The sequence below is a fragment of the Melospiza georgiana genome, chromosome 27, assembly GCF_028018845.1.
Source record: "Melospiza georgiana isolate bMelGeo1 chromosome 27, bMelGeo1.pri, whole genome shotgun sequence".
NCBI lineage: Eukaryota > Metazoa > Chordata > Aves > Passeriformes > Passerellidae > Melospiza > Melospiza georgiana.
In genome coordinates this window covers 4,825,730-4,967,395 of record NC_080456.1, presented here as the reverse complement: position 1 = coordinate 4,967,395, position 141,666 = coordinate 4,825,730, and the positions used below count along the sequence as shown (strand labels likewise).

Genomic DNA, 141,666 nt, shown 5'->3' with positions numbered 1-141,666 from the left:
AAGTGGCTTTAAAACATACCCACAACGTGGCTCAGTGAATCATAATTAAACTTCCTCTGCCTCCTGCTATACACTATGGAACTAATACCCATAAAAGACCCGAGCGCTGCTCCTTGCCAGCAGCAAATTGGAGCTTGCAAAAAAAAAAACAAACCACCAAAAAAAAATCTTATGGAATGTCTGCCTTTTTTTTTTTTTTCTTAAATAGAATCATGTACAAACTAATTCAAAATGAATATTACATGAGTCATCAAAATGCTGCAGCTTCCCTCTCTTTATTTATATTTATCCTCCCACGTGAGCTGTCACCTGGAGGAGACGGCGGCGCTCCAGGGCGAGGGCAGAGTGATTCATTCTCAAAGTCTCTGGCAGAGATGGGCTTTGCTTTTCCCTCCCTTCTGGCTGGGCAAGGCTTAAAATCCGTGGAGAATGATGCTGGAATCTTCACTTCTGGCTGGTGGGGACAAGGAGACAATTCCTGGCTGCTGCTGTCACTGCCCCCTCCTTGGTCCTGTTTAGCTGGAGGGCTGAAATTCCTTTTTCCTCTTCTTTTTCTTCCTCCTTTTCCCTCTCCTTTTTCTACCTTCTTTTCCCTCCTCCTTTTTCCTCTCCTTTTTCCTCCTCCTTTTTCCTCTCCGTTTTTTTCCTCTCCTTTTTCTTCCTCCTTTTCCCTCCTCCTTTTTCCTCCTCCCTTTTCCTCCTCCTTTTCCCTCCTCCTTTTTCCTCTCCTTTTCCCTCTTTTTCCTCTCATTTTTCCTCCTCCTTTTTCATTCTCCCTCTTCCTCCTCCTTTTCCCTCCTCCTTTTCCCTCCTCCTTTTTCCTCCTCCTTTTTCCTCTCCTTTTTCCTCTCCTTTTTCCTCTCCTTTTTCTTCCTCCTTTTTCCCCCTCCTTTTTCCTCTCCTTTTTCCTCCCCCCCTTTCTTCTCCTTTTTCCCCCTCCTTTTTCCTCTCCCTTTTCCTCTTCCTTTTTCCTCCCCCCTTTTCTTCTCCTTTTTCCTCCTCCTTTTTCCTCTTCCTTTTTCCTCTCGTTTCCCCTCCTCCTTTTCCCTCTCCTTTTTCTTCCTCCATTTTCCTCCTCCTTTTCCCTCCTCTTTTTCCTTCTCCTTTTTCCTCTCCTTTCCCCTCCTCCTTTTCCCTCCTCTTTTTTCCTCCTCCTTTTCCTCCCTCCTTATCACACCTCCTGCCTCCTGAACTGAGCATTTCCCTGGTTGCTTCCAGGCTTAGTGCCCTGATATTTGTCTGGGGGCTCAGAAACTCTCCTACAATCAAAATAATCACCAAAATCTTCTCCTTTCCATCAGATTTTGCCATTTCTTGTGGAATTTCGTCTGAGTGAACTTAAATGTCCGTTTATCTTCATTCCCTTGCCTGGATGTGTGAATGTTGTTCAAAAGTTTAAAAGGGATGGAAAACTGGGATTAAATGTAGGGAAATTCAGACTATATCTGTTCTTATTTTTCATTTTTCAACTGATTTACTCCAGTTGTATCTCCAAGCTTCTGGTGGGAGCTTGCAGCAAGCACTCCAGTGGAGGAATTAATAATTAGATGAGGAAGATTAGATTGAGGAAGAGTGAGCAGTGATGGGTGCTGTGGAAATAAAATGATACAGATGGACACAGAGATAGACCAGCCTGACTGAGAGAAGCGAATTTTAAGCAATGTTTTAGCACATTTATGGAAATCCAGCGTGATATTCACCCAGGAAACTCATTCCAGGGGTTGAGTTCAGCTGCTCAGGAGACAGCCAGAGCCATGTGAGCAGCATAACCAACACCAGGCTGCCCTCATTTCCCTGCTGGAATTGTCCCAGCTCATTCCCGATGCAAAGCAAAGCAAATTCCAAACTTCCACTCCAAGCAGGGCTTCCCACCCGGGGTCCCTCTGCCATTTTTATGAGTTACCTCACCTAATGAACAGATTCTGGGAGAGACACAGCTCCCAGACAGGCAGGGAAGCCAAATTTGAGGTTTTATTGATGAATTATTCAGCCCTCTCTGCCCTAACACTGACATGTGAGCAGGAGCTTGGTGCCCTCAGGCACCATTTCATTGTGGGAGGACAGATCCAGGTTTATCATCAACATCTTGCATTAAAGCCCCTTATTTACATTTTTTTTTCTGGGTCCCAGGCCTTAATCTCAAGTGTCTCCTGTTTGGGAACAAAAAATTAAGTTTTGGTTGAGGTTCATTTCCTACGGACCATGTCAAAAGCTCTTATGGAGCAAGGGAGGCAGGAAATCTGCTTGGATCATCACTTATTTATTTCTAATGAATGGGAGAGGGAAAAATGCAGCAAGACAATCCAGGTGAAGTCGAAGGGAAAGGTTTTTAATGAGAGGAGTGAGGAACAAGTTATCCAGGAGAGTCATTGGATCCCCTCCCTCCCTCAGAGGCTGGCAGGAGGTGTTGGATGTCTGTGATTCTGCAGAGAGGATGCAACTGCACAGGTCTGAGACAGAAAGGAAGAAAATTAAATTACAGGTCAGCTGAGACAGTTGTGATGAAGACATTTCAGAGGCATCGCTGATGTGGGAGCCTTGGCAATGTGCAGATTCCCCAGGATGGATAAAACCTGATTTAATTCCAGCCACAGGCACCTTGTCCTGCCCCTGCCATCAGGGCTGAAGGTGACTTTCTGCTGAAAAGCAGCACGGGGAGAAGAGGAGGGGGTTCAGAACACCTTGGGAGGCTTTCTCCTCTCTCCTGTCCTTGGAGTTCAAGTTGCAGGTCCAGCAATTTCTTTAGGGGCTGCTTCTCCCCTCAGCTACATTAAATCTGCCCCAAAGCATCCAGGAATTACAACAGCAATGCCTTAAAAGACAAAAGAGGAAAAAAAAAAAACTAAAAAAACAAACCAAAGCACTGAATTTATGTCCTGCAATTGAGGATTTTAAAGCTGTTTGAAGTGCCCTGTTCCAGCTCAGAAGGAAGGGAGTCAACCTTTCCCTCTGCTTGCCCTCCCAGGTCCTGGACAAAGCTCCCACATGCCACTAACCCAGCTCAGGTTGCCCTGGGGACTCTTCTGCTGTCTCTGGAGGGACCCTGGGGCTGTGTTTTGATGCAGCCCTCTAAGTGCCCTGCAACACTTAGACTGGAAGGCTCTGCATAAAACCTTAACCACTGCCATGAATCGCTGTGCTCTGCTGCTTGCTGACTTTTATGTGGCAGGAACTGCAGCCTGGAACGAGCTGCTGCCACTGGGAAAACATCTCTGCACAGGGAAAAAACATCCCTGAGCTGGAGGGCAGAGCAGAGGGAAAATCAGGATGTGCAGCTGAGACGGGAGAGTCAAGGTTGGATAGATCCTCAAGGCTGGGATGCAGAGGGAAAATCAGGATGTGCAGCCGAGAGGGATGAAGGGGATGCCCAAAGGGGACAGTCAAGGCTGGATGGATCCTCGGGGCTGGGATGCACCAGGCAGGGCTGGGTTTGCTGCAATAACTCCATCCCTGAGTGCAAACACAGGAGGGCTGGCTCTGAATGCTGATGGGATTCCAGGCTGAGAGAAACCAGCCCCACCTTCACCTGCAGGAGTCACCTGAGTCCCCAAACAGGCACCACAGGCACACCCAGCTGAATTCTGGGCAAAAAGGGTAAAAGCAGCTGTGGATACTTGGGTGTGAGGGCTGAGGGAATGGGCAGGGGAGAGCAGGGTCCCCTTTTCTAGAGGAGTGTGACCGTGTTCACAGGGGTTCTTGGAATGAGGGAAGAGATGAGGATCTGACTCCATGTTTCAGAAGGCTTGATTTATTATTTTATGATATATATTACATTAAAACTATACTAAAAGAATAGAAGAAAAGGTTTCATCTCAGAAGGCTGGCTAAGAATAGAATAAGAAGGAATGATCACAGAGGTTTGTGCCTCGGCTCTAGCTGTCTGTGATTGGCCATTAATTAGAAACAACCACATGAGACCAATCCCAGATGCACCTGTTGCATTCCACAGCAGCAGATAACCATTGTTTACATTTTGTTCCTGAGGCCTCCCAGCTTCTCAGGAGGAAAAATCCTAAGGAAAGGATTTTCCATAAAAGATGTCTGTGACAGGAGAGATACGGGACAGGAGCAGGGGTGAAGAAACGAGGTGCAGAAACCCTTTGGGGTGCAGGAGGCAGAGGGTCCCTGCCAGGCAGGCTGAAACACAGGGTTTCAGTTCCAGGGAGTCACCACACGCTGCCAAAGAGCTCTTCAGGATGCAGGTGAGCTGAACAAATGGAAATTGAGTGTGTCCAAGGCTGAGGAGAGCGTGACAGCTACAGCTGCTGCTTTTGGGGACGGCCCTTCCTGGCTGGCAGCTCCTCTGGGCTGGCTTGGCTGCATCCCTGCGCTCCCACCTCCTGCTGAAAAGGGGGAGTGATCCCCCCAAAAAGCCACAGCCACTCGTGTTCGTCCTGCCCACAGAGCTGGTAACAGATTAAAGGATTTGTTCGAGCACAAACGCTCTCACCCCTGGCAGTTTTAATAAACCAATAATCAAATAAAGAAGCGACTACAATAAATTAACATCTTTTACCAGAAGCCAGGCAAGACTATCCTTTTAACGCCATTGTCAGAGCTGTAACCGGTGAGACAAGGGAGGGAGGGGAGAAGAAGGAGCAGCAGAGGGGAAAAGCAGGGAAAAAAAGGGAAAAAAAGCGTTTAACCCCGGTTGTTAGACATGCGAATCCCACGTCTCATTTCCAGCGGCCTTACAGCGTGTGTGAGTGCTGATAAGGCCTGTGTGAAATTGCCAGCTCGGGCCGAGGCGTGGATGTGCCATAAACCATTTCTTTATTGAGCAGATAAAGGAGCGAGGCCGGCTGAGCATGACTGAGCCATTAAACGGTGCAGCCCAGCAGCAGGGGTGAAGAAAGGCACCCATTCCTATTAGGGACACCATTAGTTAATGAGAATTTGTGTGTGATCAGAGAGGGTTTCCACACACTCACACACACCTGGCTCCACGTTTGTGATGGTGTTCACAGGGGTCCGAGGATGAGGGAAGAGATGAGGATCTGACTCCGTGTTTCAGAAGGATTGATTTATTATTTTATGATATATATTACATTAAGACTATACTAAAAGAATAGAAGAAAGGATTTCATCAGAAGGCTGGCTAAGAATAGAATAAGAAAGAATGATAACAAAGGTTTGTGGCTCGGACAGAGAGTCTGTCACAGCTGGGCTGTGATTGGCCATTAATTAGAAACAACCACATGAGATCAATCTCAGATCCACCTGTTGCATTCCACAGCAGCAGATAACCATTGTTTACATTTTGTTCCTGAGGCCTTTCAGCTTCTCAGGAGGAAAAATCCTAAGGAAAGGATTTTCCATAAAAGATGTCCGCGACACACATCTGTGTGGGTGGAGCAGGATAGGGGGGACACTATGGGACCCCTTGGAGAGGTGTGCAAGGAACTGAGGGTGAGGAGCAGGAAAAAAGGGAGAAATCCAGGTGGAAAGCACAGGTAAACAGGGAGAAATCCAGGTGGAAAGCACATTCCAGGTGAGTCTGTGAGGAGCCAGAGCACTGGGCCATGCAGTGCTGCTGCTGCCTGCTGGAGTGTCCAGCTGAGTGGGCTGTGCTTTGGGTATGAACATTTTTTCAGCTTTGCTGGGTGTTTTTCCACAATGCCTGGTGTGCTCCCTGCAAGTGTTATCCCTGCAGTTTTCATGTCAGAATTGTAGAACTGTGGCATAGATTGGGATTGGATTGGATTGGATTGGATTGGAAGGGACCTTAAAGCCCATCTCCTTCCACCCCCTGGGACAGCTTCCACTAGACCAGCTTGCTCCAAACCACATCCAACATGGCCTTGGACATCTTTAGAGATGGAGCAATGCCTGGCCACCCTCACAATAAAGAATTCTCCCCCAATATCTCATCCAAACCTCCTTTCTCTCACTTTGCTGCTGCTTTACATGCAGCTCCACCCGCGGTGCCCTCACTGGCGATCAGCAGGGTGAGGAAAGGAGTGAGATGTGCAGCCCTCAGGCTCTTCCAGATAGGATTCCCATCCTTTCCCCGGCCATCCCAGCTCCTGGCAGGGTCTGAGGTGGTGGCAGACAGCTCCTGGCCCTGTCCTCACTGCTGATGGGAGCAGCACTGATGGGAACAGGCAATGAGCGGCCGCAGGGCTTGGAGCGCTTGGGTTGGATTGGATTGGATTGGATTGGATTGGATGGGATTGGATGGGATGGGATGGGATGGGATGGAATGGGATTGGATTGGATTGGATTGGATTGGATTGGATTGGATTGGATTGGATTGGATTGGATTGGATGGGATTGGATTGGATTGCATTGCATTGCATTGCATTGCATTGCATTGGAAGGGACCTTAAAGCCCATCTCCTTCCACCCCCTGGGACAGCTTCCATTAGACCAGCTTGCTCCAAGCCCCATCCAACCCGGCCTTAGACACTTCTAGGGATGGAGCAATGCCTGGCCACCCTCACAATAAAGAATTCTCCCCCAATATCTCATCCAAACCTGCTTTCTCTCAGTTTGCTACTGCTTTACGTGCAACTCCACCCCAGTTCACAGCCCTGTCCTCGCTGCTGATGGGAGCAGCACACCAGGAGCGGGCAATGAGCGGCCGCAGGGCTTGGAGCACTTGGGCTGGAGCAGAGCAGAGCAGAGCAGATGGCCACATTAGCCCTGCAAAAGAGCAGCCTCTCACTCCCTCTGCTCATCCCTGGCCCCCCATCCTGCCTCAGCTTTCCAATTTTCTCGGCGAGCCTTTGACAGCTGCTCCGGGGGAAATTGCGGAGCGCAGCCCTCGGCTCCTTTTCATTACCCGCAGCACCAACTCCCTTTGTCTTCCCGAGCAATTTCATAGCCCCTGCACAAACACGGAGCCATCAAAGGAGCCTTTCACAGGGCTGGCACGGGAGACAATGGGAAGCAGATACACCTCCATCAACAAAGGGCTGCATTTCCATTTTGATAACAAGCGCGCTGGCTCCCTGTCGAACACACCGCCTTGTTTTCCCTCTGTTTTCCCTCTCCTTCCCCCTGCCAGCCCCAGGATGGGGTGCACAATAGCATTTCCCTTCCCTCCCCTTGCCACTTGTCGTGCTGACAGATCTGATAGTCCTGCCACGCTCTGCCTTTCCTTCCAAGAGCAGAGACAGAGAAAAGCAGGCCTTGTTTCCCTCCCTTTCAGCGCTATCTCCCTCTCTCACGTCCCCATCAGGATGCCACCGTGCAGAGATGGGACAGCAGAGATTTAGGAGCTGCCAGGAGGGTGTTTTCCTTCTCCTGGGTGTGTGCACTGGAGCATTCCCAGGCTGGCAGCAGAGATGAGTGTGGCTGCCCAGGGTTGTTATTTCAGCAGGATGCGAGGAGGGGAGGAAGGAGAGGGCTGAGCTGACACTGGGGCTCCCAACCAGCTGACACCTGCCAGGTACAGGGATGCTGTTTTTTTAGGATCCCTAAACATGACCCTAATGGGACAAACAGCTCACTATCATAATTAGAGCACTTCACTGTCGCAGACATCTTTTATGAAAAATCCTTTTTTAAAGATTTTTCCTCCTGAGAAGCTGAGAGGCCTCAGGAACAAAATGTAAACAATGGTTATCTGCTGCTGTGGAATGCAACAGGTGCATCTGTGATTGGTCTCATGTGGTTGTTTCTAATTAATGGCCAATCACAGCGGGTGGACTTGGACTCTCTGTCCGAGCCACAAACCTTTGTTATCATTCTTTCCTATTCTATTCTTAGCCAGCCTTCTGATGAAATCCTTTCTTCTATTCTTTTAGTAAAGTTTTAATGTAATATATATAATAAAATAATAAATCAAGCCTTCTGAAACATGGAGTCAGATCCTCATCTCTTCCCTCATCCAACAACCCCTGTGAACACTGCCACACTCCACCCATTTTTAAATTATTCATCCATTTTACCTTTTTCCCAACCTGATTATCTCAGCCATGCTGAGAAGATGAACAATGCTGGTTCCTCTTGCTTTGGCCAGACTGAGAGAACCAGGCACTGATTCTCCACCCATCTCCGTCTTTTCAGCCTCAGCAGAGGAGCAGTTTCCTTTCCTGGCTGGTCCTGGGAGGATGAACTCCTTTGTCTCCATCTGCTTTAACAAAACCAAGCAGTTTTGTCAAAAACTCCCAAAACTCCCTCTTGCGATGGTGAACTCGCGGCTGGTCCTCAGGCCTGGGTGTGCTTTGCTCCCCAGAGGTTTTTAGGGTCATTATTTCATCCACCAGCAGCTGACAGAACGCTCAGCCCCAGCAGAGGAGCGGTTTCCTTTCCAGGCTGATCCTGGGAGGATGAACAGGATTGCAGGACCTGCTGGAGCCACAGCACGGAGCAGGGGCCGGGAGAGGAGCAGGGGTGAGAGCTGAGGCTGATCTGGAACAAAAACAGAGAGAAAGGGTGAAAGGCAACCCGAGGAAACACAGAGCGGGGTGTGAAGGGGGCGAGGAAATAACACAGGAGACCTTTTGAAAGGAAAGGGAAACAGAAAGGGAAAGAAGCCTCGCGTACAGTGGATTGTTCACCCAGATCAAAATGCCAACTAAATTAGGATATTATAGGTCACTGAACAGGGATTGCACAATGGCTGAGTCTCTAACAAAGGTTAAAACACAGAACAAAGACAAATAATGACAGAAGCCAGAGCCAGTGACCATAAACTCCAAACAAAAAGGAGGGAGGCACACACAGGATGCACAGAAAGCAGAAGAAATCGTTGTTTGCAATCAGTGCTCAGTGGGTCAGATTGAAAATAAAATGGCTTTGCAGAGCCTGCATCCTAGATGGGGGCACAGAGGCAGCTTTGACAAGGTCTTTCAATAAAATTAATACACTTCAAACGCTTGGGAGGAATGAGAAGCTGACATCAGCTCACAGACAGACAGGAACATGTTTAAAATGTGCAATGTATGAGTGGCAGAGTGAAGGAAAGAAACCCTGGTTTCTCTGAGCTGCTCTGTACAGCTGTCTGGGAAATCTTCTGCGAAATCTTCGGTTGGAAAATCACTATTTAGCTAAATTGTAGCTATTTGCATTGAAAAGGGTAGTTTTGCTAAACTTCTGGGTTTGAAAACATTCACAGAAAAGCGCTGAAATGGTTGGAGCGTGCCAGTTCTTGCCTGATTTTCCAAGGAAATGGAGATATGGGATCACACCACATATGGCACCAGTGAGAAGAGGCTTTTCTGTCCCCTCCTACAACTCCTGAACCCTCTGGGAGACTTTACTCAACTGTGACAAAGGGACAGGGGCTGTCAGTGGCGTTAAACACTACATAAGAGTGACCCATGAAGGAAGGATGTTGGGCAAGCTGCTGGCTTGTGACAGGAACCACCAGCCCCCATTTTCAGAGCTGGTTCCTCTCTTCTGTGCCCCTCACTGTCCTGCCTTGGTCCCTGGGCTCCCACACCCTCCAGAACCCCAGAAATCCTGAATTCCCCCTGATCTCACACAGAAACCATCCCTGCTCTCCCAGACAGGCAGCCCTCTAGGTGACTTTTGGGGTTGCTATGGCAGCAAAATTGATAACTCTCATCTAAAAAGGCGATTCGGTGTTGCAGAGGATGATCAGCAGCATCCATCACGCCCATACCCCGTTGCTGCTGGGCTAAATGACCACCACAGCTGCTCAGATGCATTTTTCTCAAGTCCTCGTGGCTCTGTGCTGTCACTTGGGCCATCCCAGTGTGTGGAAAGTGAAAGACACAACATTCCTGCTTTGCCACAGATGTTTTATTTCCCTTCAGATCAGTCTCAGAGAGGGTGGGGATGCTCTTTGGGAGATGCTTTGGGTGCTGGCTGCTCTGATGGATGCTCCCTCCGCTCCATATCTTGTTCTGCTGCCAGGCTGAGATAGCAAAGCCTTTGCCAGATTTCTTTAGGATCCTGTTTTTTAATACCTCAGATCTGCCTGGGTGTACAAGTCAGAGCAATGTGGGGATGCAGAGGATGGGAAAGGCAGGGCTGTGGTGTGTGACATGTTATCTCTGCCTCCAGACCGAGGGCAGAGCTGGGTGTAATCCATCCTGCAGCTGTCTGCAGCAGCTGGCTCCAGATCTGAGCCTGACAGCTCTGCTGGAGCAGGGGCACTCAGTGTGGCCCCTCAGGCTTTCCCTTTCCCTTTTCCTGTTCCCTTTCCTTTTCCCTTTCCCTGTTCCCTTTCCCTTTCCCTTTCCCTTTCCCTGTTCCCTTTCCCTGTTCCCTTTCCCTTTCCCTTTCCCTTTCCCTTTCCCTTTCCCTTTCCCTTTCCCTTTCCCTTTCCCCGTTCCCTTTCCCTTTCCCTTTCCCTGTTCCCTTTCCTTTTCCCTTTCCCTGTTCCCTGTTCCCTGTTCCCTTTCCCCTTCCCTTTCCCTTTCCCTTTCCCTTTTCCTGTTCCCTTTCCCTTTCCCTGTTCCCTTTCCCTTTCCCTTTCCCTTTCCTTTTCCCTTTCCCTGTTCCCTTTCCCTTTCCCTTTCCCTTTCCCTTTCCCTTTCCCTTTCCCTGTTCCCTTTCCCTTTCCCTTTCCCTTTCCCTTTCCCTCTCCCTTTCCCTTTCCCTGTTCCCTTTCCCTTTCCCTTTCCCTTTCCCTTTCCCTGTTCCCTTTCCCTGTTCCCTTTCCCTTCCCACAGCCCTGTTCTGGGGATGAGCTCATGGCAAAGCTGAGAGCACAGCCTGGGTGTGAACCCAGGAATTCAGGTGATAACAGCACAAATAAAACCCTGTTACTGCTCCAGACATTTCCAGGGTCACCACATCCCACCTCTTCCCTTGACACAGTCGTGTCCTTGTGAAATCACGTTCAAATGTTCATTTTTGACAATGATCAAAGCAAACGCTGCTCCTTTCCCCTCTGAAATCCCAGGCAAAAGGACAACGATGAGATCCAGCTGCTGGTACTGCAGCACTTCATAAATGCTGCCATTTTTACAGGGAGCACCGAGTGTTTTGCAGGTGTTAATACGATCTACACAGAATTAACAGGAAACCCAAAATCATTCCCTCACTATGCAAATAAAGGTAGATTTGCTCTTGCTTCTTATTTTATTATTGATTTATATATATTATTGACCACTCTTTTCCTTTGACCCCTGCAGCCCCCAGGCCTGGGGAGTCTCTGTCCCCTTCCCTGGCATCAGGGCAATCACAGCAGTCACTGCTCTCTCTCCATTTCCTTTTTGCCTTTTTTTTTTCTTTCCTTTTTCTTTTTTTTTTTTTTTTTTTTTTTTTAGGCTGTTTCTCAGAGCTCTCTGAGCCACACATTTCCCCAGCTTTGATTGCAGTGGCTGAGGTAGCAATAGCAAGCGCAATTTTCGAGCTGTGTTTCATGGGTGGTTTAGAATAAAACCCTGCATTAGCCTGAGCAGGCTCCAGAACGATCTCAAAGCCACTTGCTTGTCACACTCACCGTGCCCTGCCTCCTGTCCCCTGCTCTCAGGGGTGGCACCATCACCAGCACTGCCAGGGCTGCTCCTTCCCGCCCCCATCATCTTCCTCAGTGGCTCTCAAAGGGAGAAAACAATTGATGGAGATGAAGGAGATGAAGGAGATGAAGGAGATGAAGGAGATGAAGGAGATGAAGGCTCCTGCTCTCTGTCCCTTGTCCCTCATGGGTGTCACACCCCCAGGTCCCGTGTGCCAGGTGTTACAGGGTCCCTCCAGTGAGCTCTAAATTATCATTTATCCCTCTGAGGGCACCTCAGCCCTCCTTTCTGATGAAGGATAAACAACCAGGACAAGCCCCAGGATGTTCCAGGCTCCTCTCCTTCCCTCCCAGGACCCATCCACGTAGCTGCTGTCACCCCGCCTGCATTACTCCCATGGTAGCCCAGCAAATTTCTGCTCCAGCACTGGGGAAGTCTCTCCCTGCCTCACAGCTGGCTCGTTCCTGCTTGGAGCAGCTGGGATTTGCAGCTCCATAAAAGTCTCTCATGAGCACCCTCATGAACAGCAGCACTGGGTGTGGAAATGATCGGCCCGGGCAGGGGAGCAGGCACAGCCCCTGGGCTGGGGGCACCTCATCCCTCTGCTGTCCCTGCCTCCCTCACCAGGGATTGGGGTGGAAAACTTCACCCAGCCCACAGGGATGAAGGGCAGAGTCTGTGACAGGTCCAGGCACATGACAGGGTGCAGAGGGAGGGGATAACACAGCCCCCAGTCCCCACCTTCACTGCCTGCCCACAGCCCTGAGATTTCTCCCTGCCAGCCCTGCTGCTCTGTTCCCAACACGTCCGGCACAGCTCGTGCTGTTCCCTGTGACTCACTCCCAAGATATCTGGTAAATACACACCAAAAAAACCCCTCCCGAGTCCCCGTGTCACCCTGAGCCTGGGGGAAAAGCTCTGGGAGGGAGCAGGTTCCAGTCCATCCCTCCCAATGTGTCCCTGCTCAGGTTTGCTCAGCGTTCTGAGTGGGTGAGCAGGGAAGGGTTTAGCCAGGACCTTATCAAAGCTGGAGCCAGGCAAGCAGTGAGCTCTGCACCTCATTAAATGGATTGAGGAGGTGTGATGGTGCTGAGAGTGCTGATGGACAGCCCTGGTGTGCAGGAGGAAAAGACTTGGGAGCAGAGAGAGAAGGGCTTTGTGTTGAGGAGTAGCAACAAAACACAGCTAAAGAACAAGGCTGGCTCTGTCCATGGCCTCTGAAGATCTCTGTGAAATTGGGACAGCTGGGAGACCTTGGCCACAGAGCCATGGAGCCATCCCAGAGGGCAGCTCCCAGTTCCAGAAGAGTTTATCCAGGAACTCTGCCTGCCTGGGGATCAGGGAGCTGAGCCTGAGATTGGATTAACTGACCCCAGCACCCCTGGCACCTCACCTGCCTGCCCTGGATAAACTGACCCCAGCACCCCTGGCACCTCACCTGCCTGCCCTGGGTAAACTGACCCAAACAAACACCCCTGGCACCTCACCTGCCTGCCCTGGATTAACTGACCCCAGCACCCTGGCACCTCACCTGCCTGCCCTGGATAAACTGGCCCCAGCACCCCTGGCACCTCACCTGCCTGCCCTGGATAAACTGACCCAAACACCCCTGGCACCTCACCTGCCTGCCCTGGATTAACTGACCCAAACACCCCTGGCACCACACCTGCCTGCCCTGGATAAACTGGCACCAGCACCTCTGGCACCTCACCTGTCTGCCCTGGATAAACTGGCACCAACATCCCTGGCACCTCACCTGCCTGCCATGGCACCTGGGGCAGCAGGACAGGCTGCTGCTGGTGCCACCAGGTCACTCATTTTGGCACTGGGTGTGCTAAAGGGGACCCAGCAGCTGGAGAGGGGCTTTGGGCCAGATGGTGGCCAGGATTAGGGGTTTTTCAGGATGCACCAGAAACCTCAATGATCTAATGTTGCTCCAGATGTGGAATGCCTTAATCCACAGGGAGGAGGTATTTTTTGGGGGGGGAAGGGACAGACTCTGCCAGATCCCTTCCTGGAAAGGAATTTTCTTGCCCGGCAGGGGGTGGTGGTCTGGGAGTGTATTAAAAGCTGACAGAACATAGCTGGCTCACCACTGTTCCATGGCAAGCCCCACACAGAACCTCCCTGCACAGCAGCTCCCACAGCCCTCCACGCAGCCATCCGGGCTAAGGGATTTTTTAAAAATGCCTTTATTACAGGGATTATTATCCTAAGTAGGTTAAACCATCACTGACAATGCCAGCTACCCTGAGGAGAAAAAAAAAAAAAATAGTGACTTGGATTTCAAGCAGCTGCCCACCTCCCCTCCCAGCCCCACTCTGACTAATGCAGACCTCAGGCAGATAGATGCCTTTTGGCTATGATCTCCAATGCACAAAAAAAGCCTTATAAATAACCACCATTGTCCCCAGATTGCCATCTCTGCCTCTCCTTTGTCCCCTCTCCCCGAGGCAGAGTGGAGGCTCCCATTTGTGCTGAGGAGAAGCAGGGCAGGGCTGCTCTGAGCTCTCCTCTCTCTGCTCTCAGCTTTTCTCCCTGTGCACTTGGGTTTTTCTGCAGCACAAAGCTCCTGAATGAGAGGGGGCTCAGATTCGGGGATCTTCCCTTCTGCCTGAGTTGCCTCCTTTAATTTTTCTAGGTTGATGTCACACCTGGGTTGGGTTCAGCTCTGTGTTCCCAGGTGAAGGAGGATTTTGCCATTCAGGAAAACATTGCCTAAGCAAGTTTTATAAATAAGGACTGAGAGCTCCATTTTGGGTGCTCAGCTGGACTCACAGAGCTTTTCCATGTGCTCTCCTGTCCCTAACCTGTCCCTGCAGCCCTCAGCACCTTCATGTGCCCTGTTAGGACAAAATGTAGTGGAACACCAACCCCAAACGATGGATGTTGAGGGAAACTGAGTGTAAAATTCTGTACCTGAGCAGGGTGACAGCCCAACCTCCCCCTCCCAGATTATTTGTGAGAGATTAGGCTGGGGCAACATCCCTGATACAGCGGGTTTCCTCTCTGAGATAATAAACCCAACCAATTAATTATTCCAAATTAACTCCATCCCTTCAGGCCTGAGGGGTCTGACGCAGATGGAGACCCTGATTCCCTCTGCACACCAAGGAGGGAGGATGGAGCTGGCTTCTCCTGTGTGAGGGCACAGCAGCTCCTCCCAGCCTGATGGGGAAACACCAGTGTTCTCCAAGCACAGATAAGGGAAGCAGAGCATTTCCTGGAGCTGGCTGATGGTAGTTTTCACACTTACCAGCTGTTTGCACATGAAATTGTTTCACACGATTAGGCAGGTAACAGCACCTCTAAGCCCTGTGTCAAATATTATTACGCAATAAAATAAAACCCGGAGGGAAATCGTCTTGACACACACCCTGATTTACACCCTGCACCGTGGAGATAATTACATTTCGGTGTGATATATAAAAGGCAGCAGAGGAAGCTGGTGGGGAAGGCGCAGCTCTCTGCAGTACCTGCTCAGTCAGAAGTGTCTTGTTAATCATTGTTTTACAGGAATCAAGAAGCTGCTGGAACGAGGAGGGACTAACAGGGAGGGATCCCCAGGGTGGCTGTGAGAGGGCTGGATTGGGGCTGGCTGGGGAAGAGCTCTTGCTGAGCAGGTGACAGGGAGGGGGAGCAGGGTGACCTTTTCCTGCCTCTTCATTTCCTAAACAAGGGTAGAACTCTGATTATTACAACATTCTCAGCCTTGCTCCCAACGAGAACAAAAACATGGCTGAGGGTGAAGCTCATATTTAAATACATATTCAAATACATATTTGGGGATGTATGGAGCTGGTGGAGAGAGGGGCCTGGAAGGATGGACTTGGGAGGGAGTTTAATATATATGGAAAGGGAATCTATCCCTATTTCCTATCCCTATTCCCTACTTCCTACCTCTATTCCCTATTTCCTATCCCTATTCCCTATTTCCTACCTCTATTCCCTATTCCCTATTTTCTATCCCTATTCTCTATTCCTTATTCCCTATTCCCTATACCCTATTGCCTATTCCCTATTTTCTATCCCCATTCCCTATTTCCTACCCCTATTCCCTATTTTCTATCCCTATTCTCTATTCCCTATTCCCTATTTCCTATCCCTATTCCCTATTTCCTATTCCTATTCCCTATTTCCTATTCCTATTCCTATTCCTATTCCTATTCCTATTCCTATTCCTATTCCTATTCCTATTCCTATTCCTATTCCTATTCCTATCCCTATTCCCTATTTCCTATCTTTATTCCCTATTCCCTATTTTCTATCCCTATTCCCTATTTCCTATTCCTATTCCTATTCCTATTCCCTATTGGGTTGGCAACACCAGTCTTTTCACAGGGTGGAAAAGGGACCTGAAAATCTCAATTCCCACCACCTTTCCCTGGTAAGAAAATCCTAAATGGAAATAAATTGTGGCCTGAAAGTGCAGCTCTGAAGTTCTGTGGAATTTCCAGCTGAAGCCTGGGATGGGGCCAGTGGATAAGTTGAAGGGAGCAGCTGAAAACTGAGATTTACTGGACTTTGCAGCCTTGAATTGAGTTCTGACCCACCCTCCCATCTTTGCCTTTCTGCTTGTCTGAGCAGAGGTGAAATCAACACTCAGTGATTGGAAAAAGAAGAGAAGAGAAAGAAATTAATTACTCCTAACAAACTTTTAAGATCATGGGTTCTGCCTTCTGAAAATTCTCCAAATCCCCCTGAAAAGCCAGGTCTGTGCAGTGCACTTTGCATGCCAGCAGGGCCCAATTCTCTGCCTGATAAAAGCAGGAGGGAAGATGAAAAAGCTGGCGGGCAAATAGGATTAATTGTGTGTCAGAGGTGCCTAATTAGACAGAATGATGGACTGGAAGGCAACACACAGGAGGCACCAGCCAGCCCAAGCTGCTCTCAGTGGCCTCTTCTGTTTCCAGGAGCAGCAGCTCTGGGCACTGTAAATGCTCCAGAATCAGCAAGTCCCTCTTTCCCCATCTGTGCCCTCCATCAGGGGTCTCTCCCTGGCACCTCTCATGTGCCAGCCTGACCCTGGCATGTTTTCATCCATCCACATGCTGATTTATTCCATCTACCTTTCCCCATGTGTTGGAGAACCCATGTTCCTTCTCCCTGCTCCATTTCAGGGTTTGTCCTTCTGAGCCTTCTCTCCTGCAAGGATTTGGAGCATCTGGAGTGTCAGAAGGAAGTGTTTCTCCTCACTTTCAGCCTCAGGGAGCCTCGGAGTCCCTGGACACAGGGTTGGCTTTGTCAGGGTTTCTCTGTGCCCAGAGACGGAGCCTGCCTTGCCATCCTAAATGGAAATAAATGGCCAGCAGTGCTGTGCTGGAATTTTCCATAAAGAAGAGCAGCTGGAGGGGATCTGGCTATTACACGTGATGGGAGGGTGCCAGTCTCCCCTCCTGCTTGGAGGCTCAGAGAGCACGAGTGGGACTAATTTCATTTCACCTAAAGCGTTCAGCGAATCCTTTTCACCATGTAAAATCCATTGCAGTTTTCTCATTAATCCTCCAAAGTACAGACACTTACTCCAGGCCTAATCCCACTCTGCTATTGTGTTTCTCCACTGCAGCCTTCCCTCATCAGCTTAACAAATTCCCTGATTTCAATAGAAGATCCAGAGCTGAACACGCCGGGCATTAAACTGAAACCTTCTCCCAAGGGCTGCTGCACCTTCCTGCCATCCCTGGGCAGGGATGAATCCTGTAGGAAGGCAGGGGAGGTGGAGGTCATGAGCTGTGACATTTAAAAATTGCTTCTCCCAGCCCGTGTCAGGTGAGACAAAACAAGAGGAACGTGTCCCAGGCAAATGAGAATTGATCGGAGCCGGCTTTGGGGTGAGGCTCTGCTCTCCCCTTTGTGTCTCCCTGGGAATGATCCCAATCCATGCAGGGAGATAGATGGAGAGCCCACGCTGGTGATAAGGTGCTGGATCTAATTAACAGCTTTGTCAAAGGGCTTTGTTTCAGAGGCTGGGCTGCCGCTGCCAGCACCCCCCATGCATCAATGCTGGGCAGCCCTATCTGTGCACAGACAGTGCTGGGGAGCTGCTGAACCTCCTGCTGGACCAGCCACCCTCACACAGAGCTCCTCTTCCTCCTAACACTTGCATTTCTTCTCTTTTAGCTTCCTCTCCTTTGTATTAATTTTGTTTTCATTCCCTCCCTCCACACAGACTCCGTCCCTCGTTTCCCTTGGCTGTTGGTTCAGGATCAAGCTATTACTTTGCCACTTCTAAAGAGGGAATGCTGACCCTTCCATCTGCTTGGGGCTCCTAAAGGAAAGGCTGAAAGATGGTTATAATAATATTTTCATCTCCGACTGCTCGGCTTTGCTCACCCGTGTCACTTGAACAGCTGTTTCCTTAATTTACACCACGAAATCCTTTTATTTTCTCCCAGTGTGAGTTGTAGCAGGGAAGTATTTCTTTATCTCCTGGGTGAGGTTACAAAGGATTTCCAGCCAGGACCAGCTCAAAATCCCCCTGCTCTGGGTGTGTCTGTCAAGTTTTAGTCTGCCAAAGGTCTTCTCATGGCTGTTTATCTACAAACAAATACTGCAGATAAATACCTGCCATTGCCACCAACCTGACCTTCCTCAGCTCTTCACCCACTCACATCCCATTCCCCTTCCCTGGGTGCCTCAGTGGCCTGCAGAGCTCAGTTCTCCTCCTCCTCCTGGCCCTGATTTTGCTCTGAGGATGCTCCAAACACCTGAAAAGGTTCCTGAGACACATCTGCCCTTAGACCCCCTTGACACCAATCCAGGCCGATGCCATTTGCTCTCTTCCCATTTATAAGGTCTGATTCCCATGTAAATGTTTCATTTGCTTCCAAAATTACTTTGATCTCTTCTGAATTTTTTATCTCTTTTTATTGCATCCTGGGATCATAATCCTGCTTTATGTCCCGCTATCTTTTGGAGAGGCCAAATGCCTGTGCTGCATTTGTTTTTCAGCCTGGCATGTTCACTGTGCAATTGGCTACATGAGCACACTTCTGAGGGAGAGATTCACAGTGGAAATTAAGCATAAAAGACTAAATGCTCCTGTTGAGTTGTGTTGCTTTGTTAAATTTTTAAGAGTATTTGGATGGAAACGGTCCTTCTTTTTGGTTTTTAGTTTTTACAAATCTCCTCTGAGAAACCATAGCAGCCTTCTGGAATATGCAGGGAAGAGTTGTCTGTTTTAATAAAAGCGAGAAGGGGAATCAAAATAAACCCAGAAACAGTGATAGATCCTCTAAAATTAGCAGCCTCACAGGCATCCTAGGAGAACTAACTTGGGAATGATGGTGTGACATGCACAGGAATGGGGGAGAGGCTCTTTGATCTCCTCAGCCAAGCCCCAAGCACGATGTTGGGTGGGAAAGTGATGCTCTGGCTCCAGTTAAAGGTGTGATCTCCAAACCTGCAGCACCTCCATGCAGGAGATCCTGCACTATGGGGGAAATGGGCAATGCTGGCACAGAGCTGGAGCCAAGAGGAGAAACACAGGGAGCCAGAGGGGTGGGAGGGGGAGTGTGGGTGAAAAGCAGGCTTGGAGGAGATGAGCAGGGTGCAGAAGGGAGGTTTTGCTGTGGGAGAGCAAGGTTCTCCATCTTCAGCGCATTCTGGTTTGTACTGTGAGCTCGCCCGGCTTCTGAACACAAAGCAAACAACCAGGCCTGTCCGTGCAGTCTGAATTTCCCAGCATTAATTGCCTGGTGCCTCACATTGCCATTGAGGCTCTCGTGGGGGTTTGTTCTGCTCCATCAGTGCTGCTCTGGCTTCAGGAGGGGTCACCCTGCATGGCTGATGAGGTGGTGCCAGTTCCATCTGCACAGGAGCCCGGTGAGAGCTGAATTTCCTCACCTGATCAGCTGGCCCCGAGGCGCGCCTGCAGCACAAAGCACAGGCCAGGCCTGGGGAATCCTAAAAGCAAAAGCCTGGCTTGATCAAACCCTGCTCCACTTCAGTCCTGGCTGCCTGCAGATCTCCCACAGCAAAGCACAGCCAACAAGGCAATCATGGCCTGAGACACACGAGGCTGTGCCTGAACAAAGGGCTGGATGCTGATGCAATATTTAAAGAGAAATCACTTTTCCTCAGCCCCAGCTGGACAAAAACCCACCGGCCAGATGGGGTTGGCCCGAAGCTTTTTTCCCTTTATCACTGCAGCAAGTGAGGTGTTTTCAGTGTGAGCCCCAGAGTTATGGCTGTTATTAAGTTGGAATATTTTTATAGACTTCTCCACTTAGAATATACAGGCGTGTTTACACACACAGCCCTTTTGCTTTAATTTAGTCCTCCCCTTCCCTGCACCCCATCAAGTAACTTCTAATAAATGACCAAATAAATGCATTCAGATAGTGCTGTAATGGAGAAAAATTCAGTGCCTAATGAAGAGATTGTTCCTACCCCAGGACTGTAAAGATGAATGATGCTGACTGTGGTTTGAAAACTCCTTTTAGTTTAAAATATTACTCTTTCATAAGGCAAAAAAGAAAGTACAAAGGGGAAAAAAAAAACCAACCCAAAACAATTCTGTATAGTTTTTACCAGTCAGGATCTGCTTGCACACAAAACAGAAACTGTCTCAGCCAAAATTGCTTCATATATCATAGCCCAGCACCAGGCAGATAATGGCAAAGCCAGTTCTGATCAGGGAGTGATTATTGCTCCATGCTCTGAGCACTGATGTGCACACAACTGCTGCAGCTTGATTTCCTTCAGCTGGATTGATCTTTCCAGGCTGAAATTAAGGATGTGATCACCCTGATGAGGTGTTCACCTCAAGGAAAATTCCTAAAAGGAGCCAGTCCTTCTTCTCTCGCACTTAAATGTTCTGTTTGCAATAGGATTGTCTCTTCTCTGCAGCTCTGGGTGCTTAAAGGGAGAAAAAAAAAAAAAAAGGCTTTTTGTCTTCCTGACCTGTTACTGACAGACATCAAATTATCTCAAGATCATCTTGGACTCGATAGAAATGTGTGGTCAGACCAGTTACCAGATTGCAGAAATGAGAAGCAGAAGGGAGGGGATTGTGATGAGATCATTGAGTCTGGTGTCATTCCGCTCTCCCCCAGCTCATCCAACGTGATTCTGGAGCACCCACACTGTCCCAGGCTGTTTGTGTGTCTGCTGATCCCACGGAATGTCCCCTTTTCCCACAACATTTTTGTCATTAGGAGTTTCAAAACAGGGACATTTCCCACTGGTACATCACCAGCCAGGATCTGCAGGGACAAATCCCAGCACAAACAGTGACAGGAGCAACAATCAAACCCCGTCCACTACAAAGCTGCGGCCACCTCTCCTCCTTGTTTATCTGAGCCTCTCAGAAAGGACAGGAAGTTGGGAGAAGCCCAGGTTTACCCACATTTGGCAATTCCCATGCGCCTGTTATCAACATTTCCCTGCTGCAGAACAAGCCCCAAGCTGGGAAAGGCACCCAGCGGCCAAAGGAACAGAGGAGGCAGCAAATAACACAAGGAGAAAAGCCATGCACTGATGAATCCCCTGCTGCTGAGACAACAACAAGTCAAACTTGCACCTTTCATGGCTAAAGCAGCACATTAAAATTAATTGAATCAGCCTCAAGTTCCGTGAAAAGGATGTTCTGTGTCTGTTCATCTGAATCCTCGCTTCCCTCAGAGATGTTTTTCTTGTGCCATGAATCCAAATCCAGGCTGTAAATTCTCCTTGTTGTAAAGCACAGCGAGGCGCAGACCTGGGATCTGCCAGGGTTTGTTATTGAGTTTGTAATATGCAATTGTGGCAGTGATTATAATATCAGCAACTGGATTTCATCTGTCCCCACACATTGAAACAGGCGAGCTGAAATGAGCAGTGACAGGAAAATGGTCTTGTTTGCACATAAATCCTTTAATAACCAGCAATTTCAGAAAGAGAATAGTAGCAGAAAGAAGAAGTTGAAGGACAAAGAACTCACAGATTCAATCCTACATTGAATTTTAGTCCTAAAAACCATATCATTAAGGCCTTCAATGGGCCTTGAAGAGTGGTAAAAGCAACCAAAAAGGGTTAATTCTCCCCTAAATCTCTCATCCAGAGACCACTATTTGCATGCCTTTTAAGGCAGCCAGGAAATTACATTAATTTCTCTAATGTGTGCAGTGCCATAAGTTCCTTTTTTAATTACAATGATCAAAATATTGCTTAAAATTAAAGGCAGCTGCATTTGTTTCTGATGGATATCATAATTGCAATTGTAAATTGGGAAATGTAATGTTTCCTGGTGCTGCTGTGAGTAATGGCTCTGAAATCATTATAGATAGGTAGATATAAATAAACCAGGAGATCTGTGAAAATAGAGCAAAAGCAAGCTAAAAGGGTAATTAGCTGAGCGAATGGGAACAGAGGAATCCGGTGCTCAAACAAAAAAAATCTAAATATTCAGAGGAGCTCTGTGACTGTATTCATATCATGTTGGAAAAAAAAAAATCCAAAAGAAGAGGGAAAAAAAAAAAAAAAAGAAAAAGAATGAATTTGAACTCTGAAGGTTTTTTTCTGCTTTATGAATTCCTCCCCAAGAGTGAGAATGGCACAGAATTCCTGTGGGGTTTTCCTACCCTTGGAGCATTGCTCACATCTTGTGCTGCTCCCTGAGGATCAGCAGGTGGAAAAGTGCATGGTGCTGGTGCTGAAAAGCCAAAGGTGACATCTTTAAACCAGCTCCCTCTTTTCAGGGAGTCTGGAGCCATTTTTGGGCTCCTGACCCCAGGGCTATCCCAACCCAATCCCAAGAGGAGGAAGAAGAAGCTGAAGGACAAAGAATTCATATATTAAATCCTATGTTGAATTTAAGTCTTAAAAACTGTATCATGAAGGCCTTAATGTGCCTTGAAGAGTGGTAAAAGCAAGCAAAAAGGGTTAATTCTGGGGGTTTTTTTGCTGTCTTTATATGTCAGGATGCTGCTGCCCTTGGGAGAGGGATGGAGCTGTGGAAGAGCTGAAAATATTCAGAAAAAGCCATCAAGGTGCAGCTGAGCCCTTTCTGTGTGCCTAAAAACCCTCCCAGAACAGGAGCCAATTCGGGTGTAAATCCAGAGGAATGAGCTGTCCATCCATTCAGGTTTTTTAAGGAAAAAGAAAAATGAAATTTTCTGGATCTGGGGCCTGGGCAGCTGGGAAATGGCCAGCTCAGCAGCAACATTTATCAGCAGGCCCTGAGATATAACAAGCAATCACACTCCAGCTGGTTTCCCATCAATAAGCAGGGATGGAATATTAGTAACTATTCCGTGGGATTTGGAAGGCAAACACTGAATAAAAAAAGAAATAAAATCAAAAAAAAAAAAAAAAAAAGAGCAGTTGCGAAACTGGAGAGCTCAGCCTGGGTTCGCTGCTCTGCTTAAACTCCCTTCTCCAACAGCTCCAGGTGGTGCTGCCATGCTGGGAATGGTGGGGAGGACAGATGAGCCAGGGAGGAGAGAAACAGATGGGAAAAGGGGAGCAGGCAACAGCTGTACAAACCCCTGGAACATCCCCAGATGGAGCAGCTGGGCACGGGGCTGGAACTGTTCCTAGCACAGGCAGGACACAGACATCCAACACTGGCTGGAGGATACTTCCTGGAGATAGAATTAGAGGCACAGGAAATAGAAGAAAAAAAAATTATTATTAATAATAATAATAATAATAAAGGTGTGGAGCTCTGGTGCTGCGGGACAGCCTGAGCTTGGCTTTCAGTGTTGTGCCCACAAAATCTGCAAGCACAAGTAGAGCTGAAACCATTGAACAGCTGCTGGAGAAATGCGTGTCCTTGCATGTGTGAGAAGGCACTTTGAGCTGAATTGGAGCTAAACCAAGCACCAGAATTTGACTATCCAGGCAAAATTCTGAGAAAAGCCACTCCATCCCATGGAATTACCAAGAAACTCTTTGCTCTGGGTGGGAGGAGAAGCCTGGAGACATCTCAGGCTTCATTAAAGACACGGGGATCATTATTTTCCTCCTTCAGCTGGTGGAATCTCCTCCTGAAAGGATCTTTTGGCAGCCAGGGATGGACCTAACGAGGACAGTGACCGATGGGAGGGCCTCTGTGGGCTCTATAAACACTATTGATTTTCACATTCTCAGAGAAATGAATTAGATGGAGGAACTGAGCCCCTGCCTCCTGCACTGGGAGAACAGAACTGCAAACACTGCTGAGGAAAGAAAAGGCTGGGCAGGGAGGGAATGCAGGTGTGGGATGGAAAAGGTTGTGTCCAGTTGTGTGCCCTGCTGTTGTGCCTTAGGGAAGGGCATTTCCCACTAATCAGGCTGATGTTAAACCATGGGGAAATGAGTTTGAGCTCCCTGGTTGCTGCCTAATATCAGAATTCCTTCCTAAAGGGGACCAGAAGAGAGAGAAAATGGTGGGGACTGAGTGAATAAAGTGAAAATGGGTTCCTCCCTGCTCCACAGCACTTTGCACAAATCCAGCTGCATATTTATGTCCTCATGCTTGGCAGATGACAAAACAGACACACAGGCATCATCTCCGTGCCACTCACGGGGAGATTGGCATATATATATTACCATTACCATTATATTGACCCTTCCAGGGCTTCCCAAGACAGTCCTGCACCTCTGGGAGCTGCAGGGACGTGGGGGTCACAGGCAGTGACAGATGCTGTGACCCCAGAGCCGTGACAAACGGCACAGCCTGTGCCACAGGGCCCTGCCCGCCGCTCCAACCCATCATCACCACCACGGGGAACAGCTCAGGCCCTGCAGCCGGGGGTGGTTTCATCTTCTGCAGGGCTGTGAGCACTCTGAGCCCTGTGTCTGACATCACTCAGCGTGACTGCTTAATTACAGTAATTAGGGAGCGCGGTAGGAACCTGTGCTGTGTGAGAGGGAGGGACTGCACTCAGGAACAGGATTCCCTGGGGTCAGCTCCCTTTGGAGGTGATCCTGCCCATCCCTCCAGCTCCTGGGCTCAGGGAGCCTCAGCAGGGCACCTGCAGCTTCTCCTTGCTCCTCATTCCCTATTTCCCAGCTCGGGTTTCACGCTCAAAAATCAGCGAAACTTTACTGCTGGCTGCTCTTTAGGAGAAGGGCAGGTGCTGGGTAATTCCTGGGAGGGCAGGAGGTGACACCACCACCACCATCAATTGATGTGGAGCCCTTTGAACCCTTTCTCAGTATCACCACCAAGTGATGTGGAGCCCTTGGAGCCTTTCCACACCATCACCACCAAGTGATGTGGAGCCCTTGGAGCCCTTCCACACCACCACCACCAAGTGATGTGGAGCCTTTGAACCCTTTCTCACCATCACCACCAAGTGATGTGGAGCCTTTGAACCCTTTCTCACCATCACCACCAAGTGATGTGGAGCCTTTGAACCCTTTCTCACCATCACCACCAAGTGATGTGGAGCCCTTTGGACCCTTTCTCACCATCACCACCAAGTGATGTGGAACCCTTGGAGCCCTTCCACACCATCACCACCAAGTGATGTGGAACCCTTGGAGCCTTTCCACACCATCACCACCAAGTGATGTGGAGCCCTTGGAGCCCTTCCACACCATCATCACCAAGTGATGTGGAGCCCTTGGAACCCTTTCTCACCATCACCACCAAGTGATGTGGAGCCCTTTGAACCCTTTCCACACCATCACCACCAAGTGATGTGGAGCCCTTGGAGCCTTTCCACACCATCACCACATCCAAGTGATGCGCAGCGCTTCCACACCATCAGGACAATGGAAGTGCTCCTCACCTCCAGCTCTCGGGGAGTGCAGATGGATAAACCCTTCAGCTGGATAAACCCTCTCCAGCCTGGCAAAGGGACACGGGGAGCTGGCACACAGCACTGCTGTCACCCCAAGGGGAGCTGGATCTCCTGGTGAACAAACCTTTCCCCATGGCACCAAGCACATCCTCGAGCACTCCCTGCTCTGCTCCTCTCACCTGGGCTGGAACAAACCTCATTCCACAGCATCACTGCTGACCTTTCCAGTCCTGCCGGGGCTCAGAGCCACCCCCAGCCTGCTGTGACAGCGCCGAGGTGGCACACACGGCTCTGGTCACACTTCAGCAGGCGCTGAAGGGACACGAGGATGAGGAGCTGCCCCCAGCCAGGACAGGAATAATCCTGACCCCACAGCACCGAGGAAAAGCCCTGCCTCGCACTTAATGAACCGTGAATTCCAGCGTAATGAGCTTTATGCTGAGGAGAATAATTAATGTAATTAGCAGTGATATGAAAATGATGGCGCTGGAGCCTGGATGATGATGAGGAGGAGGAGGAGGAGGAGGGGAGGCTGGGGGTGGGAGGAAGCTCGGAGGAGAAGTTCCTTCCCTCTATGGTGCTGTTCCGCCAGAGGAGCAGGGCTGGATGCATTCTTGGCAGCCTTTAAAGCCTCACCTCCCATCTGCCATAAAGGGGAAGAAAATAGAGCATGACAGTAGAGAGAGAGAGAAAAAAAAATTAAAACAAAATAAAAAAGTAGAGCTCAGCCTGCCCTGTTTGCAGCAGGGATGTGAAATCTTCAGAGCAGCCCTTTTCCTGTGCTGGCCTTGGATTTGCGGCTCCTCCTTGAATTTGAACATCCTCTACCCTCCATGGGGCCTTTTTTTTTTTTTAGTTCTAGGAGAAAATATCTTTATAAAGGTAATTAGATGGTAAAACAACAGCTTTTCACCTTACTCCACATAAGTATCAATTTACTTATCCTGTGTAAGTGTTTTGATAGGTTTGATATATTTAGTGCTGTCCAAGAGCTGTATTTTAGTTTTATACATATGAATAGATGCATAAATTTCTCCACAGCCATAAAACAGCCCAGCAGGAAGTTTTCTCTTCTGACTGTGGCACTGATCAGACATTCAGCACTGGGGAAAGGGACCACAAAACTCAGTGCTGACCCTGCCAGCCACAGGGAAATAAAAAATGAGCTGGAATTGATGTGTATTCCCAATGGAGTGGGCAGCTTCCACTTGTGCAAGGTGTTCCTGATGCCACACTGGGTGTTGGTGTGAATTTTCATCTCCCATGGGCCACGTTCAGATGGGCATTGGTGGCAGTTTGTGGGAAAATGCTTTAAAAACAATGCAGGAGGAGAATCCAGATTCTTTTCCTCTTCTTGGGAAGTGAACACAGCCCTGGGGGGAGATGCCAGGATCCAGAAATGCAGGATAAACCTGTCTGTGTGCCGAGGAGAGCATTGCCAGCACTCTGCTCCCACCATGCTGGGTGACATCCTGGCCCTGAGGAGAATTTTCTGATATTCCCAGAGGAACTCTGGAGTTCTCAGCAGAATTGTGTCAGCTCCTCTCCCACAGCCCAATAAACCCTTCCCAGCCATGGCCAGCTTTGGCTGCTGCTGGTGCTGGTGCATTCAGACCCTCCACCCTCCCTCTGTGCCCCATCCATCAATTCAGCCCCAAATCTGTGGCTGAATTGTCCCAAAGAGCCTTTACCCAGAGGCTCCATCCTTCTGTGCAGCTTGGCTGGTAAGAAATATCCTGGGCCTTTTTCATTCTCAGAGTCAGTGCTAAAAAATACCATCAGTAAACGGTTTATTGATCAATTTGTGTCTGATAGGGAACTCCTGAGGAAGTTCTGAGTGAGATGGATTCACACACTGAGTACTGCACCAGAAGTGGGCTGAGGAGGAGGAGGAGGAACCCCTCTTTTCTTTCCCTAAATAGCTGCTGGCCCCAGGACTGGCTGTTTGTGACTGGATTTGTCCCACCCACGTGCAGGGAGAGGCTGGAGGAGGATTCCCAAGCAAAGTGAGGTGGGGCTGGCACCTCCTGAGCATCCAGGGCAGGGAGGAGCAGCATCCACTGAACCCTTACCTTTGGGTGCTGGCTGCCCTGTGCTGCAGGCAGGGAGGGATGCAGCAGGAAAAGTGGGTTTTTCCATCCTGAGGAGCCTCTGGAATGGGCAGGAACTCCCAGGAGAGCCTGTGGGTGCATTTTGGGGGGTGCAGTGCAAGGGGTGAGGGATGTGGAGGGGAACTCAGCAAGAAGGCAGCCCTGGGAGCAAGGCAGACACCAAACACAGCCCCCACGGGCAGGACAGAAGTTGCTGTAACTCTTCAGCTCACTTTTATTGAAGTTCGGTGATCAGTCTTTTCCATCTGCAAGAGCTCTGGCGTCAGTGCCACCAACACATGGAACAGAACCCGTGACATTTCACCCTGGTGACAGGAAGAACAGCTCCACCTCAGGGGTCTTTCCAACCTAAATTACCCCCTATCCTACAACACCAGCTCCTCCCAGCCCACCGGATCCCACTCCGCCAGTTTCCAGCTGGACCTGCTCAGTGATCCAACAGCGCTGTTGGATGGCTCAGGCCCCAGGGCAGGGATCTTGTAAAGTCAATTGGCACCGTGTCAGCAGGAGAACACCTCCCCTGGCCCTGATCCATCACCCCCCAGGCATGGGCAGCCTTATCCTGGAGCAAAGTGAGGATTTAGCCCAGGGGAGATTGGGAAGAGCCATTGGACAAATGCTGGGTGACAGTGGGGAAAGAGCCCTGAGTCAGAACCGTTTCCAAGCACACATTTGTAAAACCAAAGCAGTGGACTCACTATTTCTTACTTCAGGGCTGTCCTTCAGGGTTTCCCCCCTTTTCCCAGGGCACAGAGGAATTTGGTGGCATGTGGCGAGCCCCTCTTGCCATGTTCTGGGATCAAAGCAGCTCCTCAGGAGAGGCAGAGAGAACCAAGACATTCCTAGACTAAACACCTGTGCTGGCACAACTCAAACCACTGCTTTGAACTGAGGCTTCTCCTGCCTTTTACCTTTTCAGGGAGGATTGAAATCCTTTTGCTTTGCTGCAAGCCCAGTAAAACCCTTTGTGGCAGACTTCTGTGGGCAGCTGAGATCCAAAGCTGCACAAGGCAGGCAGAGTTTTTCTGTAATGCTGCAGTTTGTATCCCCTGCCTTCCCCTCGCTCATCAAAGCATCTTTGTCCCAGACATGGGCAGCAGAGAAAACCACCTGCAACGTGTTCCCAGCCTCCTCTGGCAGGCAATCATTTTGTCTGGCTTCTTTCCTCTTGTATCTGAAGACCTGAACATATTCCACTTCTCATTTAAATTCCTGGATCTGTCTGAAACCGCATCAGGTGAAGGCTCCAAATCAAACCACGGTGCAGGCAGAGCTCTGCTGTTCCAGGCATGCAGGTAGGGAAGCTTGGAATGGGTTTTTGCTTGGTTTTTCCTCATGGTCAGTGGTGCTGGGTTGATTCCAGGACATCGGAGACCTATGGGGCTCCCAGCATCTCCTCAGCTTTCCAAACTGAGGGAGCAAATGCAAGTTTGGCAGATGCAGCGTGGGGTGAATGTGGTGGCTCTGCCTTCAGTTCAGAGCACACCCAGTTTCCAGCTCCATGGTAACCCAAGGTGTTTTGGGGAGAAAACCAGAGAGCAAAATGCATTTTCTGATAGAGACCTGGAGTCCTTTGGTGTCAGGGTACAACAGGTTGAATCCTCTGGAGACTGGCAGAGGAAATGTGACCCCAAACGATCCCAGAAAGGTTTGCATCAGTCAGGACTGGCAGGATGGGGTTGAAGAGTTGTGTGGAGCCCTCTGAAGCTGTGTCCTGCTGATCCTCCCCTGATCCTTTGGGAACGAGGGTGCTCCACACACCAGCACGTGGCAGAGCTGCTGCTGCCCATCCCAGCTTGGCCAAAAAATGCATCCAAAATTCCCCTTCCCCCACTGCTGAGCCAGCCAGGCACCCCCAGGTGGCTCAGCTGATGCAACCCACCTGTCCCTGAGTGTGAGGCCACCTCCCAGCAGGAAACACCTCTGCAGGTGCAGCAATTCCCCTCACACCTTGTCCTGCTCGGGCACTGGGGAAGGGCTGGGGGCGCCTTTTGCCATTCTGGGGGTGATTTTTGCCATTCTGGGGGATCCATGCACGTGGTGTGATCCCCCCCGGGGCTGTGCTGCCTGACTGCCCGGGGTGTGAACCCCCTCTCCCCCATCCAGATGTGCGTGTCAGCCCGCAGGGAGGCAGAGGGAGCCAGATGTGCAGCAGGGACAGGCAGGAGGAGGCTGGAGGCGATAGGGACACAGCAAGGGCGGGGAACAGGCAGAGCTGGACAAAGATGAAGGGGTGCCTCAGTGCAGGGACACCTGTGTGGTCACACATCCCCTGGCAGGAGCTGTCACCTGCTGGGAGTTCCATTGCTCACCTGTCCCAGTAGCAGTGACAGGTTTGGGGTGCCTGGGCAGCAGGGCAAGGGTGTGGTGCCCACTGTCCCTCCCACGACCTCAGCTCCAGCATCCTCACGTTTTCCAGAGGGTTTTTAGTGCCTGCAGAACGCCAGGTTTGCAAAGCAAAGGAGCCAAAGCCAAGGAAATGCCCTCTGGCCACAAAGCTTTGTCCCCTGGTTCAGAACCATCCCAGCCTCACCTCTTCCATGCCACGGGTGAAACAGATGGGAGTTATCCCTGAAACCAAGCTCTGAGGCAGGATGTTCATTCCTTGTCCTCCTCTTCCTCTTCTTTGCTTTTATGTACATTGAAGTGTATATCAATATTTATATATATATTTTTTTCCTCTAATACAAGTGAACACAAATGTGATGTGGAGATAAATTCCCTTCTCTAAAACACTTTGTGGTCACAGGAATGTACACGTTTGGATTTACACACCCACACACATTCCAATATCAAAAAAAGGTGTAGTCCCAAAACTAAGATGCTTTTATAAAAGTTAAAAGGCCAAATTCCTCTATTGGCTTTTATCCTTCATTAAGAGCAAGGAGATTACCTGAAATCCTGATTTGTTCTTCATATTCTGCCTGAGTTAATTTTAAAATTCCAATCAACAGATGTGAGGAAGAGAAGGGGGAAAAGCTCGTGGGGGGCCACGTTAGGCTTTGGAAGGAAAATTAGAGAGAATGTTTTCCTTTATAATTATTTTCTCCTTTGGGTTTCAGGTTATCAGACCTGTTATTTAAAGGATGCTTTCTCCAAATGTGTTGACTCCAAAATATGTCTCCTTTAAAAGAGTCAATCCAGGAGATTGGGAGTGGGAGCAGGAAGGGAAAAGGACAGAAACAAACCGCCTAAACCGTGTCCTGATCTCTATTTTTGGGTTGGTTTTGAGCATCTTTCATTATAAGCATCTTATGATTTGGTTCAGCAATCTTGGCTGTTCAGCTCCTCACAAACGGGGATTTGCTATCCCCACTTCCAAGGGGGAAAAGGAGCAGGGAAAAAAAAATTTTAAAAAAAAGAAATAAAAAGCCACAGGCTCATCTTTGAGCACTGGCTGTGCTGTAAAACCTCACAGAAGCTGCAGCGAGGGCTGGGGATGATGCACACCCAGCTATTGTGGTGTGAGGGGTGCAGGAATCAACACAGGGGAAAAACCTACGGGCACTGGGCTGGGCACATCCCACCCACCACAGGGCAGCTGTCACTCACAGACACATGCACACACAGAGCCAGGAGGAGAACAGAAATATGCAGGTGCTGGAGAGGACGTGGGAGAAGGCAGAGTGTTCCCTTGAGCGTTAGCAAGCCAGGCAGACACTTGGAACTAATCATGGCAATTGCACCCGGATTTAAAACCCAATCAATAACATGAGCGATGGCAAAGGGAGGGGAGGGCTGGAAGGCCTTGGTTGTTGAGCGACAGGAGAGGTGAAAACCATGAGTTTCTTCATTATTATTTTTTTTTTTTTTGTTTGCAGTGTTGACACTTTAAACATACTGTTCCTTAGGACAGATGTAAGGAGCCCGGGAGCCGGGAGGTGGGCAGCAGAAGGAGATGTCGGAATGGTGAGGATAAAGATCTTGTGGGAGGTCTGACAAGGGGGCATAGACATGAGGGATCTTCTCCAGATATCGATCTTCATGTGAGTAACAGCGGGTCAGGTAATCACTCGCATTCGATATCTCTGAGTGACACTTTCCAAAGTTCTGCAAGTAGAGACAAAAGTCAACGGGTGAAAACTCCGGGATCCACGGCCAGAGAACACACACAGAGCCCTTCAGCTCCTTGCTGAGACACACAGAGAGCAAGCAGGATGGAATATTAACCAGTTTGCAGAGCTCGCTGCTCGAGGAAAATGGAAACCCAGGTGATAAATCCTCACGCTGCGAAGTTTCTGTCTCGCTGCCTGAAATACCCAGATCACTGATGAATATGTATGGATTGGGCATTGCTTGTCCCTTGTCTGTAAATACTCTGCTCTCTGCACTAAACAAGCAGCCAGCCAAAGGAGGGGCGCTTTATTCCTACAATCTCTAACCTGAGTTTTGGGAAAGCAGTGCTTGAAGGCATCATTAATCCGAGCCAGGCCTGGGCTCTTCCATTCAAAGGGCACATCTGTCCTACCAGGGGATGCAGGACAAGCTCACTGTGCCTGTTGACATGGGAGGCAGCAGTGCTGGGCTTTACCTGTGTGAACATCTCCCCTCGGGGTGGGTTCTGTGACTCAAATCAACCACAGAGAGCACAAAACCACTTCCAAACCCGAGGCTGCTCTGTCGGCTTTTCCCTCTGTGTGTGGATGCTTTGCCCTGCTGGGGTTAAGGGAGCATCCCTCCCACATCCCAGGGCTGCGGCTCCCCAGAGGGTGGCAGCAGATGGGAAGGATTCCTCCCTGCTCCCAGACCTGTTCCTGCTTTGGAAACCCTACACGATGACCCAAGCAGGATGGACATTTGTTTTTAAAACCGACCTGCACTCAGGGGCGCTCACCAGGAGTTAATTTCTTCTCCAAGTGGGAGCAAACAGAGATGGAAAATGTTTTGATGCTTGAAACAAGCAGCTTGCCCTTGAGTCTCCTTCCTTGTTCCCTTTCAAAATCCCAGGGACAGCCAGTTTAGTGGAAAGGACAAGGGTTTGGCCCTCAGGAGAAAACGCCTGAAGGAACAGAACAATCCACTCCAGCTCCTGGATAAATATTTCACCAGGTTGCTTTAAAAATCTAAAATCCTATAGAAAACAAGGTGTTGGCAATAATTTATTGATGGCTCAGACTGCTGGGAGAGGCACAAAGGCAATTTTGGGAATAGTCTGGCTGAGCCCAGTGAGGGAAAGTTTGTCTGGGCTCCAGGAAAACAGCAGCAGTGCTGAGGTCAACCTCATTTTCATTTCTCTTCTATTAGTAAAACTGTTTATCCTACAGATTGAGCTTTTAAAAGTCAGTAGTGGAGTTGCTGTGCTGGGATTCTAAATTTGGGTGGGCCTTTCCCACAGTTTTTGTCCACTTTAGCCTTTTAATTGCCAAATAAAAATGTGGATAAGGGAAGCATTAGAGCTCTTTAACCAGTGGAGCCTTAACCAGGAGCTATGAAAAAGTTTCACTAACTCAACCTTAAATAAATGTTTGCTGTTCTTTTGACCAGCTGATAAAAGAGGTAAAAAGGGGCTCATAAATTGGGAAAATTGGATGTGTAAAGCCCTCTCCCTGTACAACCTACTCTTAAGAATTGTCACACTCAACAGAATCCTTTTCCAGACATGGAAGGGGGAAAAAAAAATCTGTATTTAGCCATGCTCTCCTCCTGCTTTAATCTTGTGGGTTAAGCTAGCCTGAAAGGGAAGTTGTCTTAATTACAGAAATTTAGTAGGACAAAGCAAGCAAGGGGGTTTCTCTAATTTGTTATCAATGAAGTGGGAGGGGAAATTTCTGTGCTTTCTGAGAAAAGCAGAGGATTTGCTGGACAGAAAGGTCTCCTAGGAGAGATCCTCAGTTGACAAAAGTGGAAGCTGAGCTGGGTGTGACCAGGTGGCAGCCAAAGGGGCTGTGAGACAATTTTATAGGCTGGCTGTGACAATACACAGGGTCAGCAAAGCATTTATCCTCCTGCTTATCTCCCAGTTAATGTGGCTGTGAGACAGGGCCCATGAGGCATTGCCAAAGCCACCCAGAGCAGTTCTGTCAGCGCCTCTGTTTGCACAGGTGAGTGCAAACAAATCCTCCTTTCCTTGCTGGCCCCTCTTTTGTGCTCGCTCCTCACTCACACGGGGTCAGGGCAGGGCAGCTGGAGAATGTCAGGGCCAGAGGGAGAGAATTCCCTGTCTCCTTTTGCCTTTCCCCAGCACCTGAGCTAGCTGGGAGTTGCTTTGTTCCCTGAGCTCATTTGTGGAGTGGCAAAAGGGAGGAGAACAAAACCAGGCTGGTGTTTTCCAACACATCTCGCAGCCGGCGCCCTTTGACTTCCTTCCCCAGTCCCACTGTGACTTTTCCCCAATCTAATTTATCTTTAACGAAGTTTGAAATTAAATTAGGGATAATGAACTAATTAAATTGAACTGGCACACGATTCTACCACCTTCCCCCACCTGACTTCTCCCACTTGCCTTTGTCTCCAGCATGACTCCATGCAATTCTTCATTATCTGGGTTACATCCTCCCCTCTCAGTTTTATTTCCAAGGGTTTGATTAAAGGGGATGTCAGCAATCTATCCATTTCAGACAGCCTGGCAGATTACCTTCAAACAGGCTTTATTTGATTGAATTAGGGAGCTTTCATTTCTGCCATGACTTTAACGCAACCCTTCTCCATCCCTCCACACCCAATTCCATCTTTCCTTCTATTTGCAGAACATCTCTTTGGGTAGCAGGAGGTGTGAGGCAGCTGACCATGTCCTGTACTTTTAATCATCTTGGAATAATGAGTTCCTACTGGTCTGAAAGTGAAAAACTCCTTCTCAGTGACCTGAGGGTTTCTCTGCTATGATTTTTGGGAAATCTGAAGATTTTGCAGGTGAGAGTTGGGCGGGTAATGGTTTCCTCTGCTTGGCCAAGCTCATGCACTTATGGAATGTGTTCACCTGTGTTTTCCTGGCTGGGGAAAAACCCCTGTTGCTCAAAACTCCAGAAATTTTTGGGCTGCCACTACCCTGACCCCCCTCATCTGTGGGTTTGGAATTTTGGGCTGCAGCAAGGGCTGATGGCCAGGAAGGAGCAGCTCTGTTGAGTGGCAGCATCAAAAAGCTGCTGTCACACCGTGGACCAGCCAGGACAGAAAATACACTGGGAACCAAAAAAATAATCATTCCCTCCTCGTGTTGGGAGCCTCACATCCTCTCCTCCCCTGGGTCTGAACTCCCTGCTCGGGGAATTTGGGGAATTTTTCTACTTCCAAGTATGGCCATGATTTTAGGGATATCTAGGCAGGTTCCTGCTCTGTTTGGTGCTTTATCTGTGAGGGAGTTCTTGGATAATCCCTGTCCTGATTAAAGAATGAGCATTGATGTGTCAGGGAGGAGCAGGAACCTGAGCTTGGGCTCCCGTGAGGACAGAACTGAGGACAAGTGGGACAGAGGGACTCACCCTGGGTTTAGGAAATAAAATGATTGAACTGAAATTCCCAAAATGCAGAGCAAGGACCTGTGGTAAGGGATGCATTCAGACACATGCAAGTATTAATTATGCAGAAAACTTGCTCAGAACATTGCATTCCTTCTTGAGCATGCTTTTCTCTTCCCCTGCTGCCTCTGGTACCTACCTGGTCCGTGTTCCTACAGCTCCTCACACCATCAATCATCCCAAACATTTCCCTCCTGGCTGTTTCTCTCCCAAATCCTCCTCTCCACCCTTCTGGAGTCAAGGCAGGGCTGATCTCCTCATTTAAAAATGGGAAACTAATAAGGAGCTCGCTCTTTGCAATTTCTCCTGCAATTTGGAAATTTTACAATTTCTCCTGCAATTTGGAAATGGGAATCTGAACCCTGGTCACTGATTTTTTGTGTTCTTCATTCCAAGTATGATGGTTTCCGGCTATTCCTGCTGCAACAGGGACAAGAAATTCCCAAGCAAAACAGAGAGCTGGAGTGTGGGGAAGTGAAGGGGGAGGAAATAATTAAAAAAGCATCAAAAAAAATTAAATTGCCCTGATCTGTGGTGTGTCTTAGCAGGGAGATTACACCTTCAAAGCACCATATGACTGGCTTTATTTTTACTTCAGAGAGACTGGGAGGATTTCCAAATTTGGATTTGGAGGATTACTGTCCTTTTGCTGACAATAAAATTCCCCACCCTGGGGAGGACGAGGCGAGACCTCCCAAGATGGATTAGGGAGCTCTTTGCCTTGTTTGGAGCAGCGGGAGCAGCCCAAGAATCTGTTGGGAACGGGAGGTGAAGACACGAGGGAGAGGGCTGGTTTCCACCAGCCCTTGCTCAGGGCTGGAATTCCCATCCCAGAGAGGCTGGAGGAGCCAAACAGATCCCCACAAGGAGACAGAGGGAAGGGGAGAACCAAACCCATCCAGAACTTACTGTCCACTCTCGCTCGTTACGTCTACGAAGACCTTGATCCTCATTCTGGGAGCAGGAGTGGGTGAGACACCACAAGAGAGACAGGTTATGGATCTGCTCCGGCCCAGCTGCTGCAGACACTCACCTAGGAGGGCTTTTGCTACACCAGGGGAGCTACAGGGCTGCTTCCAGCACGGGGAAACCAGGGAGAACAGGGACAGAGCAAACTGGAGCAGCCCCTGCACAGCCCGCACCCGGCAGTGGGTGCTGCACCCTCACCGTGGAGCTCCTCAGCTCAGGGGGACCTGAACTGGATTGTCCAGGGCTTTATAAAAATGCCATTTTCCTCCTGCCCTTCCTCCCTTCCTTTCCCTTCCCTTCCTTTCCTTTCCCAATGATCCAATGGTTTTTGTCTTCTCCAAGCCGTCCCTTTCTGGCCCCAAGCTCCTGCTTCTCTTGAGCCCCCTCTGATCTACCTGGGCTGACCAGGAGGGATTCAATGATCTCCAAAGCACCTCTGCATTTGCTGGCTGCCTTTTCTTCTCTCCTTTCCATTCCTTTAAACCCAAAGATCCTTCCTGCTGCTGGAAAGGCAGCAAAGCAAAGGGGAAGGAGCAAGGCAGAGCCTGGAGTCACCACGACCTCAGGAGTGAGGGACAGCTGGAGCCAAGGAGAGGGGCACCAGTGGCATTTCCTTGGCCAAAAACTCTTGGAGTCATCCAGAAAATGTGGGAAATGAGAAATCTCTTCCTTTCAGGGACTTGATGTGTTTAATAAATGAGAAAAAGCTGTGATTATGGGGCAAAGGAACACGGGAAGAGCTGAAGTCACCCCAGTTTCAGTGTTTCTTCCACTAAAAAAATCATAATTCAGGCAGTTACTGGAGATGGTCCAGAACAAGCAACTGAGTCCAAATCACTCCCTGCCACAGGAGCTGAGCTTGAAAGAGCTTGGTGACACTTGAAAAAGTCCAGAGAACAGGGCTCAGTCAGTAACCTAGTTCTGAGAAGGAGAACACCAAACAAAATCATCTCTCCCTCTCTCCCAGGCATCCAGACTTGCCACCTGCACCAGCCACACCACGCCAGCCCTGTCACTGTCACATGCACTGTCCCTCTCTGCCTGTCCCTTATCCATGGAGTCTTTCAGCTTGGGGGAACCTTTAGGTGCTCCCAAATTCTGTCACATCCTCTCCCACCTTGCTCTTTCACATATGCTCCACCTTCTCTAGAGTTACTTCCACATGCACACAAGCCTTTCTTTTTTTTTTTTTAATTTTCCTTTCCATCATTCCCTTGTCCTGGGAGCAAGGAGGGAAAAGCCCTCTGAGCATCTCTGACATTCTGGTTCCTCAGAAATTCCCTCAACCAGAGCAGGAACTTCAAACCCACCTGGAGCAGGAGGGCCAAACCAAGCCATGACCCCTCTCCCCCTGTCCCACATGCCTGGCTGCAGGAAGCAAAGGGAAACACAGCAAAAAGAGCATGCAGAGAGGCAAGGCAAGGCAAAGGCATTCTGGGCAACAACCCCAAAAAATAAAAAAGAGAGACAGAAAGAGAGCAGGAGAGCAGGCAGGGAAGGACAGACAGAGAGAGCGCTCCAGAGGGAGGGAGGAATGCAGGGATGGGGGGATTTGAGGGGTGCAGTGAGGGAGGCAGAGTGTTGTGGCGAGTACCTTGAGGCCAGAATCTGAGGGGAAAGGGCCTAGAGTGACATGCGCTAGCGAAGGTTGGGCTGGATGGTTGCATACTCGACTAGGTCTCCTCCTGCATGGATGGAGCTCCGAGGGCTGGGTGACACAGCCAGAGCCGACGTGTCCAGCTCTGCATACTGGACATCACAGTCCTTGTTGCCAGGGTTCTGGAGAGAAGAGAGCAGCAAGGCAGTGGGGGGACACGAGGGAGGAGTGGGGGGCAGGAGGGGAGTGAGGGCAGAGGGGCCGTGCAGATGGTGAGGGGTGAGACAGGACACGGAGAGGGTGAAGGGAGAAGAAAGAAGAAAAAGGGTGAGGAGGGAGGGGAGGAGTAAGAAAACAGGGGGGGAGTAAGAAAAAACAGTTAAAAAGAAGGAGGTAGGGAGGTAATGAATAATCAGTCAGGTAAAATCCCAAATCAAAGCAAAAGTCACCCAGGTGCTGCTCCCCCAAAAGCAGAGCTGAGTGACCCAGCCCTGGCTGGCAGCACTCCCAGCCACTGCCCCTTTCCCTGGGGCTGCTCCCAGCACCCTCTCGCTGCTCTGATCTTCCACTGAACCCCCCTGGCACCAGCATTGTCCTTAGCTGGGGCTGGGTCAGTGAGTCCAAACCTCACAACGCACCTGAGCTGTTTGAACCCCAGAGTTTGGGATTCACTGCAAAATCAGGTTTGAGGAAGATGAGTGAAATTCCTTGGTTTGAAATTTGGGGTTTTGTGAAGGAGCTACGCAGAGGGAATGGCTTTAAAGCCCAAACTCCAAAGGCATGGCCACAGGGGAATGTCAGTGTTGTTCTGCCCCAATGTGGGAAATGTGGAGTGCTGAGGAGCCTTGTTTAACACAAGGCTTGGCTGCACAGCTTGGCACTGCAGATTACCTCTGCAGCACGAGTTTGTCATCCTAACACGGTCTAAGAGATGCTCAAAGCATCCTCCTTTGGCATGGAAATATTTATGGATATTCCTTCACTAAGCAGGCTTATCAGCGAGGACTGCATGAATGGAATATTATCCAATTTGTCTGATCATTCCTAGCCAGGCATCTTTCATGCAGATAATAATAATGGGAGAAGCCTGGGAGGCAGGATAGCCCAGAGCTTGTGGCTCAAGGGGAAAAAGGATCACCAGGAGCAGCCTTGGTGCCAGCAGCCATGGTGTGAGGGGGGATCCTGGCTTCTTGCCCCATGGAGTTTCTTTAATCCTCCCTTTTGGGGCTGGTTGCAGTGCCAGCATTAGCCAGGCATGTGTGAGCCTCTCTGAGAGGAGAGAGGTGTCTCTTCCAAACAAAACAGCTTTCCAGTCTCTCTCTCCCCTTTCCAAGATGGCTGCACTGCATGGCAGTGGTGCAAAAGGTGTTTAATTTGAAAGTGTTCCTCTCCTCTCCGTTTGGAAGTGTCCTCAGCCACCGAGCAGCTGTGGCTGAGCCGTTTTTAGGAGTTTATAGCCCTGTAATGAGCTGGTTGAGTGCCTGTTGCTGGAAGGGGATGCTCACTCCATGATTATCTCGGCCTGTGCCAGGGCCTGGCTCCCTGCTCTGCCCCTCAGCCACGGGGATGAGGGGAATGGAGGGGAACCGGGCTGAAGCAGCATTCCCAGCATTTCCAGCGCTCAGCAAAGCCGGGGCTGCAGGAGCAGAGGGCTGGAGGTCACCTCTGTCCTGCCCTTGGTGGCCAGATGGCAGTGGCGAGTTGTTGGCATCAAAGCTGCACATCCTGTGGAGCCTCTGCTTCGTGTCTGGACACAGAGTTTGGACATTTAGGAAAATTAGCAATGCCAACTCCAGTCTCAGACCTAAATCTAGGCCTTGCAGAGCTCTTTCCCTCTGAATTTTGTGTCTCAGCACCTTCCCCTACTCCTGGAGGAAGCCAGACTAAGTTTTACCTCCTCGTTCCTATCCTGCCTGTTTTGCCTCACTCCTCTCTGCTTCCTTCTCACAGGAGGTGTTTTCTCCATGGATTTCCCTTCCTTTCTCCCACTCCTGGGCTTGCTCCTGCACTTTTCTGCCTGTTTGGAGCAGAATTTATTACAATATCAATAATGTGCCTTGTATACAAGGCCCAGCAGTGCCTCACGCAAGCGCTGGGTGTAAATCATCACCATCGGCACCCCGGTAATTGCCCTGCAAACCCTGAGAAATTATTTGGCTGTCTGCAGCAATGAAACTTCCCCTTCTACCTGTGCAAATGGGCCCTGCTGACACGGACACTAATCACAGCTCTGCTCCTGCACTGCCTCTGCCTCCACCCCTCTCTGGCTCCTGCTGCCTCTCACACGCACATGGAGCATCCACCTGGCACAAAAGTGCTGGCAGAGCTCACCTGCCTTCACCCACACACCTGGAACACCTGAATCACACTCCTCACTGTGATTTGGGGTGATACCCTCACTGTCACCCCAAAAGTGCTCAGAGAAAAGCACTGCAGGCAGCCCCCACACCCACCCCTGGAGCCTCAAGTGCCCACACCACTCTCCTTGGGCATTTTGGGGCTGTCAGCTCTCTGTTGGCTTCCTCACAGCCTGCAACCCTAAAAACAGGGATTTATTCATGGCTCTGCTCCCTCCTGCAGGTATCCTGAGCCTGCAGACGTGCCCCAGCCTCTCCCTGTGTCCTGGTCCCCTGCCAGCACACGTCCACACGCTCGGCCCTGCACACCCTCTTGGAGCTTCCTCCTCCACCTGCCTCTTTTATTCTCTCCTGGCACTTCTCCCGTTCTCCCCTCCCTCACTCTTTGCCATCTCTAATCACTCCCTGACTCCCATTCTAGCGCTGTGAAATCGTCAACCCCAGGCGGTGCCTTTCGTGATAAATCTGATTTATCCCAAATTACGAGGTTTTGCACAATTCATTCAAAGCTGAACGCACCCGCCCCATTTTCCTGCAGGATCTGCTCCCTTCCACTCTCATCTCCTTCACTCCCCTCCCAAAACAAATCTGCAGATGAGGTACAGGCAGAACAAGAATATCCTGCCTTTCTGCAGTGCATTTCGCTCTCAGGGATCCCAGAACCACAGAGCAGCCACTGCATCTGCATTTGGAGCAGGTGGGAGCAGGGCTGTGCCAAAGTGAGCCTGGCAGGGACCAGGGATGTGCTTCCCTCCTCATCCTCCAGCTGAGCCAGCCCTCAGGTGAAGGATTGGGCAGGAATTGCTTCATCCCATGGTGGTTTTGGACACCACTGCTGTTCCCTGGGGCTTCCCAGTCCTCAGAATCCCACTGTGACATGAAAAGGAGGTTGAGCAGCGCTTTAAGGGTGAAAAAAGTGATGCAAGTCCCTTTTTTCCCCAGCAGAGAGGAAGGCAAAGCTCGTTCCTTGGCAAAGCGTGGCCCGACAGCACAACCCAGCCCTGGCCTGGCTGAGGCAGCACGTCCTGCCTGTGAGATCTGGGCAGAATCCAGCAAAATCAGCACTCCTTGGCAGCCAAGGACACCCTGGTGTCCCTTGCCAGCCCCAAACCCCATCAGCCAGCTGCCTGCCCAGAGGATGCAGCCACTATTGAGCGAGGGGTGGGAGCAGGCCGCATCCTGCTGCTGGGGCAGGGAGCCAGAGCACGGCGCAGGTACGTGCTGGGCGAGCCTGGTGGCACTGCCAGGGGCTGCCACAGCTGTGCCAGCCCCGTGCCAAGAGCTGGAGCCCCCCAGACGCCCCGTGCTCGCTGCAGAGCCAGTTCTTGGTGGGCCAAGCGAAGGGAGAGCTCCATGGGCGAGGAGCAGCCGGTGCCAGGCGTGGGACATGGAAATGCATCTTCTCCGGCCAGCACCGAGAGCAGCAAACTCTGTTGCCATGGTTACGGAGCAGCAACCCATCAGGCCCCATCTCACATCACTAACTCTGCCACTTAATTAACTGACTGCTCGTTATTTCCCGAAATGAGCTCCTCCATCCTCCTGCTTGCCTGAAATTCAGCTTTCAGACGCTTTCCGAGCCGCGGTCTCGCTCCAGCGTCCTGTGTTTCATTTAAAACTCAGCAAGGAGCAGAAAGAGCTGGGGAGCAGCCCCAGGGCTGAGGGAGGGCTCCAAGGGGAAGTTTTCCTTTAGGGATGAAATAAACAGGATCAGCACAGAACTGTGGCTTTTGATTTCCAGCGTCCTTGGCATCTCCCTGGCATCAGACTTGTGCCAGCTAAAGGTCACTGAGCCCTGTCCTTGCATTGTCTGCACATGGCAGGGCCACACCAGGATGAACTGGGCTGTAATTAGTGGGGTTCATAAAAGATTACTCCAGTCTGGGCTGATATTTCTGCCCCTTTCTCCAGGCAGGATTTCACTATGCTGAAGCACCAGGCTGGGTGCGCAGTGCTCTGAATTCCTCATGAGGAGGAGTTTGGGACAGACTTGAAGGATTTACATTGGGATATCTGGTCTGCTATGGTTAAAGAAGCAGAGCATCCCCATGCCATGGGGTGAGGGAGGGAAAGGATGCTGTTCAGGGCCTCGGAGTGGGATGGTTTTGTGTTTTCTCATCAAAAACTCACTCTAATCTTACCTGTTTCCTATTCCCTACACCCTCACATCTAACATTTCCTCACTCCTTGCAAACCAGCCTTTCCCATGTGACTGCCAGCATCTCCTCCTGACCCTTAATCTCTCCCTGCTGCTGCTGCCTCACATTAACATCTCTCCATCTGAGGCTGAACAAATCCACACTCCAGAAAAAAAAAAAAAAAAGGTTTAAATAACTTGTTGTTGTCAAGTGAGAGTCAAACGCTGGCATGCTCTGCCCTGCAGATAATTGCTTTGTGAAGCTCTCACTGCTGCTTCCCTCAGCTGCAAACCCCAACAGGGGCTCCCTGCAGGAGCTGAGCGGTGCCCAGGGGTGGCAGGTACAGAATTTGGGGTGGGCAGGGCATTTTACCCATAAAAGCACATTTGTGGGACCTACAGACAGCTGAGTTGGAGCTGGGATCAGTGTGGAGGCTGCTTTCCTCCAGGATGGGATAATCCCAGGCTGTGGATTTTGCTGTTTCAGGGTCCTGGGTGCCAGGTGGGGCTGGGCTGAGGTGCCAGGCGGTGCCACTGTCACCCTGTGCTCCTTACCAGCTTGTCACTGTAGGGAGAGGGCTCGGGGGCTGCCATGTCATAGTAGGGAGTCTGCAGAGGGAACTTCTGGATCTCCTCCTCGTGTTTCATGTTGTCCAAGTGAACAACCTGGAGTAAAAGGGACAGGAGAGGGATGAGAAGAGAAGGGATAATCATCCTGTGGCACATCTTGGGGCAAGCTCTGCTTCAGGTGGCACCACAACCAAACACCAACTCCTTCAGACTTCAATATCCATCAAAGGGGCAGAGCAGAACCCAAATTATATCTTTTAATTAATGCTAGACTCTGGGAATTCTGGGGGACAAGTCACAGAGTCAGAGAATCATAGAGTCATAGAACAGTTTGTGTTGGAAGGGACCTTAAAAATAATTTAGTTCAAAGCTCCCACTAGACCAAGTTTCTCAGAGCCCCATCCAACCTGGCCTTGAAAAATCCTCATTTTCTGCCCCTCAAACCCGATCCAGGAACATCTTTGCTCTTGCAAACCCCATTTCCCAAAATCCAGGCCCTGTGGACCCTGCTTGGGATCAGTTTTCCATGCCAGAGGCAGGAATTTGCAGGTTTTTACCTGGATGTCCTCTGGAGTCAGGTGGCTTTTCATGTCCTGTTTCCTCTTTGGTGGAGGGGCAGGTTTGTGGGATGGAGGGAGGTCAATCCTGCAGGGAAAGAGGAGGCTGCTGAGCAGAAAGCAGGAGAAAAGGTTCTGCTGCTTTGATGTGCCCAAGGGTTTGATTGTGTTTGTCACCAAACTGCCAATACAATCACACAGATTATCCTCAGGAACTCCCCCGTGCCCTTTGCCTCACCCCAATTAGAATTGTTAATGAAAAATAAACTCCCTCCTAGCATTGTGTCCTTATTCCAGGCAAATCCCAGTGTCAGAGTGCAGATCCTGAGGGTGCAGTGGGATACCTGCTCAGGAGTGACTGCAAATCCCTTGGGAGGTGTTTGCGATATGGCTGTGAGGTACCAGAAAGTGATAACAAGGTAATTGTCACAGACATCTTTTATGGAAAATCCTTTCCTTAGGATTTTTTTTCCTCCTGAGAAGCTAAGAGGCCTCAGGAACAAAATGCAAACAATGGTTATCTGCTGCTGTGGAATGCAACAGGTGCATCTGGGATTGGTCTCATGTGGTTGTTTCTAATTAATGGCCAATCACAGCTGGCTCGGACTGAGAGCCGAGCCACAAGCCTTTGTTATCATTCCTTTCTATTCTATTCTTAGCCAGCCTTCTGATGAAACCTTTCCTTCTATTCTTTTAGTATAGTTTTAATGTAATATATATAATAAAATAATGAATCAAGCCTTCTGAAACATGGAGTCAGATCCTCATTTCTTCCCCAATCCAAAAACCCCTGTGAACACCGTCACAGGTAATGCCAACCCCAGCCTGACATCTCTCTGGAAATGGTTCCTGTCTGCAATAAACAGCCCTGTTTGCAGCCACAGCTCCCCAGGAGGAGTTGGAAGCCTCCTCATGGACCTGCCCTGCCAGGCAGGGACATTTATCCCCGACCCTCACCAAGGATCAGCTCCTACCCCAGAGCACAGGGATTGGCAGCCACGATAATCCCAGCCTGGAGACTGTCTCTGCACATTCTGTTCACATGCACAGATGTGTCTAATCCTTTTACAAAACTTATTAAAACTCTGATCCGCTAATTAGCTGGCTGCCCCCCTCGCTCCTCTCCGTGCAGACTCCACCAGATCCGATGGAGATGGGCGCCTTCCCTTGGATCCCAGCGTGGGACTGGAATGTGCTGGTGACAGGGAGGGCAGAGCAGGTCCCCGGGGCTCTGTAAAACATTGACTCCGTGGCTCTGCACAAAAGAAACGCCATTACCTTCGGGATCAGCCTCCACAATAGAGGCAGCACCTCGGCAGAGCCGGGCACAGTTGTGTTTCTATTCTCAGCTAAAGTGGCTCTTCCCTGAGCCTGGTGGAGGGCCATTGTGGGAAGTGGATTGTCAGAATGCATCTCGATCACAGGCCCGCTGCTGTTGATGCAATTTCACCTTGTGGTGCTGGTTTTTGTTGTTTGTGTGCCTCTCCTGCCGCTTCCCCCGCTCCTCTCCCCTGCCTCTCCTGCTATCCTCCAGTGCCCTCTCTCAAATGGGATTAAATGGAGCACAAAATGTGCCCAAGGTGGAACAACAATGAGCTGGGGGCTGGGGGAGCATAAAAGCAACCTCTGGGTGCTGGGCTTTGCGTGCCTCCCTTGCTCTCCCTGGGAAGGGAGGGAGGGAAGGAGGGGATGAAGAGCCGGTGCAGGACAGAGCTGTTCAGCAGAGCCCAGGCTGAATGCTCCTGGAGAGGTTCCTGCTGCACAAAGTGACCTCCACACCACTGCATTCCCTGCCTGGCATCTCTGCTGCCCTGTGTGGGCAGGGCAAAGCCCAGTTCCAAAGAGGAGCCCCTCTGGTGGCCTCTGTCCCTGCTGTTGGCAGAGTTTATGTCACCCACAGATCCCAAACTGCAGTGCTGGTAGATGTGAACGCTTCCCAGACTCTTTGGAATGCATTCAGAGATGCTCAGGTGTCGCAGACACCTTTTTATGAAAAATCCTTTCCTTAGGATTTTTTCCTCCTGAGAAGCTGACAGGCCTCAGGAACAAAATGCAAACAATGGTTATCTGCTGCTGTGGAATGCAACAGGTGCATCTGGGATTGGTCTCATGTGGTTGTTTCTAAGTCCAGCTTGCTCGGACTCTCTATCCGAGACACAAGTTTTGTTATCATTTTTTCTTATTTTATTTTTAGCTAGCCTTCTGATGAAATCCTTTCTTCTATTCTTTTAGTATAGTTTTAATGTAATATATATCATAAAATAATGAATCAGCCTTCTGAAACATGGAGTCAGATCCTCGTCTCTTCCCTCATCCTCAACCCCTGTGAACACAGCCACAGAGAAACAAGACAGAACCAGCAGGAAAATATTTTCCCACCAAATTTCCCCCTTGTGGAGGTAGAGGAAGGGCTGGAGGAGCTGTGCCCGTGCCCAGGGCAGCTGCAGCCTGGCTGGGCAGTGCTGGTGCTACTCACAGGTCGTTGTCGGTGTCGGAGCGGCTCTTCTGCTGCCGCCTGTAGACGATGATGACGGTGACGGCCACGCCGATGATGAAGACGGCGGCGATGACGCCTCCCACGATCCCGATGATGCCTCCAGGGGCACTCTGAGGTAGTGGCTTGTCTGCAACACAGGGGGAAGCACAGGGGACAGGGTAAGAACGGCAGAAATGCAGCTGGGGTGGCGCTGGCACCACCAGGGAGCAAAGGTGAGGATGAATCCCAAAGCTTCCCTGAGTGTCCCTGTCCAGCAGCTCCATGGAGGGAGCCAGATCCTATTGAAATGCGCTGCTCAGAGCTCAAGAGGAGCAGAAATTGTGGCTAAAATTGTGTCTCCAAGAGTTAAACACTTCCTCACTCCGCTCTGCGGTTTCATCTTCAGGTGTTTATTCCTGGATCCGCTTCCCTGCCTTTGTTCAGGGCTCAAAGGAAGAAGGGTTTAGGGAATAAAGGTGCTTCCAAGCATTCATGTGGACCTGCTGCTTGATACTGTTGAAGTATTCTGAAAGCCTTCTGCTGGGCTTTGTCCCAGCTCCCTCACTGAATTCCTGGTGCTGCTGGAGTGTTCCTTAAATGAGCTAAGGAGCAATGCTCAATAGACTGAGGTGGAGCAGAGGTTTGTGCACCCCAAATCATTCCTAAAAAAGATGCCTTGAACGCAGGATTTAGGAGCAGGAGGGAGATAGACCCAGTCTTGCATTTCATCCCCTGCTTGGTGACCAGGGCCAGCTCCTTGGTGACAAACATGGGCCTCATCCAAAGGAAACCCATCCCGATGGGAAAGCGCTTTGAAACCTGCGATAAAAGGATTTAATTTGCTCTACCTTCCAACCTAATTAAACTTGAAAACTAGCTAATTGGTACTTTGTACTTACAACTCAGGCAGTGATGAAAGGAGGAGATAATTGGGATGGAGGAAGAAGGAGGAGGAGGAGGAGGAAAAGATATTCAGGGGAGGGGAGCAAGACAGGGATGAGGGAACAAGGGGCTTTGTAGGACTTGTCTGTCACATCTAATTTTTGTACTTCTCTTAATGCCCTGGCTACTGGCTGCTCTGAGAGACCACATTGGGCTAATGGATCTTATTCTGCAACAATTTGGACCAGAATCTCCCCATAACTACCCATCCCCAAGGCCTCAGAATTAGGCCCACTTTGCATGTGCAAAGCAGTAAAACAAAATGTATGTGGCTATAAAACATCTGCACACATCCCCAAACCACACAGGATGAGGAATCCAGGACTTTTCAGGGTGAAAATCCTGCTCTTTACTCCCACTTCACCTCCGTGGATGCAGCGCTGCTCATCCTGAACCCCCCCCGTGCCAGGTGCAGCCTCAAAAGGGCTGCGCTGGATCATTTCCAAGAGCGCATTCCCAGATGTCCCCTCCCTTCCCCAGCTCTCAGATTTGCTGCTGTCATCCAGGAGTGAACTGAGGTGTGCAGACATCTCCCTGGGAGACCCCCCTGCCCTGCTCCATCCCAAATTGCACAAAGCACTCCCAGCCCCACGCTGAGGAATTCACCCTGGGAATTGCTCTGACACCAATGCCCCATTCCCATTCCCACAAAATCCTGTTTTTTTCCTGCCACAATTTGACACTCCATGGGTCATCATCCCACCCTGCCCCTGCCTTTTCCTGCTCCTTAATGTGAGCTCCAAGCTGTGTTAGTTTGGTGGCAGGATGCTGGAGCCATCAGAACCCACGGTTGGCAGCCTCTTCTCTTCTCTTGTTATTATATTTCTAGAGTCCCAGCTCTCAGGCCGGTACAGCTCTCAGCTGTCCTATCTTCTATCACGTCGGGGTCACCACTTGTTGTTATTATATTTCTAGAGTCCCATACCTCCTCAGTGATATTTCTTGGGGGCAGTTCTTCACAGCACAGACTTCTGCTTGTTGCTGCTTCTTAGTCAGGGCTCTTTTCAGGCTTCCCCCCAACTGGCCAAGCCCACCCCTCTTTTATCACAGTTATCTTCACTAGCCACAGCTGCAGCCCAATTAAGGACATCGCAGCGTCAGCCCATCAAAAACAACTGGGGCTTATCAGGCCTATACACAGATACTCAAATACAATACAGATATTTTACTAGGACTCCTACTTCTCTCCTCTCCCCTCCCCTCCCCTCCCTAAGTCACAACACCTTGTAAATAATATTTGTGCCTCCAGACAGTTCTCTCACATCTGACATCTCACCACAGAGCCCCCCTCCAGGCCAGCACTGGGGATTGTGGCTGTAAAGAATGTCCCAGTCACTTTGGCTGGGGCATTCCCGTGATGGATTGGCCCCTGATGGCTCTGGGGATGGCAGAGAACGAACAGGGAACATCAGCCTCCTGCTGCTGCCGTAAATCAGGAAAAAAAGGGTGGAAGGAGAAAGAGGGAAAGGAAATAAATAAATAAAATGGATCTCCAGGCGCTCAGGTGAGGCTGGGTGATGGCAGGAAGGGGCTGAGAAGATTTAGAGGTGGGGGGAATACAGCAGGAGAGGGAGAGGTGAATGCAGGGCAGCAAGGGGAGGAGGGGAGTGAAAGAATGATGGAGAATTGCAGATATTTGGGTGTTTATGAGAGTCCCTCTCCTTCCCAGGCTCTCTGCATGAACATCCCGGGGTCAGAGCCCATCCCAGGGCTGTGTGGCCTTGCAGGGACAAGCACCAAAGCATGGCACAGCCCTGTGACAGCAAACCCTGCCCCTGCATGTGCAGCTTTCCTTGCTGGGGACAATCTGAGCCACTCCAAAGGGTTGGTCACGGCTTTGCAGGGGTCCAGGCAGGGAGATGGCAGAGGTGACAGCACTAATTGCTGGCAAGAAGAGGAAACCCCAGGAGGTGAGGAAGAAAACTGAGAGAAGAAGGTCCTGAGAGAGCAGGAAAGTGCCCAGGATAGATGAAAATGAGAATTAGAGAGAAACCTTCCTTTATGCTTGCTCTTCTCTTTTACATTTTTTTCCCCCTTTTAAACCTATTTTTTCATCTCTATCCACTGTTTATTTCCCCCTGGGGAAGAGTTGTGGTTGGTACAGTTTGGGGGCCACCACCAGAGCTTTTCTGGAGGGCAGGGTGGCTGCAAAAAGGGACATTTCCAGTCAAAGGGGAGAACACCAGAAGAGCCTCAGGAGATGCCCAGCAGTGCCAGACGAGGATTCAGTTCCACTGACAGGGCTTTTGGGCAGCCCTGGGAAGATGCTTGCAAGGCTTGTGAATCAGGATCAGAATAAATTGGCAGGACAGCTCAGGGGCCTCCAGACAGGAGTGGGAAAAGGCTTTGCCAATTAAGAATGCAAACTCCCGTGCTCTGTCACGCTTGAACAATTTAAGTCTCCAAAAAAAGAACCAAATTAAAAAAATAAAGAAAAAAAAAAAGAAAACAAAGTTTGTGTGAAGCAGTTGGCAGTGAGGCAGGTACCAGAGGGGCTCAACAAACAGCTCAGCCTTATCTGGATGTCTGAGGGCTGCTGGGAAACTCCCTGCTCCTGCTGGAAGCTGAATTAATTCACAGTATTACAATTAAGGAGAAAAGAAGGGCGTCCCACCCCCAGTCTCTCTCAGAGCTGTTTTGTTCATGACTTTGTTCTCCCACGGCTCTTCTGGAGAGGGAGGCAGGCACAGGGAAGGGAGGGAATGGTTATCTCTCTGTAAAACGTCATTCCCAGTCACCGGTGCCGCGTGAGGGGAGCCACCAGCAGACGAGATCTGTGCACAGCCAGGCCAGGGACACCAATCTGAGGTGCTGATAGCCAATTCCCCAGTTCTGAGGGGCTGATAGCCAATTCTCCAGCCCCAGAGCCCAGTTCAACCACATTCCAACCTGCCAGCCACTCCTAGGGAAGGTGGGATGCTGTTAGCCATGGATATATGTCCTGCTATCCATGGACGTGTGTCCTGTTAGCCGTGGATGTGTGTCCCATTCTAGCTATGAATGTGTGTCCTGTTAGCCATGGATGTGTGTCTCATTCTAGCTATGAATATGTGTCCTATTAGCCATGGATGTGAGTCCTTCTAGACATGGATTTGTGTCCCCCCAGCCATGGATATTTGTCCCTCCACATCTGCCCTGAATTCAGCCGCCCCAAGGAGATCCTGAGCCCCATCTCATTGCTGAGTCACTGAGCTTCAACCCCCAGGTGAATCTGGAAGCTGGGCCACTCTCAGGGCTGGTTTACAGCAGCTCTGAGTGGAGCTAATTCGTTCCAAGAGAGATGCACACCCTTCTCCTGTCTGCCCTCTGCTAAATCCAACCTGATCCCTCTTTCCTTCCCACCAACCACCACAACAGCACACGGCACCTCTGCTCTGAGACCTGCTTTACCCATAACCAGCTCCAAAGCAGGGTTCCCTTTCCATTTATCACCTCCCCACAGTGAGCACATCTCCCTTTATCTCATGGCTGGCCAAGGGGCTCACAGCCTTGGGCAGGGATTGGGATCCTTCTCTTTTGAAGCTCCTGCAGCAGCCAGCCTTGCTGGATTTAATGCAACCTCAGCCCTGCTCACAGCATTTACAGCACAGCACCCTGTGCCCAGCCTGTCCCCAGCCTGGATTGTCACCGTGACCTGGTGGAAGGAGAAGTTTGCTGGGCTCTTTCTGCCTGCTGAGCAAGACAATGAGCTCAGATGATGCATATTTATAATGCACCCCACCTGACACATTCCAGGGAGCCTGAGACAAGTTCACAGAGCTAAATTAAACCGAGTTGAAAAGCTTGGCAGAACAAATACTTCCCTGGCTTGGTTCTGAAGGCAGGAGCAGGATTGGCTAATTTGAGACACGCTCCAGTAGAACACACACCCCCAGGCACAAGCTGCTCCCCAGCCTTGTTGTGATGCCTTTTGTTGGCAAAGGGTTAATGGAAAGCTGTTCCCAGGAGCTGATAGGGCAGAGGGGAGGATAAACAGAGGGGCTTGCTGGGGGTTTTAGAGGGATCTGAAGCCTGGGGAGGAGAGTGGGGAGGGTTTCTCTGAAGCTCTGTGCATTCAGTGAATCCCTTCCAGGGCCAGCCAAGGCAGGCTGTTAGCCATGGGTGTGTGTCTCCCAAGCACCCAGAGGATGAGAGGGATTCAGGAGGGCACACACTGCTGGGAAAGCTGCACAGCAGCCCTGGACCATGAGTATGTGAGGCTAAAATCCTTCAGCCCTTCATCCTCTGCATCCAAACCCTTCCCAGCCCTTGCTTTGATCCTGGTTTGAAGGGGAGTGCAGCAGCTCACTCTGCTCCCTCCTAGGCCCCCTCAGACCCTGCTCAGGCTCAGACCCTTCCCTCACTGCAGGTGGTGGTGACCAGGCTGCTCTTCACAGTGAAATTCTGCCCTGTGCAAACACAAACCCACGTTCCAGAGCAATTCCTGGTTTGCAGCATTAATTAACCCCTGGGAGGATCCAGACCCAGCTCTGTCACCAAGGACTGCTCTTCCAGGGAGAGGAACAGGGGCAGCTGCACCTCAGCTCGGGTAGCAGGAGTGCTTTGGTTAGGAAAGGTGATTGGCAGGGTTTTCTGAGCAGGAAGAGTGTCTGGGCTTCACTTGGAGACAAAAGCACTGTGTCAGTAATTCCCATGCCTGTTATGTAACCCCAGCAAACTTCCACACACGCTCAGGGGAAGATTTTTCTCCTGGGCAGAGCCTTTCTGGTGTGATTTTCAATATTATAATGAAGATAGCTCAGCTGCAGAATGCATGGACCTTGAATGTTTTGCCACGCAGACATCCATCAACATCTTGATTTAACACATCCTTAAAGCTTGTTGGTTCCAGGAGGTTCTGGAATAAGGGATGCTATCAGCTGTCTGTTCCACTGATAGACAACATCTTCATTTACCCCATCCTCAAAACTTGTTAGTTGCAGGATGTCCTTGGCTGGGGGATGCTGCCTGCTCCCCTGATTAGGTCTCCTTTCTTCCTGATTAGGTTTGAAAGCCCACAAAGATCTGACAGCAGGGAACATCCTGACTCGAGATAGTCTTGACATATTCCGCATTTTGCAGCACAGCCAGCTAAAGGTTAAGCACCAAAAATGAAGGCAGAGCTGCTCTTCTGCCTCCGTGCCCTGATATAAGTCAGATGGAATTTTCAGAGCCGCCACAGCCTCTCCCATCGGGCTGTTTGTTGATGTAACTCTCACTTACACAATCAGCCACCACACAGGCGAGTGCCAAGGCATGGCTGCGATCCTGACAATGCCTCCTTTGCCTGGAAATCCCCCTCTGCACCGGCTGGGCCCCCAGAATGTGCTGCTCACCTCCCACACGGCACTGCTGGGCCTGCAGAGGGGTGCTGGGAGTGTCCTGATTTACTGTGCCTGTGATGGGGGGGAAAACTCAGTGTCCCCAACAAATAAACGCCCTGACCCCTCTGCATTGTCTTTTTTCTCCCTCTCACAAGTGGGAATCCCTCTGTCCCCTTCTAATTTCCCTCCCATGAAGCCCAGAAATCTGGGTATCCCCTGGGTGCTCGGCCATTCCCAGCACAGCCATCCCCCTGTCTGGGTACTGATCACAGCATCCCTTGAACATCCCTGACCACTTTCCTTCCCTCTGTCATTTCTGCCAGCCCAACTGGCACTTTGAGGCTTTCCAAGCCTCTCCCCAGCCTCTGATGGGGTTTTGGGAGAGCCTGGACGTGCAATGTGTGGATCCAGCTCTCCCTGGGGTGCCTGCTTTGAAGTGGACACTGGGATGTGCTTGGGATTTCACACACATTCCAGCAGGGAATGGCTTTGCCATGCGAGGCTCTCTCCAGTAATGACCAGCTTGTCCCTCCCCTGCAGGAAGCACCATCCTTGCTTAAATGACATCTGGTTAAAGAGCTGCTGGCCGCAAAAACATGTCTGGAATGTGGCCCTAGCCCTTGGTGGCCTCCCCTTCCATGCTGCCAGCGGCCACAGACAAGGATGGGGTTTGGATGCAGCAGTGGGAGCAGGGTGTGAACCCCTGGGATCCAGCAGGGATGGGGATTCTGCAGAGCTCTGGTGGGAATTTCTCACAGATTCCTCATCCTGGGCTGGTTCTTCTCCTCTGTGCTGAGGATTCTGCAGAGCTCTGGTGGAAGATCCACCACAGATTCCTCGTCCTGGGCTGAGGATTCTACAGAACTTTGGTGGGATCCCCACCACAGATTCCCCATCCTGGGCTGGTTTTTCTTGTTTGTGCCCCTCCAGCAAAGAGGGGGCAAACACAACCTTGCTCCACTAATCCACCCCAAAGTCACCTGCCCTCTGTCCCTGCCAGCTCCACAGACCCTGCCTCCCACCACCAGGATTTGCAGCACCTCAGCCTGTTTTGGGGAAGAAGATGAGCCCTGGAGAAGAAGGGAAATGTTCTCTGGCATTTCCTCTGCCTCGCAGCCCTTAATTTTAGTTCTGCTTCGTTTCCTTGCAGCTTGGCAGAGTAATGAACAATCAAATCCCTTTAGTAATTTATTTCTTCTGCCGCACAGTTGCGAGGAGGTGATGACACTTGAAATTGCCTCTCCTGGAGGGATGGAGGGGCTGGATCCTGCAGCCCATTACACCAGGATGCTCCTGTCCTGCTCTCAGCAGCCTGCCCAGAGCACAGCGTGCTCCCAAGCCCGTGTTCAGCCACAGATACAGCCCAGCTCCCTTGATGAGTCCATTAAGGTCACGCTATTACAAGCAGCCACCAGATGAATTCTGTCAGATAGAAGGCGCAGGGACTGCAGCTCAGACTCTCATCATTTGTGTTAATAGAGTTAATTTGCTCAACGATCCCCAGCAGCACTCCTGGGAGCTCTGGCTCTGCCTGGCCGTGTGCCCCGGGCCGTGTTTGTCTCCCGTTGCCGTGGGGGTGTTTACAGCTGGGTCCTGGATGCCTCCAAAGGATGAGCTCACCTCCCCTTTGCATCCCTGCTCAGGGAGCCAGGATGGAGCTCAGGGCGGGGAGGAGCTGCTCTGCTCCCCTGATAGCTGGCAGGGAAAGGGGCACGGTCTGTGGTGGTGTTCACAGGGGTCCCAGGATGAGGGGAGAGACGAAAATGTTGACTCCATGTTTCAGAAGGCTGATTTATTATTTTATTATATATTTTATATTAGAACTATGCTAAAAGAATAGAAGAAAGGATTTCAGAAGAAGGCTGGCTAAGAATAGAAAAAGAATGGAATGATAACAAAAATTTGTGTCTCGGACAGAGACCCCAAGCCAGCTGACTGTGACTGGCCATTAATTAGAAACAACCACATGAGACCAATCACAGATGCACCTGTTGCATTCCACAGCAGCAGATAACCATTGTTTACGTTTTGTTCCTGAGGCCTGTCAGCTTCTCCGGAGGAAAAACCCTAAAGGAAAGGATTTTTCAGAGAATGTGTCTGTGACATCAGTCCTCTCCTGTGCCCAGGCAGCTGCAGCAGCAGGGAGGGCTCCAGGCTGCTCCCCACACCCTTTCCTTCTCTCCTGTCCCAAATCCCTGAGACATGCAGCAAACCAGACCAAAAGTGACTTTCCATCCTCCTGGGGCAGGGAGGGAGCTGCCAGATGTGTGAGGATGGAGCTTCCAGATGTGTGAGGATGGAGTTTTGGATGCTCCTGTGGCTCTGGTGCTGCTGCCTCCCCTCCTGCCCCTCACACACCTTCCAGGACTGTCACCATCCCTGTCCTGCTGTCCCCAGCTGTCCCCACCCAATCCTGCTCCAGGAGAGGGGCCTGGTGCAGAAAACAACTCAGGCCTCACCTTCCTGACCTTTTTCCTGATTTCTGTCTCCTGTTAATGGCACTGAAAGGCTTCTCACGCAACTCCCCACCTCACCTAACTTCTGAAATGATAAATTCACCAATAAATGGCACCAATAATTTGCCACGCAGCCTCATTCAGCTGGGAGTTTCTCAGCTTGGACAGGGAGCTTCCCTCTTGTCCAGCATGGATGAAATGGAAAAGCGGGAAAAGGATAAAATGGGAAAGCAGGAAAAGGAGCAAAAGGAAAAGCAGAAAAAGGAGCAAATTGAAAAGTAGGAAAAGGAGCAAATGGAAAAGCAGGAAAGGAGCAAATGGAAAAGCAGGAAAAGGATAAAATGGAAAAGCAGGAAAAGGAGCAAATGGAAAAGCAGGAAAATGATAAAATGGGAAAGCAGGAAAAGGAGCAAATGGAAAAGCAGGAAAGGAAGCAAATGGAAAAGCAGGAAAAGGATAAAATGGGAAAGCAGGAAAGGGAGCAGCCAGTGAGCAGCCCAGAGAAGCTGAAGGACAGCCATGAGTACTAAACCCAGCCTTACCCTGGGGGCACAACAGGACCAAACAACCCCCCTGCACTGTCCACAGGCACTCCTGCGTGTGGATGTGGTCAAGAGAGCTGGAATGACCCAGAAAAGGCACAAGATTTGAAAAGCTGCTCATGATCTGTCTCTGGGGACTGGCACACCTGTGTTGGTGGCTCCTGAGACGACAAAACAATTTCCCTGCATTTGAGGATGGCAAAGCTGAGGAGCTTCCTGGACAGCATCTCCTTGGATATTCCACTTATTGCAAGCAAACAGAGGGGTTGAAAGACTCAGCTGAGGAGATTCCAAACTCACAGCTGTTGGTTTTTTACTGTTTGTTAAAATAGTTAAATTTGAGAAAGGTTAAATTCCAGCAGAAAGGAGGAGGGCACAGAGAATGCCTCGAATCCTACAGGGTGGTTTCCTGGCACCACAGAAAAAGCAAACACAGGCTCCAGGTAATGAAGAATTAAAGGGGAGGAATATAATCAATGCCAGTCTGTGAGGGTCATGGGAAATGGGCCTTGTCAGTCAAACACAGTGTCATTTTTTTGCCTACTAAACCAGTCATGTCATCAAAGCGAGTGTGGAGACGGGATGGAAAATAGATTTAGGGTGACTGACAGGATCTGGGAGTGGAACACAGAGGCTGCCAGAGCTGGGCTGTCACAAGGGCACCCCCTGACCCAGGACATTCCTCCCCATCTCCAAACCTCCCTCTGCCAGCCCAATGCCCCGCTGGGTGCCAGGAGAGGGGAGGTGACCCCTGTGTGACACAGGGCCCTGGGGAAAAGGACATTGCAGGGATGGACAGGGCTCTCAGAGCCTCTGGCAGAGTGCAGGGCTGCTCTCAGGGCTTCTGCTGCTCACAGCGACCCTGAGATGCGTTAGAAAATCTCTTTTCCCAGCCCAGCGGTCACAGAAGGAGTCAGAGCTCTTCTATTCTCGTTGTCAAGGTTGTTTAGTGTTTCTTATCTATAAAATTTTTTCTCTCGTCCAGCCAAAATCCGTTCAGCAGGACAGACAGAGGCACTCTGACACCCTCAGGGCGGTGTTATCTTTTTATACTAAAAACTACGTGTACAATATTTACAGTAACTTCCCAATACCCATCACCTATGTTAGACAGTGAGCTTCTACTCCAAACCAATCCAAGAGTGCCACCATCACAGCAGAAGATGGAGGCCAAGAAGAAGAAGGAGAAAGGCTGGACACACCCAGATTCCTTCATCTTGCCTCCTGAACCCCCATTCTAAAAATCCCCAAAAAATCAATTTTTTCACCCTGTGATAAATTCATTGTCATTCTACTCAAAATTTTGTGGCTTGTAATTCTTCATGTAAGCTTGGTAATTTTTTACATGGGTCATAATCAAAGGCACAGGGGTCTTGGGCTCTGTGCCAGGGTCTCTGAGACCCCTGGCAGGGATCCTGGCACTCCAGGACACCCAGAATTATCTTGAATTCCAACAAGCTGCCTGTGCACATCCCTCCTTTTGGGGACAGGCTCCAACCCCTTCCTTTCACATCTCCCCATCCTGTTGCTCAGGTAACAATTTCAAGGCAGGTCCTCCAAGCAAATTTTTAGGTCAGTTATAATTGGAGGAGCTCACACGGAGCTATAAAACATCAGTTAATATGCTGGAACTATCTAGTTAAATGCCAATTATAAAACCCCATAAGCTCCTCAACTCAAATATATTAATAACATAATTAAACATTTATTGCTTATGCAAATTAAAAGTTCAGTTAATCGGACGCCAACCAAACCCCAGGAAGTGACCATTTAAATAACTAATTTCTATTTAATTACAATTCCTCCCCTTGCAAAGCCCCCCCACGCCATTTTTGCTGGGCAGTGTTTACTCCAGCTTGGCATTCCCAGCCCATTCCCATTCCATTGATAAGCCCAGACAGATGCAGCATTCAGAGCACAGCTGGCAGCAGCTGGACTGGGCACACTGGGGCAATTATGGACCTCAGGATGAGCATTTTGGGGTGGGATCAGCTCCCTGGGTGGACAGATGTGTGTGCCAGCAGAAAGGCTCTGTGCATTGTTCTGGTGGCACTGGGAGGACTGGGAGATGCAGCAGTGGGGTGAGGCTGGAAATGAAGCATGTATTCCTCGGGGGATGGAGGGATTGAAGCATTTATTCCTCAGGGAATGGAGGAATTTAAGGATTTGTTCCTCGGGGGATGGAGGAATTTAAGGATTTATTCCTTGGGGAATGGAGGAATTTCCCCTGGTGAGCAGAGCCATAAGGATGGACTCCCTCCTCCCTTCCCTCCTCCCTTCCCTCCATCCACGGGCAATCAGTTAAACCTGACAGGTGTGAACTTGGCAAATTTCTGTTCCAAAGCCTGAGGAAAGCAGGCTGGCAGGAGTTTGGGGTGTTCAGGGACATGAGGGAGAGAGGGAAATGTTCTCACACCCTCGCTCTGCGGGGTGAGGGTGGGTGGAAGGAGGGAAGGTGCACCTGGACTCAGGGTGAGGCTGGAAAAGGACCTGAAAACCACAAAAATCAGAACCCCCCTCCTCTCACAGCTCCCTTTGACCCTTTAGGATTTGATCCCTAATCACCTCCTGGGATTTAGCCAGTGCTAATTTCCCCAGCAAACCACAGGACAGCGTCTTCTGCACAGAGGCAGAAAAAGATCATTTTCTGCTCACATTCAACCATTTTCCTCCCAAAATTCCCAACCATTCAGACAAAAACCTCTGCCTGCTTCCTGCCAGGACCTGGGTTTGGTCCAGCAGTGGTGAAATCTGCGGAGGAGGGAGCATCCCCAGCTCACCTTGAGCCTGGCTCAGCCACACGAGGCCACGCTCACCCCAGCTGTGAGGTGAAGGGAGCAGCTCGGATGCCAGGGATCCATAAATCTCTGCCTTTCAATAATTCAGCCCCTGGAGGGTGACACAACACTTTTTACCCTACATTTCAGGTGAAAATATCAGCCTGGCTCTCCGATTTCTGCTCACCAGGATGTGAAATTCCAGCAGCGCAGCACACATCCATTTTTTATTCTTTTTTTTTTTAAATCGTTTTTTATTTTTAACAGGCTGAGCCTTGTTCTGCAAATACTCTCTAAATCCAGGCTGCATCTAGACACGTCTGGGAAGGCTGTGAAATGCCTGTTTGGAGGAGGAGGAGGAGGAGGAGGAGAGAACCAGCCCTCCTCTCCTTCTGCCAGGCACCACTGAGGGCATCTGAGGCTCAACAGCACTGCTGGTGTCACAGGTCCCTCAGCTGGAATCCATTTGCATAAAGCAATTTCCTCCAACAAATATGTTCATACAAATCAAACTGGAGATTGCAAATCATTTGAAAGTGGTGAAAAAAAAAAAAAAAACCAACAAAAAAACCAAACCCAAAAAGCAAACCAAACCCAACCCCAATCAAACGTATTTGTTCCTACGAGTAATTCAGCCTGCACCGTGAGTTTCTCTTGGTTCCATTTACCCAGCAGTGGCTGCAGGAGGTTTAATGGGCTCTGGGTGACCTTGAGTGCTCTGAGCTGAGCTGCAGCAGGGCTTGCCTCTCACCTCACAAGGAATTTGGGATTGGAGGTTGCATATTTCAGCGGCCTGACCTGTTTCCAGTGCCCCGTCACTGGTTTAACATCTCCCAGTCCCGCTTTCCTCTCTGGCTGCTGCAGCCCTTTGGCTCCTGCACTTCCAGCTCTGGTTCTGTGGATTTATCCCCCTGGTTTTGGGTCTTGTGCAAGGCGTCAGTCCCAGGTGCTGCTCCAGGGAAATTCCCTGATTGCCCTGAGCTGCATCTCACCACAAATCCTTCTCCAGCTCCTTTATTCGGTCAGAAACAACACCCCACAGTCACCAGGCATGGTGAGGGAGTGCACAGGGTGGGAACCCGGCCCTGCACCTCCACCAGGGACATTCCAGCCCTGAATTCCACCTGCATTCACCTGGGAGGGGGATCCCACCACGCACAGAGCCACAAACCCCCCCCTGCCCTGGTGCAGCTCCTGCCTTGCTCCGTGCTGATCCTCAGGGCTCTGCAGCCCCTCTTGGGCTCTCCTACAGATCTGTGCCTTGGAGAAAGGATCCAAGCCACTTTTTTTCCAGTCCAGCCACTTTTTTTTTTTCCTGATGCAGTTCCTGCCTCACCCTATGCTGCTCCTCAGGGCTCTGCAGCTCCTTTTGGGCACTCCTGCAGCCCCTTCTGGGCTCTCCTGCAGCCCCTTCTGGGCCCTCCTGCAGATCTGTGCCTTGGAGAAGGGATCCAAGCCATGTTTTTGTCCATCAGGCACTGCTGGCCTTCCCACCTCCAGTGTTTTTCTGCTTGGTTCCAAAGAAAACCAATCTTTGTGCTCCCCTGCAGCCCCTCTTGGGCTCTCCTGCAGATCTGTGCCTCGGAGAAGGGATCCAAGCCATGCTTGTGTCCATCAGGCGCTGCTGACTCCCACCCCCAATGTGTTTCTGCTTGGTTCCAAAGAAAACCAATCTTTGTGCTCTCCTGAAGCCCCTCTTGGGCTCTCCTGCAGGCCCTTCTGGGCCCTCCTGCAGATCTGTGCCTTGGAGAAGGGATCCAAGCCACGCTTTTGTCCATCAGGCGCTGCTGGCACTCCCACCCCCAGTGTGTTTCTGCTTGGTTCCAAGGAAACCCAATCCTTGTGGGCTCTGCCTGGGGGGCTGCTCCTGCTGCCCGCAGCCCTCTGCAACTCGAGCTGCCGAGGAGAGGCCCCAGGCCGTGGCTTTTATCCATCAGCGCTGAGCTCCTCAGGCCTGGCCTGGGAAAGCAGGGCAGCATTTCCCAGGGGCTCATCCCAGCCCCTCCTGTCCTTCTTCCCATCTCAGCCCCAGCTCTGCAGGGCTCCTTCTGTTCCTCCCCATCCCCAGAGGAGGCTGAGGCAGCTGCTGGGAGCCGGTTCTGTAGGAGCTGTGGTGGCTCCTGAAGGAAAGCTGCTCCTCCAGCAGGTGCCATGGCTAATGGGGCAAAATGAGAGGGGGGAAAATGGGGGGAGAGATACACAAAGCCCAAGTCCCCTTGGTCACCTTGGAGCCTGTTTCTTCCTCCTTTTCCAGAAGGAAAGCATTCCCAGGGCCCTCTAATCCCTTCCAAAGCAGGTGCCATGGCTAAGGGGGCAAAATGAGAGGGGGAAAATGGGGGGAGAGAAAGACACAGCTCAGAGAGTGGTCACAAGTCCCCTTGTCCACCTTGGAGCCTGTTTTTTCCTCCTTTTCCACAAGGAAAGCATTCCCAGGGCTGTCTCCAATACCTCCCAAAGCACAGTGGCTGAGCCCTGGCTCTGTTTGCAGAATTTTGGGGGGTTCTCCTGCCAGGCTGCACTCAGGTCACCAGTCCCAGGGACCAAACCACTCCTCCCCACCCTATTTTTGCCCTCTCCCTCCAGCTCCAACCCCAATTTGGGTCAGAATCCTCTCCCTCTGTGCTGGGCTTGGGCTCAGGTTTAGGTCCAGGCCTGCAGCACATCACCCACATGCTGAGGCTGGGTGCAAAAAGCCCTTGCCAGGGAGCATCCCACTGTCCCAGAGGATGGCACAGGAGCTGCTGATAGCAGTGCAAGGACAGCAGAAATGTTCCCTCTGATCTGCTGCCCGCCTTGTCTCTCTCTCCCTGGCCAAAGCCTGGCCTTGAGCTTTGGGAACAAGGTTTCCTTTGGGAACAAGGTTTCCTTTGGGAACAAGGATCTTTGGGAACAAGGTTTTCTTTGCAGCCTCCTGTCACACAAAGTGTCCTTCCCAAAGCAGGGACATGGGGATAGTGATGCCTAAAGTTTCAGCTTTTCTATTTTTTCAGTTTCTGTGCTGCTTTACTGTGTGGGTCCGGGTTCACATCAGGGCATGCTGAGCTCTGTGCACAGAGCAGGGAGACAAAACAATTCCTGCTCCAGCTGGGCACCAAGGACAAATGATCCAAATCTCAGCCCAGGAGCACAAACACCGTGGGCTGGAGAGAGAAAAACAAGCAGGGTGGGACTGCCTGGGCTAAAGCTGGGATGGGACAATGAACTGCAAGGTGCAAATGGAGCAGAACTGATCCCAGGGAGAGACCCCGGGAGCAATCGTGCATTTTGGGGCCATTTTGGGTCATCTTGGGTTCATTTTGGGACCATTTTGGGTCATCTTGGGACCGTTTTGGATTTATATTGGGTTCATTTTGGGACCATTTGGATTCATCTTGGGTTCATTTTGGGACCATCTTGGGTTCACCTTGTGTTCATTTTGGGACCATTTTGGGTTCATCTTGGGTTCATTTTGTGGCTATTTTGGGTGCAGCCCTGGCTGGGCCCTTATGCTGCCCAAGGTGCATCCATTGAGGCCTCCTAATAAATCCCTGCTTTATTCTTTAGCTCCATCCAGTCTCTGTTCCAGGCCAGCCTTCCCAAGGCATCAATATGCCCTGAGTTCTCCCTGAGCTCCCCCTGAGCTCCTCCTGAGCCTGCAGAGGGTTTTGAAGCCCCATTGCCATGGCAGGCACCTGTGGCTCTATAAACCATCCTCCATTGTCTCTGCATCCTGGCCCTGTCACCAGCTCATTCCACATTTCTAGGGAAATATTGACATTTTTCCAATAGCCTGTCCCATCTGCTGCAGCCAGCAGTGAGAACTTCCTCACCACAGACACTCATCCTAACTTTTCACAGATTTTCCGATGGATTTTTCTGCCCTGTGTTTTTCTAGCCGTTTATTTTTAAGCTCAGGTTAGCTTTGGGCCTCAGCCAAGGAATTTCACTGTTTACATCAACAAAGGGAAGCTCTCCCAGCCTCCTTTAGCCTGCACTGGATCTGCTGTCCAGGAATTCCACACAAAACCACCGTGGTTTGCAAACCCAGTCATTCCCAGTCACCTCCTCCAGCCCCATTGCTGGAGATCTGTGAACCCTTCACCTTCAGCAACTCCCCTTCCAAAATACAAATACAAATAATTGGAATTTCCAAAAAAACACTGCAAATCCTGGGATATTTCCATCCCAAATAATTGGAAAACCATGAGTCCCCTCACAGCTCCCACTCCCACTGAATGCACAACGACGCAGCCACAGATGTCCCAGAAAGAAGGAAAAGATATCTTTTTTTAAAATTCTTTATTTATAAAAAAGTACATTTTTTTTCCACAGCTCAGCCACTATTGGTTTTTTTTTTATACAAGTAAAAGGAAGGGTGATGCAACACCCCACCCACACAAATTATAACCATGAAAATATCCCCCCCTCCCCAACCCAGGACTCAAAATGAACAAATTACAAAGGATGGAAAACAAAACAAAACAAAAAACAAAACAAAAATCTTAAAAAAAAAAAAAAAAAGAAAACAAAAACCCAGAAAAAAACCCCAAACCGAAATCATGAAAGTCCATTACATTATTATTATTATTATTTTTATTTTTTATTTTTTACAAAAGCACAACACAGATTACAAAATAAAAAAGAAAAAAATAAAAGAAAAAAAAAAAAGTGGGGTTGGGGTTGTTTGTTTGTCTGTCTGCAGTTTGAATTCCACAATGATCATTACAGCCAGAGGACGAAGAAAAAGAGAGATAAAACCACTGGAGCTGAGGAATCATGTTTTAAAAAAAGAGAAAGGCCAAAGAAAAGAAAATCCAGACCCTCAAGGAGAGCCCCTCCACCAAGAGCAGAGGATCTGACCCCGTGTGCTCCTCGCTTTCACCCAGGGAAAATCCCCAGTCCCAAATCCAAGCTCAGCTTTAGGCTTGGCTTTGTCTTTCCTTCCCTCTGATGGGCTGAGCCCCCCCTGCTCTCCCCCAGCCCCTCTGCCCTTGGCCCCGCTCTGGGTGAGGTTGGGATGGATGGGAAGGACCCAGAACCTTCCCACCCTCCAAGGGGAATCCTCCAAGGGTTCCCCTCTCACCCCAGGGAAAAGCCCAAAGATTCCCTTGGGATGAAGGGGATGGAGAGAGTGCAGGGTGAGGGGCTGCTCCACACCTCAGCAGTAAAGAGCAGGCAGCGTGATGATGCTGGCAGTGTCCCCTGTCCCCACAGACCCCAAACTTCAGTGCTGCAACAGCAGAGCTGGAGGGAAAACTAAAAGTTTAAGTTTCTTTCTTTCTGGGTTTTAACCTGCTGGGATTAGCCCCATTTCCACCCTGGGAAGCTCAGAGCTTACAGGAATGACACAGCTGAGCCCCACAAGGGCAATGGGGTTTTTCCCTCCACTTAATCTGCTCCCCAAACCCCAAAAATCTGTGTGTGTGTGTGCGTGTGTGAGCTTGTGCAGGGCAAGGAGCCAAGCAGAGCAGCAGCCCGTGCCAATCACACTCCCTGCTCTGATTGCCTCGAGATCAATCTTTGGAGTCTCTCTCTCCCCAACCCTCCCTGATTTTTGCTGAACTGTTGTTGTGTTTCTTTTTGACTCAACATCAGGAAAATGGCTCCCTTTGTCCCTCATGTCTTTGCAGTCAATTTGGTGCAACCATCTCAGTTTGTTGATTTATTTCATGAGGAAATCTTCAGGTTGTTTTTTTTTTTTTTTTCCCTGCTTGAATGAAAATGATTTAACAGGGGGACAAAAAATAAATCAACAAACCTGGTAATTAAATAAGGGAAAAAAACATCACCAGGGTGAATTGCAATGAATAATCCTAGAGAAAAGCCCCAGCAGGGAAACAGCTGGGGTGGCATTGTACATAAAGCACAGGCTCGTTGTGGGCTGTGACACAGCTCTGCTTGCTTGCACAGCTCCCTGAATTCACTCTGGGAATGAGATGGGGGATTGGCCCAAATTCACCTGAATTTTGGGTCACTGACCTCTCTCACTGCGTGCTCAGCCTCCCCACCCACCCTGAGGTACCACGGGATTTGTTATCCAGGATGAGGCTGGGAAAGGGAGAAGGGAGAAGGGAGAAGGGAAAAGGGAAAAGGGAAAAGGGAAAGGGAGAAGGGGAAAGGGAAAAAAAAGGAGAAGGGAAAAGCACCAGGCTGATGTGTCTGTTCCTGGCCAGGAATCCCTGCCAGGGGAGGGGATGAGGCACTGACCCCAGCCCCAGCAGGGTGAAGGCATTCCCCAGGCAGAACCCCAACCCAGGGGGGCCACACCAGTTTGGGACTGGTGTGAAATGGGACATTTCCTGCCCAGCAGCAGCTCCCTAGCACCAGATGGAGAGGACAGCTTCCCTGTCCCAGCTGGGAGCTCCCACTCACTCCTTTCCAGGTCCCAGGGGCATTTTCCAGCTCCTGAGCACCTCTGATGGAAGGGGGGTGGGAGAAGCAGGGGATTTTTCACTTGAGGGTCCCACAGAGGTGGCCCAGCTCATGTGTGGCACTCCAGGCTGGCAGAATCTGCCCTCTGAGGGACATTGGGGCACAAAGGGACAGGTGACACCATCAGCAGAGCACAGAGCAGCCCAGGCTGGCCCTGCACAGCCCCAGCCCATTCCCTCCCTGCAGGATGCACGTGGTTCTTCACTTTGGCCTCTGCCCTGAGCTCACCCCTGCACTCAGGTGGGAGCAGGGATCACTTTCTGCTTGATGATGCTGGAAAAACTCATCTAATTCCCTCCAAGGGTCCCCTCAGAGCAATTTAACCCAGAGAAGGCAGTGATGCTATTACTGGACCAAAAACAGCTCTCAGATGAAGCATCAATCTGATTTTCTGCCCCCACACTTCTTTCCTCTTCCACCTTGCTATGGATTAATGGCTAATCACTCGGCTAATTACCCCCCCAAGAGTCTCCTGGCCATCTAGCTGACCTTGCAAGGGACAGCAAGAAGCAAATGACAGCACAGAGGTGGCATTTCTCCATGGCTGTGGTGATAATTGCGCCAGGGGAGCAATGCTGAGGAGCTCAAGGATGAGAGAAACGCAGCACTGAGCCTTGAACTCGCAGGGTGCCTCGCTGCTGTGCCAGGCAACGCTGTCTAAGGATCTTCCACTGCAGCTTCTGGATGAAAAATGAACATCTGACCCCTTTTCTGAACCACTCTGAGCAGGTAAGTGGCTGAGCTAAGTCCTAAATTTAGGCTGATGCAAAAAGGGCAGGGAGAAGTGCTGCAGGAGGAAGGGAACGGTGTACAGGATCCGGCTTGGAAATCCCACATTGCTCCACTGTCTCCTTCCCTTTCTCTGGCTCCCACTGGGGTTCTGAGCCCTCACTCAGTGGACAGTGTGGGAATGGGCAATAAATAATCCAAGGAGGCTGCAGCTCCAAAAATGGCACCTTCAAAGGCAAGCTAATAACCCCCAAAGCAGATTTCTTAGGGTTCTTTTGCTCATCCCTGAATTTGGGAGCAGCCCTGACCTCTCCCAGCCCTCATGTCAGCCTTGGCACCTTTGTTCTTTAGGACACAGAGCTGTGGGGTCAGCCTGGTGGGAATTGCCCAGACCTGAGCAGTGGCCTCAATGTGAAGAACCACTGCTGGAACCTGCAGATTTTATATAAAAGATTGTTTTCTTGCAAAGCCACCCCCTCAGAGGGAAATCTGCAGGGCAGGCTCTGTGCCACTGATCTCACAGGTGCCTGCTGGTGCCTGCCCAGAGCCTGGTGTGGCACTGTCACCATCCTGTCCCCAGGGGCTCAGATCTGAAGGATTATTCACTCCAGAGTTGGACTTTGCTGGGAATTCTCCCTGCACCACACACTGAGCCAGATTACAGCTCTCCCTCTGGGGGAATCAAAGCCCTGTGTGCGCTGCTCTCCCAAGGCACTGGAGGGAAGTCATTCCCATCCCTAATCACCACTAATCAGAGCTTTGGAGAGATGTTAAGAGGTTTTTATTCCCTTTATTGGGGGCTTTCCTGCTAGCAGGGTGCTCCTGGTGGCAGTGGGGTGATTCAGCCTGAGGGATCCTGAGGGAATCTGTGCCTGCCCTGATCTGAGAGGACACAGAGCAGCCTTCCTGTGGCATGTGGCTGTTCAGGGAATCTCTGCATGCCCTGGATCTCAAAGGACACAGAGCAGCCTTCCTGGGGCTTGTGGCTGTCCAGGGAATCTCTGCATGCCCTGGATCTCAAAGGACACAGAGCAGCCTTCCTGTGGCATGTGGCTGTGGTGCCAGGAGCCAGGAAGCCTGAGGGGGCTGGCAGGAACAGCAGAGAGATTACAGCCCTACAATTGGATTGCCCACTGCCCTACCCCACTAATGCAATCAGGGCACGCTGGGGAGGGCTCAGGCTGTGGTCTGCAGCGAGCACCTCACAGGAAAGGGAAGCTTTGGAGGCTGCCTGGATCAGAGATCTGACCTTGACTCATCTGTGTGGGTCTGCCTCTCCAGCCTCCTCCCTTTCTGCAGCAGGATAACTGCTGTGGAACAAAACCCAGCGGGTAAGGCAGCAGGAGAATTAGTCCTGCTATTTTTAGATGTGCATGATAATACAGCTCAGAAAACTGGGGATTTCTTTTCAAACAAAAGATTTATTTATACATGGAATTTAAAAAAAAAAAAATATAACCCACAAGAAGAAAAATAAGCCCCAACCCAGTGAATCTAATTTGGAGATGGTCGGTGTGAGACAGAGAGCCCTGAAGTCTGGAATCCCATTTATTCACAGAGCAGAGATAGCAGCAATCCAAACCCCCCCAGCACAACGGCGTGGCTCAAGGCAAGGAGGGAAAGATCAATACCCCAGGCTCAATCCCTCCTACCCTGTCTGCCAAGGCTGTGCTCAGGAGAGGGATGTGAGATTGGAAAAGTGGCAATCAATGCCACCTACGTGGTGCAGCCACGGGCTGGGGTTGTTGCTAGGGGGGAGAGAGAGAGAGAGAGAGAGAGGGAGGGAAGCACCCCCGTGCTCTGACCAAAATAAAAAATAAAGTGTAAACACATGACAATTAAGTCTTAGTGGTATAATAAAATAAACCTCAGGGGCTGGTCCTGCCCTGCCTGGGTGTGCAGAGCATGGCTGAAGGCAGTGAATGTGTGGAAGCAAAGTGTCCTCAGTTGGTCCCTTCCCCAGTGGATGTGCCCGGCACAGGGGTGCCCCAGTGAACTGCTCTGTGGCTGGTACCAGCAATGACAACAGCAACAAGAACAAAAAGAGCCAGCCTTTCTCTGAGCCATCACGGGGGGAAAAGTGTCAGCAATAAATACTCCTTTTCTTTCGTTTAAAAGAACACTCAAACAAAGACAGAGAAATGAAAAGCCAGGCGATAATAAATCGTAGGAGGAAAATGGCAGTTTTGTTTCCCTGCTCTGCTATCAGCCCCTACACCTGGGGTTTGGTCTAGGGTGTTTTTTCCCCCCTTTCTCCTCATTTTCCTTTTATTGAGTCATTAAAAACTGAGTGTGGTTCTCTCCAGGTGTGCAGCAGGCAATGGGAATGTCACCCAGACCCCACCAAAAATAACAAAAAAAAAGTGATTAGGGGGAAAAAACCCAAAATCCATTCACCTGATAATGGCACCTATGTTTCCATTGCCATAAAACTCTCCTGGCTCTGTCCTACGGACAGCCCACCTGCCCCCCTCCCAAGGTTAAAAAACAAACAAAGAAGACAACATACAAACAAATTTCCAGTGTTTCAGGGGAGGTGGGAGCGGGAGGAGGAAGCCTCGGGGAGGGAAGGGCACTCTGAGACATGAAGACACAAACAGAGTGTAATATACAGGCTGGGCAACAGTCGTTAAAGCAAAGAGTAACACCTAAGCCACCGACCAATACAAACACCACAGAAGGGGACGAAAGTCGTCGAAGAGAGAAATTAAAAAAGCCAAAAACCAAAACCGAGAGAAAATAATTACCCGACCTCCCGCCCGCCCTCCCGCACGAGCCCCGCCCCCCCTCCCCAAAAAATGATCCGTAAGCAAAGCCACCCTCCCTCCCTGCTGGCCCCCAGCATCCAAAAAGTCTGTGCGGGGCCGGGGCGTGCGCGGGAGGGATGCAGGGGAGGGAGGGCATCGTTGGTGAGCGTTGGTGAGTGTGTGTGTGAGCGTGTGTGAGTGTAGCAGAGGGGCGTGGAGCTACACGTACCACTCCTTTTTGGAAATAAAAGAGCCGTCGGTCTGCGACACCATGTTGTCGGCCAGGTCGAGCTGCTCGGGGTCGTACTGGAAGCCGAGTGTCCTCTCGTCGTAAGGTTCGGGGTGGGCCTCGCCCTCGTCCACGGTGAAGTAAGGCCTCTTGGCATCCTCCTCGTAGGCTTTGGGGCCGCCCAGCTTGCGCTCTCCTCCGGCATCCTCGTCCTCGTCCTCGTAGGTGCTGCCGCCCAAGGGGCCTGGCTTCTTCTCGTCGTCTGAGTCGTCGGGGTACTGCAGGTTCTGGGCCATGGGGGGGTGGTGCTGTGGGATGCCAGCCTTGCTGTAGCCGTTGCCGTACACGTGCTTCTTTGTGCTGTAGTCACCCTTGAAGGTGTGACGCCGGCGCCGGAGTACCACAAAGAGCACCACGGCCACCAGCAGGACCAGCGAGACGCCTCCCACTATGCCCCCAATCACCGGTGTGGGGATGTTCGGCTGCACCATGGATTTGTGATCATCGATTGGAGACGGGGTGTAGGGAAATTCTGGGTAGGAAAAGACAGATGGAAGGGGGAACAGTGTCAAACCATGCGGAAACGCGCCCTCCCCTCCATGCTCTCATTGCCAGTTTGGGGCGGGGGGGTGAGGGGGTGGGAAGATGAGGGTAAGGAACAGGGAAGGGAAAAACTGGGGAAAGGGGAACAGGGGTGTCCTCAGCAAGGGGAAGGTGCCGTGCCAAGCTGGCCAAGCCTCATGCAGGAGCCCAGCAGGCTGGAAGCAGTGGTTTTACCCTCCCCAGCCCTCCTGGTGGCTCCTGGTGTGCTCACATCCCACCAGCCCCGAGTCGTGAGTCCGGACGCGCTCCGTTTGAGCAGCTGACAGAATTCCAGCTTCCCTGAGAGTGCTCCTGACAGGGAGCAAACCCCAAGCCCCACCCGAGGGTGGGCATAGACAGGTGCCATGGTGAACCCACCAGCTCTGCATCCTCTCCTCACATCCCAGCCCAGATTAGAACCAAGGCAGCAGCACCTTGTGATCCCCCACCCACAGGTGCCCTGTGGCTGCTCAGAGCCCTGCTGGCTCCTGGGCCCTTGTGCTGACCCTGCAGCGTGAGGACACAGCCCTCCCACTGCTTCTTCCCCTTCCCTGGCCAGTGCAGTGCCACTCCTCCTGCTAATCTTGCTCCTACCCTGACCTATTTAAAAAAAAAATAAATAAATAACTCAAAAGGAGGCAGAGGAAAGAGATGAGAAAGCAGCTCTGTTCTCTTTCATGCGCTTTAACACCTACACTTTGGCACAGATAAAGTTTGAGCCAGGACTTCAATCAACCTTCCTGGGCACAGGTACAGCCCCTGGCTGAGCTCAGAGCCTGTTGAACATCCGTGTCCAGCAGGCATCAAACACCACATGCTTGTCTCAGCCCTTCTCCTGCCTCCCAATTTAGGCAGCAGGTGCCCTGTTAATGCCCTGTGGCAGCCTTGTTTTTGCATATGAGGTCTCTCCCAGTGCTTTTCCCACCCCCAAGGCCTCTCTGCCAACCCTGGAACCTCCTGGCCTTCAGTTCTTCCCCCAGCAGCAAAGTCAGCATCCCTGAGCACAGCCAAGGTTGTGGGGGGCTCAGGGGCAGCAGATCCAAAGGGATGAGAGGCAGTGACTGCTGCCACCCTCCTCCATTCCCTGCTGGCACAGCTTAGCCCAGCCACTGAGGGAGAGGGACAAAGGAGCTTCCCCCAAGTGCAGGCACTGCAACAGCTGCAGTTTTGGACAAGGGCACTGAATTCGAGCAATTGCTGGCCTGAGCCATAAATGTTTTAAGGTTTTTTTGTGCCTGGGAGATGATTAATTCCTGCCTTTCCTGAAACAAAAACCCAACAACAGCCTCTTGGTTTCTGCAGTGCCGACTTGCCTGGAGCAGAGCCTCCCAAGGCTGAACCCACACAGAGAGCAGCCCAGTGGGCAGAGTGGGCTGGGGGACAGATGGAGGGTCCCTACTGCAGCCACAATGAGGAGCAGGATGCTGTGCAGGCAGGAGCCAGCATTTTTTCCCAAAGACAGCCTTAGAGAAGCAGCAAGGGCATGTCTTGCAGCGCGGGGAGCTGGGGCTGGGCTGTGGAAAGCCAAAGCCACATGTTGCATCAACAGAAGGCCTGTCCCAGCCAGCTGGTTAATGCAGATCCTCTCTGCAGGGACACCAGGGACAGTCACGTCCATCCCCTCATGGTCCTGCCTGCTGAGGGCTCAGCTTCAACCACACAACACCCACGCTGCTCCCTCTGCCCCTAGCAAACCTCAGAGATCCCTCTGCCCCCAGCTCTGAGCACAGATATGAGAGGAGCAGGCTGTGCCTGATTCATAAAGGAGCTTGGCCCACTTTCCTGTTAAAAGCCTCATTGACAGCCCAGGTTGGATGCATGCAGAGAAAAGGGGGGATGTTTTCCTACCTTTCTCAGGAGATTTTTATTTTTTCCCTGCCTTTTGTGCTGCCCACCCCTGATATAACACTCGCCACCTCCGTGGCACTGCCAACACTGTGGAAACGAGCAAGAACACATCCATCCATCCATCCATCCATCCATCCATCCATCCATCCATCCCTCATCCATCCATCCATCCATCCATCCATCCATCCATCCATCCATCCATCCATCCCTCATCCATCCATCCATCCATCCATCCATCCATCCATCCATCCATCCATTTTTCATCCATCCATCCATCCATCCATCCATCCATCCATCCATCCATCCATCCATCCATCCCTGGTGGATTTCACACATTCCTCAAGCCAGGATCTATTTTCTCCCCTCATCTCATCCCCACTCTCCATTCCCATGCCAGAAAAAACAAACCCAGACTGTGAGCAGAAAGAAAGAAAGAAAGAAAGAAAGAAAGAAAGAAAGAAAGAAAGAAAGAAAGAAAGAAAGAAAGAAAGAAAGAAAGAAAGAAAGAAAGAAAGAAAGAAAGAAAGAAAGAAAGAAAGAAAGAAAGAAAGAAAGAAAGAAAGAAAGAAAGAAAGAAAGAAAGAAAGAAAGAAAGAAAGAAAGAAAGAAAGAAAGAAAGAAAGAAAGAAAGAAAGAAAGAAAGAAAGAAAGAAGGAAAACAGAGGGAAGATCAAATCACCCCCTGATCACCCACAGAGCTCCTCCCTCCTCATCCTCCCTCCAGCCCCGGGCCAAGGGGGGCTCTGGGGGTCCCTGGGGTGGGTCAGTGTTGGGAGACGAGGGGGTCTGGCCCCTCCAGAGCCCAGCACTGCCACTGGATGGCGGCACAGACCCGTGCTGGCTCCACAACAGGGTGGACACTGCCCTGCTCCCGGGCGGGAAGGAGGGGCTGTGCCCTGGGACAGGTGGTGAGCGGGCACCAGCGTGTCACCTGTCCCCGCATCCAGATCCATTCACCACCAGGATCTCCACCAATCCCACAAATTGGGATCCCTCCTCGTTTCAAACAGAGCAACACCAAGGGGAGAGGGGGAAGTGTGGGAAAAGGAATCCCCTTTTTTTGTGTCCGAGGGGGGAGCGTGAAATTTCTGGAACCCTGGGCGTGCTCGGGGGCCCCATGTGAAAAATCCATTAGGAAGAGTCTGGAGAGAATTAAAGCCCCTGTGAAAAGCAGCCTGGAGAAACAGGAGACAGCGGAGCCGAGGGAGGGGGAACAAGCCAGGCTTTAATGCCAGCATGAAAAGCCTCCCTCCCCCTGCCACCCCCCAGCCCTTATAAAAAGAGGGAGTGCTGTATGAATAGGAATTAAAGCAGCAACACTATCTGCCCGTGCCCAGCTCTGCCAGCTGTTGCATTCAGCCCAGCTTCCTGTCCCTGTGCCAGCAGCCAGACCTTGGGGACAGCAGCTGGGAGAGCAGGCAGAGAGACAGGAGCTCACCCCGGGCTCAGCCTGGCACCTGGCCCAGCCCACAGGTTCCCTTTGATCCCTCTGCGAGGCTCCAGGCATCTCCTGCCCTCTTCCTGCAGCAGCCCAGGGCTGAACAGTGAGGCCACAAACTTCCCCAAACCTTCCCCATCACAAGAGTGGCTTCAAAAGTAGAGGTTTGAAAGAATCTCATCTTTCTCTTAAAGCTGTTTTTCAATAAAAATGAGGCGCATGCAAATCATCACACCTGTCCATCAATCCTTTATCTGCTGCTTTTTTCAACCTGCTGGCCAATTTTAGTGCTGTGTGACAGAAGGAGCTGAAATATCAGAAAGCTCCTGGAGACGGCTGGAGTGGGATCCTTGCTAGAGGTGGGAGCCAAACCTCATTAGACATCAGAGAACCCAGAGGGACAGGAGGCTGCTCCCAGGAGCAGGAAGGGCCCAGATCAGAAAAAGGGTATTTTTAGACACCCAGTAATTCTTCTGTGATATGCAGATCCACTGGAAATCAGCTTTCAAAAGCTCTTCTGCTCATCTGCTGGGATATTTTAAAAGACTGCTTCCTGTGGACATGTTTTTCCTTTAAGCCCCATTACCCTCCTTTTCCCCTCAATCCTAAGGAGCAAGGGAAAAGCCAGCACCAGCCCAAATTCTCCCTGTAGCCACGGGCACTGAAGAAAATGTCATTTTCACTGAAGAAAATGTCCAAGAAAATGGACATTTGTCCATTCCATGAGGAATTATCTGCTGGACATGTGTCAGCCCAAGCTCTTCCAGAGGAAGACTCTGGGTTTCCTTTTGCTTTGGAAAACCAAACAAACGTGAACAGCAGCTCCAGGGAGGAACAGGACCTGAATTCCAACATATTCATGGGGCTCCCCAGTTCCCAGATGGCCTCAGCAAACACAGAAATGACCCTGCAGGGTTTGCTCAGGAGCCAGATTGCTGATGGCAAACTTTCCCTGCCGGAACGGCCCACGCCAAATTATCCCAGGACTTTGCTCGTGTGTTGAGTTATGTACACGAGGCAAGATAAGGAGAAAACTCGGGACAAAGCTGCAATTTGAGAAGCCCGGAGCACTGCTGACCTCCTCCCTCCCCCCTGCGCCTCTGCCATGTCCATCTCCAGCTTTCCAAGCTTTCCCCTCCCTCCCAGGGGTTCCTGCAGGGCGGGAGGGGACGGAACAACCACTGGCAGCTAATCCAGCAGTGCAGCAGCTGCCCCCGGCCTTTCAGAGTGTGACAGCTCTCGGGCCAGATGCCAAACGTGTCTTAGGCTTTAATCTCTCTCTCAGGTCACCTATCCCCTGTCAGTCAGGCCCTGCTCCGGTGTGGGCAGCTGGCACAGATGCCACCAGACAGGATGCACAGCCACTCTGCAGGATTAGCATCAGCCAGACCCCCCCTCCCTGGGGCTTGCTCCCCCCGGCCCCACATCCTCCCACCGAAATCTGCCTGCCTTCGGGAGCACCTGCTGCAGGAACTGGCGTTTAGGGCTTCCCAGAAAGGGCTTTTCCCAGCCAGTGCTGTGTGGCAGCAGCTCCAGAGAGCCCCAGGGCTGTTTGCAGTGACCTTGCTGGGACGAGAGCGCTGCTGGTGTGTAAATAACTCCCTGCTGGGAGCCAAGCAGGGGGGGTCAGCAACCCCTGCCAGCTTTTCCTCCCCCCCAGCCTGTAGCACATCCAAGGCCAGACTGCAGAGCTGCTGGCACAGGCTCTCCCTGCTGCCCCAGCTCTGTGAGTCTCCTTCAAAGCTCTATTTGACTTTTTTTTCCCCCAGGTCCATTTGCCATTTTTTTCCCTTTCTCCTTGTGCTTCCTCTAGCTGGAGCCAGTGCACAAATGGGTGAATGTTTCCTGCATGGGGGCAGGGTGTGTCCATGCTCTGCTGCACCCAGTAAAGCCCATGTTCATGAATTCATGGACATTTCCACATGCAAATGTTCTATTCCTGCCCTGTGCAGGAATTCCCATTTCCCAGAATTCCCATTTTCATCCTGCCCTGTGCACGCAGCTTTGGGAAAACCATTTCCATGGGCAGGCTGAAAATTGGGAGTCTCGGGTGGGAATATCCATGGGCAGGACGAAAATGGGATCACACAGGTGTGAATGTCCATAAGCAGGATAAAAATGGGATCACATAGGTGGGAATGTCCATTGGGGTCACACACACATGAATGTCCACAGGCAGGATGAAAATGGGATCACACAGGTGTGAATATCCATGGTGTGAATGTCCATTGGGGTCACACACGTTTGAATGTCCATGGCCAGGATGCAGATTAGCATCACAGAGATGAATATCCATGGCTGGGATGCACATTGGGATCACACAGGTGAATATCCATGGCCAGGATGCAGACTGGGATGAGACAGGTGAATATTCATGGCCAGGATGGGATCACACAGGTGAATGTCCATAACCAGGACACAAATGGGATCACACAGGTGAATATCCATGGCCAGGATGCAGATTTGGATCACACAGGTGAATTTCCATGGCCAGTTCTCTGTCCAGGACCACCACACACATGCAGTCCATAAGCACAGCCTTTTACTCTGTCACCCGCTGCCTGTAATAAATAGTTACATGTCACACTACATGGCTTGCCTGCGACTGACAAAGGTCCTGCAAGGCAGGAGAAGCTATTAGGGGAACAGATTGCTGGAATAAAATATTAAATTTCCACTTATCAATCTCTTTAATGCGCCATAACTCTCCGAGAAGCATTCAGCCTTCTCCCTCTGAACAAATTGCCCTCCCCATCAGGGGGCTGGACCAGCCCTGCATTTTCCTTTCTGAGGCCTGGAGGGAAGATTTTGGGTGGCATAAGGGGGTAGAAAAGGGAGACAGAAAGGGGAAAAGCTGCTGCAGGCTTTTCTCTGCATCAGCCTTCTGTGTTGTTTTTTTTTTCCTCCCAAGGCTGGCTGCTCACTAGATTGAACTCCATTTATTGCATGCAGCTCTTGAAAGAGGTTTCGTGGTCCACTGACAATCCCTAAATTGCCTGCAAGACCCAAACAAATGTACCTGTAATAGCTGAGTGAGGAGGGTGAGCCCTCCCCAGCACCGGCCTAATCGCTCCTCAGGGAGAGCTGGATAAACATATTCAGATCCCATGAATTATTAAAGGATTTTTTTTTTTTTATTATGTGGTGCAGGCCTGGCCTGTGGGGTTGGCTGTTAATCCCTCCTCACAGGGCAGCTGTGGGTGTGCCCTTCATTCTATCTCATTTAACCTCATCCCCATAGCCAGGACCTTTGGGAACCAGCTGAGATTAGAGGCAGGTAGACACGGCACAACCCCAAAAATCCTGCCAGCCCTGTGCTGGTGGAGCCTGAGAACAATGCTCTTTTCCAGTCCTTTATAAAAACACCAGGAAAAGAGACAATTCCAAATTCCAGAGGGGGAAGCCACAGCCCCTCGTGTCTGGAGGAGCCTGTGCAGGTGAGCTGGTGCAGCCACCTTCAGTGCCATTGTGGTGCTGAGACACATCACAAATGGGCAGGAAACACAAAGAGAGGGCTGTGCCTCGTGCCCTGACACCCCAAAAGATATGGGGTGGCTGGACAGGCAGAACTGTGGAGGCCTGGAGGGGCTTCTCCTAAGTTACACCCTACCCTGGACTTTACTAGCAGCAATTCAAGCTGCAACAAGAATAACAGCAAGAAATGGACACAGAGGCTATGGAGGGATGGAAAGTGAGAGCCTCTCACTCTCAAAGTCTCTTTCATTCCCTACTCCACCTCCTTCTCTCTATCTGGGGCTGACCTTGGAGGTTTTTAAGCTCTGCTCACTGTTTCAAACATGCCCCAAGGTTGTGGACACTGTGTGGGATGGATTTCTGCTGCCAAAGGGAGTCAGCTCAGCTTGAACCAAGCACTGCCCCAGGAACACCGAGGTGACAACTCCCCAGCAGCTGATTTTGGCCATGACCTTGCCCTGGTTTTGGGTGGTTGGGCAGGGCTGGGCACAAAGGGCTTTGTTCTCCCAGTGCCTTTCCCTGGCACAAGAAACAGCCCCCGGAGAAACGGCTGTACCAGAACACTTCAGCAGGCAGGGATCCAGGACAGGAGGTGTGAATGAAAGGCCTGCTCCAGTGATAACGATCATAAACAAATACCGGGTAATTAGCATCTAATTAGCACATCCCACCCATTGACCTCCAAGCACTTGGATAGAGGAAGCTTAGCCTGGTTTGCCCAAGTTAGAGAGGGGAGCTGAGGTGCCAAACACGGAGTTATTGCTAATTTTAACTGCCCCAGACTCAGCTCTGTGCTTGCTCAGCATTTACCAGCAGAGAAACTGGTGCAGGGGCTGGGGTTTCATCACCCTCAGGTCAGACAACTCCCAAGGTTTGGGGTGGCAGGAGAGGCTCTGAGTTCCTTGGGCTGGGCAGAGCAAGAGGTCACAGCCCTGGGAGGCTGTCCTGTGCTCCCCGTGCCTTGGAAGCACCCAGTGCACCTCATTCACCTCACTGCCCATCCTGTCCGGGCTGTTTGCAGCCCAGAGCTCGCTGCAGTGTGGCTGTGCCCCACCTCACTGCTCCAAGAAGCACTTCCAGCCCTCCTGAGTCACTGCCTGATAACCCAAATGGCTCCTTTTGCCCCAAAGGAATGGGATAATTGTCCCTCTCCTGCTCTCGAAACACCCACAGCCACTTTTCCCCCTCGGTGATGTCTCACAATGTCACTCTGACTTTCAGAAATCAGGTTACTGCCATATGTTATTTCTTCTCTCGAAGCTGTTTCCTGACATGACTTTCTCTCCCTGACGCTACCTCAGCTTGCCCACATCTTTCCCTCCCTCCTGTGGCCGCAGTGCTTTGCAGGCCCTCAGATCCCTTCTGTCTCTGTGCCATCACAGCATCACTTCCCACTGCCTGCAGCCTGGGATGCTGCTCCTCCCTGGAGCCCAAGGCTCCTCCAGCACCCACAGGGATCCCTGGCAGGTGAGTGAATTCGCAGAGCAGCACTGCAAGGAGCTCAAATGAAGAATCATGAGAATTGCCCAACACCAGGAACACCAAACACCATCGTGGACAAGTGACTCATCCATCTCCTGCCTTTCTGGCAGTCCACATCCTCACCCTGCCCCTTGTTCTGATCGATATCTCCCTGACGTGCCTCTGCTGTTAGCATGTACAACAATCTCTCTGAACCCAAAGCAGAAGACGAGGGGGGAACAAACTGAATTGGTGTAGGAAAGAAAAAAGACCACGAGAGGAAAGGAGAAAATCCACAGCAAACCAGTGCAACACCAGCACAAAGCCAAGAACTCCACTGCCCCATTTCCCTCAGGAGATTCCCACCCTGAAAGAAGACAGTGTGACTGAGGAGATGGTGCTGTGGTACAGACACATTTTGTGAAAAACCTTTTCTTTAGGATTTTTTCTCCTGAGAAGCTGAAAGGCCTCAGGAACTAATGCAAACAATGATTATCTGCTGCTGTGGAATGCAACAGGTGGATCTGTGATTGGTCTCATGTGGTTGTTTCTAATTAATGACCAATCACAGTCCAGCTGTCCGGACTGTCTGTGTGAAACACAAACTTTTGTTATCATTTAATTCCTTTTCTATTCTTAGCTAGCTTTCTGATGAAATCCTTTCTTCTATTCTTTTAGTATAGTTTTAATATAATAGATATCATAAAATAATAAATCAAGCCCTCTGAAACATGGAGTCAGATCCTCATCTCTTCCCTCATCCTAAGAACACCATCACAGAACTGCTCACACCTTTGTGTCCCTCCCCACCTTGTTTTTTCCATGCTGCAGAGCAGCCCAGGTGCTCACACCTTTGTGTCCCTCCCCAGTTTGTTTTTTCCATGTTGCAGAGCAGCCCAGGTTCTGTCCTACCTGTGACATTGACCTCCACCAGGCCCGAGCGTGTCCCGATGGCGTTGGTGGCCTCGCAGACGTAGGTGCCAGCCACGCTGTAGGACACGGGCCCTTTGAAGTAGATGGTGTTGTTCTGGATTTCCACACTCCCTGGCAGGGTCCCGTTTGGCCTGGGGGGGACAGAGACAATGGTTGACCCCACAGGTGACACCCAGAGGTGACAGCAACATTCTGGGTCTGTGCTTGCCCTTGGGCAGGTGGGGAAGCTGGAGGTGCTGGCTGGAAAATCACCATTAATGTAGGCTGGAAAATCCCCATCAATGTAGGCATGAAAGGGACACAACCTGAGCTTGTTTTAAACCCAATTTCCTGCCCATTTAACTCTCCTGATCAGCCAGGGTTAATTTCAAGCACAGCAGTGTTGATTTAGAGCCCTGCTCACGTCACAAAGTGTGAAACTGGAATAATGCAAAACTAAACCCGGAGATACAGAAAATAAATTGACAAAGGCAGATGAAAAAAAAATTTAAAAAAAAGCCCCTGTGTGTTAGGAAAAGACACACATGGCCTGGTTGTTCTTAATTACTGAAGCAAAGTAAAGTAATTACTCCTCTTAGGCAATTAAAAATTACTCAAGTAATTCCTTCCCCTCCTCCCAACCCAAATGTGCACATATTGTCAGCAATTTATAAGAAACAAAAGGGAATAACGGGGGTATAATTAGGATTGTAAAGCAGTGCCTAAATGCATGTATTCTGCATGTCTACATGTACACATATGTACAGAAAACAATTTTTCCAGCTGCATCAAGCCAACAATCCCAAAGCTGATGGAGAAACACCTTAACCATGGTCCTATAGAGCCCTGAACCTACAAAAACAAGAGCACAGGGTGCTCAAAGGGGTGGTGTGGGATTGTTGCCCCCTCTGACTGCTGCTCATCACCACCAAATGGGAGGAGAGGAAAAGCACTGCTGGGTTTTACATTCCAGGCACAGAAATTGCCTCAAGTGGCATCTCTTCTGCTTTTGGGTGCGTTTTTGCCTCTGAGGCTTTCCTGGAAATGTTGTGAGGAGCCCAGAGAGCCCCTCAGAGTTTTAAGTCAGACTGGCAGAACCAACAGATGGAGAGAGCTGGGGATGGAGAACTAGGAAAAAAGGCAAGAAAAACAATCCTCTTCAGACTTTCACTTTGAACAGTTTGATCTGGGAAGTGGAATGAGAGAGAATGTGCTCCTTGCAAAGCCATGTTGAGAGCCTCTCTCCTGATGACAAATGCCAGCTGAAAGGAAGAAAGGATCCATTTGATCTGCCTCTTTTAAAGCTACATGAGTGCTTACAGAGAAGAAAGAGCAGCAGGAGAACCACATCAGGTTGTATCAATTCCCACCTGACTGCCCAGACACCCCTCACTCACTTTTCAAGTCCCTTTAGTGTGCTCAGCCAAAAGCTGGAAACCTGAGGACAAGGAATTGTTGCTGTTTAATGCCAGTCACGTGAGGAGCTGATTCCAGGGGAAGGTTGTTCACACACACACACAAATTTTGTGTTATTTGTGCCTTTTCAAAGCAGGGAAATCCTAGGTTCTTTCCCAGCTCTGCTGCCGAGGCACTTGGTGGTTCTGGGCACGTGAATCACCTTGTCACATCTCAGCTGCCTCACGTCACCAGGGCAGAAAATGATCCCAGGGAGGTGAGAAAGGGGAATTTTCCCTGGATATTGAGGCTGCACTGAGCTGGCAGCCACCCCCACCACAGGCACAGGCTGTACCTTGGGGTGACACCGCTGACACTAATGGGACTGGGCCCTAAGTGACCACAGGGTGAGTGAGATGTCTGCAGAGACTCCTTGTCCCTGCTGGGAGGTGACATTTGCTGCTGGCAGCAGGGCTCTGGGGACACTTACAGCTTCCACTCATAGGTGTGAGCTGGGGGGTTGGCATCAGACTTGCAGATCAGCTTCACATCCTTGCGGTTCAGGAACCAGTTGCCATCAAAGCCCTCGATGGTGACTTCTGGCTCATCTGCAGGGGTGGGGGGAAAGGGAGGAGAGCAGGGGGGGAAAAGGAGAGAGGAAAGGGGAGGAAATGAGATGGGAAGAGATGAGGGGCACGGTGGGAAAAGGAGAGAGATTAAAAGGAGATGAAAGGATTGTGGGAAAGGGGAGAAAATGAAATAGGTAGAGGTGAGGGGGTAGGAGTGGGAGAAGGAAAGATTTCAAGGAGCGAAAGGTGATGGGACAAGGAATGTGGGAAAGGAAAGGGGAGAAAATGAGATAGGGAGAGATGAGGAGGCAGGAGTGGGAGAAGGAGAGAGAACACGAGGAGGGAAAGGTGATGGGACAAGGAATGTGGGAAAGGAAAGGGGAGAAGGTGAAATAAGAAGAGATGAGGCAGGAGTGGAGGAAGGAGAGAAACATGAGGAGGAAAAGATCATGGGAATGCAAAAGAGAGAGAGAAGGGGAGCAAAAGGGACACAGCAGAAGCAGAGGAAGAAGGAAGGAAAAAGAGAAAACCCACAATTATTCCAAAGGATCCTTTCAGTTCTCACTCTCAAAACCACTACCACAGCCCCTCCAGCAGCCCAACCCAAACCCCTCTTTCCCCAGAGCCCAGCCCTGAGCAGGGGGAGCCCTCCCAGCCGCGCCAGGCCCCTTACACTGCACGTTGAGGGTGATGCTGTCGGTGAACCTCTCCAGCTGGTAGTTGACCACGCACATGAGCTGCTGGCGGTGCGCCTCGCGGCTCGGCACCAGCCGGTACCGGCTGATCACCGTGATGGTGCCGTTGCTGTTCCGGATCTCCTGGAACTCCGCCTCCCCCTTCAGCTTCGTGTCCCAGGTGACGGTGCTGGGGGGTTTCCCGTTGGAGGAGGTGCAGGTGGCCACCAGGATCTTCTCTGTCCTGCCAGACTTGGCGATTAGAGGCCTCTTGGTGCCCTCCATCCAGTTGGTGGGTCTGGCTGTAGGGGAGTGCAGAAAGGAGGAGGAGGAGTGTCACAGACATGTTTTATGAAAAATCTTTTCTTTAGGATTTTTCCTTTTGAGAAGCTGAGAAGCTTCAGAAACAAAATGTAAACAACGGTTATCTGCTGCTGTGGAATGCAGCAGGTAGATCTTTGATTGGCTCATGTTAGTTGTTTCTAATTAATGACCAATCACAGTCAGCTAGCTCAGATTTTCTGTCCGAGACACAAGCTTTTGTCATCATTCTTTCTTTTTCTATTCTTAGCCAGCCTTCTGATGAAATCTTTCCTTCTATTCTTTTAGTATAGTTTTAATATAATATATATGATAAAATAATAAATCAAGCCTTCTGAAAGATGGAGTCAGATCCTTGTCTCCTCCCTCATCCTAAGACCCCTGTGAACACGGTCACAGGGGAAGAGGAGAAAAGGGTGCAAAGGGATGGTTAGAAAAGCAGTGCTGCTCTGTTTGCTACATCCCCAGAGCCGTCTAACACCACTGAGGCTGTGACAGGGCTTGTGGTGAGTCCAGAGTGTGTAAATTGCCAGCAATAATTCCCATATAGTAATCGCTTTATGGCAGTGCCTATGCACCTTGCACCATCTACCTGCATCATTTATGGGGAAACGATGGTGGAGGTGCCCTAAATGCACAGATATATGGAAAGCCCTTTCCTCCCAGAGGTTTTCATCCCTGTGTTAGAAAGGAACTGAAATTGGAGAGGAAACAACTCATGTAGACCTTGGGTGGGGTCTGTTCACTCACAGCCCTGAGCTCCAGGGACAAGCTCTGATTGAGTTTAGGATCAATCTGTTGTTTCTTCTCTCTTGACAGCCCCCGCTCATTAAAACTCACCACTCCCACAGGGCCCTGGTCACTGTTACTGCACCTACATTAGGAGTGTAGGTGGAGGGAAAAGGGGAATTGAGGCCTGGAAAAAGAAGAGGTCTGACAGCTCAGCTGTCTCAGAACCACCTGTTTTGTTCTCCCTGCTCTTCACCTCTTCCCAGTCAACATTAAAACATTCAAATCCATCCCAGCTACAATTCACACCCCAAATTCACCCCGAGCTCCCAGGATGTGAATCTCAGCTTCCTCCAGCTCTGTTGGACTGGAGGTTCACCCTGCAGAGCCTTACCCAGCACGGTGAGGTTCAGCTGCCCTTCCCGGTTGCCGGTGGGGAAGGTGGCAAACTCACAGATGTAAACGCCCTCATCGTCCAGCTCCAGCCGGGACAGCTGGATGGTGCCATCCTTGAAGGAAGGGTTGCGGAAAGTCACCCGCTCCTTGTAGGGGGACAGGATGGACACGCCCATGGCGGGGTTGTAGATGGCCACATTCTGCTTGGTGCCGTTGGTGGCCTTCTGCCACGTCACCTGCGTGATCTTCACGATGGGCAGCGGGTTGGTGAAGCTGCAGTGCAGCACCACGTCCGTGCCGATGAACCCCGAGACGGAGTCATTGACCAAGACGCTCTGAGCTTGCAGCCCTGCAATGAAATGGCAACTTGTGAGCGTTTGGGGGCTTCCCAGAAGCACTGTGGTTATTGGCATCAGGCTCAGGAATTTCTCTGTTTATTCCACTTGTTTCACGGAATTCACAGAATCACCAGGTTGGATGAGACCTTTGAGATCATCGAGTCCAACCCAGCCCCAACACTTCAACTAAACCCTGGCACCCAGTACCACATCCAGGCTTTGTTAAACACACCTAGGGATGGTGACTCCACCACCTCCCTGGGCAGAACATTCCAGAACTTTATCACTCTTCCTATAAAAAACTTTTTCCTAATATCCATCCAAAATTTCCCTTGGCACAGCTTGAGGCTGCATCCTCTGGCTCTTCCCTCTGGCACAGCCACCTTTCAGGAGATGTGGAGAGTGATAAGGTCACTCCTGAGTCTCCTTTTCTCCAGGCTAAACAACTCCAGCTCCCTCAGTAGTTCCTCACAGGGCTTGTGTTTCTTATTGACATGGCTGATACAAGAGCAATTTGTGGCTACAGGCACCTTCTGCATCCACCTGCAGCCTCATTCTTGGTCATAAACATCTTCCTCCCACTATGACCAGCCCAGCTCATCATCATCACCCAAAGGCACAGGGCTGGATCAATAACACCTTCCTCCCACTATGACCTGCCCAGCTCATCATCATCACCCAAAGGCACAAGGCTGGATCAATAACACCTTCCTCCCTTTTGTCTTCAGCTCCGGGTGACACTGAGTCAGTTGTGGTAAATATGCAGGGCATGTGTGTCTGCAGGCATGTGAAAGCCCTGATGTTTATCAGCACAGCACATCCCAACATATGCTAACACACACTCAGACATCCATTTAATCCTATTGGAGCTGCAGCAGTAATTAAAGGAGCTGCAAAGACTCAGCCCTCATTTCTGGGCAGCAATAGTTCCCATATGAGAACAATGTTAAGGCACTGCCTCTGCACCTTGCATGATCTCCCTGTATCATCCAGATCATTTCTGTGGCCTTTTTATAACCCCAAAAGTGGCTGAATTTAGGAACCTTCCACCCTGTTCTGTGGAAGGTGCTGGTGAGAAGTGGGAGCTGAAGTCCATGACAGCTCTTCTGTCTCATTTGATTCCTCCCCTGCCAGATGGAGAAAAGCATCTCCCACCAGACTGACCCTGAAATTCATCTTTGTTGCCACTGTGTCTTTTCCTAATCTGTGTGTTTAGAGATAATGCTCTGGTAATTATACAGCCAGTATTTGTATGATAAATACAACAGGGAGGCAAGGTGGGAAGAACGAGAAAAGCGGGTTTTGCTCCCAGCTTCTGGGAGAATCTGCAATTGGATGGATTTTGGAAGCTGGGCAGGAAAGGAAAGAAAGGGATAATAAAAAAAAAAGATAGAGAACTCTTTCATGTTCTGCACAGAGAGTGAGAAACATGAAAGAGTAATGGAACAGAGAGAGGGGCTGGGGAAAGAAAAATGCAGAGCAAGAGAAACAAGACAGCACCTCCTAACAGAAATGTCACCCTGCTCTGTTCTTCCAGGGATGAATGGCTCCCTGTCCAAGGCTAAAATAAACTCCTCAGTGTTGGTCCCCGTGGCAGATGTGCCCTGGGACCTCTCCGAGAGTCTCCTTCCTGAAGTTTCACAGACACACACACACGAGTGCAGGCAGACCAAACTCTTCTCCACCCACACTCCACGTTGCCCTCTCACTCCCTGCCTGCTGTTCCCAGCCTTACCCTAATCCCCAATTCTCATCCACGCCTCTTCTTTCTCCCTTCTCCTTCCTGTGACCCTGAGGACAAGCCCCAACAACCCAGCCTGGCCACGAGACGCCACCACTGACCACAGCCATCAGCAGTTCCGACCGAAACTCGGCCTCCAGAGCTTTGTGTGGACTTGCCCCCTGCTCCCCGAGCCAAGCCCCACACCCCAGCACTGCAGCTGGGTGCTCAGGAATGTTCTCCAGAGCTTCTTGCAGCCACAGCAAAGCGCTGGTGCCCTCAAGTGCCTGCACACACAAAGCCACCATGTCCTCTGGGGCTGGCAGGGTGCATCCTTCCCCTCCCAGCACAGCCAAGGCCAGCTTCCCCACAGTTTTGCTTCCACAAAGCAGAAGGTAGGATATCCCCACTCTGAGGAATCCTTCTGCAGAGGGGAAATATGGTTCCCACTCATCTGGACCGTGTTTCCTCTCTGGATCAGGATGTTCCAGCAGGACACAGTGCAGGACATTTCTACCACCAGCACCCACAACATCCTCCCTGATGAAACGAGGGCACAGGCTGGGTTTAGACAAGGCCACGCTGGGATCTGAGGGAAGAACGGGTGCACAGGGGAGGGGGAGATGTCTCCACCATGCTGTGCAGCATATGCTGCTCCTTCCACCCCGGAGGTGAGCATTGCCCACACCCGCCGAGGTGAGGAACAGCTTTGCCAAGCAGTCTGGCTCGGAAGGCTCCAGAGCCTCCCAGTGCGTGTGGGAGCTTGCTGGGGAGCACTTCAATCACGTAGCCAGGGCCTTGGGAACGGCCCGGCCTGGGTGGGTGTGCTCAGCACTCCTTCAGCTCTCAGGGCCGGGGGAGCGCGGAGTCATCAGCGCCGCTTCCACCGAGGCCTGGTGCCCCCAGCAGGGCCTGCCTGGGGCTGGGGCGCTGCCACAGCTGGCTCTGCTCCCCACAGGAGCTGGCTCTGCTCCCCACAGGAGCTGGCTCTGCTCCCCACAAGCTCCCTGACCCCCCACGGGGCCTGGCGGGGCCCTTTGAACCGGAGTTTCCACACCCCAACAAAGCGGCCCAGCGCAGGAAGTCACGGCTCAGCGTCTCCTCTTGGTGCCCGGGAGCAGCAGAGGAGCCAAACTGCACACAGGAGAGGGTGGAAGGCCACCAGATTCTCCTCAGGGTCACCCCTGCAGGGCTGGCAGTCCCTCGTGTCACGAGCACTGCTAGGCTGAATGTCGCAGACATCTTTTATGGAAAATCCTTTCCTTAGGATTTTTCCTCCTGAGAAGATGAAAGGCCTCAGGAACAAAATGTAAGCATTGATTATCTGCTGCTGTGGAATGCAACAGCTGGATCTTTGATTGACCCATCTTGCATGTTTGTAATTAATGGCCAATCACAGTCAGCTAGCTTGGACAGAGAGCCGAGACACAAACCTTTGTTATCATTCTTTCCTATTCTATTCTTAGCCAGCCTTCTGATGAAACCTTTTCTTCTATTCTTTTACTATAGTTTTAATGTAATATATATCATAAAATAATAAATCAAGCCTTCTGAAACATGGAGTCAGATCCTCGTCTCTTCCCTCATTCCAAGAACCCCTGTGAGCACTGCCACAGCTGAAGGCCTCCACTGATGTGCCTCTCGAATGGAGATAAAGTCATTCAACCTGCAGGAAATGTGATGGATGGCACAGGGGAGGTCAGTCCAGTCCCTCACTCCATCCATCATTACTGTGCCCTTCCTTTTCGCTGTGATTTCCCTGCAAATTAATGAACTGACCCTTTTAAAAATCAAGTTATTTATCTCGACCTTGAGCAGCAGCAACAATTCCCAGTTCTACCCTCCCCCTGCCATGGGACCCATGCATCAAAACAAGCTGTGTTTGCACATAAACTGGAGAAAAAGTGGATTTTGGAGATGCTAAACCTGATCCTGAGCTCACAATGGCCCTGCAGAAGCCTTCAGTGCCCAGGTGTGAATAGCCAGATTTCTGGCCAGGGAAAAAGCTGGTGCCAGTTGAGTGAGGACAGCTTGCCAACAGCCAAATGCTGCCAAAGCTGGGATTCAGGCCCTTACATGCAGCAGCCTTGACAAAAACACATTCCAAACTTTCTCAGGGCTCCAGGGGAAAAGGGAAAACAAAAAAATAACACCCGGCAGAACAAAATAACAAAACAAAACAAACAAAAAAACACCCTGAAAAACCCCAAACACAGTGCGGAAATCACGCTTCCTTTCCAGGTGACTGAACAACTCTTTTGCAAGACAGGAAAAACTCTCTCTGTTCCACTCACCCAAGCCTCAAATCAGGAAAACAACGCACCCATTCTGCTCGAGGAGCACCCACACCTCAATGCAGCGATGAGGAATGGGGGCAGATGGGGGAAAGGGGTTTGGGAGGTTGTTGGATCAGCTTCCCATCCTAAATCAGAAGCCAGAGGGCAAACCTGGCTGCTGCCACGCTCTGGAGAGTGCTCGTTTGAGTACTTGTTTGCAAGGTGACTGAGCTGGGCTGGCGGGCCTTCCCTCACCCCGTTACACACTCAATAATTCATCAGGGCAAATGCATAGATAATTGATGGCAATGAGCACGCACAGCCGGCAGAGGAGGAGAAAATAAAATCACTAATCAGCCTCTGGAGAGGTTTGAACATATTCAGCTGGATGTGTGTGTGTGTGAAGTGCTGGGATTGGCCGCGTTTCTCCTTTTGCTGAACGATCCGTGCGCTTGGTAGGGCAGGGAGAAATCTGGGGATGAATCCTGCCATTTTCACAGCCCAGATCTCCCAGTGCCCACCAATCCATGCTGACACCTCCCAGGGGCAGCCAGCACCCGAGCAAGGATTAGCTGGATGGGTTGCAGCTTGCCCACTTGCATTTTATTCATTAGTTTTGTGGTGTTATTTTTTTGTCGCGGACCAAAAAGGGCCCAGCCGTGTGCCAAAGACATGTTGGTGCCAAGACCTCATTAGTGCAGACCTCGGAGATCCTACTCCTCCACCTTGGCCTCTGAAGTGGTTTGTGTTGATGCCTTTCCTCACGATCCCAAGCCCAGATATTCACCGAGGCCTCGGGGGCTCCGTGCACAGCTTGGGGTGCCCTGAGGCACATGGGCTGGGAAGGGAGGGCTGCACTCTCTGTCAGGGACACAGCAGAAGTGGCAGGTGGTGGCTCTTGGAGCTGGAAACCCTCTCTCTAAAAGCCCAGGAGGCGCTGTCCCACACTTGCAAATCAGGTTCTTGCTCTCCCGTATAGAAAGCTCTGGAAATGATTTCCAGGCTCTGGGTGAGCTCTGTCACAACCTCACTCAATGCCTCTTTGTTAAGAGCCATGTGAACTGCACTCTGTTTTGCACAACCTTGCCTCTGCTGAGCCTCTCACCGATTTCTCTCCCTCCTGCTCCCTGATACTCATCTGCCCCCCAGGGCACTGAAACAGCCCTTGGCAGGGTGTGATGAGCCACCCTTTGGTGTGGCAATATCATGACTGATGCAGATGTCACAAAGCTCCTGATTCTTAGTCACAGCAGCTGGGATCTTACAGAAGGGCAAATCAATGCATCACACTTCAACCTGCACAAAGTCCCACAAAAGGACCTGATTTTGGGACAGCTCCATGGCCATGGCAGTGATGTCCCATCCTGTATCTCTCACAGACACTGCAAATTTTTCATGAAGGAAAAGTGGGATGGAACAGGTGCCCAAAACTTTCCACTTGGTGGCACTTAAAAAATTCTCTGCTGTTGTTTCTGAACTCTGAATCTTTCCAAAGGAAAACTAGGTCTGAAACACAACTTGTGTGGGACAGAGCCTCCAGCAGCCCAGAGGAACATCCCAGGTGTGCCAGGCAGGGTGGGAAACACGGGAGAAAAGATCCTAAATCCCAGCAGGGGAATTTCAGGTGGCAAGAAGCAAAGGTGTGAGGTGGCACTTGGCCAGGAGCTTGGGGTTAGTACCTCTGCTCTTGCCAGGGAGGTTTTGCATTGATTGCCAGGCATTTAAATCAGGATTCTGCTGCTCTTCCAGGAGCACAGGGCCTCCCGTTGCAATGAAGGAGTGGGCTCCAGTGAGTCAGTGGGCTCCAGTGAGTCACCTCAGGCCCTTCCTGTGACAGCAGACTTTCACTGGAGGTCTCTCTGCATTCCACTGATTCACCCCTGCAGAGCCTGAGCACCACAGGGATTGTAAAACTTGAGTTTCCAACACAAGGAGAGGGGGAGCCTTAGAAGGAAGATGAGATGAGAGAGATGTGGCAAGATTATAGCTCCAGGTGACATGGCTACACATGAAAGGCCTGAGATAACACTGGGATGGGGGGGGGGGGCACCCCAAGAGAGAAACTGCACGCCCAGGCATCCCTCCCCCCTTCCCAGTGGGAGCTGGGAGAGATTTATGGGAGCTGTCGGGAAATGGCAGTGTTGTACAATGGCCTGCCTGGCCCTCAGCCAAATAAATCCCTCTCAAACCAGAAAGGACTGGGCTGGCCTTTGGCTTGCAAATGAGAAACATGGGGTCCTCTCATCGAGGTCACTGGTTCAGACCCAGATCCAGCCCAGGGCAGAGATTATTTTATCCCAGGAGCAGTCAATGGCTTGTTTCGAGCGAGGTCTCCAGCCAGGCCATCACTGGCTGCCTTTGGGATAAAGCCTTCTCCTGCCTGGGCAGGATTTCCTCTCTGGATAAATGGAGCACAAAGCAGCCTCAGGAGCCCCTTGAATGAAAGCTCTTCCCCAAAGGGCCTCATCCATCCATGCTCCACTTATAATCTGCTCACTGAGCCACTGCTGGGATTCACACACAGGCCTCAAGCAAGAGCAAGGCCATGCTTGTCCCAGTGCTCCTCATAGAAAGAGGAAAGAAAAACAGAGACCAGGGTGGGATGGGCCACAGATTGAAGAGACAGGGATGACTAGACCATGAGTTTTTCAACTTTGCAAACATCCTCAGCACAAAGCAGCCTCAGGAGCCCCTGGAACGAAAGCTCTTCCCCAGAGGGCCTCATCCATCGATGCTCCACTTATTCCCTGTTACACTTTGTGAAATCTGGTCACTGAGCCACTGCTGGGATTCACACATAGGCCCCAAGCAAGAGCAAGGCCATGCTTGTCCCAGTCCTCCTCATAGAAAGAGATGGAAGAAAAGCAGAGGCCAGGGTGGGATGGGCCACAGATGGAAGAGGCAGGGATGACCACCAGACTAGACCACGAGTTTTTCAACTTTACAAACATCCCCAGCTGCATCCAGCCAGGAAAAGCAGGGGAGTGGGATGGGAACAGCAGCCTGCCTCTGCTCCCAGCTCTCCCTCCCTGCCGTTCCTTCCCTGCCTTTCTCACAGCTGCTTTGCTTCACCCCCCAAGTCACGGGGAGGGGAACATGCCCCATGGCAAAAGCAGGGAGGCTGGCAGAGCAGGGCTCCTGCAGAAAGAGCTGACACAGCACTGGGAAAGGCCTTCCTGCAATAAAGCTCCCAAAGCCCGTGCTCAGCAACAAAGCACAAAGGCTCCGTCCGCGCCGCGCAGCGCCCGGCCCGCCCCAGCGCGCCCGGCTCATCCAGCTGCCAGCTCCCACACACCTGAGCACACACACAGCCTGCTGTGCCCACTGCTGCCCACTTGGCTCATTTCACCTCTCCTGTGAGCTGGATGTGGCTCCAGCTCCTTCCTCAGCTCTTTTCCTTCTCTGTGCCCTTGCTCACACCTGTCCAGCGCTTGGTTTCGCAACTCCAATCCCTTTGTCCTGCAATTTTCACGTCACATCTCCTTCCCTCCCCACTGCCTGTGTCCAGGATTGCCTCTCCAGCTCTTCAATGCTTGTGCCTTCCTTTGATTTGCCCTCTTTCCATTGTAGCATTAAAAATCTTCCCACCCCTCTTGTATCTCCACAACCACACCCCAGCCCACTTGCTTGCCCCTGCTCATCCACTATTCCACCAGTGGACATGTCCAAGATGACATTCTGCACTAGGAAAAGCAGGCAGCTGGCCAGGCAAAGACAAAGAACCAAAAATCCAAGACTCTTCTCTCTGGAATCATCTCACTGTCTGCCAGCAAGGGAAAAACCAAGGTATTTTTGCTTACCAATTCTAACCTGTAAGCAAAAGAAAAGAGGACCACAAGCAGAGCCAATGCTTATTTGGTGGTTGGGTGGGGAAGAAAAGCTGGAAAATCAAGTGTGGAGGAAGGGAAAGAAGTTGGAGCTTTGAGAAGAGGGAAACTAATTAAGCTGAGACTGTCCTGAGACCTTATCTTGATGGGCTGAGTCTCCAAATGCACACGAGTGTTTTCTCTGCTCTGCCTCTTTCTTTGACTTCCTTGTTGCCTTGGATATTGCTCAAGGAGCTCTGGTCCAGTGCTAAATCTCCTCGAGCTCTCCAGGTGCTAAGGAGGAGAGATTTAATGAGGAGCTGTGAAGAGGGGATCAAGATAGTAACCCATGGAGAGCCTCATTTCCGAAAGGAGGGAACTTGAGACTGAAGAGATTCAATAAAAATAAAAATAAACTCGATGGCACAGAAAAAGTAGAGAACATCAGATCCTTCCTCCCCTCGCTGGTCTGTGGAGCTGGAGCAGGAAATGGGGGAGCTCTCAGGGCTGGAGCAGGGAGTGACTCACTCGCCTCCACAATGGGAACGGGACAAAGCCGAAACTCTGCTGACTCAGGCGTGACTTCAGCGCCAGGGTTAATAACTGGCAGCCTCCCCTGGCTGCCCCAGCAGCCAATTCCCTCTGTCCCCACTCAAACCAAGCCTCTTTCATCAGCAGAGATGCCCGGTCACAGGAAATTATCAAAGATCCAAACGCTGGCCTTGCGTCCAAAACGCGGTGAAAAACGCACCCCTGCCAAAGCCCGCTGGTGCTGGCCAGCCCTGTAATTTTCATGGAGAAGATCAAAACTCTGACTTTCCTATAGCTGAAATGTGTGTTTAACAGTCTCAGCTTTCTGCCTGTGGTTTTGCTTTCCTCCCATTATCTCTCAGGATATAACATATTGCTGATATCTCACTATCTCCCGAAGTTAAAAAGAAATGTTTCCTCCTCTCGCGAGCAGGAATGCCACGCTCTGTTCTTCTGTAATTTGTTTCGAAAGACAGAAACAAGCAAGTTTTTTTGTAACCAGGAGAATGTGATATATGCTCTGGTGGCTGACAAGTCGGGAAAAGCTTTGCAAACAAGACAAATGCAAACATGGCACCAACAGATGCAATGGACAGACACCCTTCGCTGGCTCCCCGCCTGAGATTTCTCTTTTAATGTGTTTTTATCTTGCTCTAGAGATATCTCTGCAGGGAAGTGGGAAAGGCTCAGACCTCCCAACTTTCTCTGGGTTGTTTAAAGATTCCAGCCCGTGAACAACAGCCCAGAAAGAACAGTGAGTACAAATAACCCCAAATTCAGTGCTCTGCTTGATTTCCAGCCTGCTGCTGCTCAGCTTCCTTATCATCAAGCCCCTGTGTAAGAAATTCCTACAAATTTCATTTCTTGCTGGGTTTATGGTCTCCACAAAGCAGAGGCAGACACAGCTCCAGCCCTACCTGGGCCCCATCTGCAGGAATCACTCTGCATATTTATGGAAAAAAGCTTTGCATCTTCAAAAGGCTTTTCAAACAGCAACTAATTAATCCTCCAACACCCTGAGAGGCAGGAAAGCCTTATTACCCCTGCTTTCAGGGCTGGGGAAATCAGAGGTGCTGAATGACAAAGAGATGTGCCCAAGGCCACCCAGGCAAGCAGCGGCAACCTCAGCCGGTTAGAGGTGGGGTTGTGCAGAGGATGGTGGCAATTCCCACCTGAGGAAGCAGGGATGGAGGCATTTGTGGGGAGCCCCACAGCCGCACCCACCCCTCATGCAAATGGCAGAGTCACCCTCATTTCCATGGCTGAGGAAACCGGGGGAGATGAAGTGGAAAATCCATTTAACCGGCAGAGCGTGGAAACCTAAACATTGTCCAGGTAAGAGCTCCACTAAAGTTTCCTAAAATGTGGCTCACGATTTTACCAACCACAAGGAAACTGCTTGCAACCAAATCTCAGAGATTTTGTGCTAAGGACTTGCCAGAAATCAGGAGAGACTTTGAGGGGGTGAGTGTGGCATTCACCCTCTGAGCAAAGCCAGCGCCACATTTCTGAAATATCCCACAAGCTGAAAAACAGCGGGTTAGATTAGATTTTAAGAACAAATTCTCTGCTGTGAGGGAGTGGCACAGGTTTCCCAGAGAAGCTGTGGCTGCCCCATCCCTGAAAGTGCCCAGGGATGGAGCTCTGAACACCCTGGGATGGTGAGAAGTGTCCTTGCCCATGGCAGGGGGTGAAATGGGATCAACTTTGAGGTCCTTTAAACCCAAACCATTCTGTGACCCTGGTGCTGGGTGGAGATGCAGCTCTGCCATCCATTAATGTCCCAACCTTCATCCAGGCTGTCTGAGGAATGATTGCTGGGCTTAGAGGGGCCTGCAAGGGGCAGGACTGTAAACAAGGGACAAGACCACCCATTAAAGGAGGGCTGAGCATGAGGAGGGGGAGGAAAGCAGGGAGGAAAGCAGGGAGAGAGGGTCAGAGACAGCAGGGAGACCTCCCAGCACGGGTCATGCTCCCTGCCCCATCCTCTGCGCTGCCTGGGCTTTGCTTTGCTGGGACACCAACCAGGTACAGCCCCTCCACCCTGCCCAGAAAGGTGAGGGCTGTCAGTAAGGGCTCAGAGAGGCCAGAGGGCAAGGCAGGAGGAACAGGGAATTCTGCAGGAAAAAAAAAAAGATTATTTGACCTGCAGAGAGTTCACAAACTCCCATTTCCCTTTGGCCATCTCTCATTGCTCCTTCGGCTGAGTTAACTGGGGACTTAGACTCAAAAGTTTTATCTCAGTGATTGTAACGCAATGAGGGACACAGGTGAACTTCCAGGAAGGGAAATTAAAGATTTCTCCATGCCTGATTATCCCATTCTCCAGCAAGGTGGCTTTGTGCTTCCAGGTAGCCCCAGGGAGGAGCTGGGCTGTGCCACAACACCCAGGGGAATTTGATGACAAATGTCCCTCAGGAGGTGGAGTGACACCAGTGCTGAGTGCCTCAGTGCCCAGGGACAAAGGTGTCCCTTCAAACACAACCTTCAGCACTTCTGGGGCCCTCTCTCAGGGTGTTCCACTTGAATTCCGAGCAGGAAGGTTGGCATCCCCACAGCTCTCAATCCCTGTGGCAGGCTGGAATCACAGATTTGCCCTAAAACTGTTCCCCAGGTCCTGATCCACGAGAGACCAGGCAGGACCAAAAGCAATCAGCTCCTCATGGAGATCCATGGGGATCTGAGATCTGATCCATGCACAGGCAGAGGGAAGAGCCAACTCCCCATCCCCAGCCTGGTGCTGGAGAAACCAGGCCTGGATTCTCAGGGTTAAACAGCTCAGTTGGCCTTAATTGACAGATTTTCTTGCCTTTCATGGTGATTTCATTGCCTTTTGTTCAACTACATCAGCGCCAGGCTCCCTGTTCCCTTCTCAGGGAGCAACAAGCCACGTGCAGAGGGATGTGGAAGCCAGATGGATTTTCCTGTGCCACTGGGGAGAGCTCCAGGGAGCCATCCTGCTCTTCCAGAGACCAGGAGGTCAACTGCTCTCAGGGGACTCCTGTGTGCTTTGTCTCAGCTCAAACTGGAGGCTGCCACAAAAATGGAAAGCATGCTATGAAAAAATAACCAGAGCTGGTGGAACATTTTCCAGCACAGCATATTTTTCTGATGGAAAGTGTCACTTAGTCCAAGCCAAAACCATCTAATGGAACGTGCTGATTTTGGCAAAATTCTATTTTTGAAAAAATAAATAAATAAAGCCTTCTTGATAACTTTGAAATGGTTTTTCCTTGTGGACTCTCATTTCTTTGCAATGGCATTATGGTAAAACGCTGAGCAGGAGTGCAGCCAGGATGGGATGCTTTGCTTGCCATGGAATGGGGGCATTTTGGATGAAGCCAGGCCAAAGTTTTCTTTGGAAATTTCCCTTCTGGGGAAGCTTTCAAATGACAGCCACAAAGCAGAAGGAGACCTCCCTCTGAAACCGCCAACATCCCCACTCTGCCAGCCCATCCTGCCTTAGTCATCCCCAGAGCTGACCTTTCCAGCAGCTCTCACCCCCAAACACAAATCACCTCCCTGTGCCTCTCCCCACCTTCCCTCCCCACAGCCCCTGATCCATCTGGGTTCATCCTCTCCTGCCCCTCATCCCACCCTGTCCCTGGAGTTTTCTGGGGGTTTGGGCCAGACCTGCAAGCTGTGTGGGACCCCCAGCCCCTCTGGAGCCCCTCTGGGCTCTGTCTGCTCCTCCTTCCTGACAGACGGATTTGCTCCCACCCTGCACCTGCCTGCTGTGCCCACCTCCTCCTCCTCCTCCACAAGTCTGCTGCTTGTGCCTTTCCACTCTCTAACAACTCCAGGGGAGGCTGGTTGGGAGAACTCCCGTTCCTTTCAGATTTGGGGGCAAAAAAGAGGGGGAGAGAGAGAGAGAACACAAACCAGGCTATTCCATTTTTTTAGCAGACATGACAATATGGACACAGCTCCTCCAGAACATTGTGCTTATTTTAAGGCAAACTTTACCCCAAAAATGTCAGCCAGCTCTCCTGGTGGGAGGAAGAATGAAGGCATGGAAGGGTCCTCCAGGTTTCCAGCAGAACTTTTAGCTTGGAAAAGCTGGAAACTCCTGAGCACCTTCCCCAGCACAGCATGCTGCTTCCCTGCTGCCTCCCAAGGGCTGGAGCAATGATCAGTGCTCTAAAATTCCCATTTCCCATGGGAGAAGCTCTGTCCTCTGTCAGGGGAGTGCTCAGGGTGGGGAAAATGGCTCTGGAGACAAACCAGTGGAGGCAGGAGCAGGGAGGCCTGGAGGGGAGATTGCCCAGAGAGGATGTGGACTCTCCATCCCTGGAAATATCCAAGGAGAAGATGGATAGGACTCAGGGGAAGCTGTGCCTGCCCATGGCAGAGTGTGAAATTAATGTTTTTTAAGGTCCTTTCTAACCCAAAACATGCTGGGACTCCATGCCCTGACCTCCTATGCCAGGACCATCATCAGGTGAGAAGGAAGTGTGCAGGAGGAATCCCAAGGAGGGAGACAAGAACTACTGCTCAGAGGGATGGGACCAGCCTGGCTGTGGCTCCTTTGGTGCTCCACCACCTCTGGACCTGGGGTGGCTCCCAGGCTGCAGTGTCACTTGTTTGTCACCCCTGCTTGAGCTAAGTTCTGCTCAGAGCCACCTTTACTTGTTGCTCAGGGAGCAGAGTGGCAGAGAGAACACAGCTGGAAGCTTGGCTGCCTAAAGAGATGGATGGGAGGATATAAATAGCTAATGGCAAGAGGAAAGAGGACAGAAAGTCCCATTTCCAATCTGGTAAAAAACTGACCAGAATAGTAGAGGAGGAAGACTTCCAGAAATAAGCATGTGGGTATTAAATGAATGGAAAATGAATTAAAAGAGAAGACAGGGGAAAGAGACTAAAAGGAGACTCTGAACCTGTTTGAACAGTAATTGTCCCATCTTGGAAAAAGAGTTTATGGAAAAAGCTTTTCTTTTGTCACCTGGGTGCCACAAACCCCTACTGGAGGTACCTTCAGAGTGACAAGAGGCAGTGGAGAAGGAAGATAAGCATGCAGATAAATGCCATTAACCCCTGTAAGTGCAGGGCTCAGAGAGTTCAAAGGCTCCATCTGCACTGAAGGGTGGAGGTCACAGGAATTGTTTTGCTTGTCAGTAAAAACTCTGAGAGGAGGCAGTTGAATAAACCAAAAGTTTCTTTGGGAGCCTTTGTTTGTGATGCTGTCACCAGGACTGTGACAGTCACAGGGAGCTCAGCAGATCCAGAAAGGGAGAGAAGATCATTCCAAGTGTGCTAAGGTGGGTTCTGCCTCTGAGGCCATCCCTGAGCCACAGGGATGCAGCAAACAGAGGATGAGGAGGATGTGCCCCAAAGGGAAGGGAAGAGCCTTCCTTGAGGGGAGCGACACACCTTCCTCAGGAGAGATCCCATCAGAGAGAAACAACAGCCCTGGAAAGGACAATAACAGCTCTCTGCTCCTCTCAGGGCGAGCTGTGAGGATCCCCACAGCTGTTCCCAGCCCTGGGGCTCTCCAGCTCCACAAACACCCAGCCAAGGACGGGGACACTTTGCTGTGGATGTCCCCAAGCGAAGCACTCAGACAGGGAAGCCGCACACAGCCCAAGAGGAAGAGGAAGTTTACAGCTGTCCTCAGAAAAGTCAGCGTGGCCTTTCCTCTCAGAGCCTCCCCATCCCCTGGGAAAGCACAACTCATCTGCAAGTCTGCACAGAGCCCTCTGGGAGCTGCAACCTCGGGCCTGACAACTCTGTGGCAGAGTGTGAATCCAAAGTAATTGCACTGTTTGCTCTGGGAATACTCCAGGTACACTTGGCATAACAGAGGAACTCAGAATTCTCTCCTTGCAGGATCTACAAACCCCCTCTTTCTTTACATCCCCAGGATTTTCTCTGCTCCCTTCTTTCTTTCCATTGCAGTGATTTTAGAATTTTAGAATTTTTTTTGAGTCTCTGCCTTCACTCTCTGCTTGTGTAATGAAATCTTTTTATCCTCCAAAGCTGCCTTGCAGAGAGGGGGATCTCTGGAGCAGAAACCGAGGGCAGGGTCCCTTGGGCATGGAGAAAGCGATCTGCAGACAGCTGCTGGGGCTGCAGGGTTGAGCCATTTTAATTACCTGCAAGCAGAGCACCAGCCAAGGAATGGCCAGTGTGCAAAGCAAGCCCTGGATGTCTCACCAGGCTCCTGCTGATGCTCTGTTAGATTAAATTCTTTGGTGAGAGCTGCTCTGCAGTTTTATGGCAGCGGGGATGATCTCCCTGCACCCCTGTCTGGGCTGGGGCAGCTCCCAGAGCTGTGCAAATGCAAATCTCCCATCTGGGTGACACCAAGGAACTCCAGCAGGGTTTGAAGTTATCTCTTTTCAATTCTTAACCCAGCAGAGAGGCAGATCCCTCCTCTCGATCATCTCCCCGTGGTCCCCTCATATCCCTTCATCTTCCTCAGATGCCCACAGCAAACCCAAGGGAAGGAAAATGGTGTTTGGGTGTGTGTCTGTGTGGGCAGAGGGAAGGGAAGGAGCAGATCTTTCCCAGGGCACTCAGATGGGAGTCAGGGCTGAGCAGCAGCTCTCCCCAAGCAGGGATGGACATTTGGGGCACCTTGGATTTGTTATAAGGTTATGTCAGGGGTCCTTCAAGCAGGAATGGCAAACTGTGCTGTCAGAAACTCCTGCATGTGCCTAACTCCCCTGTGCCTCCTTCCCAAGCTCTCCCCAAGCAGGGATGGACATTTGGGGCACCCTGGATTTGTGTGAAATCCTCTGAAGAGCTCCTTCCCAGATGGAATGTGGCAAACTGAGCTGTCAGAAACTCCTGCATGTGCCTAACTCTACTCTGCCTCCTTTCCAAGCTCTCCCCAGGCAGGGATGGACATTTGGGGCACCCTGGCTTTGTTATGAGGTTTTAGCAGGGGTCCTGGGGTCCTTCAAGCAGGAATGGCAAACTGTGCTGGCAGAAACTCCAGAAACTCCTGCACATGCCTAACTTCTCCCTGCCTCCTTCCCAAGCTCTCCCCAAGCATGGACAGACATTTGGGGCACCTTGGATTTGTTATGAGGTTATGGCAGGGCTCCTTCAAGCAAGAATGGCAAACTGAGCTGTCAGAAACTCCCCTGTGCCTCCTTCCCAAGCTCTCCCCCAGCTGGGATGGACATTTGGGGCACCCTGGCTTTGTGTGAAATCCTCTGAGGCTATGGCAGGGCTCCATTCCAGCAGGAATGTGGCAAACTGAGCTGTCAGAAACTCCTCTCTGCCTCCTTCCCAAGCACGGATAGACATTTGGGGCACCTTGGATTTGTTATAAGGTTATGGCAGGGGTCCTGGGGTCCTTCAAGCAGGAATGGCAAACTGTGCTGTCAGAAACCCCCTCTGCCTCCTTCCCAAGCTCTCCACAGGCAATTCTGTCCCTCCCAGCTGGCAGTGGCTGTGCTGCACAGACCCCCTTGGCTCCATCCCCTCTCCCCCGTGCCTGCAGGTGCTGGGGAAGGCAGGGCTGAGGCTCCCACGGGGCTCAGGGTCCCCATCCCTCCCGTTTCCCTGGCCCTGCTGCATGGGAAGCCGCGCCCTGACCTCTTCCAGCTCTGACTTGCTTTCCCAAATTGGGCTGGTTTGGGGCAGGACGTGCCTGGACCTGCCCCCTCCTCCCCAAGCCTTTGAAGGCAGCCACGTAGGCAGCTGCACCCACAAACTTTGGTGTGGAAAAGCCACAAATCCCCTGAGTCACCTGGCTCCAGCCTCTGGAGGTTCCTGTTCCCTCTCTCGGTGGGACAGACAGGCACAGGACAGCAGGACTCCCTTCCCAAGAGCTCCTGGGAAGGAGGAGATCCTGTGCCAGGCTGGGGAGCAGCATTTTGGGCTCAGGATGGGAAAAGGGGAGTCCTCTGTGCAGGGTTTTGCACCTCAAAGCGGGAGAAGGGGACACAGGATTTGGACTCAGGATGAGAAGAGAGCTTTGTGCAGGATTTTGGACTCAGGATAGAAGGGGAAACCTTTCTGCTGGATTTTGGGCTCAGGATGGGAGAAGGGGAGATTTTTCTACAGGATTTTGAAGTCAGAATGGGAAAAGGGGGGGGTCCTTTGTGCAGCCAGCTGTGAGAAGGGGACAGGGCACAGGGACTCCTGGTGCCACAGCAGACAACCAGAGCAGATGTATCCCTGCAGGGTGAGCCCCCAACCAGGGGGCTCTGGTGTTTTTCAGCCTCAGCAAAGGGATCTGCCTGCTTGGGGGGCTCTCTGTGCTCAGCACTGACCCATTTCCCCTTCCACTTCCATTTCCACCCCATTCTCCCGCTCTCCTTGTCCCCCAGTGCTCTCCACGGAGGGCTGAGGGCAAGCTGGCTGTGGAAGGAGCCACCTGGCAGGCAGGGCACAGAGCAGGGTGTGTGCCCAGGGAACGTCTCACGGCAGAGGAAACACGTGCAGCGCTCCAAGGACACAAAACCCTCCTGGATTTCCGCAGCCCCGGCTCCAAATCCCCCAGCAAGGCCATTTTCTCAGCCAAAGGGACAATGGGAGCTGACATAAACAATCCCACAGGATCAGCACATCCAGCCCACCCCCACTGCTGCCTCGCCTCCCCCTCAGCCCAGCTGAGGCCAGCAAGACACAATGTGTAATTAGGTTAATGAGCTAAGCCCGGATTTTAATTGGGATTCCCTGATTTACTGGTCTATCTCCTCTTTTTGTTTTACTGCTGGTGCAGGTTCCTAAAAGCTGCCCTTGCTGAAGGCCCTGATATTAGAAAGGTCTTAGGGATCTTTAATTGTATTTAATCATCGAGGTAATTAATGATCCTTGAGCAAAATGGAGATTGCATCTAGAGTAGCTCCAGTCTTGCCCTTTAGCATCTGTTGTGTCTGGGCACTGGAATTCTGCAGGCAGGCAGGACAGGGGTTCACACAGAGCCAGACAAAAGGATGGGAGAGAGAGGAGAGTGGTGGGGAGAGAAGGCATTGGGGGAAAAAAGCAGATTTGAAATGGCTAGAAGAGTCTTTTGAACTCTGAGTCCAAAATTCTGCACAAAAATCTCCCCTTCTCCCATCCCGAGCCCAAAATCCTGCACAAAAATCTCCCCTTTTACCCCTCTGAGGTCCAAAATCCTGCACAAAAATCTCCCTTTCTCCCACTTTGAGGCCCAAAATCCTGCACAAAAATCTCCCCTTCTCCCATCCTGAGCCCAAAATCCTGCACAAAAATCTCCCCTTCTACCACTTTGAGGTCCAAAATTCTGCACAAAAATCTCCCCTTCTACCCCTTTGAGGTCCAAAATCCTGCACAAAGGACCCCCCTTCACTGATCCTGGAGTCCAAAATCCTGCACAAAAATCTCCCCTTGTCCCATCCTGAGCAGGGAAAGGGAAACAATGGCATTCCTTCTCCTCACGGACAGGAGCCATTCAACTCCAGAGCCAGGGGGGATGGCTGCTTGTTCCCTGTGTCCCCAAACTGGACAGCCTTGACTCAGACAACTCCCACGAGACGAGCACCAGCTCCTGCTGCTCCCCTTCTCCATCCCTTCCCTCCCTCTGGCACCATTTCACAGCCCTTTTTTCTCAGGGAGACGTTCCCAAAGTTCAAAACCTTGAGCTGGAACAGTGGAGAGGGGGAGTGATGGGGCAGCAAGTCCCAGCACGTCCCCTCTCTGCCAGGCCACAAACCCTGCACCTCCCATCCCCTCCAGAGCACAAACAGAGCCTGTCCAACCAGAAACTGGGGCTGCCTGCTCCAACTTGCCCCAGAAAGGCAGATTTAGTGAGAAATGGCACAGGCAAAGCAGCAGCAGGGACGTGGAACCAGCCCCTGAGCTGTCCTGAGCACAGGGGCTGTGCTGGCTTGTGGAGGAATGTCCCCTGGCTCCCAGCCCTGGTGACAAGGGACAGTTCAGCCCAGGAAAAGCAAAAAGCACTGCCCTCCCCTCCTCCAGCCCCAGTTTGTGCAGGAGAGTTGCACAAATTGCACACAAAGCACTGCAGCCTGTAGTGGGGGGATATTTGGGACTGCATGAATCCTCCCTAAAGGAAAAATCCAGCTGGCACAGCAGATCCCCCTTCTCACTCCCATTCTGGTGGGGTAGAGCACGAGTGAAAGGTCCTGGAATGAGTCTGCCTTTATTCTGTCCCTGTAAATGAGCCCCAGATTAAGCCAAATAAACTCTGGGAGCTGGGACTGAGTTGTTGGGCTGGGCTGGCATTTCCAGCTGCCCACAAACTGAGCTTTGGGAGAGAGGGGCAGCCTGAGCCAGGCTTAAGGCCTGGGGGCAGAGTTCCCCTCCAGATCCTGCAGATTTCCCTGCAAATCTGTGGCTCAGTTTCCATGGGAAAGGCTCTGCCCAGAGCCAGGCCTGGCTGGGAATCTGCCCCTTCCCACTCTGGAACAAGCTGCCTCCCCAGGCAGGTCCCAGCTTGCTTGGGCCGTCAGCTTGGCAGATCTCATTTCTGCTGTTTTCTTCTCCTTTATTGCCTCCTGATCTGCCCCAGGGCCTGAGAGAGGGCTGCCTCCTCCTCTGGAGCATTAGCAGCCCTGCCAGTTTTCCCCACTTGGAATATTTCATGCACAGGCCCAGGTTTCTCCCACGCTCCCTCCCCAGCCCAGGTCCAGCTGTGGCTCCTGTGGCAGCTCCAGGGGCTGGCACAGCTCGGGGGGTGCCCCTGCCCTGCTCCCTGGGCTTCGCCCCCAGCCACAGCACGACTGGGAACACCAGATGGGAGACACTGGGAGAGGCAGAGCGAGGAGGGACACCCAAAAATGGAACACAGAGGGGATAAAATCACAGGCCTGTCCACAGGGGCACTGCAGTGGGGAATAAAGGGCTGGGAGATGGGGAAAGCCTGGCTACAGATGCTGGGAAGAGAAGAAGGGGGAGATACTGGAATCTGAAATGCAGGGAACCCTCAGAACTTTGGGTCTGTAAGCCAGAGCTTAGAATTAAACACAAGATTTGATCTGAGACCTTGGAAAAGGCTTCCAAACTTGGAAAACTTCCAAACTTAGGTGAAAACTTTAGTCCTGCCCCCATACCTGGCAGAGCAGGGTCCAGCCTCTGTCCCAAGGCTGATCTGCACGGCCCCTGATGCTGGGAATGGCCAAGCTGATTGCAACAGCCCCTGAGATCTGCACCAAGCCTCTCCTCCCTCCCAGCACACAGATCAGGCCGCCTGATTGTGTCATTTATTCCCCCATAAACAAAGCAGCCAGAGGAGAAACCCAGCCGAGAAATGAGAAACCTTCCAGGAGACACAGCTGGGCCAGGCAGGAGGAGCAGGGCAGGCTTTGAGAGCTGGGCTGGAGGCACAGCAGCATCACTGCAGCTGGCAAACACCCCTGGTGGGTCCATCTGCCCCACAGCACCCTCAGAACAGCACCTGCAGCAGAACACAGCCAGCCCTGAAGCTCCAGGGCAGGACTGATCCTGGCTGGCCACAGCAGGGAGGAGCTGCCCCTTCCAGGCACGTTCCCTGCTGTCCCTGGTGCCACCACCAAGAGCTTTCCCTGAGCTCAACAGCAGGCCTGAGGTCCAAACCCAAAATCTGCATCAGTGGGGCTCAAATCCTATTGCCTGCACCCAGAAATGGTGTTACATGCCATCAGGGAGTGACTCCAACAGCTCCCACCCTCCTATGAGGGCAAGACTCCAGGGTTCCTGTGCATCCCTTCCAGCTCAGGACGTTCTCTGGTTCCAGCAGTGTCTGCAGCCTGGCTTGGTGAGCAGCCACAGCCACAGGGGCACTGCAGTGTCCCCATGTCACCAGCCATGGTGGCTGCACTGGAGGAGAGCTGGGGCTGGTCTCTAACAGAACCACAGGACACAGCCTCGAGCTATGGCAGGGAAGGGATAGGTTGGATATTAGGCAAAATTTTTTCACCAAAAAAATAATAAAGCACTGGAATGCTCTTCCCAGGGAGGTGGTGGAATCACCATCTCAGGAGGTGTTTAAAAACAGACGGAACACGAAACTTGGTGCTATAATCTGGTTCAGGTGTCGGGGCACAGGTTGGACTTGATGATTTTAGAGGTCTCTTCCAACCTCATTATTCTGTGACTCTGTGACTCTGTGATTCTGTGACTCTGTGATTCTGTAATTCAGTGATTCTGTGACTCTGTGATTTTGTGATTCTGAGATTCTGAGAGGCAATTTCAGCATCCACAGAGCTGGGACACCCTGAGGAGCAGGGGATGCAGCAAACAGAGCACAGAGGATGGAATGAAACGGTTTTTAAGATCCCTTCCTAAATGCAGAGTTAAGAATTAAATGCTTTTTAAGAATTAAATGTTTTTTAAATAATTAAATTTTTTAAAATAATTAAATGCTTTTTAAAAGCCCAGGGGAGGAGCAGGGGCTGGGCCTCCCTTGGATAACCACCCCCAGTGTCCCAGAGCCCCTCCAGGTGTTTATGGGGGGCTCCCCCTCAGCCAGGGCTGCCCAAGGGGAGCTGGAGCTGCCCAGCCTGGCTCTGGTGCCTTCTCCTGTCCCTGGAGCTGCCCAGCCTGGCTCTGGTGCCTTCTCCTTACCCTGGAGCTGCCCAGCCTGGCTCTGGTGCCTTCTCCTGTGTTGGAGCTGCCCAGCCTGGCTGTGGTGCCTTCTCCTGTCCCTGGAGCTGCCCAGCCTGGCTCTGGTGCTTTGTCCTGTCCCTGGAGCTGCCCAGCCTGGCTCTGGTGCCTTCTCCTGACCCTGGAGCTGCCCAGCCTGGCTCTGCTGCCTTCTCCTGCTCTGGAGCTGCCCAGCCTGGCTCTGGTGCCTTCTCCTGTCCCTGGAGCTGCCCAGCCTGGCTCTGGTGCCTTCTCCTGCTCTGGAGCTGCCCAGGGCAGGGCTGCTTTCCCTCCCTGTGTGTGCCAAGGGCAGCAGCCAGGCTCTGCCTGTGCCTCAGCCCTGCCTTCCCAGGAGGAAGAGGAAGAGTGGCAGGCTCGGGGGCAGCACACAGGCGCCTGACTCACACTTCCCTCGTGTTTTCCCCTTTCTCCCACCCTCCACAGCACCTCTGGCTCTGCCTTTCTGGCCCCTCTGCACACAGCAGCGTCGCTGTGCCGTGCCAGGAGGAGCAGCCTGACAAATTCACAGCAGGGAAATTCAGTGGGCAGGGGGGACACACCCGGCCCCGTCACACTCCCTGTCACCCCTGCCTTCAAAGCTCTGCCCTTCACACACGTGAATGCACCCAGCAACGGAAAGTTTCAGCCACAAAAAATAAATCAAATTGGAGTTTTCAGCCACACAACTGCAAAAAGCCCTCAGTGTCCTTGCTTGGTGCTGCCAGATGAGGACGGATCAGGGCAAAGCATGAATAAATTGTCCGAAAACTCCTCTTGATCCACTGCCTTGGTTTTTACAGAGGTGGGAACAGAGCAAAGGATCTTGAGGGAGGCAGAGAAGCCACTGGCTGCAGCACAGCCTATGAAACCTGGCCAAGTCACTGAGAAAGCTCAGAACCACTGCTCAGATAGATTTTAAATGGAGTCCCAGGCCTTCCTGCACTGAGGGTGATGAAGAATAAAATGAGCTGAGAACTTTTCAGTGCGCACACTGAGGACAAATGGCTTTTTAATTGATAATGCCAGGAGCTGGAGCCAGGGGATTCATCAGCAACATTTTGGCACCTCTCAGGACTGCAGGATTCTGCCCGTGCTTGTGTTCAATGGCACATTAACAGGAGCAGGAGTGCAAGAAGAGTGCAAGGACTCACAGCAGCTCCAAGAACTCCGGGAGCTGCTGCCAGAACTCATCTTTGAGTTCACCCACGGAGAGCAGCTCCTGCAGGGCTGACAGCAGCTCCTTCGGCTGGCATTGTCCCACAGCTGTCCCAGGGCACAGTGAGCACAGGAGAGGATGGTTCAGCGCCAGCTCAGCCATCCTGAGCAGATTTGGGAGGCTGGGATGCCCTTTGTGCCACCCCCTGTGCCACCCCCTGTGCCACCCCCCTGTGCCATCCCCTGTGCCATCCCCTTGTGCCACCCCCTGTGCCATCCCCCTGTGCCATCCCCTTGTGCCACCCCCTGTGCCATCCCCTTGTGCCCTGCCCTTGTGCCATCCCCTTGTGCCACCCCCTGTGCCCTCCCCCTGTGCCATCCCCCTGTGCCCTGCCCACCCTGGCTGTGTGTTCTCCTCTCCATCCCCCTCAGAAATCTCTTCCCAGCTTTGCTGCCACAGCTTTGTGGCTCCTTGGGAGCAACCCAAGCAAGGAGATGAATCTTCGGAGAGACGCTAATGACTTCTGTCAGATTAATAAATTAACAAATCTCCCGTTTATTCTCCAGATTTCATTTCCTGTCCTTGCGTTTTCTCTTCCTGCCATGCAAAAACACCGTGGGAAAACATGGGAGCAGGAAAGGGGAGCAGGAGGCTCCAGGAAAGGGCCACTTTCCCCAACACTGGGAAGCTCTTAAGCATCTCCAAGCCACTGAAAGGGCTCCTAAAGTTGCAGAAAGGTGAGAGGAGGAGGAGAAACTCTGCCTGCACAAGGAGCAGCCCCCCTTGATGGAAAATCCCAGCTCACACATCTCCATCCTGGCTCTCTGTCTGCACTCAAAGCCAGTGAGAGAAACTCTCAGTTCAGGCACTCTGCATAAGAAATCCACCTTGGGCTGGATAAATCTGGAAGTGCCTGATTTTTTTATTCCCCTGGACACGAGGGAGTCTGGATGATTTGCTCCATTTTCCCTTTTTGTTCCAAAGCAGGGAACTCAGTGCAATGGAACCTTTCTCACTGACCTGGGCAAGAGGGAGAGAGCTCTGCTCACCCAGAGACTGCTGAAATCTCTTGTGGAGGACAGCTCAGCCTCTGCTGTCTCAAGGAGCTGCTGATCTGGAGAAGCCATTCCAGGAGAGCATTTTCTCCTCAGAAATGACTCCTGAAGTGCTGCTGTCCTTAGATGGTCTCAACCAGAACAGCCACAAGGCGAACATCAGCTGAACCTGTCTCCTCCTCCTTGTCATCACTGGCTTTTGCCCAAATTTCTGAGCAGAACTCGCCTTTCCCCTTCTCCCTTTGCAATTCCCCCTCTGAGAAAAGCGACACCGGCTGTGGATCTGATTTCAGCCTCATCACTTAAAGATGATGTGTTTTAGCCCAGCGCTGGTCCAGCCTGGGTAAAATGATGCCTGGTCCCACCCCCTGGAGCAGCCCAAGGCACAGGCAGGGCAAACCCAGTTGGGTTTCTTGCAGGCACTGCCAGGACCTGCCCCTGTTTCCCAGCTCAGCAGAGCTCAAGTGGAGCATCCACGTAGAAATAATAGGAAGGGGAGGAAAATTGGGATCCTACTGCGGGCCATCAGGTCTTTTCCATTCCTTTCCCAGCCATCCATCCCTGGATGACCCTGGGTTCCCTGCCTTGCTGGCAATTTCTTGCTGGCAAGCACACAGGCAGGAGGATGAGAGGCTTTGTGCCAAAGAATAGGTGGTGAGAGGAGAAATAGGAGCAGAGAAGCCAACAGAACCGACCTCTCCTGCTCCAAGCATTCCTCTCCTGAGCATCCCACACGCTCACCTGTGCAGGTGCAGGGCTAAGGCGGTGCTTCTCTTTGCTATTTTGGAGAGGCAGAAGGCAAATCCCCCAAGGATTGCTGTTCCATGGGCACAAAAGGTAAAAAAGAACCCAAAACTGTCGGAGTCTTGGGGGGTAGGAGGGTCAGGATGGATGGAGGCGAGAGATCTCTGCAGCCAGGGCTGGGAATTTGGGGTTTATTGCAAAGGGCCAAGTGCAGGGCCCTGCTGGGAGCTGCCAGGCACAGCTCAGAGCAGGAATGAGAGAAGAGAGGGGGAGAGAGGATGAGAGGGTGAGAGAGTAAAAGGGTAAGAGAGTGAGGGAGTAAAAAAGGTAAGAAAGCAAAAGGGGTAAGAGAGCAAAAGGGGTAAGAGAGTGAGGCTCCCCTTACAATACAATAAATCTTCTGTGCTGAATATTGTAATTCTCACTAACCAATCTAGTACAAGATACAAATCCTGCAGCATTTCCATGCAGCCTATAAGAATCATTCCATCACCATCCTGTGTTATATTTTACACAAGCTCTTTCCTCACCAAGCCTTGGAAAGCAAGGCCAGGCCTGCAGCCTGCTCAGAGCCCCAGAACCTCTGTGTCCCCTACATCCACTTGCTTGCCATGATCTCTCATTTGTTTGTGTACAGCTTTATATTTAACCTTGTAAGGAGAGTTAAACCACATTACCATGCTCTGTTACATTTTAAACCCTAAAAACTCCTCTTTGGGCCCCTTCTGCCAAGCTGTAGGGTCTGCTCTGACCCTTGGGCCTGTCTGCAAGCAGAGGGTGTTGTTCCATCAAAAGGGGATCACCTTCAGCCAGCCACACCATTGTTTTCCAGTTGTTCAGTAACTGAGGCATCTCAAATGAAACTGATTTCATTACAATTTCAGTTTCTATGTTCTCAGAATCTTTTGCCAGGCAATCCTATTGATAAGGCTTTCCTGTTCCATCTTCCCCAGCCCAGAACAAAAGGCAGCAGCAGCAGCAGCATCTCCCTGCCCCCTCCCCGCAGTGTCCGCTGGCTGCAGCCTAATCCGGGCAGGCAGCAGTGTCACCCGGGGGGACAGCGCTGTCCCCTCCCTGCCGCAAAGGGGGGCTCAGCAAGAACAAAGCGCCGGCAATTCATCACAACCCGGCATTGCCATGCTAATGAGCGCTCCCCGTTCCATCCCGCCGCCCGCCCGCCCGTGGCAAATTGGAGCGAAAATCCAGCCCTGAGAGGATGCAACTTTTATGTCCGATGAGCGTCGCCGGGCTCCAGCACCAATCCTCTGCCTCGGTTTATTTTTAATTGACTCCTACTAAGCCGGAGTGCATTTTCATCCATTTCCAAATGGAGCAGCTGTTGAAACTGAAAATCAGCAGCAGAAAGTGCGGACGTTTCTATTTTGCGGTGCTCGCTCCTCAGCTCGCTCCATTTCCAAACCTCAGCAGCCTGCCCAGAACAAAGGATGCCGTGGTGCAGAGCATTAACCCCATCCTGAAACCTCCGAATCCTTGCAACCCTCGCATTCCACTCTGAGAGCCTCACATTCCATCCTGAAACCTCTGCATTCTCACCCGGCATCCCAATCCTGCAGCCCTTGATATCCCCGTCCTGTACCACTCACATCCCATCCTGCACCATCTTATTTCCCCATCCTGCACCCCTAACACCCCATCCTGCATCTCTCATGTCCCCATTTTGCAAAATCTACATCCCCATCTTGCATCCCAATCCTGCATCCCTCATGGCTCCATCCTGTACCACTCACATCCCCATCCTAAACCTTCTTATATCCCAATCCCACACCCTCTTATATTCCCATCCTGCACCCCTAGCACCCCATCCTGCATCTCTCAAATCCCCATTTTGCAAAATTTGTGTCCCCATCTTGCATTCCTAATATCCTCATCCTGCAGCCCTTGATATCCCCATTGTGCACCTCTCAAATCCCCATCCTGCTACCCCTGCATCCCAATCCTGCATCCCCATCCTGCATTCCTCACATCCCCATCCCACACCCTCTTATATCCCCATCCTGCATCTCTCAAATCCCCATTTTGCAAAATCTGTATCCCCATTTTGCATCCTCATCTTGCATTGCTCACATCCTCATCCTACACCCTTTGATATTCCCATCCTGCACCCCTCAAATCCCCATTTTGCAAAGTTTGTGTCCCCATCTTGCATCCCAATCCTGCATTCCTCACATCCTCGTCCTGCACCCCTTGATATCCCATCCTGCATCCCTCATATTCCCATCCTGCTACCCCTATATCCCCAAACTCCAACCCCAGCCTCCCAATCCTGCATCCCCATCCTCCCCACCCTGCGTTCCTCACATCCCCATCCTGCACCCCTAACATCCCCATCCTGCATCTCTCAAATCCCCATTTTGCAAAATCTACATCCCCATCTTGCGCTCCTCACATCCCCATCCTTCCTTCCTCACATCCTCCTCCTGCACCCCTCAAATCCTCACCCTTCAACCCCTGCACCCCCATCTTTCCTCCCTTCCATCCTCATCCTTCACACCTGCATCCCCAGCCTGTAAATTCACATTTACATCCTGCGGTGCCAGGTCTGTGGGTCTTTATCCCTCCCTGCATCCTGCACTCAGTGTCACCAGCACGGTGACAATGTGTCACCTCATAGGGTGAGCCTGGAAAAGCTCTGTCCCCAGGCAGGGAGTGCTCCCATCCCTCCAAACAGGGCCAGCACACTCATCCTGTGCACAACTGACCTGCACACAAACCCCAGGGTCACCCTGTTACGTTTATCGAAATTTTTTTATGTTTACATTCTTGATGTAAATAACTGATTGCTTTGCGTTCTTCTATGGAGGAGGAGAAATTTAACAGACTGCTAATTTGCCCAGTGCCATTGGAGGGGTGACACTGTCATCCTCCAATCCACTGCCATTTTTGAAAATCTATAAATGGTAAAGTCAGAAATTAAACTTCTCTCTTTTTTACCTTAGAGAGTTGCATGTCTGCATAATTTTATTTATTTATTTTGTTTATTTATTTGTGTCCTGCAACAACACTCTAGAACCTGAGAAAAGCCCTGGCAAGGCTCTGGCCCCTGGAGTGGCCAGCTGGACGCCAGGAGCTCATCCCAAGGCTGGGATTTAGCAGGCAGGATGTTGGGATCAGGCACCAGAGCTGACACAAATGAGCTGTGTCCTCCTCCACAAGGCAAACACCAGCTGGCCAAGCCATGGCCATGCCACTGCTCAGCCCCAAGGGACAATAATCCACAGAATTATCATTATTGTAGTGCCAGAATCCACAGACCTGGCACTCCAGAATCCACTGGTGAACCCTGGTCATTGCCAAATCCCCGGACCCAGAGCCAACATGGAAATGCTGCAAATGGGATGGGGCAGGAGCTGGGACAGGATCCCTCAAGCAGGGGATGAGCTGTGGGGTCTGGCTGGCTCTGAGGACACCCCGAATTCCCTCCCTGCACACAGGGGAGCTGCCAGCCTCTAGGGGTGTGTGCCAGGGGTTTCTGTACTGGGCAAAAATTGCTGATGGGCAATAAAAGCTCAATTTCCCTCCCTCAGCAGTTTGCAACAGGGTTTATACAGGAGCAGCTGCCCAGAGCCTGGATCCCTAATCCCAGCAAAGCCAGAGGGAAGCTGGATCCTGCTCTAGGAAGGAAATCCTGCTCTCCTTGGCTTCCTTGGAGAAGCCCCAAGGAGGAGCAGGAGGAGGGGAGTGGATCCAGGTCACACTTTGCTGGCACATGTCAGCACGGCTCCCTCTGTAAATAACATTTCACACCAGGGCCACGCTGAGCGCCAGCCAGTTCAGGTGCTTGGCACATATTAGCTTTGAGGTGTTCAGAAAATCTGTCACTGACCAGTGTGCTCCAGTCTTAAAATAATTGATTAATTAAAAGCTGACCCTGAGCTGTTTTTCTGAAGGTCTGTGCCTAGCTCTAAACCCCAAAAAAGCCATTTTTATCTTTTGCCGACCAAACAAATCCAGCTTCAGACCTCTGATTAAATATTAACAACTTAGCACAGACCACAAGCAAGCTCCACAGCTATTTATTGCTCCAAAGGCAGCTGCAGCAAGAAACACAGAACAAAACAAACCAAAACCAGCCAGGAACGAGCGGTGCCATCCACATCAACAAGTTTCCCTTGAGTGCTTGAGTCAGCTCAGAGCCAGGGGGCATTTCAAGCACGTTTCACTGGGCTCAGAGCTTGGGGACCTGGTGCTGTTGGAGCTCCAGGTGCCTCCCAGCACCCCTTCCTGGGGTGTTCCATGTGCTGGGGATATCAGTGGTCCCCACTTTGGAGATCACTGCAAACCCCTCTGATGCCTGAAGAGCTCAGTGAGGGTGACTGCCTGGGTTTATCAGCCTTTCATGCCCATTTCCAAGCCCAGTTTGGGGCTGGAAGTGACATTTAGGGACACAGAGATGAGGTGAGGGCGTGCAGGAGCCCAGCAGCAGCCAGGCAAAGCACACAGGCAGGAGGATGAGAGGCTTTGTGCCAAAAAATCGGTGGTCAGAGCAGGAATAGGAGCAGAGAAGGCAACAGATCCAACCATTCCTCCCCTGAGCATCCCACACAGCAGCCCGCTCACCTGTGCAGGTGCAGGGCTTTTCTTTGCTCTTTATAACTCACAGGGTCAATGTTTGTCCCTGTGAGTCACAGCCAGGTGTGGGACACCCCTGGAACCGAGGTCAAACCCCCAAAGTGCCCAGCGTGCCCCACTCTGTGCACCCCATAGATCCAGCAAGGCTTTCCCCATCACTCCATCCCCTGGAGCAACAGGACAAAAGGGGTTTGCTCCCCATTGCTCTCCCGATCCTGCCTGGAAACCACAAAGCAGCTGTGCCTGTGCCTGGGCTCTGAGCCAGGCTGGGATCCCCCTCCCCACCTGATTTCTCAGGTTTCTGAGGCACAGCATCAAATAACCCATCAGTCATGGCGAGAGATGATCCCCTATTAGCAATTCCATGCAAACAGCTCTGCTCTTGCCAGGATTAAAGCCAATTAAAGAACCTTGCTTTTCAAGGGGAGAGCAAGATGAGAGGAAGGGTTTTTGTGGGTTTTTGTTGGTGTCTGGCCGGGAGGAAATATCTCCCCATAAGAACTATTGATGAGTTCTTTTCAGATCACATTGATTTTGCTCAGAGCCATTTGGGATTCATGTCTCCAGAGGAAAAAAAGAGAAACACAAAGAGGACAACAACAAAATCCCCACAAGCCATGTCCTAAAAAGGCAAAAGAAAGAACTTTTATTTGCAGGAGGATCAATGGTGTTTGCTGAAGTCAGCAATTGGTGTTTTGGGTTTCAAAGCTCTCTCAGGGCGAGGGAGCCTCACTCTCAAGGTGAAGAGCAAGCTCATAAATCTGGGAGAAGCTTCAAGCCCAGAATCTGCTGATTCCCCACTGCAGGGAGGGCAGAGCCAACAGGAAAAGGGCATTTGCTCTGCAAACAGGGAGCAGGATGAGCTCCTTGTAAATCGCTGCTCACGAGGGAACAGGTGACATTCAGCCCTGCTGCACTCAGATCTGGGATAAAGGGGAGCACAAAGGTGACTTTAAGCCAGCTCTGCACTCACCAGGGCCTTGTGAGCAGCTGGTTCATCATCTCAGCTCACAGCACCAGCCTCTGGTGCTGGGGAGACAAAGCTCGTCCTCAACACTCAACCCCAGCCCCAAAGCCTAAAACCATGGAATGGGGTGGAAGGGAATTAAAGATCAACTTCCCACTCCCCTGCCATGGGCAGGGACATTTTCCAGGTTGCTCCCAGCCCTATCCAACCTGAAATGCCTCCTGCCCTGGGAGCAGACGTGTCCAGGGCAGGGGAAAATCTCCAGGTGGGACTGCAGCACAAAATGCACAGGGACAACTCACCCCATCCATCCCACTTCCCCACATTTAGGAGGAACAAGCAAAAAAGCCTCATCATCAACCCCCCAGCCTGCCTCTGCTGCCAGTGCCCCCCCCAAAAAGGAGCCCTGGCTTTAGGATCACAGCATCATTAGGGTGGGAAAACCCTCCAGGATCATCGAGGGCAATCACTAAACCACAGAGCTTCCCCCAGCCTGCTCCGGTGCCCCCCAGCCCCAGTGGCACCAGTTTGGAGCCAGCTCCTGCCCCTCAGAGCAGCCTTTGGGTGCCAGGGGTGTTCAGGGGTGTTTAGCACACCCACCCACCTCAGCAGGCAGGTAGGTGACCCCTCAAGGTCCCCTGCAAAGCTGAATTATCTCCTCTTTCTATCAGGATGCTAAACTAGCACAAAAAACATGTCTGTCTTCCTGTCAATCTGTCACTCCGCGTTTGCTTCACTTTCGTCTGTCAAACATTAGCCCAGATCTCACTGTCAACAAGCAGATATTCATTTGTTGTTTCCTCTTTTGTTTGCTTCTTTTTCCAGGCCATTTCCACTTGAGATGCAGCCAGGCAGAGCCACATGCACACAAATAGCAGGGCACCATTTTCACTCCATTCCAGGCTTTTTTTTACTGGAAAAAACTGGGAGTAACTTGCTCTGACAAGTGACTCCTTGCATTAAACCAAGCTGCCAGGCTCCCCTTGGCCACACACCTGGGCAAGGTGAGGGGATCAGGGCTGGGCAGGGATGATCTTTAAGGTCCTTCCAACCCCAAAACCAGTCTGGGATTCCATGGGAATGGCTGCAGGGCTGGGGGAGAGGCAGAGCCCCCTGTCAGAGCATCCTCACTGCTTGTGGCCATGCCTGGGGGGCAGGGGAGATCCCAGACCTCACCTGAGGAGATCCAGACCTCATCTGCACATCCCCAACCTTCACCTGAAGAGATCCAGAGCTCATCTGAAGAGATCCAGATCTCACTTACATGGCTCCAACCCTCACCTGAAGAGATCCAGACCTCACCTGCACATCCCAAACCCTCATCTGAAGAGATCCTGACCTCATCTGAAGAGATCCAAACCTCACTTGAAGAGATCCAGACCTCACCTGGATGGCCCCAGCCTTCACCTGAAGAGATCCAGACCTCACCTGAAGAGATCCACACTCATCTGCACAGCTCCAACCCTCACCTGAAGAGATCCAGACCTCATCTGTGCATCCCCAACCCTCACCTGAAGGATCCAGACCTCACCTGAAGAGATCCAGACCTCATCTTGCACATCCCTAACCTTCCCCTGAAGAGACCCAGACCCCACCTGCATAGCTCCAACCCTCACCTGCAGCTTCAACCCTCACCTGAAGAGATCCAGACCTCACCTGAAGAGATCCAGACCTCACCTGCACATCCCCAACCCTCACCTGGCTGCTGCCACACACCTGGATGGGACACCCAACCCGAGGGGAAGGGAAAAGCAGAGAGCAGGAGGAGCCCAGCCCTAAGGGGGGAAACAGGGAGGAGACAGAAGGATCTCTTCCCTCTCCCCTTCATTTCCGCCCAAGATTAAAGAAAAAAAAAAGAATATTTTCCTGCCTGGATTCATTTTCCCCGGCCCGTCTCAAGCCACCCCGTTGCCATGGCAATGGGCTGAAGGAACAGATGGGCCTGGCAGGCAAATCCCCCTTGGAGGGGAATGCTCAGGGCCACACCCTTGGGGACAGGGGGGTCACCACCCTCTGGCACCCTCCCCTCACCCTCCCCATGGCCACCACACCTTGGTGGCACCTCAGGGATGGCTCTGCAGGAAGGAGGGACAGGGATTGTCCCCTCCCAAGGGCCTGAGATCCACCTGGCTGTGGGAAACCCACATTTTCTCAGGCATCTGCAGCATCTCCCTGCCTGCCTCAGCCCTAAAGCAGGGCACAGGGGGCACAGTGCCATCCCTGGAGTCAGGGGACACAGGGCTCAGCTGTCCCAGAGGGATTCATCCGGCCAGACTGGGCTGAGGAGAGGGGTTGGGTGAGATAAAACCCAGCCATTAATCTCCCTGGGGATTAAACATCCACGTGGGGCCCTGTGTGGGGCAGCTGAGCCCTCCTGGAGAGAAGAGAAGAGAAGAGAAGAGAAGAGAAGAGAAGAGAAGAGAAGAGAAGAGAAGAGAAGAGAAGAGAAGAGAAGAGAAGAGAAGAGAAGAGAAGAGAAGAGAAGAGAAGAGAAGAGAAGAGAAGAGAAGAGAAGAGAAGAGAAGAGAAGAGAAGAAGAGAATTCTTTCACCTCTTCCTTTACCTCATCCATCCCCTCATCCTTTACTTCCTCTTTCACCTCATCCTTCACGTTTCAGAAGGCTGATATATTATATTATATTATATTGTATTATATTATATTATATTATATTATATTATATTATATTATATTATATTATATTATATTATATTATATTATATTATATTATATTATATTACATTACATTATATTATATTACATTATATTATATCATATCATATCACATTATATTATATTTTTTTCAATTTTTATTATTTTTATATTTAAAATGCTATATTAAAACTATGCTAAAGAAATAGAGAAAGGAATACTTTAGAAGGTTAGACAAGAAGAATGATAATGAAAGAAGAAAAAGAATGACAATGAAAGCTCCTGACCGACTCCTCAGAGTCCAACACAGCTGATGGTGACTGGTTATTAAATTAAACGATTCACATGGAACTAATCAAACAATCCCTTGCTATATTCCAAAGCAGCAGATAGTTAATTTTTTATATTTATTTGAAGGTTTTTTGAAGCTTCTCATCTTTTCAGGAGAAAAATCCTGGCGAAGGGATTTTTTTCATCAAATATCATGGTGACAAGGAGGGGAAGCAGGGTGGGAGATGATGGCGCTGGGGAGGGGCTGGGTTTTCCTTGCCCATGGAGTCCTGAGAGGTTCTAGCCTAGGGAAGCAGCATTCCTTATGGTTCAGAAGCCAGAAAGGGGAAGCAGGGTGGGAGATGATGGTGCTGGGGAGCTGAACCCTTCCTGCCTTCCCCTCCCTTCCCTTCCCTTCCCTTCCCTTCCCTTCCCTTCCCTTCCCTTCCCTTCCCTTCCCTTCCCTTCCCTTCCCTTCCCTTCCCTTCCCTTCCCTTCCCTTCCCTTCCCTTCCCTTCCCTTCCCTTCCCTTCCCTTCCCTTCCCTTCCCTTCCCTTCCCTTCCCTTCCCTTCCCTCCCCGCAGCCCTGGCACCCTCCCAGGGGCGCTGGGTGCTGCCCTGGGGGCCCAGCCCGGCCCAACCTGCTCCAGCCCACACCCGTGGGAAGCTCTGAGCCCGTCCTGCCTCCCAGGTGTGGCCCTGGCCCCGGGCTCCTGCTCCAGAGCCGCCTGCCAGCTGGGCAGGGCAGCAAAGCCTCCCAGGGCCATGGCAGCACCAGCAGCACCGTTTGGGGCTTCTTCTCCTTCCTCCAGGAGGAATAAATATATATATATTTTTTTCTGTCTGGAATGCTTGCAAAGTTCTGATAATCCCTCGTGTCCTTTATGGCTCTATCCAAAGTTCACTATAATTACCCCTTTTTAGGGCTTCTTCCCCTTCACAGGAGGTTCCCTGATATATATATATATACATATTTTTCTGCTGGTGTCTGGAATGCTTGCAAAGTTTTGATAATCCCTTGTATCCCTTATGACTTTATCCAAAGCTCACTATTATTACACCTCTTTGGGGCTTCTTCTCCTTCACAGGGCATTCCCTGATATATATATATAACTTTTTTTTTCTGCTGGTGTCTGGAATGCTTGCAAAGTTCTGATAATCCCTCGTGTCCTTTATGGCTCTATCCAAAGTTCACTATAATCTGTGTGTCCAAAGCTGCAGTGTCAGTGGGAGACCCTCGCATTAAATCCATGCAGAAATCAGTTGGTTTTCTGGTACCCCCAGCCTGTATTGGTGCTTTTTGTCTCCGGGGTTTTTCTCTGCCCCACACCCTGCCCCAGAGCCCTCCTCTTCCCTCCCTTCCCTCTGCTCCTTTCCCGGATCACAGCTGCCTCCCCTCCCTGTATTGCAAACATTATTCAGCTCTGAGATAAGCAGCTCTCCAGCAGCACTTTATTAATCCCACAGGAGGCAGGAAGAGGCAGAGTGGAAGGGTTTTAGTGTGGCCAGGACAGACTAATGTTCCACAGAACACCTTTGCAGATGAGAGCCACGTCTTTTTCCCAGAAAGCCTCCTGGGAAGCTTGGGTAATAATTAACAATTATCGACCTTTAAACCCTCCATCTCTGTCTGTGTGTCCTGGCCAGGATTTTGTAATAACTCCCCCAGTCTGGAACACTCCCAGCCCGGGGTGCTGGGGTGCACTGGGGCTGCAGGGTGAGGAGGAGGAGGAGGAGGAGGATGCAGACAGACTCCGTGGGCAGGCTGCTGACTCTGCTGCTGCTCCAGAGCTTGGAAGTGAACCTCCCTTCCTTCCTCCAATGAATCCTGCACCTCCTTTGGCCACAGAATGGCTCTTTGTGGCTCTTCCCAGGGAAGTTTCTCCCAGCCCTGGAATGCCAGAGACTCTCTTGCATATGGCTGAAGTCGTCATCACCCAGGAGAGAGAGACTCAGAGCTTTTCCAGCACAGAGACACTTGTTCCAGCCCATCTGCTGTCTGAGGCAGCCACAGTCAGTGCCATCAGTGCCAGGCTCACACGGGGACACACTGGGAGCCTCAGGGGGCTCTGGGTTCCATCCCTGCCTGGGGGAAGGAGCACGGGGATTTGGAAGTGCTTGTTCGTGCAAGAAATGGTGTTTCTGTTATCTGGGGCAGCTCAGACGCCAGGGATGCTGCTCACAGGCATGCAGGGAGGTTTTGGGAAGAGCAAAAAAAGGAGTGTCACCTACTGCCATGGCAGGACACAATGAGTGTCACCTACTGCCATGGCAAGACACAATGAGTGTCACCTACTGCCATGGCAGGACACAATGAGTGTCACCTACTGCCATAGCATGACATCATGAGTGTCATCTATTTTCATGGCAGGACACCATGAGTGTCACCTGCTGCCATGGCAGGACACCATGAGTGTCACCTACTGCCATAGCAGGACACCATGAGTGTCACCTGCTGCCATGGCAGGACACCATGAGTGTCACCTGCTGTCATAGCAGGACACCATGAGTGTCACCTACTGCCATAGCACGACATCAGGAGTGTCACCTATTCTCATGGCAGGACACCATGAGTGTCACCTACTGCCATAGCAGGACACCATGAGTGTCACCTGCTGCCATGGCAGGACACCATGAGTGTCACCTGCTGTCATAGCAGGACACCATGAGTGTCACTGCTGCCACGGCAGGACACCATGAGTGTCACCTACTACTATAGCAGGACACCATGAGTGTCACCTACTGCCATGGCAGGACACCATGAGTGTCACCTACTGCCATAGCACGACATCGTGTCACCTATTCTCATGGCAGGACACCATGAGTGTCACCTACTGCCATAGCAGGACACCATGAGTGTCACTGCTGCCATGGCAGGACACCATGAGTGTCACCTGCTGCCATAGCAGGACACCATGAGTGTCACCTTATGGCCATGATAGGACCTCCTTCCTGCCTCAGCACCCTGTTCAGGTTGTGAACCCCTGACAGCCATTCCTGAGTCCAGCACAGTCCAGGCTGTGGGTGGGAAGGAGCTGGGAAGTGCTGAGATATCCAACCCACACCTCTCACCCTCCTGTCCTGGAAACCAGAGGTGACCTGAGCACAAAACCAGCAGAAATCAAGAGAGCTTTGGGTTCCAGCAGGCAGGGAAGCAATGGGCTGTGCTCACCCAACTCCATGATGTCAGCCCCACATCCCACACCCAGAGCAGCCAGAAACTGAGCCCAGTGTTTGCTCTGACAGAATGTTTGTGCTTGGATCCGTGCAAAAGCATTTCCTGCCTTCCAAATTCTCTGCCTGCGTCTGGCAGCCATGAAAAAAACGACCGAATAAAGGAGAGTCACCTTTCCCTGAGCTCTGCAAGTGCCTCCTGCCTGGCTGAGGGAGGATCGGGTGTGCAGGGCACGGGGACAGCTCCCAGCAGCTCCTGACAAGGAAAGGCACACAGAGGTGAGGGGAGCTGGCCAAGGATGTTCCAGGGAGCTGCTGGCACAGCCAGGAAACGCTGCCAGCCCTTCTGAGCTCTGCCATCACCTCCAGGCCATCCTTTCCCTGTAAACAGGAGCTGATTCATGCCTGGTAGGAGCTGCTGTGAGGCAGCAGATATTCCCCTCGCCAGTGAGGTGCTCTGAGGTGCTCCACGGGCACGGCGGCGTTGGAAATGTCAAGAACACAAAAGAATATATGTACTTAAGGAGAGTGATTCGAGCCTTTTATTTCCAAAGTGGGTTTAGAGGCGGTGAAAGGTCTCGGATCGATACCTGCAAAGCTGCAAATTGGAGTCCTCCCCTTTGCCACGGGGAGGGTGCAGCTGAGACAGCGTCTGCACCACCAGCCTGCCCACAGCCCTGCCAGCCTGCCTCAGCTCTGACCTTCAAGTGGCAGAGGGAAACTCCCCCTCGCCTTGCAGCCCTGCGCTTTTGTTCCTTGCATGCCGATTTATTTAACTCGGGTACATTCTGTCTAGGGAAGAACCTAAGTCCTGATAAACTCACTCCAAGCGCGCGCTGAGGAGAAGCCTGTTCATCCTGCAGCTGCAGACAAACCCCAGGGGGGGTTTGCAGCACAGATTTTGAGGTAAATCCAGGAGAAAGCTCAAGTACCAGGCTGGCTGTGGCATTTTGGAAGGTGAAATGCAGCCACCTGCTCAAGTGCCCCATTACAAAAATCCTTTTCTTCCCCTCCCTGCCCCACAGCTGTGCTCAGCCCCAGGGACCCCTGGAAAGGTTTTTCCCCATCCAGATTTGGGATCAATACACCTGTCAGGCCCTGGCCACAGCACCCCTGCTAATTGGAATTACAGCAGGCAGACTCAGCCCTCACTCCATCTCTCTGTCGCTTGTCATAATGTAATCAAAATCTCTCTCTCTCTCTCTTTATCACCCAGCCTGACAGGAGCAGAGGCAGCCACAGGACTGCAGATTCCTCCAGACCTCACTGGGGCTGGGCAGCTTGGCCACAGGGCTGGGAAAAGAGCCCCTCACTGCCAAAACTGCAGCTTTGGGGTGAGCAGGATGATGGGAGAGGTGGCCTGAACCCCACAAGGCAGGAAGGGATGGGGATGTGGGAAAAGAGCTCCTCACTGCCAAAATTCCAGGTTTTGGGTGATCAGGATAATGGTAAAGGTGGCCTGAAACCCCCTAGGGAGGAAAGGATGGGGATGTGGGAAAAGAGCCCCTCACTGCCAAAATTCCAGGTTTGGGGTGATCAGGATAATGGTAAAGGTGGCCTGAAACCCCCTAGGGAGGAAAGGATGGGGATGTGGGAAAAGAGCCCCTCACTGCCAAAACTGCAGCTTTGGGATGAGCAGGATAATGGGAAAGGTGGCCTGAACCCCCCAAGGCAGGAAGGGATGGGGATGTGGGAAAAGAGCCCCTCACTGCCAAAACTGCAGCTTTTGGGTGATCAGGATAATGGTAAAGGTGGCCTGAACCCCCCAAGGCAGGAAGGGATGGGGACGTGGGCAGGGGATGCAGCCCCAGGTGTGACCAGAGGCAGCCCCAGGTTGGCTATGAGGGTGGGCAGAGCCCAGGAAGGAGCCTCCCTCCTCTTCCTCGCTGCCTCCTGCCTCACCTCAGCCACAGCTTGCCAGTGGCTCCAGAGGCAGGAGTGAGCAGGGATGGGTGGATAAGGCAGCTTGGCACGGACACAGGGCACAGAGCAGGACCCAGAGCTCTGTTTGACCAATTTTCAGAGCCGGGGTGATCCATCCTGGGCAAACGGTGCAGCGGCCGTGATTTGTTGGCCATTATCACCCAGCAGCAATGCAGGGCTGAATTACCCATTGCAGGGAGGGATCAGCAGCCTGGACGTTCCCAGCTCCCCGGAGAGTGGCCATAAACAAAACTTAAATAATTAGAGTGCTTGGGTGGAGATGCAGCCTCTAAGTATTCTCAGGCTGGCGCAAATATAGGAAATAAATTCTTGGAAGGTGCCAGGCTGGATGGGGCAGAGGGAGGCTCATTTTCCAGATCACTTGAGAGCAGCCGTTATAAATCTCAGTGAAAGATGCACCTCCCCAGGCTGGCGATATTTTTAAACTCCAAGAGAGAGAGAAAGAAAGGGGGGGGAGAGAAAAAAACCCATTTTAGTATTTACACCACAGGCGAAATGGGTATTTAAAAATCAGGGTACATTTTCCAAAGTCTGTTCCTGCCACGCCAACAAATAAAGAATTTTCTTTCTATAGTGTGCTAGCTGGCAATATTAGCCCCAGAGAATTCACTGCTACCACCGTCATTCTGTTGTGAGCTGAGAAACCAAACTCCCAGAAGGACTGGGGGAGTCGGGGGATAAAGGTTCCATCACTGGCAAATTGCTGCTCCAGCTCCAAAGTCAATCAGCAGCAAATGCAAATCCTCAGGGGTGGCTCCTGCCCTGTCCCTGCCCATTGGGGGTGTGGGATGATGTCCCAGGGATGTGCCAGCCCTGGAGATGGGAATCCATGGATCAGCATGGGCAGGATCGCCAGGCCAGTGTTCCTGGAGTGGAACACAGAGCTGGAGTGGGCACACATCTGGGTTTTGGGTGGATATTCAGGAAATCTTGTCAAGAGCTGCCTGATCATGGGCAGGACGTGATAGCTCCAGCCTGGATCTCCTGGAGAACCCCAGACAAGAACTGCCAGGGCTCTGCCTTTCCCTGCAACCCCTTCAGCCTTCCCTGTCCTCAGTCCTGCTCCTCATTCCATCCTCAGGCACAGAGAACATTGCTGCTTTTACAAACTCCGCTCTGCCCAAGCCTTTCTCCCTCCTTCCCACCCCTGTCCTCGACTGCTGCCATCCTCCACAGGATCCCACCCAGCTCCTACCAAAGGGGTACCCAGCACGCCCATCCCAGCACCCAACAAATCCCCAAAGAACCCTCCCGGAAAGATTAGAGCACTGCAATCACTCTCTGGGACAGGGATCCCCACAATCCCTGCTCCTCTTTCCCTGGGTTCTCATTGAATTTTTCCCTGGGTTCTCACTGAATCTCTTTCTGGGTTCTCACTGATTCTTTCCCTGGGTTCTCATTGAATTTTTCCCTGGGTTTTCACTGGATCTTTCCCTGGGTTCTCACTGATTCTTTCCCTGGGTTCTCACTGGATCTTTCCCTGGGTTCTCACTCATTCTTTCCCTGGGTTCTCACTGAACCTTTCCCTGGGTTCTCATTGATCCTTTCCCTGGCTTCTCACTGGATCTGACCTCCAGGTAAATTTGGCAAAGCTCAGCCCCATCACTGGGAAAAGCCTCTGCACAAAACTCACACACACAGAGAGCTCCTGACCCAGATTTTGGGGGTTTGAGCTGGAGGAAGGAGATCCACCACTGCCCTTTTCCCCTCAGCACCCTGAGCACGTGAAAATAAACTCACCAAGTAGAAGATCCAGCCCTCCATGGAGCCTGGCAGAGCCCAGAGGGGTCCTGTATCCAATGGAAACTGGCAGCTGATATGAATCACAGCATGGCAGGGATGCTGCTATGTAACACATCCCCCATCCTCAGCAGCCACAAACAGGCACAGCCCCAATTCTGCCCTGTGCCCAGAGATGTCCCTTCCTCCAGCACAGCCCCCAGACACTCTCTGACCAGGGCAAGAGCCCAAAGAGGCCCAGCAATGAGCAGCTTGTGCAGCTGTGCACCACCAAATCTGCTGCTGCCTCCAGTTCCAGCCCTCAGAACAACATAAGTGAGGAGAAAGGCAGGAAAAAGGAAATACAGCCCCTCCAGAATGGGGGAGATCATTTAATTGTGTGTTCTTAAACTGATCTGGATTATCCATCTCTAACATTTCCCCTGGTTTTGGCACCCCCAGGTTAGGAAGGCCATCAGCACTGGTGAGATCAAGACTCTGGGCTTGCCTCCAAGGGGTCTCTGCTGGTTGTGTAGCCCAAGAAAAGTCAGGGTAAAGCCCCTTGGATGCCTCTTCTTAAGGAAAACGTAGCCAGAGCTTGATGCAGGTAATTCTGCAGTGCAAAGTGTCCTCCTGACTGCAGGATTTGTAGGGTTATTTCTAGGAGAGGCCTCAAGGCAAGGGGAGCCTCCATCAGAGCCATGGGTTTGGGTTTGGGTGAGTTGTGACTGCACAGAACTGATAACTCAGAACTGATAACTCAGAGCTGGGAACTCAGAGCTGGGAACTCAGAGCTGGGAACTCAGAACTGATAACTCAGAGGTGATAATGGGCACCACGCTGCCCAAGGACAGGGCAGGGTTCATCCCTCCCTTGCTGCTCTCCCCTGCCCTGAGTGCCACAGGGCAGCCAAACCATCCCGTGCCAAGCTGCTCTGCACAGAAATCAGGAGCAGGGAGTGACAGAAACTCTGACCTCTCTCCTCCCCTACTTCTCCCATTAAACTCTGTGACTTCTGCCCATCAGGGATCATTTGTAACCCCCGGCTCTGCCAGGGCACTCAGCACAGCAACCTCTAATTGCAGCCCTCTGCTCCTGAGTCACAGCAGCCTCCTGTGCCCATCAGAGCCCACAGGCAGAGCTCTGCCCCCAGGCTGGGCCCTTGGGCTGTGGAAATGGACAGTGCAAAGTGCTCCAGCAGCATTTCCCTTGGAGGGGAAATGAAAGAAGAATGAAATTAAGCAATGAAACCTGGTTTTGCACACGTGAGAGCCTCAGAGCAGAGAGCAGACACTCTTAGGACAGTTCCTGGGTGAAATCCCTGCACGCACATGACACAGCTACACCACAGCAGCCACACACAGCACAGGGCTGGCTCTGCTCCCAGGTGGTCACACAGCCCTCCTTCCCAGCCCCCCGGGTGCCTCACAGACTGCCCTGTGCGCTGGAATGTTCTGGAAAGGCTCATGTCAGCCCTGCCTAACAGGACCCTCCATCACTCCTGGCCATGCTCCTGATGTCCCTCTCCAGCACAGGGGGAGGGAAGAGGGATGGATCTTCCACAAGAGAAGCAAAACAGCCTCAAACCCATCCTGATTGCTGGGGAGGGAGGTGGAGGCTGAGTCCTCCTGCCTAAGCAGGCTTGGGAGCACCTGCTGTCTCCCAGCCAGGTGGTCCATCTGGTGCCTGGTGCTGCTCCGAGGCAGGGATGTGATTTGCAGGTCCTGGACAACATCTGGAGCATCCCTGCATGCTTGGGAGCAGATGGGAGCACTTGGCTGTTTCCCGCAGCTAGAAAGGCAAATAGGCTGGGACGGGGGGCAGAAAACCCCTTCGTTGTGCTCTGACATCCAGGGAGGAGAATCTCCCTGCTCCTGCCTCTCCTGGGCTCTTCTCCCTGCTCCTGCCTCTCCTGGGCTCTCCTCCCTGCACACCTGGGCTCAAGGGCCCTCCACCAGTGCCCCACTGGTCTGGCTCAGAGCAGGGAGGGCAGGCCTGCAGCACAGAGAGGAGAGCTGGGTGGATAATGCTCAGAAATGCTTCCAGCTTGCATCACACCCGATAACGTCAGGGCAGGATTATGAAGCTCCTGCAGGGATGGCTTTGTGGTGGGGAATGGAGGAGAGATGGCTCATCAGGTTGGGTCAGTTCCTCCCACCATGCCCAGCACGCCACAGAGCTGCTGGCAGGACAGGAGAGCTCTGTGCCTCCCCAGGCTGGGCTCTGCTGTCCCTCTGGGCTGGGGACAGCAAGGGACAGGAGCTGTGTCCCCTCCCCACGGCCAGGAGCTGCTGTTGGTGTGCCCTGGCACTGCAGCAGAGATGGAGAGCCATGGCTCTGGTGGGAAGGGCTGCAATCAGTGCCCAGACAGGACAAACCCTGGGTGGCAGCAGGAGCTGAGCTCCACACGTGTCCCCAAGGAGCTGGGACACAGCACAGGGCACGGACAGTAACACGTGCTGGGAATTTCACTTCCCATTTCTCCCTGTGACTCAGAAGGGGCGTTAAACCCAGCGTGGGACAGAGGGGAAACTCCTTCCTTCCTCTTGGTCATTTGAGCAGATTTTCTTCTGCTCCAGAGCCAAGGAGTTCCCCTTGGAAACCCTGGGTTGTGCCTCAATGCAGGCTGGGCTAATCCTGGCAAAATGTGCACCTGGGAGAACATCCATGGTTCAATAGAGGCAGGAGGAACCGTGGCATGAGATCTCTCATTCCTTAAACAAACCTTCACCTGGAGCTGCTGCTGTGTGTGGAACAGCACACAATTCCTTCACCTGGAACCTCAGAGCTGGGAAATCTCCGTGCTGGGCTCTGGTAATTAACACAAAGAGGTGTCTCCAGTGCAAACCGGGTCCCTGCTCCAGTGGCTCAGCACCAGCTCGCCCTTCAGCAGAGCTGCCCTGATTTAATCTGACGTGATTTGAAAAAGCAACATCTCCAGGGGCTGTGAGACTGGAGTACCTTCCTTTGTCCCTCCCTCATTTGTTTCTGCCTTTTTGCACTGATGAGCCTGGCTGGCCTCTGAAAGGGGCCGAGCAGGAGCCATCAGCACCTCGGGCAAGGATGTTGCAATATTCCATCCCCCTTTCCTGGCAGCCCTGAGGACCGTGGCCATGCTCCTGAGCGCTGGCCAACCCACCCCTGCAGCCCTCACACAGCCCAGCTCCAGCTCTTCCCAAAATTCCCGGCTTGGAGCAAACCAGTCTGGTGGAAGATGGAAGGGTGTTGGAAGAGATGATCTTTAAGGTTCCTTCCAATCCAAATCATTGTGGATTCTGTGATAAAACCCTTTTTCCTGCAGTGCTTGCCCCCATCCCTGTCTGCTCACACACAGCCCAATTCCAGCTTTCCCCAAAATTCCTGGCTTGGAGCAAACCAAGGTGGAAGGTGTCCCTGCCCAAGGCAGGAGGTTGGAAGACAATCTTTAAGGTGCCTTCCAACCCAAACTACTGTGGATTCTGTGATAAATCCCCGTTTCCCTGCAGTGCTTGCCCCATCCTGGCAGCGCTGCGTGACTCCCCAGGTGGTGAGAGGTGGGCAAAGACCCCTTGCTGCTGTCCCCCCGGGCTGTCCCCAGCCTGGTGGCACTAGCAGAGGGCAGGAGGTGCCGGTGGCAGCCTGGGAAGCAGGTCATGGCCAACCTGCTCTTCAGGTTCCTGCCGTGATTCAGCCGAGGTGTGAGCCCCACTCAAAGGAGCCCCGTGGTGCCTCCCTTTAGCTCGGCTTTTGTGGCTGCTGCAGCTGCAGCCCAGAGCAGCAGGGGTGGCGCAAGGAGAGATGTGCCGGGCTCTGCCAGCATCTCCTGCCCACCAGCTCGTCCCGAGCACTGGAATTGCTGCTGGATGAGCCCCCGGAATCTCCCTGAGGATGGGACTGGGCTGAGAGCTCCTGCCTGACCAACGCTGCTGCTCTGGGCAGAGAGCAGAGAGTCTTCACCAGACCCCACGTAGCTCCTTTTGCATTGTGTCAAAATCATATATATAAATATAAACATATATATAAAGATGGATTTCAAGTTTGAATTCAAGGAGAGGAAACTCAGGATCCTCTACTAACAGAATCCACAACGATTTGGACTGGAAGGCACCTTCAAGATCATCTTCCAACACCCCCTGCCCATGGGCTGAGCTGCCTCTGCCCCAGCCTGGTGCCTCACCCACACTGACACACTCAGCAGCTCCAGGGTAAAACCCGCCTGGTCGGTTTAAGTGAATTTTAAAGAGAGAAAAAGTCAGCCAAAGACACGTTTTTGCTGCCTGAAATAGCCTGATGCTGCTGTTTGTGAGTTTTGGGAGGCGGGGGAAGAAAAAAATAACAGCCAAGAATTCAACCCAAATGTTGAAGGAGACTCTGGCAACTTTTTTTTTTTTTTTCTTTTCATTTTGGAAGCTAACTTTGGGATATTAAAAGTACAAGATGGAGCAGATCCTGCAGTGACACGCTCTGGCTCTTTCCAGCTGTGGCTCCCCGAAATGAACCCTCCCTCCAGCTGCAGCCCAGCCTGACCTCAGCCCTGCAGGTCACCGCGGCTCAGCCAATGCTCCTTTGATGGAAAAACCCCGTGGCAAAGCAGCTCCAGCCACCTCTGAGGCTCTCCATCCCCCGTGGAGCATCTCAAAGCGCTTTGCAGAGCGTTCCCAGGCAGAGCAGGAGGCAGCCCAGCAATGGCAGAGAGGAATTTGTCTGCAGCAGTTTGGGAGCAGGGGCAGGAGCAGGCACAGGTGATGCCTCCGCTCTGTGTGGCTGCACCCGGAGCTCCACGGTGGGGACAAACAGACAGATTGTTAAGGTTTGTAAAACACAAATTGAACTGCAAGTGTTGCTAAGCTGTGCCTGGGATCTCTGCTCCCCTTCCCCCACGGCTCTCTGTAACCCCTGTTGATATCAATATCTCGAGTGGAGCGTGAGCTGATACCTGGTTCCAAATGGATGGGCAGGGAAGGCTGCAGGAGCCGTGAATTGAATCCGTTCTGGGCGATTGAACCGCTCACATTAAAGATAATTTGTAAAGCAGATTTTTATACCAGGCTCCTTACAGCTTTGACAGCGGCGGAACTTTTATTTCCTTATCAGAGCAAAGGGAAAAAAAAAGCTAACATTATCTGAAGGGGGAGGTGGGTGGGAACAGAATGAAATAGCATTGATCAGCTGGACATGAAAGGTTTCCCAGAGAGCAGGCACTGCTCTGATCCTTCTTGGGTGCTGGGTACAAAAACCACATTTTCCAGCGAGTCCACAGCTACCAATTCACTTGTAGTAGAGGATCGTGAGTTTCCTCTCCTTGTAGAGCAAGCTTGTCTGAATTCAAAGCTTAAATTGAATATATATACATATATATATATATTTATATATATATAAAACGTGTATATATATATAACGTATATATATATATAACACGTATATATATGTATATAACATATACATATATACAGCTTTGTATATGTTTATATGACATATATATATGTGTGTTTTATATATATATGATTTTGGCAAAATAAATTGTGAACTCAAGGAACCACCTGGGGTCTGGTAAAGACCCTCTGCTTTGTGCTGCTCCTTCCCTGCAGCTCTGGGTCCATCAGAGCACCCAAACGAACCAAAGTAAATGAATGAATGAATATTTAACACCCAGGATCAGCCCCTCCTGCAGCTGTGGTGCATCCACCACTGAACAGGTCGGGCCGAGAGTGTCGCCCACACAGGCTGCAGGGTGCTGTGCCCAGGGCCAGGCTTTGGGGAGGCTGATCCTGCTGGAACACTGCAGAGCTGGCTGTCCCCCGGCCTTGGCAAGGCACCACGAGATGCACCACTGCCTTGTCCTGGCAGAGCTGTCAGCGGGACAGGGCAAGACAAACTGCCACGCTGCTGCAGCGGCAAGAGAGGAGCTGCTGCTGGCAGCACAGCCCCGAGGACGGCCAAAAATAGGAGGAGAAGTCTCTCTTGGCAGGACAAGGTGAGATGCCAGGCTGTGTCAGGGTCGCTGCGCGTCTCCTTGGTGAAAGCAGCTCCCAGGGGAGCACAAAGTCCTTTGGTTCAGCCGGAGCATTGCTGCCCCTCCAGCGCCTCTGCCCGGGGCTCTGGGGGGAGGATGAGGTGAAGAACGGCATGGAAAGTTCCGAGACTCCTTGCGAGGAGCCGGAGCTCAGCCAGGCACCTGCCTGAAGCACAGAGGAGCGCGGGGAGCCCGAGGCTGTCCCTTCCGTCACCTCTGTTTGCGATGCACACAGATCCCTTTGTCCCGGGGACACCGAGGTGCACCCGGCCCTGCTTTCCCATCGCCCTGCGAACCTTTTCCCTCTCACAGCCTCCCTGGTTTCTGGATCGCCACCCCCTCCCGTTCCATCCATTTTAACCAGACCCATCCAGCCGCTGGGATCTGTTGATCTCCCGTGCCCTGATGTTATCGCATCCCCGTCTTTGCCAGGGAGCTCTGGGCCCTGATGGCCCAGACCTCGCTCATATCTCAAAGTCCAGACCCAGCCAGCCTGGCCGCTCCTTTGGGACGCTGCCCCAGCCCCAATATCGCAGGAGAGGACGCAATTCCACCCTGCCTTCATCGCAACTTCCCAGCTGCAGCTCCCAGCCCAGGCTGGATCCGCTGCCGTGCCCGCGCTCCAGCCCCAGCCACCGCAAAGGCAAAACCCCGGCTCTGTTTGCATCTCTCAGCTCATTCACAAGCTGCGAACGCAGACTGACTGCCGATCCCCTTTCCACGGCTCCGACTCGCGGAAAGCCCTCCAGGATGGCATTAACCCCTTCTGCACCGGAGCGGAATAATAGATGAGTCCCCGCAGGGCAGTGGCCAAAGTGGGTCACTCGCCCGCTCGCCAGCGCTGTGCCCAGCCCGGGGCAGCTCCTAGCCCGGGGAAGGACACACGGACAGCTCCGCTCTCCCCAGCGAGCGGGGGGAGAGGCGCATCTCTGCCCATCTCCGTTGCAGAGACGGATCAGAACGCGAGGGATGGATCGGAACCAAAGGGATGAATAAGATGCCATCAGGCAGCCAAGCTCAGAGGCAGCGCAAGGAAGCGCTGAAAGCTGGGAGCGGTCCAGCCCCTCCGCTAAAGAGCCCGTGGGAAGTGTGTGCGGAGGGGAGCGGGCATTCTGGGCATGCTGGAGAGCCCAAAGCCTCCGTCTCTCCTCCCGAAACATCTGCCCAGCCTCGTGGCTGCCTTTCCGGGGAAGCCTGGCTGCTGCTGCGCCTCGCTAGACGCCGCTCCATCCAAAAAGCAAACAAACGGCCTCGGCTCGCAGGGCTCCGGAGCCCGCTGCCTGCAGCTGCTTCCAAAACAAACGAGCGTGTTGTTCCGAGCCGAGCCGGCGCTGAAACCGGCCCCGGCTCCTCTCCCGCCCTCGCACAGAAGCTCCCACACCTGCTCCGCGCCCCACAACGCCGATCCCACCCTTCCCGCACCCCGCTTCCCGCACGGGCACCCCGCAAACCCCTCCGGGGCTGCCTCCAGCCCCGCAGCGCCCTCCGGGGAGCGGCTCACCTGGTAGGAGCGCGGCTGCCAGGATGCAAACTCCGATAGTCCACCACGATGCACGGCAACTTGTCTGCGGCCGTGAAGCCATGAGAGTTCCTTAAGAGCGATGGGCAGGGGTCGGTCTGGCAGCGCCGCGGGGCCCCCCACCCTCCCAGCCCGCGGTGATGCTCAGGTCTGCTTGAAAAAAAATGAAATTTCAAAATAAAAATAAAAATACGATCGGAGGTGGGTGAGGACAAAGAGAGGGCGGGAGGGATCCGCACATCCGCGGGGCCCCTCGGGGCGGGCGCGGGGCGCTCCGGCCGCGGAGTGCGGGCGCTTCCTTCCGCAGAGCCCGGGCGAGCGGCGAGGAGAAGGGAGGGGGGTGGAAAACGCGATTTAAAAAAAAAAAAAAATTTGAGAGGAAAAAAATATTGAGAGAAAAAAATAATATCGGGAGAAAAAAATTGAGGAAAAAAAAATTGAGAGCAAAAAAAAAATCAAAGAAAAGAAACCCCAAGAGCAAGAGGGGAGGCAAAAGAAGCGCAGAGCGGCGAGGCAGAGCCCTCGGCGGGCTGCGGCGGTGCCGTGGCTCCGGCGGCGGGGCTCGGCAGCCCCCGCCCGCTGCCCGCCCTGCGCTGGGGCCCCGCTGTCGCTGCTCAGGCGCTGCCGCTGCGGGGCCGGGCGCGGCGCTCCATGGCCGGGCGGGGGGCGCGGGGCCGGGCCGGCCGCGGGTGCCCGGGTGCGGTGCCCGCTGCGGTGCCCGGTGCGGGGCTCGGCGGCCGCGCTCGCACTCACGCACACACTGGCGGGAGGAGCCCGCCCCGTGATGTCAGCGCTCGGAGGAAGGAGGGCGCAGCGTTAACCCTTCCCTGGGCCGCCGCCGGTGCGCGGCCAGGCGAGGGCGGGACGGGCGGCCGGGCTCGCCGCCCGCCCCTCCGGATGCTGGCAGCTGGCGGCAGCTGGGCTTTGTTCGCCGAGCGGCCCAGGGCGCCTCGCCGTGGGTCGGCGGAGGTGCTCCTGCCTCGCTTGCGGACTTGGGGCTGTTCCCGAATTCTTGAGCCGGTCCTGAATTCCTTTCGGGCGCCCGGCACCCCACCGACCGCACCGAACGCATTTTTCACCCTGCGCGATGTGAGCGAGATACGCGGGACGTAAAGCGGCGCTCCGGAACGCCTGGGATGGGGACACCGCAGCGCTTTCCTGGGGCCTGCTGGAAGAAGGAGATTGTTGTGGCCACCCTCTGTGTGCGCCGATGAGCGAGGGGATTCAGCGCTGGCACAAGAGCTGATGCGCGGGAGGAGGGGGCAGCGGTTTCGCTGAGCTTTGTGGCAGCCTTTATTATGTGGACACAGAGCCAGCCTTTGTGGATCTCTCGCCAAGGAGGTGTTCAGCCTGCTAATGCCGGCCCCTGAGCTGCCCCGGCCTCTGCGAGGATGCTGAACCCCAAACAAAGATGTGAACAACAATGACAACAACCAACAACAAAGTCATGTTGATTTCAAGCTCCATTAGAACAACACGGGAACAAATCAATGCCTGGCAGGCAGAAAAGGATGGAAGCAGTGGGGAAGGATACCACACATAGTGGGAAAGGGAAAGGAGGGGGGGGCAGCCAGCAGCTATAAAAAGATACCCCTAAGGACCCCTTCGGCAGTCTCCTCCTCCTTTTAATTCCTTTAGAAGTTAATTCCTGTTCGAGGGAAGGATGGGCAGCTCTGTAACAAAGCGGATTAGGCAGATACAAGGTTTGCTCCGAAATAACAAAAGTTATTACGTAGTAATGAGGTTTAGTTAATAGATTCGCAGGCTGTAAGGCCGCTGGGATTGCTTTGGACATCCTGCCTGTGGAGCTGGGGCTGCTGAGCTGATGATTTCTGCCTCCTGCCTCCTCTCTAAAGCTCAGGAGGGCAAACCCCCATCCTTGTGGGCAGGCAGGCCGTGGGGAGATCCCAGCGTCCTTGTTGTTGCTTGGTTTTCCTGCCCGTGGAGTGTTTATCTGTCTAATTTCAGTTTTAATCCATAAAATCTCATTATTTCCTTTCCCAACTCCATTAAAGAGATACCTCCGATGAGACATTGCTCCCCTGGGCAGGTCTCTCTGAGTTACCATGGAGTTCCCCACATTAACAATGTTCCAGCTTGCGTTATTCCCAGTGTCACATTCCCCTTTCTCCCATTTATTGTCACTGCACCTGAGCTGACATCCCTGAGACCTGTGGGGCAGCCACACCTCAACTCTCCTCCTTTGAGCTTCCTGCATTTCAGGTGGGGGGAAAATTCACATTTCCCTTCAAAAATCTGGGGAGATTTCACAGAGCCTTGGGGCCTTGGCTTCCCAAATCACAGCCCTCAACCATGTGAGACAAAAATGTAAATCCATTTAGCAGTAGCAGCAGTGGACCATTAGCCCTGGTGCATGAGGCCTGACTTACTGAGCCAGAATGTATTATTTTCATGATCCTGCACAAAGCAAAACCCATCACATTTGGCACAGTTCTGGCTGTTAACTTCTAAGATTTATTACACAGTGCCATGGGGGCCCCTGTTCTGCAGCATTTTGTGAGACCAAAATTTCCGTGAAGCCCAAGGGGAACTCGTGCATGAGCAGGAGAGGCAGGAGCAGAATGCTCTGGTTTGGCGGTTTTTTGTTGTTTCTAGGGGAGGAAGATCATAATATGTAACATATTTAATTGCATCATGCTTTATATTGTTTTTAATTTGGGGAGGTCTCTGTGTGCATGGCCTCTGAGGGGCTGGGGGAGCTGCTTTGCCAGATCAGCTGGTTTAAACCCATTTTTTATTTCCTTGTTTTACCCCTCACAACAGTGAGTTCCTAAAACTCATCTCAGCCAGAGATGAGGAAAAGGAGCCATGCAGTGATAAGACAGGGGATTTCAAGGTTCCTGCTGCAGGAACACATGAACCACCGTGAGACTCAGAAATCCCTTCCATAAATCTCTAAATGTGTTCCACTGCAAACAAGGAGAGAGAAAACCAACCCACCTGGTGCCTCAGGTAGCACTAGGGTGTGACGAACCCCACCTTCTCCAAGGAAAATAATTTATAAAACTGTGATATTTACCCTCTCTTGGGTTTTAGGGGTGGTTAAAGTCTCATTTTAGGTGGCAAAACAGAGATCCAAACCTTTCCTGTGCCCCCCTTTGAAATCAGGTTTAGGCACAGACCCTGGAAGTGGTGTAGGAACTTGGCCCACACTTACATAAGTTGTCACGCCAATATTGCTCCTGAAAATCACCATTAGAGCATGAAACAACATTTGGCTGGGAAAAAAAAAAAAAAAAGAAAAAAAAAGAAAACAACAGGCTTGCAGTGTTTTGTCCTCCCAGCATTTTGGCTGCTCTGCCAGCACCGGGGTTTTCTGCTGATGCTGCTGTGTGAGGTAACGTCTCCTCAGCAACCTGCTGGAATGGGACCTCCCCAAAGCCTTCCCACTGGAAAATGTGGGCAGTGAGCAGTGGGCAGGGGCTGGGATGGGGTTGGAATGGGGTTGGGATGGGGCTGGCACTGGCACAACTCCTTTGGATGAAGGGTTGGTGAGGGTTCTGCACTGGCACAGCTCCTCTGGATGGGATCTTCCCTGGCAAACTGATGCACATCCTTCCCCAGGGTGGAACAGTTCCTGGAGTTGTCTTGTCCAAATCTCTCTAAAGCAGCTCCTGGCTGCTGTGGGATGAGCACAGAACCGGGGCTGGGCTGGTGGATGGAGCCAGGAATTCCCCCAGTGGCTCCCTGCCACTTGAAAGGCTCAGTGGGAACGGACACCTTCTCTGAGATTTTTACAGCTCTGACTACCAGAGAGTCTTGGAAGGGGAGGAGGAGGAGGGGAGGAGGGATTGCTCTCTCAGGCATTCCTCGGTGGGGTTTTTTCAGCTGCTTTTGTTTGCTGCAGAGCCCACAGCAGAGAGCTGTCACTCCGAGCTGGGAGCGCGTTTGACGCTCCTGTCTGTGCCGCGTACCTGGTGTGTATTTGCTGCAGTGCTGATTACATTAACTCCCGTGTTTATAAACATTTGGAATCAGTGCAGAAGGCTGCGCTCGGCGGAATTTTAACGCCGGCACCGGTTCTATTTTTCGCTTTTTTCGTCTATAAACACACATAATGCGTCTGTGGTGCAGCCAGCAATGGGGGGTCGGGGGTGCAGAGGGATTCCCGAGCTGATTCCGTGCTTGGCTTCACTTCTGAGCTCTCCTGGTGCAGCCTCCTGCGTGGACTCACACACACACAGAGCACACATGCTCTGCGCGGGCAGCTCGCACATCCCATTTCAAAAGGCAATTCAGCGCTGATAGTCGCTGCTGCCCTGCTGTTCTCTGGATAGAGCCAGCAGTTAGAGGAGGAATTAAGTCTGAACTGGGGAGAAAATTGCCTCCCAGTTAATGGGAGCTGATGCGAGCTGCAAACAGCAGTGGGTTTTTTTTCTCTGAGCCCCTCTGCTGAAGGGCTGGTAAGAGCCTTTCTGTGCTGAGTGCCTTAACCCTGGCAATCCCCACAGCACCCCCTTGTGAGGCAGGAATTACACCGTAATCCTCATTATACGCGGAGAAAAGAAACCGGGGGAGATGAGGAATCCCAGCCTCGCAGGAAGCGGGATGAGTTCTGCCAGGGATTGCCAGTGGAAAGCGGCTGGAACTGCGAGGCTGGTGGGCTTGGAAATGCCCTGCGAGGGCTGGAGTGAGGGGCTTTCAATGCAGGGGAGGAATTCGGGATGGAATTTGGGGTCTTGCGTGGGGAAGAGTGATGCAAACAACAACCACTGGCACAAGGTTTGGCCAGCAATGCTGGGGACTCCAGTGGCTCCCGTGGGCTCTGTGTCAGCCTGTTCCCATCAGCAGGGAACAATTCCTTCATCAAAGCCATGAAATGCCTCCAGGAAGGAGCTGCTGTCTTCCCAGAAGGAGCTGACATGGAAGAAGGGATTGAAGGATCTCTCTTGCACGCATGCCAAGCGCTGGGGACGGCGTGTGAGCGTGTCCACGAGGGCCAGAGGCAGGCAGGAGATGAGGCACAGCATCCACAGGGAAAGGGAAAGCAGAGGAGAGGCAGAGGGTGGAATCAGCAGAACACTTCAAAGGGCATCGCTGATGAGGTCGGGCAAGGGGAATTCTCTCGCAGAGGCACGGGCACAGCTCGTTCAGAGCAGCAGCGACTGTATCAGAAAATATCATTTATTATTGAGCAGCTCTGTGCCCCGCCATCCCCAGGGCCTTGGCAGTGCCCATGCTTGGAAGGCAGGACACAGAGTCCCCAGGCAAGGTGGGAGCAGCCTCCTGACGGGGTGTCAGGAGCTGCTGTGCAGCCATCCATGAGGGAGAGCTCCCGGAGAGGATTTCTCTGCCCTGGAAATTCTCTGACACGCTCTGCTCCGGGTTTGAGTCGGGATCAGGGCTTGCTGCAAGTGTACAAGTGGAAATAAGCCTTTTGCTGTTTGTGCTTGGACAAATAGGCTTCTCTTCCTGCATAAGCTCTGCTGGGGCCTGATCTCGGGGTCACACGGGGAGCTTGGAGGGTCTGTCTCATTTGCAGGCTGTCACGGCAGTGCCACCGGAGGGGAATGTGATGCTGTGGCTGCAGAGCTGCTGTGGTCGGGGAGCTGTGCCCCTGCAGCCACCCCTGCCATCAGCAGGGCAAAGCCACTGCCACCCTCTGGGGACCTTGGAGCTGGACCAGATCCATGGCAGGGTGCAATTCTGCAGCAGCTCCCATGCATTAAGCTAGCAAATCCATGCCAGACATGGGAATTTTTGGTGTTATCCCGGAGTGAGTTGAGCGCAATCACTGCTGTGGACACAGACAGTGACAGGGAAGGTGTCACAGACATCTTTTTATGGAAAATCCTTTCCTCAGGCTTTTTCCTCCTGAGAAGCTGAGAGGCCTCAGGAACAAAATGCAAACAATGGTTATCTGCTGCTGTGGAATGCAACAGGTGCATCTGGGATTGGTCTCATGTGGCTGTTTCTAATTAATGGCCAACCACAGTGTGCTGGCTCAGACTCTCTGTCCCAGACACAAACCTTTGTTATCATTCTTTCCTATTCTATTCTTAGCCAGCCTTCTGATGAAACTTTTTCTTCTATTCTTTTAGTATAGCTTTAATGTAATATATATCATAAAAAAATAAATCAAGCCTTCTGAAACATGGAGTCAGATCCTCGTCTCTTCCCTCAACATAAAACCCCCGTGAACACCAGCACAGGAAGGGACTGTCCCACTCCACCCTTGCCATTGTTTCTGAGGCACATCCAGCAAAGATTATCTTTTATCTCCCCTTCTTTCAGCCATGCCATTAACTTCTGGCTGTCCCAAAAAAAGCAGGACCCTCTGCCCCCATCCACCAGGCCAGGTGGGAACCAGCACATCCCAGAGATGCTGATTTATCATCCCTGAGGCTGGCAGCTTTCACACTTGATAAACAGAGCTGTGAATGCTGAGCTTACCTTGTCTGCACCCCTGGATCTCCTGTGGGGAGGCTCTGGGGGTTTCCTGTGCACGTTCCTGCTCCGGCCCAGGCAGGGAAGGGGATTTATCAAACAATGCGCTGTGAGCCCGGGGTAATCCCCCTCCCAGCCTGCTTTGTCAATGCCAACGGGGCCTGCCTGATGTCCATTCACAGGGGTTTTGCTGCAGTCTGAGGAGTTAGCAATGGGAATTTGGAGGGGCTCCAAGGGGAATGTCTCTGTCAGCCTGGAGTGAGGGCAGAGGGGGCAGAGGGATGGGGTGGCTGCTCTGAACCAGGGGACAAACCTCTCCTCATGGGCCACTTCCCTGCTCCTGGCTCATCCTTCTCCATCCGTGGATTTCTGCTTTCTCCTGCAGGTGCTGGAGGGAAGAATCACCTGGGAAATCGTGAGAGGAACCAAGTTCTTGTCAGAACCCAGAGCATCCTTCTGGCTGTCCTGAGCAGCCCAGACCCTGCCAGGGGGCTCAGAGACCCTGGCACAGAGCCCAAAATGCCCCTGTGTGTTTGATTATGACCCATGGAGCAAATTACCAACCTTGTATGAGGATCAGCAAGGCACAACAGTTTAGGTAGAATGATAGTGAAGCTATCACAGGGGTGAAAAGTAGATTTTGGGGTTTTAGGTAAGGGGATTCAGGAGGCAAGATGGAGGAATCTATGCATGTCCAGCCTTTCTCCTTCTTCTTCTTGGCCTCCATCTTCTGCTGTGATGGTGGCACTTACAGATTGGTTTAGAGTAGAAGCTCACTGTCTAACACAGGTGATGGGTATTGGAAAGTAATTGTAAACATTGTACACGTAGTTTTTAGTATAAAGACATAACACTGCCCTGGGGCAGGCAGAGTGCCTGAACTGTCCTGCTGGATGGACCTCGGCAGGGCAGGAGAAAATTTTTTACATATAAGAAACAATAAACAACCTTGAGACCAAGAAATGAAGAGCTCTGACTCCTCCTTCAAGCTCTGGGCTGGGAAAGGAGAATTTCCAACTCTTCTCAGGGTCACTGTGAGCAGCGAGAGATCCCAACAAGTTCTGATCATGAGACCTTTCCAGAGGCTCTGGGTGGCTTTGCCCACCTTGGCCTGGCAGCGAGGATGAGCCCTCATGGCACCAAATTTCACCAGCCAAAGAAACAGCTTTGCTCCTAACTATTCTTTACAATTTAGATTTATTTGTGATGGGAAAAAAAAAAAAAAAAAAAAAAAAAAAAAAAAAAAAAGGAAAAAAAAATCAGTGGGTTAATGGTGCTTTAGAACCTTCTGAGGAAGAAGGATTCATGCAGGCTGTGGATTTTGGGCAGCCGGATTTATTTGCCCTCCCTCCTCAGTGTGACTCTGTTTCCATGAGCCCCTGCCACCCTGGGCACCCTCCCAGAGCTGCAAAGTGACTTTAATGAGTCATCTCCTCCCGAGCGGGGACAAAGGATGTCACATTACATTTCTGTTTGCAAACGTTCCGAGCGCGTGGCTCCAGCTCTCTGACACAAAACGAGCTCACAGTGGAAACTGTGCAGGGCTGCATTTCCATGGGATCTTGGTGGGGTTTCGTGATGTTCTTGGGTTCTAAATCCCGTTCTCATGGGGGGACAGCTAAGCCAGCACCTACACGGAGTTTGGTGGTGGTAAAATTCAATGTTTTCTACAGATTTGTGACAAGGAGAAAACTTTTAGCTGCAGGAAGAGACCCCTGAGTTCAGCCTGTGTTTTTGACACCTTTTTTTCTCATGGGATTTTCTGTGTTCAAGGCCAGGTTGGGTTTGGTTGCATTTTATTTTACCCTGATGCAAACAATTGGGACAAGAATTCAGATCTCCCAGTGCCTGTCTGTGCTATCTATTCCTCCTCTCCAGATTTGAGGCTGAGCCTTCATCCCCTCCTGCCTCAGTTTGCCACCAAACATGGGAATTTTGGAGGCCAAAACCCTTTCAGTGAATTAACCCAGAGGGATAGATGAGTAACTGGTTTCCATCTGGAGCATTGTGGGGAAATTGGACCTCTGTGGAGGTGAAATGTTGGAGATGGATAATGGCAGGGACAAGCTGTTAAGGGCTTTTTGTCCTTCTGTGGGCAGCAAGAGTCTCTTTTCTCTTTCAAGATAACCTGAGAGGAGCAGGGCTGTGGGCTCACTCCATTTGTCAAGCGATTCTTCTAAATGTATTTAAATACTTTTACAGCCTCTGTTAATGAAACTTTGGTGACCCCGGGGCTCCTGAGGGAATCCATCTGCATCTAAGTGATGGAAAATGAACTCGGTAATGGCTGGGCCCTGCTTAGTCAATGTGGGATATCGATCCCTGGTGATGAAGGGCTGGATGGGAAGGGGCTGGGCTGGATGGGCTTTATCCTGGGCTGGGTGGGCAGAAATTGGTGGAAGATAGCTTGGAAAACGCCTCATTTTCCCTGCTGGCTGCAGGGATTTTGGTGGTGCCAAAAGGACACATGGAAAGGCTGCTCAAGATCTGATTCCTCACCCCAGAAATTTTGGATGTCCGAATTTCCCTCTCTCTGAAAGGTTTGTCTCTCCCAAACCACCCAGCCCTGCTCCCAAACAATCTCATTTCCTCTTGTCACAGCTGATTCAGCAGGGGCAGGGAGATGAGATATGGATAAGGTGGGAGATAAGGGCTGCAGAGAATCCCTGCATCCCCTGGGAGGATTTTGGAATGTTCCCTGGAGGGTTTGGAATGTTTCTCATCACCTGAAGGGAGTTATCCTGGGGGAAGGGCTTGTCCTGGTCTAACAAACTCCCCTCAAGCCTTTTTCCTGTTGCTCATCACTGAGGGGACAATGGGGAGGAAATCTTACCCGGAGATTTGGGGATCTGCTGCAGGGAATGGGAACATTGCACAACGGGAAAGGAATGAGATGGGGGAGGGATGACAGGTTGGAAGAGGGAATAGGGAACAAAACTGATATTTTTGGTGAGTTTTGGGCGCAATCCTCCTATAAACACTGGCAAAGATGGTGTTGGGTGTTTTGAGAGCCCTGATCCAGCCTTCCCTCTCTCCCACAGGGCAAAGCACAGCCCAGGGAGCTGGGAGCAGAGCTCCAGACGGGGTGAATTGATCTGTTCCATCAGTGGGTGATGCTGATTTCCATCCCAGTGAGATCAGAACATCAGGGCTGCCTGGGCCCCCCCTCAGGGTCCCTCTGCTCTGCCTCGGGGGATCCCCCTATTTAAAGGCATTGAAGGGCAATTTTGGAGAAGTCAGTGAAACCTTTCTGGCTCTGGAGCAGCTCTGGGTGCCCTCTGGGCGCTGGGATGGCAGCAGGCAGAGCGGAGCAGTTTTGGGAGGGTGGGATGGTGCTCAGGGGTCCCCAAACCCCCTGGGCCACAGCCTCAGCTGATAAAAGCTGGCAGAGCTGGGCTGATCGATGGCTCAGCTGCAGCAGCCCCACAGGAGAGCATTTCCCGAGCGCTCTCTTCTCTCTCCACTTGCCTTCAGTCACTAAAATCTGCTTCATTAACAAACCCTCCCTAATCACCGCTCCGGAGCAGCCCAGCGCTCTGCCCACTGGGGCTCTGCGTGGAGCTCCTTCTCAAGGATTTTTCCAGCCAATATAACTCACACTTTAATGACTTTCCTTCTCCTCAGCCAGTTGTTGGAGGAGCTGGAGCAGTGGCTGGATGTCAGCTGTGAATCTGCTGGCATCCTGAGCAACCAGACATCTTCCTTCCCTGGAAAGGAGGTGGTCTTTAGCCAAAAAAATAAAGGAAATTTAAGTCAGGGAGTTACAGAGTCACAGATTTGAGTCATAGATTTTGGTGTCAGGAGTGGGGACAATCACAAATTTTAGTGTTTTAGGTGGGGAAAATCACAAATTTTGGTGTCAGGAGTGGGGACAATCACAGATTTTAATGTCGTGAGTCATTTAGGATCCCTGTCATCTGATTTAGGATCCCTGTCACCTGATTTAGGATCCCATTCCTGGGCGCTGGGCAGGGCTTTGCTGCCCTAACCATCAAAGCTGGGCAGCAGGAAGGAGACGGGCACTGTGGCCAGGGGGGACAGACGTGCCAGGAGCAGGGAATGAGAGGGGACAGAGTGCTGGCATGTGCCACTCACTGTCACAAAACCAGAGGAGGAACGAGGAGTCCAAGGGGATCAACGTCAGCGGGGCACGGGATGTGACAGGAGCTGGCAGGAGGTGACAGCAGCGGGCAGGCAGCGAGGGGACGTGCCAGCCTGTGACACAACTGCCTCGGAGCCAGGACAGCACACAGGGCACCTGTGGCAGGCTGGCAACGAGACCAGGGCAGCGCGGCAGCGGGGAGAGGAGGAACCCCGAATCCCTCATCTGAATCCTGAATCCCAAATCCCAAACCCAAATCCTGAATCCTGAATCCCAAATTCTGAATCCCAAACCCAAATCCCGAATCCCTCTTCCAAATTCCGAATCCTGAATCCCAAATTCTGAATCCTGAATCTCGAATCCTTATCCTCATCCCTCACCCCGAATCCCAAATCTTCATCTGAATCGCTCACCCCAAATCCCTCACCTCTCATCCCTCATCCCTCACCCTGAATTCCAAATCCTGAATCCCTCATCCCCCATCCCTCACCCATCATCCTCATCCCTCATCCTCATCCTCACCCCTCATCCCTCATCTTCGTCCCAAATCCCTCATCCTCATCCTCACCCCTCACCTTTCATCCTTCATCCCTCACCCCTCATCCCTCATAATCATCCTGAATCCCTCATCCCTCATCTCTCACCCCTCATCCTCATTGTCATGGGTGGGGACAATCACAGGTTGTAATGTCAGGAGTGGGGACAATCACAGATTTTGGTGTCTGTCTGAATCCCTCATCCTCATCCCTTATCCCTTATCCTCATCCTCACCCCTCATCCTTCATCTTCATCCCAAATCCCTCATCCTCGTCCCTCATCCCTCATCCCTCATCCTCACCCCTCATCCTTCATCTTCATCTTCATCCCAAATCCCTCATCCTCATTCCTCATCCCTCATCTTCATCCTCACCCCTCATCCTTCATCTTCATCCCAAATCCCTCATCCTCATCCTCACCCCTCATCCCTCATCTTCATCCTCACCCCTCATCCTTCATCTTCATCCCAAATCCCTCATCCTCGTCCCTCATCCTCATCCTCACCCCTCATCCCTCATCCCTCATCTTCATCCTCACCCCTCATCCTTCATCTTCATCCCAAATCCCTCATCCTCATCCCTCATCCCTCATCTCTCATCCTCACCCCTCACCTCTCGTCCCTCATCACTCACCCCTTACCTCTCACCCCAAATCCCTCACCCTCATCCTCACCCTCACCCTCAGCCCCTCCCCAAGCCCTCCTTGGTGCCCGCAGTGCCAGCCCAGGGCAGGACGGGTCACACAGGGACACGGGCGGTGTCGCAGCCGCCGGGACAAGGGACAGGGCCGGGTTCCTCCTGTGCCCCGACATTCCGGGAGGGAAGGAAGAGCCACCGCCGGCTCTCGAGGCAGCGACTCCGCCGAGCCGAGCAGATGAAGGCTTTGCCATCTGCGAACAAGTTGTTCTGATTGAATTAGAGAACATTTAACATTTACAGATAATTAGCAACAGCCACCCATTACAAAGGCGGAGGAGGGAAGGGGAGCTTTGAGAGGCGATTGGAAGCTCCTTGACACATCAGCCAGGGGAGCATTTCAGACACAGCTCCCGAGCCTTTCCAGATGCTTTGTGCTCCTTACATCCCCGGTTCTTGGGAGCCAAGGTTCTCTCCCTTCTGTCCTCTCCATTAGTTTTTAACTGCCTTTTGCCTTTTTCTCCCTGCCAGCTCCTCTCTGGGAGGTTTTAGCCGGGTTTCCTCTCTGGTCCCATGAAGCAAAAGGGAAAGAAATTTGCTTTTCTGCTCCATTACTGTCACAATTCCTTTGGTCTGAAGCCGTGGGGAGGGACAGCCCTGAATGCAGAGGTTCCTGTGCTATCCTGACCTCTGCAGGAGAGACCTGGACCTAAACCTGGGTAGGATTTTATTCAACCTCTATTACAGAGCAAGATAAATACCTTTATAATAGAAAAAAATATTTTTTTTGTAGATAAAAAATAGTAAAATATGTAAAATACTCTCCTTTGTGCTCAAAAATACATTCTCCTCTTTTTATCCTTGTGTTTCCTTAATGTGTTTTTACATCAACAGTATTAAGGAAAACACGTTTGCCATCCTTTTCTTTTGAGCGCCAAAGGAGCTCAAATTCCCCCAAACACAAAAAGAGATGATTTCCATCCCAAATTTTCCTCTGAAAAAGAGCTGGCATTTCTCAAGCAGCTCGAGCAGTAATTGCCTCGCAGCAGTGCTGGTAATTTCCCTGCATCTGCTGCGGAGACACCCGAGGGGTGAAGCCATAAAGCTGCAGCTGCCCTTTGCCTGGAAGGAGCCTCAGCGATGGATTTTGGGCAGCACATCCAAGGCTTGGCCTCTGCTCCCAGAGCCGTGGGCAATTGCAGCAGCAGAGCCACGGGATGCCAGTGGGATTGCTGTGCCTTGCAGGGAGGAGAATCCTGACAGAGAATGAATAGGTTCATGTTTGGATGGACTCTCAGAGGGAAATGAATGCTCTGAGAAGCTCTGGATGCCCTGGAGGTGTTCAAAGCCAGGCTGCACAGAGCTTGGAGCAACCTGGGACAGTGGAAGGTGTCCCTGCCCATGGCAGAGGGGGGAACACAGTGATCTTTGAGCTCCCTTCCAACCCAACCCATTCCGAGAGTCTGTGAAACGGCAAACAGAGGTTTTTCCCACCAAAACATCCCAGGAATTTTGTCTGGGACGGTGATACCGACAGGGCACAGCTGGCACTCCGTCCCTGTGCCCCTTACGGGGCTGTCCCCAGCAGGCAGTGATGCGCAGGACCCTGACAGACATCTAGTGGCATTTCCTATAACTACAGCGCTGCCAGGCTGCCCGGGGGCGCCACAGCCTGGGGGGACGGGGCAGTGGCGAAATCAACATCGGCTGGAGGGCTGGGCACCTCTGAGCTCCGTCCTCTGAGCTCCATCCTCTGAGCTCCTTCCTCTGAGC

General features: G+C 51.7%; 1 protein-coding gene across 3 annotated transcripts; it reads right to left on the bottom strand.

The window, feature by feature from the left end:
- Positions 1-27,394: 27,394 nt before the first annotated feature.
- On the bottom strand, positions 27,395-128,781 carry NECTIN1 (nectin cell adhesion molecule 1). Of its 3 annotated transcripts, XM_058041177.1 has the most exons (10): positions 128,194-128,781; positions 81,255-81,605; positions 79,810-80,112; positions 79,058-79,175; positions 77,173-77,324; positions 45,322-45,469; positions 42,846-42,933; positions 42,274-42,384; positions 37,222-37,406; positions 31,174-31,254 (listed from the first exon to the last, which is right to left on the bottom strand). In XM_058041177.1, exons 1-9 carry the CDS (start codon positions 128,273-128,275, stop codon positions 37,266-37,268), a joined length of 1,494 nt encoding a protein of 497 aa, XP_057897160.1. In that variant the 5' UTR covers positions 128,276-128,781; the 3' UTR covers positions 31,174-31,254; positions 37,222-37,265. The 3 variants fall into 3 exon arrangements, with proteins under 3 accessions (XP_057897158.1, XP_057897160.1, XP_057897159.1); XM_058041175.1 differs by lacking the exon at positions 37,222-37,406 and having other exon boundaries at positions 27,395-31,254; XM_058041176.1 differs by lacking the exons at positions 31,174-31,254; positions 37,222-37,406; positions 42,274-42,384; positions 42,846-42,933; positions 45,322-45,469 and adding an exon at positions 67,288-67,989.
- Positions 128,782-141,666: the final 12,885 nt, after the last annotated feature.

Coding starts and splice junctions, on each gene's coding strand:
- NECTIN1 (XM_058041175.1), bottom strand. CDS start 128,275: ATGGCTTCACGGCCGCAGACAAGTTGCCGTGCATCGTGGTGGACTATC. Junction 79,176..79,809: donor CATCACCCTCAACGTGCAGT/GTAAGGGGCCTG, acceptor CCACCCCTGCAG/ATGAGCCAGAAGTCACCATC. Junction 42,934..45,321: donor TCCGACACCGACAACGACCT/GTGAGTAGCACC, acceptor CTTTCCCTGCAG/GATTGACCTCCCTCCATCCC.